At 45.6% G+C, this 144,179-nt stretch overlaps 1 protein-coding gene across 4 annotated transcripts; it reads left to right on the top strand.

The window, feature by feature from the left end:
- The first annotated feature begins 34,594 nt into the window (after positions 1-34,594).
- LOC137532724 (dnaJ homolog subfamily A member 1-like) lies at positions 34,595-86,267 on the top strand. 4 transcript variants are annotated; one of them, XM_068253565.1, is made up of 9 exons: positions 34,596-34,752; positions 38,436-38,653; positions 41,455-41,589; positions 41,687-41,873; positions 51,071-51,175; positions 55,567-55,794; positions 61,025-61,255; positions 70,412-70,512; positions 85,185-86,267. In XM_068253565.1, exons 3-9 carry the CDS (start codon positions 41,458-41,460, stop codon positions 85,404-85,406), a joined length of 1,206 nt encoding a protein of 401 aa, XP_068109666.1. In that variant the 5' UTR covers positions 34,596-34,752; positions 38,436-38,653; positions 41,455-41,457; the 3' UTR covers positions 85,407-86,267. The 4 variants fall into 4 exon arrangements, with proteins under 4 accessions (XP_068109663.1, XP_068109666.1, XP_068109664.1 ...); XM_068253562.1 differs by lacking the exon at positions 38,436-38,653 and having other exon boundaries at positions 34,595-34,712; XM_068253563.1 differs by lacking the exon at positions 38,436-38,653.
- The last annotated feature ends 57,912 nt before the right edge of the window (positions 86,268-144,179 follow it).

Genomic DNA, 144,179 nt, shown 5'->3' with positions numbered 1-144,179 from the left:
CCACTGTATAGCATTTCTGTACTGCCACTGTACTGCTGCCAGTCAGAGTGTACTTTAAGGATAAGTGAAATGAGGAAGAAATCCGGTGAAAGAGGGAGGGGCAAGGGAAGAGGTGTTTCCCCTGACGGTTCACGTACAGGCCACAGGGGAGCACCCAAGAAAACCCACTCAATACTGCCCATGTTGTCCAGGACAACAACCCTCACAGATCCAAAAGAACAGGACCAGATAATTACTTGGATGACCTCTCAAGCGTCCAGCAGTGGGTTAAGCAGCACCAGCACATCACGCACGAGGTTCGAGTCCTCAGCCAGTTAAAGTCTGGGCTTTCTTTGAAGACTGCACTGAGGATGTTACCATGGCGATTTGCAAGGTGTGCAAGACCCGCCTGAGCAGGGGGAAAAGTATTAACAACCTCTCCACCACCAGCATGAGCCGCCACATTCTATCCAAACATCCCACTCTGTGGGCAAACGCGGCAGGACAGGGTACCACCAGCAACACTGCCTCCCTTGGGTTCACCAGACTCACCACCAGACCCGCCTCAGCAGCAGCAGTAGCCCAGCCATTGCGTGGTTCACAACATTCACAAACATCAGACGATGCTGACACTGTCACTTTCCGGACTAGTGCTCTTGAGGTCTCCCAGTGTTCATCAAACACAACAACCAACAGCCCTTCGGTGTGCAGCGCTACGGTTGAGTTGTCTGTCTCTGAGATGTTTGAGCACAAGAGGAAATTGCCAGCAAATGACCCCCGGGCCGTGGCTGTAACAGCCAGCCAGCATAGCCAAGCTTCTGGCCTGCGAAATGCTGCCATATCGAGTGGTGGAGACAAACAGCTTCAAGGGCATGATGTCAGTGGCCATCCCACGTTACGTGGTTCCCAGCCGCTACCACTTTGCGCGCTCTGCAGTGCCTGAGTTGCATGAGCACGTGGTCAGCTAAATAACCCGAAGCTTGAAGAATGCCGTTGCCTGCAAGGTTCACCTCACCACTGACACCTGGACGAGTGCGTTCGGCCAGGGTCGATACATCTCCCTTACCGCGCACTGGGTGAACCTTGTGGAGCCTGGCAGCGATTCCTCACCTGCTACGGCGCGGGTGTTGCCCACGCCGCAAACAGCTGGATAACAACAGCAGCACCTACCTCTCTGACTCCTTCTCCTCCAACGCATCTCAAAGCTGTACCTCATCCGGAAATGCTAACCCAGCACCAGCAGCAGTAGGATCGTGGAAGCAGTGCAGCACAGCTGTTGGCATGCGTCAGCAAGCGTTGCTGAAGCTGATCTGCCTTGGGGATAAGCAGCACACAGGGGAGGAAATTTGGAGGGGAATAAAGGAACAGACGGATTTGTGGCTGGCACCGCTGGACCTGAAACCGGGCATGAAGCTAGACACCTGGCACGAACTGGCAATGTACGCAATAGAGGTGCTGGCTTGCCCGGCAGCCAGCGTTATGTCGGAACGCTGTTTCAGTGCTGCCGGAGGCATCATCACAGATCGGCGTATCCGCCTCTCCACAGAAAATGCAGACCGTCTGACTCAAATTAAAATGAATCAATCCTGGATTGGAAACGACTACGCAACACTCCTGGACCCCAACCAAGTAACATGACCGATGAACATCTGGGATGGTTTAGCGTTTCCGGTCCCTGTTTATTGAACCTCTCATCTGTATTACATTTATGACTGCATGGCGGCAAAAAGCATTGCTGCTATATCCGCACGCTTTTTGTCCTCATGCAAGGCCTGGGTTGTTGTGTCTCACAAAGCGTGGCCTTCTCCTCCTGCGCCTCCTCCTGTTCCATCACGTGTGCTGCTGCTGCTGCTGGGTTACCGTTGCCGGTCCCTGTTTATGGAACCTCTTATCTTTATTACATTTATGACTACATGGCGGTACAAAGCATGCTATCCGCACGCTTTTTGTCCTCATGCAAGGCCTGGGTTGTTGTGTCTCACAAAGCGTGGCCTTCTCCTCCTGCGCCTCCTCCTGTTCCATCACGTGTGCTGCTGCTGGGTTAGCGTTGCCGCGTGGTCCCTGTTTATTGAACCACTTATCTTTATTACATTTATGACTGCATGGTGGTACAAAGCATGCTATCCGCACGCTTCTTGTCCTCATGCAAGGCCTGGGTTGTTGTGTCTCAAAGCGTGGCCTTCTCCTCCTGCGCCACCCTCCTCCTGTTCCATCACGTGTGCTGCTGCTGGGTTAGCATTACCGGTCCCTTTTCCTGGAACCTCTTATATGTATTACATTTATGACTGCATGCCGACAAAAAGCATGTTACCTGTGCAAAGAAAACAGACATTTCCCGCATTTAAAAGACAGTTTTCCCTTTGAAACTTTAAAATCGATTTTCTCAAAAACTATAAGCTCTTTTTGCTAAAAATTTTTTCCTCTTGTACCCACTCCCAAGGTGCACATACCCTGTAAATTTGGGGTATGTAGCATGTAAGGAGGCTTTACAAACCACAAAAGTTCGGGTCCCCATTGACTTCCATTATGTTCGGAGTTCGGGTCGAACACCCGAACATCGCGGCCATGTTCGGCCTGTTCGGCCCGAACCCGAACATCTAGATGTTCGCCCAACACTACTCCCCATCACTAGAGTCTGCTTTATGTTATGTTGAGGAAGTGGTTGATCTTATCAATTTATCCAGGATGCCTGGGAAAGCCTCCTGATGTAACAGTTAGGGCTGGTTCAGATGGACGTTTGGAGGCGTTGCGTTCGTTGGCGTCGCGTTTAGCAGCGTTCGTGTGCGTTTGGATGCGGTCGCGTTTTTTCTTCCCCTAGAGGGACATTAGCCGTCGCGGTTAACCTCCCCTGAAAGCTACATGTAGCTTCCAGGGGCTCCTTGAACGCCAGGGAAAAACGGGACCCAAACGCCGCGTTTGTGTAAACGCGCTTGAAAGCTTGGTACAAACGCTCCCATTCACTTGAATGGGAGCGTTTAACACCAAGCCCTGAACGCTGGCTGTAAACGCTCTGCAAACGTCCGTCTGAACCAGCCCTAAAGGCATCTAATTACATTTATTTATGTTTGCTAAAGAATGTTTCTTCTCTGTACGTCAGCATATATAAGCTGTATTTTTTACGTTTATCAGGAACAAAGTCCGATGAAGGCTTATTATAAGCCAAAAGCTTACTGTTTATTCATCTCTAAGTTAGCCAATAAATGGTATCATCCTGACTAAAAACTCCTTTCTTAGAAGAGAGAGGAACACAGAGTGAATACAGGAAAATCACTATACCATAGTGATCATTGCAGTACTTTACATTTTACAGTGACATCGTGTGGTTGCTTTACTATAACGCAGTTTAGGTAATTCTGTTGATAATGCCAACACCCATTCTGAACAGATTAGCCTTGCAGCTCAACTTTCTTTATCAGTTCCAATTGTCTTTTTGCTGGTAGAGACTTTGTAAGAATGTCAGCTATCATGTCTTCAGTTGAACAATACAGCAATTCAACTTGCCCTTGTTCTTGTAAATTGGTCTAGAAATTATGTTGAACATCTATATGCTAGGTTCTTGGATTGACTCGTTTGTGGAAGCGCAATGCATCCTTGGTTATCCCTTTCTGGGAGATGAATAAGCTTTCTGTAGGATTTATAATCACATAAGTGGAGAGTATCAATCAGTCTCCACTAGGGTAACTCCAGGGATAGCCGGAAGCAGGATGGTCGCACTCTTCAAAAATAAGGAAGAAAGTTCTACCAGTGAAAGGATCTGACTATCAGACTATGCCTTCCTGCCCTTTCTAGGGAGAGTGGAGCTAGCACAACAAAGTTTGAAAAATGAATAAAACGAAGTCAAAAACAATATAAAATTGTAAAGATAGAGGTGGTTTACTTCTTAGACGACACAATCAAATTTGTTATGAAAGGATTAAATAAATATTGATCTTTTTATCACAAATTTGATTGTGTCGCCAGAGAGGTAAGCCACCTCTATCTTTTCGATTTTATCTTGTTTTTAACTTAATTTTATCCATTTTTGGTCGCCTCTTTAAACTTTGTTATGAATTATCTATGAACAAAAAGCTCAAAGTACTCTCTGGCTCTGCACTACTTATGCCAACTAATTTATTCAATATATTAAAGTACACTTATTCTAGAATAAAGAGAGGGCAATGCATTTAATGTGCCACCATCTTGGTTTCCAAGCTAAAATGCCCCAATCTTTTCCAATGTAACCCTTTTGTTGGAGCCCCACAATTAAAGTGTACCTGAGATGGGACTACAGGCAATATTTATATTTAAGCTTCAAGGAGGATAGGTAGGCACTCAGTATGAACTGCAGATGTGAACGGTTCCGCCGAAAGGCAGTGCATAGGACTTCAGCAGCGGCTACGTGCTCACGACACATAAAGTTCAAACATTGTGGGGGGGCGTGGCCAAGATGGCGTACTAAGCAGACGGCTTTCCCTGGAGCTCCGCTGCCTGGCAATTACAATCTGCATCCATCAGCTAGCTGGGACTTTCAAACTTTGTGATTTGCTCGGTTTCTCTCACCTAAGCAACCTGGACGACTGGTGTGTCCCTCCGGAGCTGTCGGCAGAAGGTGGCTTAGTATCCCCGCCGGACTTAGCTGATTCTCCCGGCCCTGATCGCCCTCAAAGAACTGCTCACCGATTTTCACCATACGGCGAGATGGGAGGAAGGAAAAAAGATAAACAGGACGGAAACTCAGCTCTTGAAGCTCCCCCATCAACATCGTCGGCTCAAAAAACTGCAGCAGCTAACTCCCCACCTCAAAGCCCTGGCATGGCAGACGACCACGTGGAGGGGGCTGCTACCTTACCTAATACAGCAGAGCTCATGGACGCCATAAAAACCTGTGAAGTTGCACTCACTATGAAGATTGATCACATGGAAGCTAAGTTCGGGCTGCTCCGACAGGATGTGGCGGTAATTAGGGACAGAACCTCTGATCTGGAACGCCGCACCTCAGATGCAGAAGACACCCTTCGGCGCCATGAGGTTTCTATTCCAGACAACACCAAGAGAATTACACAGCTGGAGATCAGGGCTAATGATGCTGAAAATAGAAACCGGAGAAATAACCTTCGCATGTTAGGTCTCCCTGAAGGGACTGAAGGCGCTGACGTAGAAAACTACATAGAACATCTCCTCAGGGATCTCCTGCCAGATGATACTTTTTCAGCTCACTTTGTGATCGAACGAGCACACAGGCTGCCGACGCGTACAGGCCCTCCAGGCGCCTACCCCAGGCCGGTTATTTTTCGTGTCCTCAACTACAGGGATAGAGATGCAATCCTTGCTGCAGCCAGGAAGAAGGCTGATCTGAAGCTGGGTAATACTCGACTGATGCTATTCCCTGACTACACAACCGAGACCCAGAAGCAGCGGCAAAGTTTTCAACATGTTAAGGCTAAACTGCGGGATAAAAACATCAAATACGCTATGCTTTTCCCAGCTAGACTCAGAGTTCAATACCGGGATACGGTCCACCTCTTTGAAACACCCGGAGAGGCCTCAACTTGGCTTGAAAAGCTCCCTGCTACAGGCGAAGAGGAGTAACACTTGCTAAATCAAGGTTTATGCGTTTCTTTACAATACTTTACTTATCTCATATGACTGAAATTGGCTGGTGAGTTAAACCTTTTATTCTTATTATACCGAGGAGCACATGAGCACCTAACTTGTTTCCTAAGGAACTGATTCACAGGCCGCTTGACTTTAGTTAACTTTTTCCTGGTGCCATATGATCCCTAGTTACCTTCATGGAGCTGGGGATGCCAGAGACTGTATTTCATTATACCCGATATAAGATTGTTGTGTTCAAATGAAAAAATGAGGTACCTGTACTCATTGGAGCACTGGCTGACTGTAGTAATGTAGGGACTCTCCATAAAGGGAACTTTCTCGAAATATTTACATGTAAAACTTCTTCTTTTTCTCTCCATACCACTGAACGAACCAGAGCTCCCTATAGGAAATCTTACTACTGCTTAAGAATCTGTGTAGATGATTTTAAACTTTACACAAGATGATACACGGCTGGTTGTTGCACTGCATTCCAGCTCCTCTCGGACATTGATAGTCACTGCACTGGATATTACTTTTCCCTCAAAAATCCTTAAATCATCAAAAAATGCGGTGAATATGATTGGCGGGAAAGGCCCCGCGCTTTTTCACTTTGAACTGAGATGGTTGAGCTGGGCTGCGGTGCATTGAGAGACTGCATTGGGAAATATCTACTGGCTCAGTTATGTTTGCAATGTGAATCGGCTCTGAACACTTGGGCCCTATTACAACAACACTGAGAACAGATTTGTATTTATATGAATCTTTCACTGAATGAGCAATGCATATTTTCCATGTTATACTTTAATTTCTACCTATTATCAACCCCGTTTCCCTCACTTTTACTATTGCCCCCCCCCCCCCTCCCCCGGGCACTAAATTGTCTCACATTCCCTCTCCAGTATTAACATTATCTCCTCCTGACTGTACCTTTCTTCCTTCCGTCTGCGTCCTCTAACAAGTGAGTTCTATCTCTATAATCCTTCCTAAATAACAAGCAGAGCAATATGAGGTGAATAATTGCTGAATATGTATCCTGACATTTGTACAGCTAACGTTGTTCTTTCTGCTAGTCACTGCTCTGGCAGGCTGCAATATAAAACTGAAGAGTTTATGGGACCTTGGCAGTGCCATTATTATATATGCCACTTAGCATTATTATTATTATATTACAGGATGCCAAGATACTGTTTATTTTAGACCCTTTATAAGCTATGCTACTCCTAAAAGTGCGGAATGCCAGAGTACTGACACTTCCAAATATTCTTGGATGGGATATATCCTTGGTTTAATGTGAGGAATTAGCAGGTGGGAACCCATATGCGAGAAGACATAGCTAAGAATAAGATTGTCCTATCTTATCTAATCGGTACAATTCAATCGTGCATCCACTGGAGTCTGTTATATTATAATCCAATCAATGCTAAGTGAGAATATACTTCATCCCCTAAGCCTGTCTGACGCTACGACAACTCTTGCAAAGTAGGCGTGCTTTTACTGTGAGCCCCCAGCTCATATTAACATTAAGCTTTCACACTTGCTCACGAGAATCTGGGGGATGTGTTGGGGTTGTCTCGGTCTGCCCCCGGGGAGGTAGCTCCCCTCCCCCCCCCCTCTCTCTCATGGAGTATTGATAGGCATCACCAATATTTTCTGCTGTATCGGGCGCTTCCCCTGGGGCAGACTGTGGCATAAATATGCGGGCTTTATGTATACTATGTATATGTGCTTGTAATACGTATTATATACGCTTATTCTACGGGCTCCTTAAATACACTTGTCGTCAGGACTACCTACCCTAACCGACTTTCATATTTAGCCTGGAAAAAGTCCGGTGTCTCAGCTGCATTATTAATTTACGGTGCTTGACTAATTTACTTGCCTGTCCCTTGCACGTCCACTAGGTGGTAGTGCAGGACAACAAACAATTATAATCCAAAATCCTGCAGAACTATTTTCCCCAAGGCACTGCAACACTGTTGTAGAGTGATGTGCTGAGACACAGAACGGACTTATTCACTCAGGGCCCGTTTCCACTATCGCGAATCCGCATGCGTTGCCCGCATGCGGATTCGCACAGTCAGTACAAGTGGATGGGACTGTTTCCACTTGTGCGTTTCCCCGCACGTTTTTCTGTGCAGAAAAAATCTGCAGGGTAGGGGCCTCAGAATTCGCCTGCGTGTGGAATGCAGGCGAATCGCACGCAATGTATTTAATAGGGAAATCGCATGCGTTTTTTGCCGTGATTTCGCATAGGTACCCATGTTAATTCACACAGGCAGTGACATGGTTAAAATCGCATACAGCCTTACCTATGCGAAATCGCGGCAAAAAACGCATACGGAATCGCACCCGCATGCGATTTGCCTGCGGTGATTCGCCGGCGATTTCGTAACGCTATAGTGGAAACGGGCCCTCAGCCTGACTATCTCCGAGTGGGTGGCACATTTGAGTCACTGCAACCATAATTCCTGCACTAAAATATCCTAAATTAGCGCTAAGACAGCCAAAGCTACACTCAGCCACCTAACATATATTATTATTATTATTATTATTTAGTATTTATATAGCGCCGACATATTACGCAGCGCTGTACAGTGTATATATATATATATATTGTCTTGTCGCTAACTGTCCCTCAAAGGAGCTCACAATCTAATCCCTACCATTGTCATATGTCTATATTATGTAGTGTAAGTACTGTAGTCTAGGGCCAATTTTTTAGGGGGTGCCAATTAACTTATCTGTATGTTTTTGGAATGTGGGAGGAAACCGGAGTGCCCGGAGGAAACCCACGCAGACACGGAGAGAACATACAAACTCTTTGCAGATAGTGCCCTGGCTGGGATTCGAACCAGGGACCCAGTGCTGCAAGGCGAGAGAGCTAACCACTACGCCACCGTGCTGCCCATTTGGTAATGAACCCGAACCCTCTTGAGCTAAATACACCTACTTGCTATACGATTTCTTGATCATAGCTTGACCAAGGGCTGCGGTCATGCGGGCGTTTATGCTCTTTTTTCTCCCCAGGATGCTTACAAGCGCTGTGGTGGCTTAATATGTGTGTACTCACCTCTGAGAGTCGGGAGATACCTATTGCAACTTTTACATATTGTCCTGAACAGTGTCCGCAGACGCCACTTCACCATGTCCAACCTCCACATAATATAATGTATTTAGCATTGAACTAGATATCCTACCTGAAGTAACCCGAAATATAGACAACCGAACTTAAGTATACTATGTATATACACCTTAACTATGTGTTATATACATTTATTGTGCGACTCCTTCTAAATGTACCCAATAGAAACAAACACAATCCACATAGGCAATTAAGTACGCTTCATATGCTTATATAGCGAGGAGAACCCCCCCCCCCCCTCTCCCCCCTTCATTGGTTTCTTCTGATCCCGCTCAAATTCATTACTAATGAATCTAAATGTGTGCTCCTTGGTACAGTGTTAATTTAATACTTTACTTGAATGTTCAATAAATAGTACCCCCGGCATTACTGCTGGGCGCCGCTGGGTTGCGGACCTCCAGGGGGCCCTACCACACCCCCAGTAGTAGTAGTAACAACAGTTTTTTCTTTTTTTGAGTTATTGTTCCCAGTCCTCTTTTGGGGCTGTAGGCTGCTTAGTGCACAAGTTCCGGTTCAAGGGATTCAAGACGTCCTGATGTTGAGGTTTGAAATACAGGATGTAGGGTGGGGGTATTTTGGGTATATGAATGTTTGTTGTATTACACTTTGTTTTCTCTCTCTTTGCTGTTCCTCCCTTCGTCCGGTCTCTGCTGTGGTCCCTCCCTGCCCTCCCGGTCGGGGACACCCTCCTTGGGCTCGTAAGTACAGGTCTCTATCGTCATCATACTTAGAGTTGTTTAATTATATAACATAACACAAATGACAGCTCTTAAACTAATTTCCTGGAATGTACGAGGACTGGGCTCTAAGATAAAACGCTCATTGGTCACTAGTTTTCTCAAACAACACTCGCCTAATATTTGCTTCCTCCAAGAAACCCATCTGACAGGAGGGAAAATCTTAGCCCTTAAAAAACCATGGGTAGCCCAGGCCTTCCATTCTACATATTCATACTCAAGGGGGGTGTCAATATTAATAAATAAAAACTTAATCTTTCAATTACATGATATCAAAATTGACCCGGGCGGGCGTTATATAATTATACATGCCACAATAAATAATGAGAAGCTTCTGTTGGTCAATGTTTATCTGCCCCCTCCAGCTGATATAGCAATATTAGATAAAATACTCACTATAGTTGCTCAATTCCCCACGCGAAAACTTATCATATGTGGAGACTTTAATTTGGTACCAAACCCTAAATTAGACAGACTAAAGTGTAATACAAGAGATACACTAGAATTCAGTAAATGGATAGACACTTGCAACAAGCATGATATATGGAGATGGAAACATCCCACCACAAAAGCGTACTCCTGTTACTCTACTTCGCATGGCGCGTTATCTAGAATAGACCTAGGTTTGGCTTCCTCTGAGGTTCTTCCCTTGATTAAGGGCACACAATTTCTCGCTAGAGGCATTTCAGACCACGCTCCCCTGGAACTGGTCATGCAACTTGGTATTAGGCAAGGGGACAGAACCTGGAGACTGTCCAAACACTGGATAACAGACCCTACAATAGATGATATCATAAAAAGGCGAATTAAAGCGTATTGGTATACTAATGCAGGTTCCTCCACCCCTCAAATGATATGGGATGCTAACAAGGCAGTAATACGGGGACATTATATTGAAGCCATTAAAATAGCTAGAGAACAGACCAAAGCCCTGGTGCAGTGGAAGGAAAGGATAGCAACTGAGCTTGAATCCGATTATATAAACTCTAATGATCCAGAAATATATAAAAAATGGCAGCTAGCTTTACAAACTCTAGAACTATATAGACTGGAAACCACCCAAAAAAATCTCTTGGCGCAAAAACAGAGAATCTTCGAACAAGGAGACAGAAATGGTAGTATGTTAGCATGGCTCTCTAAAGATACAAATACCACTATTTCTATTCCTCAGATATACACAACTTCGCAAACACTATCAACCAATCCAGATGACATTAACGCAACCTTTTATGAATTTTACTTAGACCTCTATACCAGTAAATCCACTGTGACAGATACTGAACTCACAAATTATCTAGCTGGAATAAGCCTACCCACACTGACTGAAGATGATCTTAAAGAGAATCTGTATTGTTAAAATCGCACAAAAGTAAACATACCAGTGCATTAGGGGACATCTCCTATTACCCTCTGTCACATTTTCGCCGCTCCTCGCCGCATTAAAAGTGGTTAAAAACAGTTTTAAAAAGTTTGTTTATAAACAAACAAAATGGCCACCAAAACAGGAAGTAGGTTGAAGTACAGTATGTCCACACATAGAAAATACATTCATACACAAGCAGGCTGTATACACCCTTCCTTTTGAATCTCAAGAGATCATTTGTGTGTTTCTTTCCCCCTGCAGCTATCTTCCACTGAAGTGTCAGGCTGTTTCTTACTGCAGAGTGCAGACAGCTCTGCCCATATGTAATTCATCAGTATGTGAAAGCCCAGCCAGCTCAGAGGAGGATTTATCCAGCTTGTAAAAGATAAGAGAGAAGAGAGAAGGTGCCCTAATCTAAATAATACACAGGCAGTGTGCAGAGAGGGGCCTGGAGGGGGGAGATGCATCACAGAACCACAACACTGAAGAACTTGGCAGCCTTCCAGACACAGGCTGACAAGTCTGACAAGAGAAAGATAAGTTGATTTATTACAGAGATGGTGATACTAGAACGTGCTGCAGTAAGCCAGAACACATTAGAATAGCTTTTGGAACTTGTAGGATGATAAAAAACAGGATGCAATTTTTGTTACGGAGTCTCTTTAAGCTACTTGAAGCTCCCTTAACGCTAACAGAAGTATCTGACGCTATTTTTGATATGCAAGCTGGTAAAACTCCAGGGTTAGACGGTTTCCCAGTAGAATACTATAAACAATATTCTAAATTAGTGGCTCCTAAGTTAAGAGACTCCCTTCAGTCCTCCTTCAACGGGGGGTCTCTCCCGCCCTCCATGTCTGACGCCCTAATCATAGTAATCCCCAAACCAGGAAAAGATCCCTTGCAATGCTCATCCTATAGACCAATTTCATTGTTGAACACCGATTTTTGGCAAAGGTATTGGCTACCAGGCTGAACCAAGTTATAACTAAATTAATACATCATGATCAATCCGGCTTTATTCCGGGCAAAGGGACTGATATAAACATACGAAGACTTATGACCAACATCGCTGCCTCCCATTCAAATGCAGGACAAAGGGTGATTGCCTCTCTAGATGCCGAAAAGGCATTTGACTCGGTTGAGTGGAAGTATCTATGGGCAACACTAAGTAAATTTGGCTTCGGTGATAATTTTATTAAATGGATTAAACTACTGTATACAGGTCCTAGGGCAAGAGTTAAATCAAATAACACAATCTCAAAATTCTTCCCCCTTGAGAGAGGTACACGGCAGGGCTGCCCTCTTTCTCCTAGCCTTTTTGCCCTGGCCATGGAACCCATTGCATCTATCATTAGGCATACCAGCACAGTACAGGGTTTGGTCATAGGTAACCTCCATGAAAAGATATCATTGTATGCAGACGATGTTCTCTTCTATTTAAATGATCCTGGCCCCTCACTTACTAATGCCCTTAACCTGTTTGACACCTTTGGCAATATGTCCGGAATCAGAATTAACTGGGCTAAATCACTATTATTCTCACTGGATACTGTACCTCCCATAGCATCACACTTAAACCTCCCTTTGCAGACGGTCACCCAATTTAAATATCTTGGAATACACATTACTAAAGATCTTACCACTTATCAATCTCTAAATATTGACCCAATCATTCGCCAGCTAGAAAACAAGTGCTCGATCTGGAACAGACTGCCGTTGTCCTTAATACGAAGAATTAATCTGATAAAAATGATCTTCTTACCTAAATTTACCTATGCCTTTAGACAAACCCCTATGTGGCTGCCACTAACGCTTTTCCGACGAATAGACAAAATCATTTTGAGCTTTATATGGGCAGGAAAACAGCCACGGTTAGCCATTGACATTCTGCAGCTACCTAAAAACAGAGGGGGCCTTGCCTTACCAAACTTTCAAAAATACTACTGGGCATCTGTCCTTGTAACTATTAGGTGGTGGTTCTCTCAAGATGAAACAAATCCGGCGGTGAATCTGGAGGCAGCGATGTTGGGGTCATATGAACAACTCACCATATAGGGGCCCCACGCTAAACCCCCGTGTAACCCTGGCTATGAAAACAACCTGGAGGGCATGGAGGGCGGCTAGAGCCCCCCTGGTAAAACCCGGCAATATTTCTCCATTTACACCACTCTGGGGCAATCCACAACTACCTCATTTCTCCACAATTCCTGACCCGGTTATATGGGCGAAATACGGAATAAAGAATATAGCACATATACAGTATGATAACACTTGCTGTACATTTAATGACCTTAAGACCCAGTTTAACCTCCCTAACAAGTACCTCTTCCGCTACCTGCAGCTTCGTCATGCCCACAGGGCTCAATTCGGGTCACAACCCCCCGCGCTTAAAACAGATGATCTTGAACAATTACTTCTGACTAAGGACCTTCCCAAACCTATGTCTGCTATTTATAACGAACTTTTAAACTTCAATAACACCAGACTTGACAAGTGCCTACAGAAATGGGTAAATGATATTCCTTCTTTAGACAGAGACGATTGGGATGTTCTACTAGAGGACTTCCCTACATCAGTCATCTCAGCCTCTGATCAGCTAATCCAAACCAAATTCCTACATAGGGTTTATCTAACTCCCGAAAGATTACATAGAATTAGTAGTAGTAACTCAGACAGATGTTGGAGGTGCAGTATAGAATTGGGTAATTTCATCCATATATTTTGGACCTGCCCACAAATTATCCCATTTTGGAAAGGTGTGCACACAACAATAAACACTTTATTGCAGGTCTCCTTACCCTTTGACACGGGCTTGCTATTACTCGGGAGATTTGGGGAGGACACTATCCCCAAGCACAAACAAACACTAATTAAAATTCTTTGCTTTCAGGCAAGGAAAGAAATCTTAAAATATTGGAAGAAAGTGTCAATACCAACTACAGGTAGCTGGGCTAAAGCCATTAACCTGGCCCTCCCACTTTACAAAACTACTTACCTTAACAGGCGCTGCCCTAAAAAATATAATAGAGAGTGTGGGGAGTATGGGAGACCAGAATTCTAGATCCTACAAGTGAGAATTTCATCCCAATTATAGACTAAATTAATGGGTGTGGCCGTTTGGGGGGGGGGGGGTGGGCGGTGATCGGACGAAAACCTTTCCTTTTCTCTCTCTTACAAGTCCTATCCACCTCTGGACTTGTTCTCTTCCTCTAACCTTCTTCTAGTACCATAGTGGGATTAAAGACTCCCTAATGCTACTGAGTCTATACTTATGATTTATATTACACTTTGTCAAGCACAATGTAACTATACTGTAGCCACTGCAACTTGATGTACCATATGTGATTATATTACTATGACTCTAGATTTATTTGGTGAATGGACAACCCACTGTGTGCTATCTACTTCTATCTGTTGTTGTATCACAAAAAATTTTAATAAAAATTACAACTGTTAAAAAAAAAAAAAAAAAAGTTCAAACATTGTGACCATATCATGCAAAGAGGAGAGTAGAAGATGTCTGGCACTGTAGCTTTTAATACAACACAGCAGGTGTACAATTCATGTGGCAATAGACACACACAAGGACAAAGTCCGTGAAATGCTGGTACTTATCGTGCTCTGCTGAAGGTGGGGAGGCAACTGTGGGCGCCAGAGGGTGCACGGCCTTACAGCCGTTTCACAATGGGGTGAGCCTTGCTTCTTCGGAGGCTTATCGTGCACAAAGTGTTGGATAGAAGCGGCCATTAAATCGCCTGCTTCCGTGTGAGGTCCCGCCTACCTGCGGAGATGACAGGGGGCCCAACCATTGGCTGACACAGACGCATCATCATGGGCGGCGCACATGCGTCACCCTGTAGTGAGGGCGCAATGCGTCACTGGGAATAGATGAAGCGTGCAAAAAGGAGCTTCAAAGTGTTGCCATGGCGACCTGGACCGTCCCTGACCACATCAGCAGGCGGCGATCAACACCGCCAGCCAATAGGCGGGCAAGGGGCGGGTGCAAAAGCGCACATCGAGGCCGCCAGGCAACAGACAGTAAACAAAGCTCTGTTCCGTCCACATAGAGAAAAGGATCTATTATCCGTATTCCTGAGCTTGATTAGCTTTTAATAATAGGAGGAACACTGCGGCATGAATAGATGCCACGTGCTAGAGACATAAGTGGGTAGTCCCGTGCCAAAGGTGTGCAAGGGGGGGAGAGAGAAGGGAAAAAGGTGGGGTGCATGCGGGGGGGAGTGAGTGAGAAAGGTGAGGAAAGAGGGGCAGTGAGGCGGGACACAAGACCTAGATTCAAAGGCCCCTAAGAGAGAGAGAGAAGTGGAAGCAGACATGTTCCACAAGAGAGAGAGACCACTCCATTACAGGTGAATACCCAAAAAGGTATACAAACGCCTATTCGCCACATAGACCGACCGAGAAGGTATATATGTATGAATATAATTATATTAGACTATTACAAAAATATTTATTAGAAAAAATTGTTATGACTAACGAATTAAAAAAGTTAGAACGGTCAAAAATGTGGCGAACATGGGATCAAGGAGGGAAGAGGGAAAAAGCATCATACATCGGAGGGCAGAGGCTGGAGCCAACATGCAGAGAGGAAAATTCAAGGGTCAAGGAAGCAGGCTAGGTCCAGGTGATCGTTCAGACCAAGAGGGCTCATAGCATCCGTCCTGAGAATCCACTTAGATTCAAGTTTAAGGAGCAATTTTTTCCTATTGCCACCTCTGCGTGGAAGGCTGCAATAATCCACGCAGGCAAAGGACAAAAGGTTAGGGTCAGAGCCGTGGGCAGCAGTCATGTGCTCCACCACTCTAGGGCAACCTTTTCCTTTAGGCAACAGGCGAACGTGTTCCAGAATTCTATCTTTTACCATTCTGGTGGTCATACCAACGTAGAACCGTTGGCAAGGGCACCATAGGGCATAAACCACATACGTAGTTCTGCAGGTAGCGAAAAAAGGAACTTTGGTCTGTATTGGACCAAGCTTGAAGGAGTTGCCTGTCCTCATATGTGGGCATGCCCCACAACGATGGTTACCTGCAGTGGCCACTTTATCAAGCCATGTATAGTGTGGATTCTAACGGAAGTAACTATGGACCAAAAGGTCACCAATAGTGGGTGCTCTTTTAAAAGCCACTAAGGGTTTAGAAGGTAGACACTCTTTGAGGATCGGGTCTTGGAGCAGAATAGGCCAATTCTTAGCAACTACATTTTTAATCTCCCTCTCCATTGGGGAAAAGTCAAAGGTAAAGACCCCTGAGCCTTTTTTTAAGTGGCTAAAAGTGGATGCTTTTCTCCTAATGAGGTCGGATCTATCTTTTTTCAAAGCCTCATTGAAAGCAAACTCCAATCCGTTAGCATCATAACCTCTTGAGAGCAAGCGTAGCTTCAACTCTGTGGCCTGTTCTACGAAGTCCCCCAAATTGGCATTGTTCCTGCGCTACGCAGGAATTGGCCATATGGGAGGGACCTCGTGACATGGCGGGGATGATAGCTTTCAGAATGCAAGATAGTATTAGAGGCCGTCGATTTCCGATAGCCCTTGGTTAGAACAGTGCCTTCATTAATCATTAATTCAAGATCCAAAAAGTACACTGTCTGGTGAGCATTCCATCGTGAACAACATATTTACATCGTTAGTATTTAGATAGTTAAGAAAACCAGACAAAGATGTGGTATCACCTGACCAAAAAAGCCAAGCCTGCAGTGGGATCGCTCTTTTAGGGTTTGTATGTGGAAGCGTCAGAGAGTTGCAGCAATGCTTCTTTTTTGTAGGCTGCGGTGGTCAAAATGACCACCGCACCCCCTTTATCTGCTTTCCTGATCGTTAGGTCAGGACGGTTTTTGAGCCAATTAAGGGCTCTGGATTCAATGGGGGTAAGATTGGGTTGCGACCTGGGGTACAGCAGGGCCTTCACCTCCCTGTCTACTTGTTGCTCAAAAATATCTATAACTGACCCAGCTTGTGTGGGGAAAGGCATAGTAGACCTACAAGGTTGAAACTTCCTAGAGTCATGTAGCGGCACCTCAGCCGGAACTGACTCGTTGAGCAGTTCGTTCAGAGTTGAGATTCCAAGTCCCTGTCGTCCCAGCTTCTTGATACGCTGAAACCCAGGGCTCCAATTGTTGGCTTTCTTGCCATTTAAACATTACTATCTACATTAGGATCTTCTAATCTCTTTTTCTCAAAGTGATGTCTAATGTTCAACTTCCTAACTCCTCTGTATAGATCCGCTTTAAAGCTGGGGTAGTCAAATTGTGTAGACAGGGAGAAGTTCAAGCCCTTATTCAAGAGATCCTCTACTCCCTCTGGTAGTATTTCAGAGGTCAGGTTGACCAGATTTGTTTTCATATTAGTGGGCATTGTTACTGCCTCGTCTTCCTCTTTTTGCTCCTTCTCTTTTTGTCTTCCCAAGAGACCTGCTTTCCCTCTGCTTTTTCCTCTTCCTCGCCGGATTCGTTTTCTAAAGGGACCTGTTGCTCTTCGGTCGGAGATTTTTTTGGTTTATGTGATTTGGATGGTTTCTGAGGTTTGCGTGACTTTGGTTTTGGCGTCGTATTGGGGAGGTCCTCTCCACTGGACTCAGATTCTGTCGTCCAGTAGCCCTTAGGCCTCCTAGGGGGGCAGGGTTTTCCTCTCGGCCCTGGGTTCACAAGAGTCCCCCAGGTGAAGATTCTGCCGAATTTATAGTCCTCCCTGTCACGCAGGTACTTCTTCAACTTACGTCCTTTAAAGAGGAACTTCAGCCTAAACAAACATACTGTCATCAAGTTACATTAGTTATGTTAATTAGAATAGATAGGTAATATAATCTCTTACCCACCCTGTTTTATAAGAACAGGCAAATGTGTGTGATTCATGGGGGCTGCCATCTTTGTCATGGGGGCAGCCATCTTTTTGGTTGAAAGGAGGTGACAAGGAGCAGGAGACACAGTTCCAACTGTCCTGTGTCCTGATTACCCCTCCCAGCTGCACACGCTAGGCTTCAAATGTCAAATTCAAAATGTAAAAAAAAAAAAAAATTGCACCAAAACAGCAGAACGAGAACATTAACATCAGAAATCCCATCATGCTTTGCACAGCATCAGGGGAAAAAAGCCCGGGCAGTTTTCTTCTGTGCAGCTAAAAATGAGGCTTGTATAGGAGAAACAAAGTTCTGATGCTGTGAAACTGTTAAAGAAACACCAGGCCTTTTCAGTGCTGCTGAGTCGATTTTTAGTCCGGAGGTTCACTTTAATGTTGTCCTGTAAAGGCACTAATTTCTTATCGATTTTGTCAAGCGTGGCTTTGAATGAACTTTCAGATACTAATTTCTTGTACTCAAGCTTGCTCTCAGATATGGCGGATGTGATAAGGCCTAACTCTACTTTACTCCTGTCAAGCACTATATTTTGCAAGCGTGCAGAGTGTTCCAAGAACTCCTGCTTCCAAGTTTCCAGGAATTTAGGATCCTGTCTGTACTCAGACGGCTCTTGGTATCTTCTGAAGCCTCTGGCCACTAGATCCTCTCCCTTATATTTCTCAAGAGTGGTCACCGTCCAAAACACTCCCACCTCTCTCTCACAGAGCCTCTCTAGGTTTTGCTCCAACACCTTGGCGCCCACAGTGTGGTCCAGGTATGTGGATGATGTCTTGGCCTTTTGGTCAGGTGATACCACATCTTTGTCTGGTTTTCTTAATTATCTAAATACTAACGATGTAAATATGTTGTTCACGATGGAATGCTCCCCAGACAGAGTGTACTTTTTGGATCTTGAATTAATGATTAATGAAGGCACTGTTCTAACCAAGGGCTATCGGAAATCGACGGCCTCTAATACTATCTTGCATTCTGAAAGCTATCATCCCCGCCATGTCACGAGGTCCCTCCCATATGGCCAATTCCTGCGGCTACGCAGGAACAATGCCAATTTGGGGGACTTCGTAGAACAGGCCACAGAGTTGAAGCTACGCTTGCTCTCAAGAGGTTATGATGCTAACGGATTGGAGTTTGCTTTCAATGAGGCTTTGAAAAAAGATAGATCCGACCACATTAGGAGAAAAGCATCCACTTTTAGCCACTTAAAAAAAGGCTCAGGGGTCTTTACCTTTGACTTTTCCCCAATGGAGAGGGAGATTAAAAATGTAGTTGCTAAGAATTGGCCTATTCTGCTCCAAGACCCGATCCTCAAAGAGTGTCTACCTTCTAAACCCTTAGTGGCTTTCAAAAGAGCACCCACTATTGGTGACCTTTTGGTCCATAGTGACTTCCGTGAGAATCCACACTATACATGGCTTGATAAAGTGGCCACTGCAGGTAACCATCGTTGTGGGGCATGCAAGGCATGCCGACATATGAGGACAGGCAACTCCTTCAAGCTTGGTCCAATACAGACCAAAGTTCCTTTTTTCGCTACCTGCAGAACTACGTATGTGGTGTATGCCCTATGGTGCCCTTGCCAACGGTTCTACGTTGGTATGACCACCAGAATGGTAAAAGATAGAATTCTGGAACACGTTCGCCTGTTGCCTAAAGGAAAAGGTTGCCCTAGAGTGGTGGAGCACATGACTGCTGCCCACGGCTCTGACCCTAACCTTTTGTCCTTTGCCTGCGTGGATTATTGCAGCCTTCCACGCAGAGGTGGCAATAGGAAAAAATTGCTCCTTAAACTTGAATCTAAGTGGATTCTCAGGACGGATGCTATGGGCCCTCTTGGTCTGAACGATCACCTGGACCTAGCCTGCTTCCTTGACCCTTGAATTTTCCTCTCTGCATGTTGGCTCCAGCCTCTGCCCTCCGATGTATGATGCTTTTTCCCTCTTCCCTCCTTGATCCCATGTTCGCCACATTTTTGACCGTTCTAACTTTTTTAATTCGTTAGTCATAACAATTTTTTCTAATAAATATTTTTGTAATAGTCTAATATAATTATATTCATACATATATACCTTCTTGGTCGGTCTATGTGGCGAATAGGCGTTTGTATACCTTTTTGGGTATTCACCTGTAATGGAGTGGTCTCTCTCTCTTGTGGTCCGTCTGCTCCCACCTCTCTCTCTCTCTTAGGGGCCTTTGAATCTAGGTCTTGTGCCCCGCCTCACTGCCCCTCTTTCCTCACCTTTTCTCACTCACACTCCCCCGCATGCACCCCACCTTTTTCCCTTCTCTCTCCCCCCTTGCACACCTTTGGCACGGGACTACCCACTTATGTCTCTAGCACGTGGCATCTATTCATGCCGCAGTGTTCCTCCTATTATTAAAAGCTAATCAAGCTCAGGAATACGGATAATAGATCCTTTCCTCTATGTGGACGGAACAGAGCTTTGTTTACTGTCTGTTGCCTGGCGGCCTCGATGTGCGCTTTTGCATCCGCCCCTTGCCCGCCTATTGGCTGGCGGTGTTGATCGCCGCCTGCTGATGCAGTCAGGGACGATCCAGGTCGCCATGGCAACACTTTGAAGCTCCTTTTTGCACGCTTCATCTATTCCCAGTGACGCACTTGCGCCCTCACTACGGGGTGACGCATGTGCGCCGCCCATGATGATGCATCTGTGTCAGCCAATGGTTGGGCCCCCTGTCATCTCCGCAGGTAGGCGGGACCTCACACGGAAGCAGGCGATTTAATGGCCGCTTCTATCCAACACTTTGTGCACGATAAGCCTCCGAAGAAGCAAGGCTCACCCCATTGTGAAACGGCTGTAAGGCCGTGCACCCTCTGGTGCCCACAGTTGCCTCCCCACCTTCAGCAGAGCACGATAAGTACCAGCATTTCACGGACTTTGTCCTTGTGTGTGTCTATTGCCACAGGAATTGTACACCTGCTGTGTTGTATTAATATTTATATTTACCTGGGCCTTCCTCCAGCCCAATGAGGTGCATGGGCTCCCTCACCGTTTTCTTCTAATCTTCTCCAGTAATCCGGTCAGTCACATGCTCCTGCATACTCCTGCCGGATTACCAGAGAGGATTAGAAGAGAATGGATCAACCGGAGATGACGGCGAGGGAGCCCACGCACCTCATAGGGCTGGAGGAAGCCCCAGGTAAGTATAAATATAGCTTGTAATCCCATCTCAGGTTTACTTTAAAGAGACTCCGTAACAAAAATTGCATCCTGTTTTTTATCATCCTACAAGTTCCAAAAGCTATTCTAATGTGTTCTGGCCTACTGCAGCACGTTCTACTATCACCATCTCTGTAATGAATCAACTTATCTCTCTCTTGTCAGACTTGTCAGCCTGTGTCTGGAAGGCTGCCAAGTTCTTCAGTGTTGTGGTTCTGTGATGCATCTCCCCCTCCAGGCCCCTCTCTGCACACTGCCTGTGTGTTATTTAGATTAGTGCAGCTTCTCTCTGCTCTATTATCTTTTACAAGCTGGATAAATCCTCCTCTGAGCTGGCTGGGCTTTCACATACTGAGGAATTACATACAGGCAGAGCTGTTTGCACTCTGCAGGAAGAAACAGCCTGACATTTCAGTGGAAGATAGCTGCAGGGAGAAAGAAACACACAAACGATCTCTTGAGATTAAAAAGGAAGGCTGTATACAGCCTGCTTGTGTATGGATGTATTTTCTATGTGTGGACATACTGTACATCAACCTACTTCCTGTTTTGGTGGCCATTTTGTTTGTTTATAAACAAACTTTTTAAAACTGTTTTTAACCACTTTTAATGTGGCGAGGAGCAGCGAAATTGTGACAGAGGGTAATAGGAGATGTCCCCTAACGCACTGGTATGTTTACTTTTGTGCGATTTTAACAATACAGATTCTCTTTAAATGTCAACACTTTTCTAACGTTATTCTATCCCTGCCTACTTATTTTATAATCAATATATTAGAGTACAGTACAACACTATTCTGGAATGCAGAGAGGGCAATGAATTTAATGTGCCACCATCTTGGCCTTCAAACCAAAATGCCCTTTCTTCTCCAAATTAACCAGTCTGTTGGAGCCCCACAATCAAATGTGATTTTTTTTTATTTATTTTTTACACTTTATTTCATCCCTTTAACCCTGAAGCAAAGAGATAATTTAATTCCCCTGTACGCCAACATAAATGTCAGATCCCCATAGACTTTTGGTAGCAACATAATCAACAAATTAGTTATGCAAAAGCAAGTGCTGATAATTGCAGGGTACCACTAATAAACCTTTATTTGAGCTCATTAAAATTTTGAAGATAAATAATGCATCATTTATATACAAAACTGACATCTTTGATGATACTACAAACTATGCCATATCTGGACCAGCCAAAAGCTGGAGTGAAAGGGTTATACTGTACCAACTGTGCTACTCAACTGAGGAGGATTCCCTGTGTTCCCTGGAAGAAGCCATTCTTTAAGATTGTATTTTATGTCTATACATGTTTTAATATGGCAATATTTGATATAACATATTAGTAAGATCGACTTTCTACCCAAAGTGTAGCAAAGCCATAGCCAGGGCCAGTCTCTGCATTCGTTTTTGGGACTGCCACGCCATAGCATCCTTTGGTGAACCACTTTACCACCACAGGTGCGTATATCTACGCTCCTTTTAACACCCTTTGCCCACCAGGAGCGTAGATATAAGCACCTCCCGCTGCTGTCCGCGCTCCCGCTCGCTCGTGCGCACGCTCCCGCGCATGCCGGTGGCCACTCGCTCGGAGATCAATGAACATGGAAAAACGTTCCCGTTTGTTGATCTCAGCCCCCCAGCAATGATCGGCTGTGTAACGATCAGTGTAACACAGAGAGGGTCTGATTACCGGTGAACTGCAGTATCACCGAGAATACAGAATATACCCGATTATTGGTGATCTGCAGTATCACCGATAATCAGATATATCTACTAACCTCTGGACACCTGAGATAACAAGTGAGTGTTAGATGCAACTGTATACTTTGAGTACAGCACAGAAGTATGTTCCCTCCGATGGCCTACACTCTCCCGGGGGAGGAGCTAGGCTGAGAGTAGGAAGGACAGAGCGTGAGTGACACCAGAGAGAGAGGGTGTCACTAACAGATCTGGGAACTGCCTCTAACAGTAAGGCCAGTTCTCGAGGTCGGCAAGCCAGGTCGTTAACACACAGACAGATAAGGTACAGATTCAGGAGACAGATACGGAATCCAATAAACAGGCAGGGTTTGGCAACGGAGTATCAGAATAGCAAGGTACAGAATCAGGAGGCAAATACAGAGTCCAGGAACGAGCAGAGTTTGGCAACCGGATATCAGAAATAGCAAGGTACAGAATCAGAGTTCAGAGGAATAGTCAGGCAGGCAGAAGGTCATAACAAATAATACAGTTCAATATTCCTAACGCTAAGGTGTGAGTTCCTTGATCATCAACACCTTTGGAAACTATGCTAGAACACAGATACAGACAAGGTCTGAGTGCTACCACGTAGTGATCGCAACGGCAGACACCAGAGAAATGACCAGCATCCAGTATATATACTATACCGCTCACCAGCGCCGCCCCTAAGTGCTGGACCAATGGAAGGCGGTGAAAATGTCAGCTGACTCTTCTCTGGCTGTCATATAAGCTCTGCCTCTCAGCGCGCGTCCTTCTGAACCTGTGTGGACTAGCAGTCCCAGCCACACCAGACATGTCTTGCAATGTATCCGCTGATTCAGGCGCAGGGACCGCCGCCCCGCTCTCCAAGCAAGCGGCGGCTTCCCCGCGTCCAACCACAATGTCAGTAGTATTGCTATGTGCGCAATCCGCTGCATCCAACGCGGACTCCACCGTTCTGCCCATGCGGCGGTTTCTTCGCGTTGTGCCGCCATGTTAGACGCGGAAACAGCCGCCTCACTCTGAGCCCTTGCGGCGGCTTTTCTGCGTTTCCTCACAGGCTGCTTCTATGAGAAGCAGCGCAATCATTGTGAAAAAAAAAAAAAAGTTTCCCAGCCTAGTTGAACTTCCTGTAAGCGTACTTCCTACGCATACAGGACGCATTTACAAAAAATTACTGTGGCCATCTTGTGGCCAAATAGTAAAACTACATCCAAAACATTTTTTCATATACAAATACATACTTTTACACTATAATTTAACTCATTACCTCCCACACTCCCTAATTTATTTATTTTCTTGTAATAAAAAGAAAAAAAATTACAATAAAAAAAAAAAAAAAAAACAGTTACCTTAGGGACTGAACTCTTTAAATATTTATGTCAAGAGGGTACAACACTGTTACTTTATAAAGTATGGGCTTGTAATTAGGGATGGACGCAAAACTGAAAAAAATGCACCTTTATTTCCAAATAAAATATTGGCGCCAAACATTGTGATAGGGACATAATTTAAACGGTGTAATAACCGGGACAAATGGTCAAATAAATTTCATGGATTTTAAATACAGTAGCATGCATAATTTAAAAACTATAATGGCCGAAAACTGAAAAATGATTTTTTTCCCACATTTCTTCCTATTTTCCCATTAACCGGTTCAGCACCGCAGTGCCGAAATTCTCATGCATCCGAGCAACGTTCACCTCCCATTCATTCGCCTATAACTTTATTGCTACTTATCACAATGAATTGATCTATATCTTGTTTTTTCCGCCACTAATTAGGCTTTCTTGGGTAGTACATTTTTGCTAAGAATTATTTTTTTTCTAAATCTATTTTAACCTCCTTGGCGGTAACCCAGTGTGTGACATGGGGTAAGCCGCCGGAGGGTGCCACTCAGGCCCTGCTGGGCACTTTGCTAGCTGCGTGTTTGCTTTGATCGCCGCCGCCAATGCGCCGCTACCCGCTGTGGAAACAGGCCCTCCCCCCGCATGCCTCTTGCGCAGCCTGGCCAACTGCCGCCAGGCTGCATTATGGGGTGGATTGGGACTCCCTGTGACGTCACGACGTCCGTGACGTCACTCCATTCGTCGCCATGGCGACGGGGAAGCCCTCAAGGAAATCCCGTTCAGAACGGGATTTCCTTATGGGCAAGCGGCGCCGGCGGCGATCGGAGGGGACGGGCGGACGCCGCGGGGAGGGGGAAGCATGTAGCTAGCGCTGGGCTAGCTGCATGCTAAAAAAAAAAAAATATGGCGAAAAAAACCCTCCCGCGGCTGCGCAGCCGCGGGAATTATACCGCCAGGGGGGTTGACAGGAAGATTAAGAAAGAAATGAAAAACATTCACTATTTCTCAGTTTTTGGCCATTATAGTTTGAAATTAATATACGCTACCGTAATTAAAACTCATGTATTTTATTTGCCCAGCTGTCCCGGTTATTACACCGTTGAAACGATGTCCCTATCACAATTTATGGTGCCAATATTTTATTTAGAAATAAAGGTGCATTTTTTCAATTTGCGTCCCTCACTATTTATAAGCTTATAATTTTAAATATTATAATAACATATTCTCTTGACATGCATATTTAAAAAGTTCAGACCCTTGGGTAACTATTTTTTTTTTTTTTTTTTTTTTTTTAAATTGTATTTTTTTTTATAAAAAAAAAAAGTGTGTGTGTGGGAGAGAAACTGCTAATTTTAAATGTAAAATAATATATTTTTTTTAATTAAAAATGTATGTGGGTGCAGTTTACTATTTGGCCACAGCGAAAATAGCCCTGGATGCGAACGATCTCGCATCCAGGAACTAAAATGATGGGGAGAAGTTTCCTGGGGGCAGAAATACCGCGCTCTCTGGAGAGAAAGCGTCGGTATTTCTGTGGGGAAGTTAGATCGGTGAATGGGAATTATATTCCCATTCACTGATCGGGGGGCTAGCGGCGAGCAGCGGGAACGCGCGCAGGGGCGCGCCCGATCACGCGCACCAGTCGGCGGCAGCAGCAGGAAGCTCGTCCAGATAGGCCAAACTGTTTAAAACACATTAAGGCTACTTGCGCACCAAGACGTTGCGTTAGGTGCTACGTTAAGGTCGCATAACGTGCACCTAACGCAAGGCCTGGTGCTCTTCGATGTGGACGTCAGAGTGAGCTGCGTTGTGCAGCTCACTCTGGCGTCCGTGATGCGTACTTTTGGACGCATGCGGCATCACGTGGTCCCACCGGCCAATCGCCGCACAGAGCGGGCGCACCAGGAAGTAAACACTGCACGTCACAACGTGCAGTGAATATTAATTAGCCATGTGCCTGGCCGCTCTCCGCTCCTCCCCAACATGACTGAGCATGTGGAAACAGTCTAACGTGGCTTAAGCCGCTGTAACGCCGTAGCATGCTTCACTTTCGGCAGAACGTGCAGCGGTACATGTAACGCAACGTGGGCTGTGTAAACAGCCCACTTGTGTTACATTGCTGTGCGTTGGGGGAGCGTTACAGGCTGCACTAACGTGCGCCTGTAACGTCTTAGTGTGTAAGCAGCCTTAGAATAAAATAATTCTTGCATGGGCGTAGGGCCTGAGGTCGCAGCAGTCGCACGTGCGACTGGGCCCGGCTTCTGAAGCCTTGATGGGGGGGCCCGGGTGGTCGGTTCCCCCAATCCTGTGCGTGTGTGCTGAGGTGACAGCTAGCAGTGCAGGCAGCCAATTTTTTTTTACTTACTGTTGGCCACACTGTTGTTTCTCCGTCTGCTCTAGCCCGGCCCCTCTTAATGGTAATGAGAAAGACGTCAGACGTGTCAGGCGTGCACACGCTGACCTGACGTCTCTCTGCAATGCGTGGCTCGGCGGGAAACAGCTGAGAGGGAGAGGAGCTGACAGGAGATCCTGTCCTGACAAGACCAGGAGACTGGAGATGTGTGCAGCAGCCAGCTGCAGGTCCAGCGCTCTTATCTCCCCCTTCATAGGATTGATTGATCTCTGGACACTTCTTCCTCCCTGAGACAAATAACGGAGGCTGCTGGTGATGGATGAGAGCAAGGTCAGGCTGTGACTTCCAGGATTCTGGACAGGACAGGAGACTGAGGGGAGGTGAGATTCAGCCTGTGTGGGTGATGGCTTCTCAGATTCAGGCAAGTGTCTGGATGTAGGGGAAGGGGAGAGCTGGCCTCGCATACGTTTATGTGTAGCCTGGGAGGGGGAGATCATAGATGGACATCTCTGTGTGCAGAGGGATTTAGTTGTGGGGGACAGGTGAGAGATCTAGGATCTGGCTGTGGGGATGAGAGAAACTTTACTTGTAGTGGTAAAGGTGGGTGCTAGTAAGGATGAGAATTGGCTGTAGCTAGATGTAGTTGGAGGGAGATGTCACTGACACTGAATTGTGTAATCCGCTGGCATTTGTTTATGAGTATTGGAAAAATTAGCAGTTTATCTTTTAAGAAGTTTTTTTTTACCTATGGAGAGTTTTATTTATTGTTCTTCAGTGAATTTGGGAGCACTTTCAACGTTTTGAGCATATATTGTCTCTTAAAGAGAACCTGTAATGACTTTAAAAAAAAAAAGTTTCACTAACCTGGGGCTTCTGTCAGCTCTCAGCAGCTGCCCTGTGCCCGCGCTGTCATGGAACGATCCTGCGGTCCCCCGCCACAATTTAACTTTTGCCGACTTGCAAGTTGACATTACCTGCACAGCCCTGGCCAGGTGCATCCTCGTTTGCGCTCCTGTCACGGGAGCATCCTGTGAAAACCTTTAACTGCAGCTGCACAGAACGTTCCCGAGTCCCGGTGACAGGAGCGTGAACATGGACGCGCACGGCCAAGGTCCCACAGTGGCCAGCGACAGGCTCAGTCGAAACTGAGCAGCAGCGGGGAACTGGAGGATCGTATGGTAACGGCGTGGGCACAGGAGGTCTGCAGGGGCTGAAAGAAGTCCCATGGAAGTGAAACTTTTCTTTCTTTTTTTTTTTATTGAAAAGCAATTACCGGTTTCCTTTAAAATGTACCAGAAACAAGCAATTAAAAAATGTATACATACATGGGACTTCCTCCAGCCCCATGGGCACGGATCACTCCCACGCCGCCGTCCTCAGTCTTCTTCAGCTCTGGTTTGGGGTCCTGTTAGTTCAGCCAGACTACGCAATAGGAAGTGCGCTCTTTATGCATCTCTTTAGCACTGCAGGAATCAGCTGAACAGGAGAAGACTGAGGATGGTGTTGTGGGAACGATCTGTGCCCATGGGGCTGGAGGAAGGCCCAATTACTTGTCTCTGGTTTCCTTACAGTTGCATTGGACCTGTACTTTGAGTTTCTTGGGCTGCTAGAGTTATAATGTATTTATATAGCTCTGACCTCTTTTGCAGCTCAAAGAGTACATAGTCATGTCATTGACTGTCCTCAGAGGGGCTCACGATCTAATCTTATCATAGTCTAATGTCAGACCATATTATATGTTTATATAGCACTGACATCTTCTGCAGCACTTTACAGAGTACATAGTCATGTCACCGATGCTCACATTCTAATTCTTACCATAGCCCTAGTCTAATGTCCCAACATTGCTAAGTTCATGTAAATTTGGCTCCACCCACACCCATATTGTGGTCCATGGCCATGCCCACTTTTCGTGTGCCGCAAGTTTCATTTGTCTTTTATTGCCCCCCCCCCCCCCCCTGGAAAAAATTTTGTGGACACCCATGGCAGTCACGTCACTCACTGTCTCCAGACTCCTCCTCCCTAATCTCCTTTGTTGCTTTTTGCAAACGGCAGCAGCTGCTTCAGTGTGATTGTGATTATCAGTCACAATCACACTCCTCTCCAGGTCTCCTCCACAGCTGCCTTAGTGAGTCTCATCATGGTGTCAGTCACACACTCCTGTCCTCCTGCACCGCCCCCCTCTAGGCTCCAGTTGGCCCTTCACTGATCTCTGGCTGGCCTGGCTCCTCCCATCGTCCTCGAGTGAGCTGCGGAAACATCCAGAGTAAGTGTATGGAAGACGTGCTTGCCGCCCACCACGTTGCCTGCAATTACTTAGAGTTCAAAGGCTGGCTGATGGGGTAAAGTATTTGCTTCTTCTTTGCTTCGAGGTGGGGGGAGGGAAGTGGGTGACAGTGTGTGTAACGGTGTACAGTGTGAGTATGTATGTATCAGAGCGCGTGCGTGCGTGTGTGTGTGCCAGTATGTGTATCTGCATGGAAGAGTGTATCCAAAGTGTGTGTGTATGTTTGCCAGAGTGTGTATCCGCAAAGTGTGTGTGTTTGTGTGTATGTTTGCCAGAGTGAATCTGTGTGCCAGAGTGTGTATCCATAGTGTGTGTACTTGTCTGCCAGAGTGTGTGTGTGCATGTGCATCAGTGTGTGTGTTTTTTTTTTTTAAAGGCATGCTTTCTGGGGAAGGGGGGGGATGTTGTTGGGGGAGAGGGTATTGCCCAGCCCAGGGGCTCCTTGGAAGAGGCGCCCTTAGGGAGCAGGGGGGTAGGCCATAAGAGGAACACTTTATGGGGGTAGGGGGTGGCCTGGGGGTGTGGCCTATGCTCAGAGGCAGGGTTTAGAGGTGGGGGGCCCAGTTCTAAAGTCCGCATCAGGGCCCAGAGGTTTGTAGCTACGCCACTGAATTCTTGGCATAATGTCCCACCTAAAGAAAGCCTAATTGGTGGCGAAAAAAACAAGATATAGTTAATTTCATTGTGATAAGTAATAATAAAGTTATAGATGAATGAATGGAAGGAGCGCTGAAAGGTGAAAATTGCTCTGGTGCTCAAGGGGTAAAACCGCTCTGTGGTGAAGTGGTTACACATGTTTTGTATAACAGTTAAAGATCGTGTTCTTCCATATTCAGTCACCTTAAAGAGAACCCGAGGTGGGTTTGAAGAATATTATCTGCATACAGAGGCTGAATCTGCCTATACAGCCCAGCCTCTGTTGCTATCCCAAACCCCCCTAAGGTCCCCCTGCACTCTGCAATCCCTCATAAATCACAGCCACGCTGCTGACAAACAGCTTGTCAGAGCTGGCTGTGTTTATCTCTATAGTGTCAGTCTGCTGCTCTCCCCGCCTCCTGCAGAACTCCTGTCCCCGCCTGCATCCTTTCCCTCCCTGCTGATTGGAGGGAAGGGACGGGGGCAGGGACCAGAGCTATGCAGGAGGCGGGGGAGCAGCTGAGACTGACACTACAGATGTAAACACAGCCTCACAGCACGGCTGTGATTTATGAGGGATTGCAGAGTGCAGGGGGACCTTAGTGGGGTTTGGGATAGCAACAGAGGCTGGGCTGTACAGGCAGATCCAGCCTCTGTACGCAGATAACATTCTTTAAACACACCTCGGGTTCTCTTTAAAAGTTCTAAGAATTTATACAGTGTGAGCAGACCTCGCTTGTTTTGCTCACAGAAGTGGGAAAAAAGGCAAGGTCCGCTCACAAACTGCCTGGGACCACGCTTTACAGGTTATACCTTGAGGGGCGCAGGAGCAGCAGACAGCCCCCCAAAAATGCTCTGACAACCTGGGGGAGAATTCACAAGTGCTCCCACCACCACTAAGTTAAATGCATGAACTGTGCCTTAAATTTGTAGATCGGCGACTGCAGAGTATTTATAAGGCAGGTGCTGCTTTGAAGTCAGTTCTTACCTATTCCAAGTTTTTTTAGTTCTGGGAATTGCTTCAAGATTTAGCCATCTTAGGAGGTTTAGGAATTGGACAATGCTCTGAGGGGGACAGGAGCAGCACAGACAGCTCCACAAAAATGCTTTTACCACCTGGATTGGGGGGGGGGGGGGGGAACGACCATTCACAAGCGCTTCCACCATTAAAGAGATTTCCCACAAAACCTCCTCCTGAAACCATACAAAAAGCACTGAATGGGTGAGAACTGACTTCAAAGCAACGGCCTTATAAATAGCCTGCAGACGCCTGTCAGCAAAGTAAAGGCACATTATGTGCTTTCAAACTGCAGTACCAAATTATGCAAGGGCTGAACTGACCCCACTGTTGCCTCAAAATTATAGGGAGACTTTCAACTAAACATAATAGGTGGAACTCTAGTAATGATGAAAACAACTTGCATGAAATTTATTTGAAGTATTTGCATAAATTTGCACTAATGGAGGATGTTCGCTTCCAAAATGGTTTGCACGCAAAGGCATTCCATACTAGACCCTTTCACCATGATGAGGTCCTTCCAGAGTCACTAATATGTGAGTTGGAAGCCAACTTAACTTTCCAAGATACAAATATAGAGGTATGCAAAACAGGCAGGAGCAGTGCAGACAGACCCTCAAAAATGCTTTTACCACCTAAGGGGACCATCCACATATGCTCCCACCATCACTAAGTTTGAATGCACATACTGTGCCTTTAATTTGCTGACAGGCTTCTGCAAACTATTTATAAGGCAGGTGCCACTTTGAAGTCAGTTCTTACCTATTCCAAGTTTTTTTGAGTTCCACGAATTGCAACCCTAGACATGCTGGACGTCACTGTATGATGCATTTCCAGGACCTCTATAGCATAAATTTAATTAACTACTTGAAGACTACAGTATTAAACCCCCCAAATGACCAGGGCATTTTTTGTAAAATTGGCCACTGCAGCTTTAAGGCCAAGCTGCAGGGCCGCACAACACACAACTGATTCCCCCCCCCCCTTTTCTCCCTACCAACAGAGCTGTCTGTTGCTGGGGTCTGATCCCCCCCCCCCCCCAGTGTTTATTTTTTTTTATATAAATATGTGTGTTTTTTTGTTAATTTTCTTTTCTTTTTTTTTTTTTTTTTAAACAATCTCTCCCTCCCCCCAGCCGGCCAATCATGGCGATCGGCTGTCATAGGCTTCTGACAGCCTCACTGAGGCGCTACTCTTGCTACTGCTGAAATTCTGTTTGTCCCCATGTTTATTGCCTGATGAAGCGAGCATGGCCTGCGAAACACATTGCACTTTTGGCGTACTATATAATAAATGTGATTACTATTATACAGACAGTCTTTCGTGTCTGCTTTATGGAGGTAAGGCCACTGCTTCCTCCAAGCAAATTTTAAAGGTTTTATCCACTTTTACCCTGCTGGCGCCTCTGTTCCCCGTTTGCTGTACCGTGTCCACCCCTGGTGGAGGGGTGATCTACCCCTTTTCTGATCTACAGAGAGCGACTTCTTAATCCTGAGTGAGGACAGGTCTAATCTCCTCACCTGCCTATACAGTGATTGCCTTTGTGGTAACCCACGTTTGTGAGTATACTCTTCTCACTAATTATCTTTACTAATTTTATGCTGAACATACAACACTACATTGGGCTCTCGGTTTCTCTAACCTGATCTGCTGCATGCTTCTTCATGGTCTATGGCTAAAAGTATTAGAGGCAGAATATCAGCAGAATAGCCAGGGAACTGGTATTGCTTATTAGGAAATCAGTATGGCAGCCTCCATATTCCTCTCACTTCAGTTCTCCTTTAAAGCGGACCTGAACTTAGAACTGCACTCTGCTCTAAAAGATACACAACAGCATAATGACCTTCAAACAAAAAAAAAATTGTTTGTTACCGCTGATACAAATCCTAAAATAAATCTGCACAGTTTCTACTTCCCCATTTATGGAAGCAGACATATTGTTTACAGCCTGTGCTTTCAAATCGGCTTATCTGCCACAGGCAGTCATGTGATGCAGTAGAGGGGTCAAATTACAACTTGTGATCAGACACTAATGAGGGGTAATTACACAGGCTAAACTCTTTAAATACATACAGGGTACATTTCTGTTATATTTTCCTTGTGTTCTGTGCTAGAGTTCAGGTCCCCTTTAACTGGTGATACCTATGCTTCCTGTGCAACTAGTGCATGATAATTACATGCAAATCCCTGCATATTTAATAATATTCCAAACATTTGTATAGCGCTTTTCTCCTGTCGGACTCAAAGCGCTCAAGAGCTGCAGCCACTGGGACGCGCTCAAGAGGCCACCCTGCAATGTTAGGGAGTCTTGCCTTACTGAATAGGAGTCTCCTTACTGAATGGGTACTTGACCTAGCCAGGATTTGAACCCTGGTCTCCCATGTCAAAGGCAGAGCCCTTAACCAGTACAGTATCCAGCCACCACTATTTAACTACTTTAGGATCGCACTAGTTGAAATCTACTGTTTTGATGGCTATCTAGCTGCCAGGGCATAGATTTAAACTCACCGCCGCTGCGCGCATCCCCCGTTTTCGACGCTCCCGCCGCTTAATCCCCGCAGCTTACTCGCTTTGCCTGTCTCTATGACGCCAGAGTCCTATGAGCGGGTCAGGAGACGATTTCATTGGCTCCTGGCCCTGTCTTTCAAAGTAAGCAACTCCCATCGGCTCACATTGAAAGACAGGGTCAGGAGACAATAAAAGCGGCTCCTGACCGGCTCACAGGAACTCTGCCGTCATAGAGATGGCAGAGTGGGTGGCCCAGGTTCCTGACATGTGGCGATCGTCAGGATTCTGCCGTTTCTGTACCAGCGGTCTCTGGTCCTTGAGGGGGCAGAGAACGCTGGTACTTAAGTGATTAAGCAAACCTGAGACGAAGGGGGTGGGGGAATTATACATATCTGGGGCTCCCTCCAAGCTTATTGCTCCCACGCTGTCCTCCGCCTCCTGGATCTTCTGCAATTGGCCCCAGAAAGTCCTCCAATCCAGGGCGTACTGCGCATGCGCACTGTGCTCCCATCAATGAGAATGTTCTGCGCCTGCGCAATATCACTGCGCAGGTGCAGAAAGCTCCCGGCTGTGGGAGTGCGATGGACTGCGCCAACTAGAGGACTTTTTGGGGCCAGTTGCAAAAGATCCAGATGACTATTTCTAATATACCGGTAGGAAACTTCTCAGCCCCTTGGAGTTTACTACAAAGGGATTCTGCTATACTACTAGAAAGATGAAGTGTGGGGAATACCTAGGTGATCTAGTGGTCACGTTAACGCCAATCTACCCCGACTTGACGTTATCCTCTCCTCCATTCCTCACACTAAACTCTGCACCACTAACCTGCCTTTAAACATTTTCCTATGGTATAAATATCGACAAGGCAGTGGAAGAATATGAGAAAGACAAAGCGGACCAGAACTCAGAGCTTCCTCTCTGTATTAAAAGATAAGCACCAACATACTAACCTAAAAAAAAAATGTTACAGCTGATACAAATCCTGCAAAATATCTGCAGTGTCTACTTCCTGCTTCCACAGGAGCAGACATATGGTTAACATTCTGTGTTTACCAATTAGCTGTTCTGCCTTGGCTGCCAGCTGAGATCAAATTACAACTTGCGATTTTGTCACAGATGAGGGGGAATTAGAGTCGTTAAACTCTAAATACATACAATTTGCTTTTTCAATGCTTGACTTCTGTCTTGCGCAGGTCCACTTTGACTGTGCATAAAGACGGGGTTTTAGCATGCCTCCACAATACACGGACAACGCACCTGTCCTGTTTTCCCCTAGGAAAGACTAGACTTCCCCTTTATGCATATTCCAGTACGTGGCGACTGGCGATAGAGAGAGAAGTACCGAGCAGTGGCGCTCATCCAGAGCCAATCTATACATTTGCTATACATTAGTAAATCGTCCATTATAACTAGCCTCTAGCAATGCCTTGATTCTAGAACGCATTACCGCGGGAGATTAGAAACTCCTTCAAGTTCCACGAAGAGGGCGTGGCCGGATACCTCCTTGGCCAAGCCTCCTCTTACGGAATACAGGAGCACACAAGGAAGTAGGCACGCCACAGAGGGCGTTGCACATGCTTCCAGAGCTTTCTGACAGTCACCGAGGCGTAACTAACGAGCGGGAGGCGTGACTAGAAGGCGGGGATTTCAATAAAAATGGGCTCTAGTGATTATGGCGGTGGACAGCGATTGTTCACGGGAGCGAATCATAATACGATGCAAAGCTAATCATAAAGTGACGACGCCTGTAAACAAAATGGGGCGTGTTCTGAAAGAAATCAAAATAATATTAAAGGCGTGGTTGGGTTGGTAGAATGACGTAACAAAAGTAAAAGCTGGAACGCAGGTGTGGTTTACGTTGCAGGGGCGTGTAACAAGGGTTAGAAGGTGGTGTTTCGAATGGAGGCAGACAGCATATGTGGGAGTGGTTATATTGGTGGGGCGTGGCTGTGCTTCGAGAGAGTTCGAAGAGACATGAAAGCTATATGAAGGGGGTGAGCTCAGCTGCAGTGTGTATAGTGTTTGGGAATGCAGGTAGGTGCGTACCTTTGGATGTTCCGTGTTATAGAAGGATATGCAGTGTTTGCACTTATATGTATAGATCTATCTACTCGGGAAGTTGTTGCTGCAGCGGATAATGACTGATCACTGTAGTGACCAGCTGCACTCACTGCTTTCTAATATGGCCACAGACGGGGCGATTGTGATTGTTCATGTTCAGAAGTTCTCAAGAAGCGTGGGTGGTGTGCAAGGGGATGTGTCGTCTAATAGTTTTGGGTACATTGCTTTCAAATGATGGGATATGTTTTTAACACATTGGCTATCATTCATAAAGCATTCCCGCATGCGGAAATGCGTAATACCGCTGACTTTACCGACCACCGAGCAAGTTCTGCATTCATAAAGCCTCTTTCCGCATGCGGAGCTGACATTCCCGTGCAGAGTGACAACGTACCGCCTTGTGCGGCTTTGATACGCAGTTATCCAGAAAAAGTAGCAAAAGGTTCATTCATAAACATTTCCGCATAGCGGTATGCGGAAGGGGATTACCGATCCCCTGGATGTAGCGGGAAGCTTGCGGAGTACATGTAAGTGAATGGGACGGACCTCCCACACATCAGCAGAGAGAGCACCGCATGGAGGGTCTCGACCAGCTTTTCTGTTTCCGCATGCCTACCGCCCGCCTGCCGACACCATGCTCCAGAAAACCTCCGCACTGCTACCGCCCCAGGCACAAAGTTTATGAATTACCACCCAGAAGGCACAACTACCGACGGCGGTATTCTCCCGCACGGGTTCCCCTTACCGACAGCCTGTTCATGAATGATAGCCATTGGGCTCTATTCTCAAAGAGCCAAATATTCCGCAAAATTTTACCGCTATATTCCCGCCAGCGGTAAACTCCGCATGTTTTCCACATTCACTAATATTTTCCGCATGTGGGAAAAAAGATGCGGAAACAGCCATTATTCATGCGGGAATGATGCGGTAAAAAGGTCGCATGAAAAAGTGTTTTAAAAAAAAAAAAGTTAAAGTCCAGCAAGCACAGCCCTTAAGCCTCCACACTTCATTAAAGTCAATGGGATGCGGAATATATCACCTACTACTTGTAGGTGATAAAAAATCGGTAAATTAACGACGAAATGATGTGCCTGAACACTTTTGAGAATTGATCTTTTATTGCGGAAAATACCGACTTTTGCGGAAATTTTCCCGCATGAATCCCGCACTGTTATCACACTTTTTCCGCATGCGGAAAAAACATGCGGAACATTTTGAGAATTCCAACTTGACGGTATTTTGGGTGCAAACTTCCCGCATGTACTTTACCGCATGCGGGAAGTCTTTGAGAATAGAGCCCAAAGTTTAGGAATTGTCACTGCATAGATGGTATTTAAAAACGTAGGAGTTGGTGGATGATGGCAAGAACGTGTACATCAAAAAAGTGTGCTGCGATAATTTGGACGCTAGAAATAGCCACTTATATCAGTAAATAACCAATAACTTACTATTGGGCTGTAGCTAATTCCAGTCTGAAAATATTGGCTATTTCTACAGATGATTGGCACCCAATCTGATCCTGTTTCACTTGAAACCCTAACCTACCTCCTGTGCCACAATCTCTGCCAATATAAGTGCCACCTTTGCTGCTAAAAACTCCCTCCGCCAATATTTGTGCTGGATGCTGGCATGGCCGCAATTAACATAGCTGTTAGTGCCACAACCTATTTATTGTGCTTTAGGCTTGTGTTGTGTGAAAAATAGGTTCTCTCTCTATTGAGCCTTTTGCATGGGCATTGTATTGGTGCTCTGGTTACCTTCGGTTTCTGAAGAAAATTTTAGTAGATTGGCTGTAATATGGGTATTAGGGCTAGTAAAGATGCTTAGATCTCCATACAGTCAGTGGCCAACCAATCCCTCTGATCATTAAAGTGTACCTGAGATAAGTAAAACAGAAGACTTTCTACTTACCTGGGGCTTCTTCTAGCCCCATGTACTTGGTGGGCTCCCTCGTCATCCTCCTGTGCGGCTTTGTTTGTCTTCAGTCTTCTTCTTTAGGAAGGCTTCAGTCGCACCAGTTGGGCTGCACTGTGCATGCCCAGCTTCTCGCCTCCCCCGGTGCCGGGAGTGTTCTGCGCCAGTGCAGTACTACCTGCGCAGAACGCTCCCACCAATGGGAGCAAGCAACCGGGCTGTGCATGCCCGGTGCAGCCCAGCTGGCGCGACTGAAGCCTTCCCAATGGAGAAGATTGAAGATGAACTGACCCGCCTGGAGGGCGGCGAGGTAGCCCACCGAGTACATGGAGCTAGAAGCAGCCTCAGGTAAGTATAAATTCTTCTGTTTTACTGATCTATTCTAGATCACCATGGACTTTATGCTAGGTACACACTATGAGGTTTTCTGGCAGATTTACTGTCAAATCGATTATTTCCAACATGTTCAATTTGTTTTCCAATCTACTTTTGACTTTTCTGTTCACCGCTATCGGAAATCAGATCGGACATGTTGAAAATAATCGATCTGACAGAAATCTCATAGTGTGTACCTAGCATTAGTGCTGGTTCAGACTGGTGTCTCGCTAAACATGCTTTTCTGCAAGTGAGGAGAAAAGCATTTGGCAACTTCTGGAGGTGCTTCGCGTCAGAGTTTTGTGCCATGTTTTGACACCCATAGGAGGACACGAAAGCTAGTGGTTAGCCGATAGGGAAACTGCGATTGCTTTGAGAAAAAAAGACAGGAAACGGTGCCATTGAGCACATCGTTTGCACAAACGTCGGGACATAATTGTGTACCTTGAATAGACAGTTATTTAAATGAATGGCGTGGCCGGCATTTATCGCCGTGGAAACGTCCTTGTGAACCGGCCCTACTTCAGTTGTATTTTCCCTGCTTCAGGGGTGCTTTAAAGCAATTGGGAATCTTGCGTTGTGTAGAAGTCAGGTGGATACATAGCTGATAGTCCTACTGAATAGACTGTTAGAATTTGTATTATGGCAAGAAAAAAAAACAGCTAAGTAAAAAAAAAAGAGTGGCCATCATTACTTTAAGAAATAAAGGTCAGTCCGAAAAATTGGGAAAACGTTGAAAGTTTCCCCAATTGCAGTCTCAAAAAACATTAAACGCTACAAAGAAACTGGCTCACATGCGGACTGCCCCAGGAAAGGAAGACCAAGAGTCACCTCTGCTGCAGAGGGTTAGTTCATCCGAGTCACCAGCCTCAGAAATCGCAGGTTAACAGCAGCTTAGATTAGAGACCAGGTCAATGCGACACAGAGTGTTAGCAGCAGACACATCTCTAGAACAACTGTTAAGAGGAGACTGTGTGAATCAGGCCTTCATGTAAAATATCTGCTAGGAAACCACTGCTAAGGACAGGCAACAAGCATACGAGACTTGTTTGGGCTAAAGAACACAAGGAATGGACATTAGACCAGTGGAAATCTGTGCTTTGGTCTGATGAGTCCAAATTTGAGATTTTTGTTTCCAACCACCATGTCTTTGTGCGACGTAGAAAAGGTGAACAGATGGTCTCTACATGCCTGGTTCCCACCGTGAAGCATGGAGGAGGTGTGGGGGTGCTTTGCTGGTGACACTGTTGGGGATTTATTCAAAATTGAAGGCATACTGAACCAGCATGGCTACCACAGCATCTTGCAGCGGTATGCTATTCCATCCAGTTTGCGTTTAGTTGGACTATAATTTTATTTTTCAACAGGACGATGACCCCAAACACACCTCCAGGCTGTGTAAGGGCTATTTGACCAGGAAGGAGAGTGATGGGGTGCTGCGCCAGATGACCTGGCCTCCACAGTCACCAGACCTGAACCCAATGGATATGGTTTGGGGTGAGCTTGACCGCAGAGTGAAGGCAAGAGCCAACAAGTGCTAAGAATCTCTGGGAACTCCTTCAAGATTGTTGGAAGACCATTTCAGGTGACTACCTCTTGAAGCTCATCAAGAGAATGCCAAGAGTGTGCAAAGCAGTGATCAAAGCAAAAGGTGGCTACTTTGAAGAACCTAGAATATGACCTATTTTCAGTTGTTTCACACTTTTTGGTTATGTACTATACTTCCACAGTGTGTGTTCATCGTTTGGATGCCTTCAGTGTGAATCTACCATGTTCATAGTCATGAAAATAAAGAAAACTCTTTCAAATGAGGTGTGTCCAAACTTTTGGTCTGTACTGTAGATGCACAATAAACGCTTTGTCATTTGTGGATAGCATTATTGATTTATACCACGGAGAACGGATTAATATATAGGGAGAACTACAGATTCTGGCAGGTCCCCTGCTTGGACCCAGGAGATGAAAGAAGCACCTCTGTATCAGTTGTGGGTTGGGAGTCTTTTCCTGTTTTGCAGTGGATCGGCTGATTTTCTGAAACGTCATCTTTTGTTGCAGTTACTGGCTACAATTTTTTATCTTGAGTGGTTAGCTGTCAGCTAGAGTTTAGCAGTGAAAAACACCCATTCCCTACCACGCACGCGCATGAGCACCTCCTCAAAGCAAACAAGGAGTTCTAGGAAAAGTTCGTAGAAATGGTTGGGTCAGGCGACTGGGATCCCTGTATGGGGAGAATGGCAATGAACACGAGTTGGTTCACTCTTTTGTGTGAATTTTCTAGAAAGGATTAGAGAAGCTGTGGAACTTGTCCTGACTGACCCAGTGCCCTGCTGTAAACCTAGAGATTAGTTTCCTGCTGCACTAATAATAGAGGAGTGACTCTGATTAAAATGAGTTTGGCAAAGTTCAGTCATCAGTGCCTCAAGTTAAAGTAGTTTTATTCTATTTTATTTTTTATTTTTTTATGCATATGATGGCCAATTGGCATTCATTAACCATGCAGTTTTTTGTGAATTGCATTTTTTCCAGTAAATACAGTATGTTGATTGTAGCTGGCCAAACTCCAGAAGTTTCCTGTGCCTGAGCTGTGTGTCCTAGTCAGAAAGCCTTCCTGGCTTCTCCTTTATCCTATTACTACTTACATAAAGTAGCTGGAGAGGATCTGTGTGGGGACAGCTGATAATCTCTCCCTGTAGGGACTCTACCACCTACTCTTCAAACAACCGACCCCCATCAATTCCCCCCACCTCCCCTTAAAAAACAAATGTACTATTTTGTTCTGTATACCAGTTATATTTGGTGCTTGGGTCCCATCCCTGATCATACCCTCTGACTGCTTTTGCACAAGCGCCTTCCCTCAACTCCTTACTTCAAGGGGAGGGGCGGCAGAGGAGCAGCGCCCTCTAGGTGAGCAATCACAATCAGACCCCTCTTCCCAACTGCACACATGATTGCGATGTTTCATTCTATATATTATTAGTTAGGCAGGGGACACAGTAGGAATCGCTGCAGCACTTTTAAAGTACAACTGAAGTGAGAGGTATATGGAGACTGCCATATGTATTTCCTTTTAAACTGGCTGTCCTGCTGATCCTCTGCCTCTAATACATTTAGCCACAGACCCTGAACAAGCAGATCAGGTGTTTCTGACATTGTCAGGTCTGACAAGATTAGCCACATGCTTGTTTCTGGTGTTATTCAAACACTACTGTAGCCAAATAGATCAGCAGGGCTGCCAGGCAACTGGTATTATTTAAAAGGAAATAAATATGGCAGCCTCCTCTCACTTAAGTTGTCCTTTAAAGTGTACCAGAGATGACATGTGACATGATGAAATAGACATGTGCATATACAGTGGCAAGCATACAGACACTTATGCTGTGCTCCATTTCTTTTTTTTCCCTGCCTGAAAGAGTTTATAATTGGCTATGGAACTGACAGTTTTTCTCCAGCCAGGACTCGGTCGACTCACTGATAACAAATTACAACTATAAAACACTTTCCTAAGCAGATACATGGGCTTTTTTACTGTGAGGAAAAGCTAAAACGATCAATAGTTCATGTATTTTCATTTTGGGACTCTAGAGACACATTGAGCAGAGACTATGAAACATTAAATCTGCTTTGTAAATGAGTATACATAAAATTTCTGTTTATATAAACTTTATCGTCTCAATGTCCAGCTTTCATGCATAGCCCCGCCCCCTAATAAAAGGTCATAAGTGCTTCTCTAGAACAAATGAGATGCGCCTGTGAGCTCTACTGCTAGGAGGTGGGGCTATAGGCAGAAGCCAGACATCAGGACACTCAGTAAGTATATTTGGCTTTATTTAAAAATCAAAATGCTTGGCCCACAGATCCTGTAAAATTACTTTGAAAAGCAATTTTGCAGGGCTTCTATACATTGCATTGTGCCCACACTACTGCATTTTTGGAAACACCTGCCATTTAAAACCACTGCCAAAATCGCTTTAGTGGGTTCCAGCCTTTACAAGTACTCTGTTGCCTTTAAAAGCCACAGCATGCCAAGACTTCTTACACTTAACTCAAAAGTCCAGTGTGTATAACATCTGCCACATGATGCACGCTAAAATGGTAATTTTGTAACTTTTGCATATAAGCTAGCTGAATTTCATCCAAAATATTGCTTTTATTTTGGTTATAAAGTAGTGAAGAATTACAAGAATGTGTCATTTGTATATCAGTCCTATGCACACTTGTTCAGGGTCTGAGACAGCAAGGACATGTGCATTGTTTAAAAGAAAATACGTGTCAGCCTCCATATGTCTCTCAATTTGGGTTCCCTTCAGTGGAAAAATATTCTAGTTAATAAATTTTAATTTTCGGTAAATTTATTTTACTACAAATCTCTGCATTTGATTCCCACAGAAAATGGTGAAGGAAACTGTGTACTATGACATCCTGGGTGTGACACCATGGGCCACCTACAATGAGATTAAACGGGCATTCAGACAATTGGCTTTAAAATACCACCCTGACAAAAACCCTAATGCAGGTGAAAAGGTATGTTAAACCCTGTATGAAATGTAAAAATGCTTGCTTTCTTTATACATTATTTTGTAACCTTACTGCTGTGCCGCAATAAGTTTTAAATTTGTAGTTTAAACAGATCTCCAAAGCTTATGAGGTTCTCTCCTACACTCAGAAGCGTGAGCTGTATGATCAAGGTGGAGAGTCTGCCATTAATGGAGATGACTTGTCCAATAGAGGGCGCCGAGGCACTACAATGGATCTATTTGATTTCTTTGGAAGCAGATCCAGGAGTCGCTCTAGAGGGGAGAGAAGAGGTGAGACCTGGCTCACTCTTTTAACAGCTGCTTCAGTTATTGCAACTTCTCTAATACAATGACTTGTTAGAAAGCTTACTGTGACTTCACCAGTTTGGCTATACAGTAGCTGAACTATTCCCACATTATACCTTCGGGGCTGCCATAGCTGATACCCAAATTACCATTCACACCTCATGCCAATCTTATCTGCTTTGATGCTAGCTAAGGTGGCTGACAATGTCTCAACTTTAAGGCTGGTCCCACATATGGGGCTTGATACATTTAACTGTGATAACTCATATCATGGCCGCGCTAGCGTTTTCGCGCGCAATTTCGTGTTTTTTTCCCCGCACATTTTTGTGTGCAATCGCCAGCAGGGCTGTGGAGTCGGAGCAATTTTTGGGTACCTGGAGTCGGAGTCAGGGAAAAATGCTCTGACTCCTAATGAATTTAAACTAATGAAAATAGAAAATATTTATATCAAAAAAGTTACCTGTGCTGCTTTAATAAAGCAGTCCCCATATTTTTAAAGTCAGATATACATATCTGATTGTGACTGTATATATGATGTGTACACAGGAATCTCTTATATATACTAAATAACATCTGTGCTGTAAGAATAAAGCCTGATGTGTAGCTGTGTCACTAATAGAGATGGTCAATGAGATGGAAATAATTCTGCATTGATGCTGGTTCATGCAAATGTATGCACTCACTTTGCTCATAAAATCAAATAATTTGATATGATGTTAAAATTTGGTTTGGTGGCTACGAATTAAAGGGTACCTGAGAAGGATGAAAAGAAACGTTTTATACATACCTGGGGCTTCCTCCAGCCCCCTTCAGGCTAATCAGTACCTCGCTGTCCTCCTCCGCCATCTGGATCTTTTGCTATGAGTCCTGGTAATTCAGTCAGTCAGCGCAGTCCAGCCAGGTGCCGCTCCTCCAGCCAGGATTGATCCGCACCTGCGCAATAGTGCTGCGCAGGTGTAGTGCGCTCCTGGCAGCGGAGTGTGTGCATGCGCACTACGCCCGACTGGCTCAAGTACCTGGACCCATAGCAGAAGATCCAGGTGGCAGAGGACAGTGAGGGACTGATTAGCCTAAAGGGGGCTGGAGGAAGCCCCAGGTATATATAAAACTTTAATTTCATTTCTCAGGTTTACTTTAAATTGCACAGTAGTACTGTTCTCTGCATATGCACTCCCCACAGAGCTGCAGGGAATCCACTGAGAATGTTGTGCACATTGAACACAGAGGTGTTGTCTCACCCAAAAACCTGGTTTAGGGTTGGTGCACACCAAAACCCGCTAGCAGATCCGCAAAATGCTAGCAGATTTTTAAACGCTTTTTTTTATTTTTATGAGGCGTTTTGCGGATTGCTGCTGCGGTTTTCAGTATAGTAGATTTCATATATTGTTACAGTAAAGCTGTTACTGAACAGCTTCTGTAACAAAAACGCCTGCAAAACCGCTCTGAACAGGCGTTTTTCAGAGCGGTTTGCGTTTTTCCTATACTTAACATTGAGGCAGAAACGCATCCGAAATCCAAAAAATGCCTCACCCAGGCATTTTTCGTTTCTGCAAAACGCTGCCTGCTCCGGTGTGCACCACCCCATTGAGTAACATTGACCAAGCGGATCCGCAGCCGCAAGCGGATCTGAAAACGCCCAAAAAGCCGCTCGGTGTGCACCAGCCCTCTGATTGTACATGAAGAATGTGTAATAGAGGAAGAATCGCCTCATTCTCCTGCAGAGTACCTGCACATCACTCTTACATGTACCCACGGTTACATTGCCTAGGGCCTGATAGATGTTCTTTTTTTCCTCTCTGTACCTTCAACAAGTACTCTTACCAAGGACTAGTTTTAGTCTATGACTAAAGGGAATAAGGTAGATTTTTGTACCGACTCCACAGCCCTGTTCGCCAGCAAAAATTCGAGATTGCGCTAGAAAACGTGTGCAAAACGCAAAATTACGCCCATGGTGTGGTGCAATTGTCCTGGGGCAGGACAATATCACCAAGGTGTGCTGCTAGGTCAGCACATGCACACTAGTGCGCAACTTGACAAAATTGTGGACTTAACTGGCACACACGACAGATCAAGGATGGAACCAGGAGAACAGCGAGGAACCTACAAGACTACGGGGGCTGGAAGAAACACCAGGTAAGTAAAGGGGAACACTTTTTTTTTTTCATTATGACTCTGATCTCTTTAACATTTAAGCTTTCCTACAAAAGACACCTTTCTCAATCCCCTGTCTGGTGCCCCATCTCCTTAGAGGAGGGAGGATGAAATCTGAAAGGAATCTATTGGGTTTCTGTTGGAGAAGACTCTTCCACCTCTAGTGGCAACAAGGCTGCCATATTTAAATCCTCTTGAACAATACCAGTTGCATGGCAGTCCGGCTTATCTATTTGGCTGCAGTAGTGTCTGAATCACACCAGAAACAAGCATGCAGCTAATCTTTTCAGATCTGATAATAATGTCAGAAACATCTGATCTGCTGCATGCTTGTTCGGGGTCTATGGCTAAAAGTATTAGAGGCAGAGGATCAGCAGGACAGCCAGGTAACTGGTATTACTTAAAAGGAAATAAATATGGCAGCCTCCATATCCCTCTCATTACATTTGTCCTTTAAGATAACTTATTCTTACATCCTCTGCAGGAGTAATTGGATGCCTTTCTCTTTCAAGTAGGTGGAATTCAGTAGGAAACTGAGCCACAAAGAAGGAAATGATAGACTGATAAGTGACCTAAAAATGAACTTTCAGATGCTCAAGGTGTGAGACAAGTTTGCCTTCTTGAAAAGTCATTTATAGCTCTGGAAGAGATATATTTCTTACATGTGTTTACATGTATTTTATGTTGTACTTTTTCGTGATAGTGGTCCTTTAAAACCAGGTATTTGCAACTATTCAGGTTGGAGTGAGCATATGAGGTCTCCCACAATGCATCACATTGCTTACCTGTTTGAAGAATGCAAACTCCCTGTTCTGCATAGCATTTTTAGCAAGAAAGATTTTTGGTCCTCTTATGCTGGGTAAACACGATGCAATTTGCTGACAGATTTACTGTCAGTACACACAAACTGATATTTACTAGAAAACACAAGTGGATTCCCGAAGAAGAGAATATAATTATAAAATATAACTTTTATTGAACTGCATTAAAATTATATTTAGATTGCTTTTTACTTTTCTTATATAAAGTTGGTATCATAAAATCAGATTTAGATTTGCTTTTTACTTTTCTTATGAGTTTGGTGTCATCTGATATGTTTTAGATCAATATATGACTCATCAATGTCTATCACCATTGATCACACCTATACCCCAAGAAAGATTGCTTATGTGCTATTAAAAGACCCCCCACCACACATCCAAGATGTTTCAACCCCCTAATTGGGGCCGTCGTCAGGGATAAAGAGCGTGCTAAGTGCATAGAAATTCACAATGCAGTCATAATAAGGAACATAAAAAATGAGAGTTGTGCTCTCAAGCTCAGTCAAGCATCCAGGATTGTGAATTTCTATGCACTTAGCACGCTCTTTATCCCTGACGACGGCCCCAATTAGGGGGTTGAAACATGTTGGATGTGTGGTGGGGGTCTTTTAATAGCACATAAGAAATCTTTCTTGGGGTATAGGTGTGATCAATGGTGATAGACATTGATGAGTCATATATTGATCTAAAACATATCAGATGACACCAAACTCATAAGAAAAGTAATAAGCAAATCTAAATCTGATTTTATGATACCAACTTTATATAAGAAAAGTAAAAAGCAATCTAAATATAATTTTAATGCAGATCAATAAAAGTTATATTTTATAATTATATTCTCTTCTTCGGGAATCCACTTGTGTTTTCTAGATTTACTGTCAGGTTGACTTTCCAACATGTCTGATCTGATTTCCAATCGATTTTTCCATACAAATGAACGCAAAATCAATCAGATTGACATATTGGAAATAATCCAGGGCTGTGGAGTCAGTATAAAAATCAATAGACTTCAATTCTGACTCCTCATTTTACGAAACCACCGACTCCAGGTACCCAAAATGGCTCTGACTCCTTAGTCTAAAGGTGCCCATACACTAACGCGATTTCCTGCCGATAGCAGATTCGATCGCTGTGATCAAATTTGCTGTGAAATCGATAACGCGAACCTATCGATTGATTTACATCAATCTGCCCAGGCGGAAAATTTTGATCGCTGGCGGGTCGGGAGCGTGTCGTTAGCGCCATTCAATGCACAACATTACATCATCTGTCCGGCCAGCACGAGTTCCCGGGTACATGCTGTCTCTCACTTCCGGCATCTTCTCTTCACTTTCTGTCCTGTGAGACAGCGAAGTTCAAACAGTAGAGGGTGCTCTACTGTTTAAACTTTCTGCTTGTGCCAGGAGGGGACAAGAAGGGAAGATGAAGTACGGGGACTCGCGCCGGCAGAGAGGTAATGTATTGCGGCTGACCAGGGGCGCGAGGCAGGTGGCAGCGGCAGTTCTACAGGTTGTGGATCGATTTCATGCTGAAATCGATTCAAAATCTGTTTGCAGTGTATGGGCAACCATTATATCCCTCTCTGATCAGATTCAATCAGAGAGGGGATCTATCTGTTGGTCGATCTGGTGGCAATCATTCAGTGTATGGCCTTAATACTTGCCAGGGCTGTGTATTTGGTTCCAAATTCATCCGACTCCTCAGTTTATGAAACCACCGACTACAGGTACCCAAAATTGCTCCGACTCTACAGCCCTAAAATAATCGATCTGACAGTAAGTCTGTCAGAAAATTGCATCTCGTTTACCTGGCATTACATGTTCCTAGGAGTTCTGAGTCACCATGAGCTTGCTGGGCAATCTGTAAATCTGCGAGATGTGACTCCGGCAGTGTCATAAACTGGATGCTAGAGCAAACTAACTTGCTCATGATTACTAGTTCATAACCGTCTCAGAAGGAAGTTAAAATCGATCACAATTCTGTATCTTTGGTAACAGAAAAGTTATACTAGAACGGACTACCTATTAAGAATCTACTTGTCACCCTGGTGATGCAAAATAAATCTGCTCTAATCCTTAACCCCCATTAGGCTGTTATGAGGTACTAGCAAGTTCAGCATGGCTGAGTTCACATATATTGTAAACTAGAATTGTTGCAAAGACATCTGCAGGTGGGTAATTTTTAGTATGTACCCCTGCCAAATGCATGTACAAAGATTAATAGCTTAGATATGTTCATAGATCCTCATGTGTTCGCACTCTCCACTCCCTTTTTTTACTTTGTACTGGTTAAATGTCCAGATTTGCTCCCTCCTAGTGGCTGGACTTTACAATACAAGATCTTGATTGAATTACAGTGGTTTGCAAATGTTTTCGCCCCCTTGAAGTTTTCCACATTTTGTCATATTACTGCTGCAAACATGAATCAATTTTATTGGAATTCCACATGAAATACCAATACAAAGTGGTGTACACGTGAGAAGTGGAACGAAAATCATACAGGATTCCAAACCTTTAAAAAAAAATAACTGCAAAGTGGGGTGTGTGTTATTATTCAGCCCCCTTTGTAGAACCTCCTTTTGCTGCAATTACAGCTGCCAGTCTTTTAGGGTATGTCTCTACCAGCTTTGTATATCTAGAGACTGAAATCCTTGCCCATTCTTTGCAAAACAGCTCCAGCTCAGTCAGATTAGATGGACAGCATTTGTGAACAGCAGTTTTCAGATCTTGCCACAGATTCTCGATTGGATTTAGATCTGGACTTTGACTGGGCCATTCTAACACATGGATATGTTTGGTTTTAAATCATTCCATTGTTGCCCTGGCTTTGTTTAGGGTCGTTGCCCTGCTGGAAGGTGAACCTCCGCCCCAGTCTCAAGTCTTTTGCAGCCTCCAAGAGGTTTTCTTCCAAGATTGCCCTGTATTTGGCTCCATCCATCTTCCCATCAACTCTGACCAGCTTCCCTGTCCCTGCTGAGGAGAAGCGCCACCAGAACATGATGCTGCCACCACCATATTTGACAGTGGGGATGGTGTGTTCAGAGTGATGTGCAGTGTTAGTTTTCCGCCACACATAGCGTTTTGCATTTTGGCCAAAAAGTTCCATTTTGCTCTCATCTGACCAGAGCACCTTCTTCCACATGATTGCTGTGTCCCCCACATGACTTATGGCAAACTGCAAACAGGACTTCTTATGCTTTTCTGTTAAAGAGGAGCTGTTAGGTATAAGGTCTCAGAGAAAATAAACACATATATCAGTAGCTAAATATAGGCTGTACTTACATTACATATGCATTTCACTGTCCACGTTTGGATTTCACCGAATTTTTATATAGTATATGCAGAGAATGATGCTCCTGACAGCTCATGGCAGGCTCCATGTTTGTCTGTCTCCTATGAAGCCAAATGTGTCGTCATGTCCTCCCTGCTTCCTGATCACAGAAAAGCTCGTACTGAATAACACTAGTTTGCAGTAAATATTAATTAGCCATGTGGCTAGGAACAATAGCGGACTCCTGCAGTGTACTCTGCCGGGAGATTTATCAGTGCTGTGCGCTGGACTGAGTTACATGCTATTGTTACTTGACCCTGTAACTTCTCATTAGCAGCTGAGGGGAGGGCCCCAGAATGCTTTGCAGTATGGTTTGCGGCTTGCGTCCTCTTAAGAGCTTGGGTCTAACAGCTTTGCTGATAAGCACACATCAAATGAAAGAGAGATTTTTTTTATCTTCACTATTGCCTTTTTGGCTTCCGTCTAAACTGTTTAACACAGGAGCATAGAGGTTTAAATTAGCTTCTGCAGCCTGACAGTTACTCTTTAACAATGGCTTTCTTCTTGCCACTCTTCCATAAAGTTCAACTTTGTGCAGGGCACAACTAATAGTTGAATCTCGGCTCTGCCTGTTCAGTAAGCCAGCACCTATTCAGCAGGAGACCTTAGGCAAGTCTCCCTAACACTGCTAATGCCTATAGAGTGCATCCTAGTGGCTGCAGCTCTGGCGCTTTGAGTCCGCCAGGAGAAAATTGCTCTATAATTGTTTGTCTTTTGTCTTTAATAGTTGACCTATGGACAGATTCCCCCACCTGAGCTGTAGATCTCTGCAGCTCGTCCAGAGTCACCATGGGCCTCTTGACTGCATTTCTGATCAGTGCTCTCCTTATTCAGCCTGTGAGTTTAGGTGGACGGCTTTGTCTTGGTAGGTTTACAGTTGTGCCATACTCCTTCCATTTCTGAATGATCGCTTGAACAGTACTCGGTGGGATGTTCAAGGCTTTGGAAATCTTTTTGTAGCCTAAGGCTCAACACACACCATACAATCTTGGTTGTTCAATCTTACCACTTTCATGTAGTATAAGAGCTTCTCCAATCAAGCATTCAAGGTATTTTGAATCTGTTGGCCCTTATACTAAATAGATTTGGTAAATCTGTACAACCAAGATTGTATGGTGTGTGTTGAGCTTTAGCCAGCTTTAAATTTCTCAAGAACTGTATCCCTGACCTGTCTGGTGTGTTCTTTGGACTTCATGGTGCTGTTGCTCCCAATATTCTCTTAGACAACCTCTGAGGCCATCACAGAGCAGCTGTATTTGTACTGACATTAGATTACACACAGGTGCACTCTATTTAGTTATTACCGCTCATCAGGCAATGTCTATGGGCAACTGACTACACTCAGACCAAAGGGGGCTGAATAATTATGCACACCCCACTTTGCAGTTATTTATTTGTAAAAAAAAAAAGTTTGGAATCTTCTGATTTTCGTTCCACTTCTCACGTGTACACCACTTTGTATTGGTCTTTCACGTGGCATTACAATAAAATTGATTCCTGTTTGTGGCAATAATGACAAAGTGTGGAAAACTTCAATAGTTTTGCAAACCACTGTACATTTAGAGAACAAGGGACTACAGCACAAAGTTGGACTTCAAACCCAGGTGGCGTGCATATAGTACGGCCGCCGGTGAGTTGGGCGCAGGGGAGCCAAATTACTGCTCTCCCTGCTGCCACTAAACTCCCGGGGGCGTTAAATGCTATTTCCCTCCGAGTAGTAGCAACTCGTAGGGAGGTGTAATTTGGGGTCTGGTGATCGCAAGATCCCTGAATAACTCTTGCGCCGGGGGCATCATGGCATTGCTGCTATGATGGCGCCCAGCTTCCCAACAGTTACCTGCTTCGCCAGGTGACCTGGACTGTTCAGAATGTGCTGGAACCAAAAATGCGATCTCAATACCTAGTAAAACTTATAATTTGTATGCTGTTTTTTACGCAGTGTGCGGATTAGTTAAGCATTCTTAAAAACATTAAACTAATTCTCTGAATGTTCAGTGGAACAGTATTAAATAGTGTCTCTGAGAATGCTACTGTACCCTGTCATAAGCCTGGACAGTGAGTGACAGACATTGAAAGGGCCAGAATTGAAGTTATCTTTCTAATCTTGCGGATGTTGGAAGATCCCTGTGTGTAAGAGAGAGCATACGTTACAGATTGGTTTGAAAATGAATACGGTATCCCTGTTCGCTTGAACAGTCTCGTAATCTTATTTACTTATTTTTTTTTTTTTTTAAGATGTGCATTTATGAGACCGCAGCCATGACAAGTAAATTGTGCTTCATTCAGTAGCAAAACAAACAGAAGTAATCACCCTGTGAACTTCCCAGCACTAAAATCAAAATTGTTATACCTTTTCATATCCATGGTGTGGTGCTGTATATGGTCATATTCCTTGTTCTATAATACTAAAATCAAATCAACATTGTTTTTGAACCACATAAGAGTTTTGCCTTTTACCGGTACTTATTTTTCAGGACACCTGGCTGTATTTGACTTTCTGTTTGCCTCATTTGTATAGATAACCACTATAGTTTTTGCAAGACAACCAAGGTTGTAATATAGAAATTATTTAATGTAAAACTCTTTGGAAGTTCTTTTTACAAGAATCAGTGGGAGCTCTTAGTTGCATCAGTTAGCCTGGCACCCACCTATTTTTGCATAACTTTCACAGAGGTTTCCATTAAATATTTTTAACAGTTGTCCTCTTTAACGCTGTACTGGGAAATAGAAAGGAACTTCAGGCATTATCATAGTAGAACTAGTACTTTATGTACCTATCTAATGAAGTCAGATATTTTTTTTCAAATCCTGAACATCTGTCTTGAGATTCTGAAGCCGCACTGAGGTAAGATGACCCTATTTTATTGATGTCTTTTTCAGGTAAGACAGTCACCCACTGTCTTTCAGTTTCCCTTGAGGACCTATACAATGGAGCTGTGCGTAAACTGTCCATCCAGAAGAATGTCATCTGTCCTAAGTGCAAAGGTAAGGGCTAATATAAAAGAAAAGCCAAACTTGTAGGATCACTGCAATTACAATTGTGTTTGTCTTGCATATCTTGTTCTTGTAAAAGGATATAGTAAACCTCTGGCTATAGGTACAGACTAACCAGCAAGCTCATGGTGAACCACAACTCATTAGAGTGTGTAAGGGGCTACAATGGTCTTAAAAGCCCCCTTACTAAAATGCTATGGAAAACAAAAGTATGCTTTCTTAAAACAGAAAGAATTTGCGATAATTCAGGTTAGAGTGAGCTCAGAAAGTCTCCCAGTGCAAATTAATCCATGCCATGCACTGATGAGGATCAACCAATCCGAAACAGTCTGTATGCATGTTGGATTATTATGGCTCTGTACAAATTAACAAACTGACACATTGCATTCCAGCGGTTCTGGAGGTGTGTTTAGCTTTTAAGGGCAACAATGGTTAATTTGCATATATTCAGCAGTGATGCACTGGGAGACATCTCAAGCTCACTCCAACCTGAATTATCGCAAATTCTTTCTGTTTTAACAAAGCAAACTTTTTGTTTTCTCTGGCTGTAGTAAACTCAGTCCCCAGTTCCCAATCATGTGCCTGTATGAATATACAATGCATTGTTCTCCCCAGGATCTAGCTGGATGCTTTACCCGGATAAATTTGGTGAGCACCTTGCTGTCATCTGCTCGCCTTCTCATTCTCCTCCTATGCTGAAAGCAGAGTTGTGCTGGCCCTGCATCCCCCCCCCCCCCCCCCTCGCTTGCCACCCGGTTACTTTTTCATGTCGCCCTTCTGGAAACGATTTCTGGGGAGAACACTGCAATGTATGACCAATTATGATACAGTAAACCCCTTAGCCAGGTCCCTTAAAGTTCACTAAATGGGGATTTTACTGTAACAATTTTACAGTTGAATTCCAGACCTCTGCTCCAACAGACTTGCCACACCTTCAGAAAGGCTAATACAGTACTATAATTTGTCCTGATTAACTTCAGCACTCCTTTCCTTGCATCATTTTTGTGTGTGTGTGTGTGTGTGTGTGTGTGTGTGTGTGTGTGTGTGTGTGTGTGTGTGTGTGTGTGTGTGTGTGTGTGTGTGTGTGTGTGTGTGTGTGTGTGTGTGTGTGTGTGTGTGTGTGTGTGTGTGTGTGTGTGTGTGTGTGTGTGTGTGTGTCATTGAGCCGGCATTGCCCGACACACCGGCTCTTGCAGAGATGCAAGTTTGCACCCAAATATCTGTAGCAATGCCATTTGCTGCTATAGGGATTCTAATGCATCAAAACTGCTTCATTCCATACAAGCAATTCAGACTGCATGCTATTGCTGCAATAGGCATCATTTCCCTGTGCAACTCCGATGCGGGGAAACACTGCATTTTCCGCTCTAGTGGAAACGGGGCCTTACTGTTAGCTTAGCTACTATTGGAACTTGTGGCATCTGTTATGCTTTACAAAATGTTACTGGGTAAGAGATTGACGCATTTGTTAACAGTTATATGTTAAACAGTGAAAACAAATAAAAATCCAGTCCATGTTTGTTTAGTCAGGTTTTTTTCCCCCTCCCAATGCTCTCCAGATCAGGAGCACCTTAGTAAATCAACCAATTTGTAGTTTGTTTTTAATCAGGGCAGTGCCTATTTTAAATCCGTACATCATTAAACATAAAATAATTTTCATGCTTGATGTAGCCATTCCTGAAAAGTCATGTGACCTAGAAATCCTTCATTTAAAAAAAAAAAAAAAAAAAAAAAAACTGCCAGTGTAGTCGGTGTTTCCCACTTATGAACTGGTCTCAGTTCCCAGCACAGAGCCATCACCTGACTGCACCCACTTGGTTCCTCTGCCTCTGAGAGTTTAGCGATTAACTGCTCTGCGACTGCCTAACGCCGATGGGCGGTCGCAAAGTGGCTCCACCAGGACTGCCTAACGCCAATTGGCATCAAGAGCAGTGGGTGGGGATTAGAAGGGTACGAGCGTGCGCATGCGTAGCCATTCCCTGCAAGTAAACAGAGCGGGGATCCGTTAGCAGCCTGTCAGCCGCGATCGGAGCTGGCAGGCTGCACTGAAAAAAAAAAAAAACTTGTACAGTGCTGCAATCTAGTGCAGCGCTGCACATGGGACAGTGCTGTCACTTAGCTGTCCCTCTGATTGGTTCACAATCTAATCCCTCTTAAAGGGAGATGCCTATGAGAGGGAAATTCAGTGTACGGAGTGCAGTCTAGGACCAATTTAGTAGCGAGGGAGAGGGGAAAAGGTTTTTATTGATTTTTTAATTGCCTTGAAAACTAATACAAACAAAAAAAAAATCTCAGCAGCAATCAGAGACCAACAAAGAATTCCTACAATAGTGGCAAGAAAAGGAGGTAAAATTTAATTTTGGTGGTAAGTTGTATGGCTGATCAAAAAAAAAAAAAAAAAAAAATCTCCTTGGGGTGTTGAAGGAAGTATAAACCTGTGGTCCTTGAGGTTAAAGGGACTCCGAGCTCAAAATAAAAATTAAATTGGTACTCCCCTTGGGCTTTCTGCAGCCCACCGTAGGTCGGGAGGTCCCACGACGGCGTCCTGGCTCTTCTCCTAGGCCTTCCCTCAGAAATGGCTGCCCGGCGGCTCCCTGTGACACTGGGCCCGAGTGTCAGGCTCCTCATCCGCCACCACTGTCACACGTCAGCCGCATCGCGTCATCACGGCAGATGGTGTGACAGTACGGTGCATGCGCAATTAAAGAGCGCATGCGCAGTACCAGCCGCCGTGATGACGCGAGGGTGTGGTCAGGGATGTATTTGCTCAGCCAGGTCTCCATGAAGCAGAGGACCGGGGTATTCCTGCCGATTGAGGATTTGCTGCCAAGTAGTAGGAGCAGCTCGTCCATTTTGTTTGGGAGAGAGCAAACGTTATCTAGCAGGATGGCCGGAATGGATGAGCGAAGGCCTTTCCTCTTGAGTCTCACAAGTGCACTGGCTCTTCTCCCTCTGTAACGTTTGTTTCGGGCACCTTCAGTTCTGTTTATAAGATGTTTGATGTGTTCAGTGACCGTGTCCCACAGGGGCTCCCCCTTTGGTAGGTTGTTTCTGGCGAGGGGCTCCCATTTCAGGAGCTCCTCTCTGGTCAGAATGGTGATATGCTGTGAAGGTGATTCGGCTCCCATAGCTTTGGGTGCTGTGGCCTGGGGTGGTGGTACAGGACACAGTGGGGATGCAGGGCACGTCAAAGACGGGGGCAGGAAGCCCTGGCAGGGATGGTGCAGGATGCCCTGGCAACAGTGAGAATGGCGCAGCTGGGATCCCAGTGTCTGACAGTTTAGGGAGCAGAGCACAGCTGTGCGACCTTGGCAGGGCTAAGGGCAGATGGATCATAGGTTGTGGCAGATGTGCCAGCAGTGGTTCTCAAGTACAAGGCAGACGTGCACGAACGGTTCTTAGTATATAGCAGTTATCTGGGCAATGGTTTACAGTAGAGGTAGTAGCTTATAGCAGCTGTGCGGGCAATAGTGCAATGATCCTAGAGGTTGTACAGGCAATAATACAAGATTCATAGCAGTTCTACAGACAATAGTACAATAGTTCAAGGTTCATAGCAGTTACACTGGCAATAGTTAGTTGGTTCATTTAGCAGTTATCCAGGCTATGGCTTGTAGTAACAGTTATAGGGACAGTAGATAGAACATAGATAATAAAGTATGTGTGGGCAAGGATTTGTAGCAGTATGTGTGAGCAAGGGTTTGTAGCAGATATGCAGGCAATGGAGCATGGTTCATTAGTGCAAGGTAGGCATCATAGCAGGCAATCATTCACTGTGTGTAACAGCCAGGCAGGGGTCTCACCTTGTGTCTCAGAGAGAAGCTGCGCAGCCCAGATCCACATGGCCAGATCTGAGCAGCAGATTGGTGGTTCGGGAGACCCAAAGTCCTTAGGGGGTGATAATGCCCCTCTGAAGATTGATATCTGCGGGGGTCAGAGCATTTCTGTGGAGGTGGGACCACGGATGGATTGATGCGGGAGGACAGCGGTAGAAGTGACTGGATAAGGGCCACGTGAGAGTCGCGTAGTGAGCATGGGCTGGGAGCCTCCTGCAAGCATAGGCCCCTGCCGAGTGTGGTGGCAGGTGTGGAGAAATCGGCAGACAGAGATCTGATCCAGATGGAGGAGGAGTAGGAGGACTGCAGCAGCAGGGCTGGGGGTAAGCGCCGCTAAGGTAGAGTGGCTGGGCAGTGGTGCAGGCCTTTGTCTTGAGTGGGCGACCATATATTCTGTACAGCGCTGCGGAAGATGTTGGTGCTATATAAATTTGAAATAATAATCGTTTAGTAATTTAAAAAAAAACGTGCTAAAATATAATAATTTCTTGAATTATGTATATGTATACTGTCTAGATTAACTTTAAATATTGTATCTTTTGACAGGGTCTGGGGCCCGTACTGGGTCAGAGGTCAGGTGCCTTAGGTGTAAAGGTGCAGGTGTGGAGGTGCGTATTCTGGGGCGACTGTCTGGGTTTGTTCACTCCATCCAGAGTACGTGCTTGGACTGTGATGGGCAGGGCGAGTGCATCAGGCCACGTGATCGTTGTCGCCACTGTGAGGGCCGAAAGGTAATAAGGGAGAAGAAGATTCTGACGGTCCACATAGACAAAGGTTTGTGCTATTGTATACATACTCCAATCTCCTACTATTTCAGTTTATCCTCTAGGTTTGATTGTACTCAGAATGTCAAAATCAATCTTCATTTCAGGAGCGTCTTTCTGAAACCGTCAGTCTGGCAGCACCCTTCTGACCGTTGTGCACACTGAACTTGTCCAAGCTGCGTGTACTGTGCTATGGAGAGAGGAAAGTAGAAGTATATACTCGCATACAAGCCGAATTTCTGACCCCCAAAAAGGGGGTCAAAAGTTGTGGTGTCGGCTTGTATGCTAGTCTTTTCTGGTGGTCAGTGGTCCGCTCCCCCCGCGGCCGCGGCTGCTATTACCTGCTTTAGGCAGCGGCCGCTTCCTAATCCGGGTTCCCCTCTCATGTTGCGTATAAGTGATCACAGCAGCGCGCCCGGCGCTGCTGCTGTGACGATACAGGGGGCAGGAAAGAGCGGTTCCCCTGGTAACGGCGATACAGGGAGCCAAGCTCTTTCCTGCCCCCTGCATCGTCACAGCAGCAGCGCCGGGCGCACTGCTGTGATCACTTATACGCAACATGAGAGGGGAACCCGGATTAGAGGAAGCCGCTGCCTAAGCAGGTAATAGCAGCGGGACTGCGGGGGGAGAGCTATACTGGCCACTACCTACCTATACTGGGCACTATACTAGCTATACTGGGCACTATACTAGCAATACTGGGGAGCTACCTACCAATACTGGGCACTTTACTAGCTATACTGGGCACTATACTAGCTTATACTGGGGCACTACCTACCAATACTGGGCACTATACTAGCTATACTGAGGCACTACCTGCCCATACTGGGCACTATACTGGGACACACTGGGGGGATCACGCGGCCTGCACCAATCGAGCATTTCCTACCCCCGGCTTATATGGGGGTCAATCATTTTTCCCTGGTTTTCAGGGAAAAGTTGGGGGTCGGCTTATATGCGGGTCGGCTTATATGCGAGTATATACGGTAGGTTTTGTGCTGCAGGTATAGACTGCAGTCAGACTTATGTTAAACAGCAACCCTGTCACGGACGGTTGCGGGGCCACAGACGCGTCCTGGAACCGCCCGTGAAGAAAAAGCGATCGCACTCGATTCTCTGCATCGATTGCGCTTCAGATCACTAGAATCGGGATTGATTGTGTAGAAGCCTCTGCTTAACTGCAGGATGGCTCTTTTGATATGCTAATGAGCAGGAACAAACCCTTGTGCTCAGGAAGCTAATCCCAGCAGGGGGCTATTCAAAAACCTGCTTCTTTCCCAGACTGGCCGGAGCCCCTTAGCCAGCCATAAGAAAAGCATGGGTGGTATGATTTCCTGTCGGTATACGAAAACCGGATGTCGCACAGCTATAAAATTCATATCGTCTTGTTCGGTAAAATCTGGCCATCGTGCTGATATGACATTCATTGTGATAGCCCGTCCGGTTATTGAGATACGAATCTTCTCAGGAGCCTGACCCGCTGGCTTAGCCATGTCTGATGTCATATTAATCTGTATTTTCCAACAAGTATGAATCTGTTACCCCCCTAAATATAACGTGTATGGTTCAGGAGTTAGAGCATTTCATAAGTTTAGCCCTAAAATCTCTCAGAGGGAATGAACTGTCATTTGTTGGTAACTCAGAGGGGGCCGGCATTGCCACACCCCCAAACCAGCTTCCTCAAAAGTATCTGCGAGGGGCCCTCCCCTCAGTCCTCCAAATGCCACCTTCCTGAGAGCACATTGCCAGCCAGAGGACACATGGTTGGCGGCCATCTTGTCTAAGCTGAAACAAAGGACACATGGCTAGCGGCCATCTTGATCGGCCATCTTTGCTGAAACTGAACAAAGGACATCTTCCATATTGCTTGGATTTTAAACTTTGCTGAACTGAACAAAAGGAACTCTACAAGTTTTCCCACTGAAGGACATCTTTCCAGGAACTAAGTATTTTTTCTCCCTTCTTTTATTTTTCATACTGGCTATTACTGTTTTAATAATTGTTGATTTTAATAATTGTCTGTATATATTATTTATATTGCTTTCAATAAACCGACGCTATCGTCAGTTGTTCTAGCTACCCTATTATTCAGCACACACAGAACTGATCCCAGGTCTCTGAAGAGACGCTACTATTGTTTGTTGTTGGCTAGACAGAATACAGCGTGTTTTAACTGTTTTTATTCGCAGGATCAGTCAGGCAGTCGGGTCCACTGGCCCATATCAGTGGTGGTGGCAGTTCTACCCTGGAATCGTGTGTAAGTTGTAATTACCGTACCTCACAGGCTCCCTACTGGTTGGTCTGCGGCCAATTCCCAACGGTTCCTGCGCATTGACTGCGACCAGAGTTCGCACGATCCGTGCGCTGGGACCGTTTGGAAGGCCATTCGCGTTCTGACCACAAGGGCTCCTGTGACAAACCCTAATGAGGTTAATAGTATATTTATTCAGCAAATCCAAATTTACCTCAATTATCCGTATTCAAAAATTATTCCGTATCAAAAATGCTTCATATTTTTATTATGTAGCCCCTTCCTCTCACTTATGTTTAGCTTAGACCAGTGGTTCTCAACCTTTTTAGCACATGTACCCCTTTGTGAGTCATCACTAGGCAAATGTACCCCCTACCGTAGAAAGCCCCGTTGTGGAAAAGTGGGCGTGGCCATTACATGATGTGGGTGGAGCCAAACACTAGCAAAATACAGGTAGTCCCTGGTTAACAAATGAGATAAGGACTGTGCCCATTTTAACCCGAATCCATTGTCTTTTGTCCCCCTCTGTTCTCCCTGTGCCACTTTTGACCCCCTCTGTGTCACCTCTGTTCCCTCGTGCCTATTTTCTCCCACTGTGTCACCTCTTGACCCCCTGTCCTAGCTAGGTATAGGTGCCCCCCATATAGGTATCCAGGTATAAGTTCCCCAGAATAGGTAGCAAGGCATAGGTGCCCCCAGTATAGGTATCCAGCCATAGGTGCCCACTGTATAGGTTAGCAAGGTACAGGTGCCCCCAGTATAGGTAGCAAGCTATATGTGCCCCTGTATAGATAGCCATGTACAGGTGATGCCCCAGTGTAGGTAGCAAGTTATAGGTGCCCCAGAATAGATTAGCCAGGTGCAGGTGGTGCCCCAGAATAGATTAGCCAGGTGCAGGTGGTGCCCCAGAATAGATTAGCCAGGTGCAGGTGGTGCCCCAGAATAGGCAAGAGGAGTCCACGCAGGAACGGGGCTAAGTAAGTTACTGCGCCCGTGCCTCCGAGCCTGCCCTGCCTGACACTAACTCTCCTGGGGGTGAGATCCGCCATTTTGTCTGCGGCCCCCGGGGGACCCCCTGACAGCTGCCAATGTACCCCCAGGGGTCCGTGGACCCCAGGTTGAGAACCACTGGCTTAGACTGTCAAGCAGATATAACATGACACCATGTTCTTTACACACACCTTTCAATCCAAGGAGTTTTATCAGCAACCATTTTGACTGTCCCCAGCCTTTGTCAAGCTGAAAATGAATACAAGTAACAGTGTTTATCCCGTCCACACAGGAAGTGACTCAATCATTGCCCAATTACAGGCTAATCAAAAATGCCACACGGGTAGATGACCACTGCAGCAATAATGTCCTAAAATACATGGTCATGGAACATGTTCTGCAATTGGGGGGGGGGATTGTGATATTTAACCTATTTTGTTTCCTGGACGTAGAAACTACGGCCAGGAACCATGCGCGCTCCCGCGGCCGTTCGCTCGCGTGCACGCGCACTCCCGGCCGCGGATTCGGTAGCCACGGAATCAATGTATCGGGCTATGGTGCCCGATCACTGATTCCTCTCCCCCGCTGAAAAAGCGACAGCTTCTCACGGCAGCTGTGCTTTTTCTGGCCGTTGCCTCCTCCCTGCGTCGCTCTAAGCGTGTGTTACGCTTAGAGTGACGTCATGTAAACAAACTCATGGCCGCCATCTTGTGGCCAAAAAGTAAAACTACAACTAAAAGTAAAAAAAATTTAAAACACACAATTACATTATAAAACTATAGTTTACATCCCACCCTCCCAAAAATACCCAAATAAAATGTTTAATATTAAAAAAAAAAAAAAAAAAATGTAAATATTTACCTAAGGGTCTAAACTTTTTAAATATAAATGTAAAGATGAAATATTTCTATTTTTTTTATTTTAAACTTGTAAATAGTGATAGATGCAAAACGGAAAAAATGCACCTTTATTTCCAAATAAAATATTGTCGCCATACATTGTGATAGGGACATAAATTTTAACGGTGTAATAACCCGGACATATGGGCAAATACAATACGTGAGTTTTAATTATGGAGGCATGTATTATTTTAAAACTATAATGGCTGAAAACTGAGAAATGTTTTTTTTTTTCTTATTCTTCCTGTTAAAATGCATTTACAGTAAAGTGGCTCTTAGCAAAATGTACCCCCCAAAGAAAGCCTAATTGGTGGCGGAAAAAACAAGATATAGATAAGTTCATTGTGATAAGTAGTGATAAAGTTATAGGCTAATGAATGAGAGGTGAACATTTCTCAAGTGAAAACGACGGAATGCGAATGGGTTAAGCAAAGTGAAGTATTCTGGGTACATGCCTTTGAAACTTTTTCCTTCAGGTTCAAACAATAACTATTTACACTTGTTTCTGTAAGTTTTTTTTTTTTTGTTTTTTTTGTTTTTTTTTTTTTCTCTCCCATGTGTGCTAATTACACAGACAAGGATCATCTGGAAAATGAATTATGCAACAGACAAGTGGGATTTTTGTATGCATATAGTTGCATACACTTTGCATTTGTTTTCAGTTTTTTTGATTGGTCTGTAATAGGGCAATGATTGAGTCACTTCCTATGTGGAAGGGATAAACACTGTTACTTGTATTCATTTTCAGCTTGACAAAGGCTGGGGACAGTCAAAATGGTTGCTGATATAATATTATTTATTTAGCTCAGAGCGTTGTGTGCTGCAAACTCCTTGCATTGGTTTCTATACTTACACACAAGGACTTTAGAAATCCTCAGTTTCGCTTGCACACCTCACCCTAGTTAAGGGTCACATGTGAAGCTGCTGGTCATTTGTATAATACTGTATATATGTCACTTGGATGTTATAAGTAATGAAAGTGTTATTGCTGTTTCAATAGCAACACAGCTGAAGTGTCAAAATTGTCGAACGGATGTGTAAAAACCCAGGATTGCGAAGTAGTTAAACAATCTATGAATGCTTTGGTGTTCCTTCCTCAGGTATGAAGAACAGGCAGAAGATAATTCTTCACGGCGAGGGTGATCAAGCTCCAGGTGTACAACCTGGGGACATTATCATTGTTCTGAAGCAAAATGAGCATCCAGTCTTCCAGAGGAAGGACAATGATCTTATCATGAAGATGGAGATTCAGCTCACTGATGCTCTCTGCGGGTGTAAACAGAGGGTCAAAACACTGGATGGCAGAAGCATCCTTATAACCTCACAGCCAGGTAAAGGCCTGCTAAAGTTAAAAAAAAATTTCATGCAGTGTTGCTGACACTAAGTCTACAGGCACAGAGGAAACTGCTCTCTAGTGCCTCTATCTTCATATCCCTCAGACTGCAGACCCTAGACGGCAAGGAGGCTGTGGCTCTACCTGCAGCATTACAAGGTGTTTTTAGTGCAGCTTAGACATTGATGCGCTTGGTCTTCCCCAGAGGAAATCTGTACAAGAGGTTTGAGTTACTTAGTCCTTTCTGTGTGAGGAAGTAAGGTTTATCTTCAAATAGTACATTGGCTTTGAAGAAAACCTAGGTGATAGAAGCCGACTGATCAAAAACTTCCCAGTCGGTGGTTAAAGCAGATGTGGTCAGTAAAGTAGGTGGGGCTCCTGACATAACAGTGGTCACTAAAGCAATTAATTGCATAAAAAAGGAACCAAACCTAAAGCTTTGACCATTATAAATAGAAGCTGCACCTCCACCCTTGTTTTAAAGGTTTTTAAGAGTGGGTTGCTGCATCAAATTTAGTCTACAGTCTACTACCATCTTTCAAAATACAAACAGATGCAATTTTTATGCGACTTTGGTTTGAGATTCTCAAGCCTGTATAGTAGTTGTCCCAGCATGCAACACGATCATTGCCTCTGCAGTATGTCCTGTGGGAGAGACTTCAATCTAATTAGTTTTATGAATGTTTATACTTTTAAAAATTCAGAATTTCATAAGAAAATGTGTGGTATATTGTGCAGCTGTTCCTCACCCTTCACGGCTCGTATAGCAAAACTGCAAGCTAAACCATCTTATCACTGCCTAACGCCGATCGGCGGTCACAAGGTGGCAGCCCCAGGCTAATGCTGAATGGCGTCAAGTCCTGGAGCTGTAGTTTTAGGAGAGAACACACGCATGCGCGATTGTTCCCTGCCAATTCAGAGCTTCGCTCAGTGATCAGCCTGCTAACTGCGATTGCGGCTAGCAGGCTGTTAGTAAATGAAAGGGAAAATAAATCTCCTTTGTTTACATCTGCACAGCGCTGTTATCTAATGCAGCGCTGTACAAGGGGCACTCGGCTGTCCCTCAGTGGCTGGCAATCTAAGCCCTCTCATAGGCTGATGCCTATGAGAGGCGAAGAAGAACACAGATCGCCATCCTAGTCAATTCAGGAAGAGGGGAGGGAGGGAAAGTCAGAATGTATATACTGAATTAAAAAAAAAAAAAAAAAAAAAAAACAGGATTGCAGGAGCGATCAGACCCCTCCAAAAGAATGTCCTGTTAAGGACAATAAAAGGTGGTTATATTAATTTTTGTGCAGAGTTGTATGGCATTTCTTCATCGTTTTTAAAAGATTCTTTACAGTATAAAACCTACTACCAGAAAAACAAAATTGAAGCACAGCACTTGTTCTTCAGTTGAAAAATTGGCTCCAAATGCGAAGTTGAGAAATTGATTACATTATCTTGCTTAGGTTTCCTTATCGGGCCACTATTAGTAAACATTCCTAGCAGCTGAACACAAGCAGAAAATGTGAAACAAGAGATACAGTTTCACTGTTTACATTATTTTACATTATAATTTTTAAATACAGCAGTATGCAGTAAACTACAACGGCAGCTTTTAGAGCAGAAAAACTACTTTGGGAACTTGTAATTTTGTAAACTGAGATAATACTTGAGCACAAAAGCATGGGTAGTAAGAAGTAGGAATATGTCAGTTTAATCCTACCTTAAGCAAGGAACAGTTTGAGGCACTCCATGCTGGTGTTTGCCACTTCACCAGGGTCTATGGTAGTACTGGTGCTAGGTCCAGGAGATGCTACGCTGCTGGTGTATGCCTCACCAAGAAAACTCAGATCAGCGTTAGCACCACTCTGCTGCCCTTGAGTGTGATCCTGCGGTTTAGTGACATGGGGTGTGGTACGCCTGCCTCTAGCCGGGACCTCAACCTCATCATTGCTATCGGTCAGAGAGCCACTGCTATTCACCGGTTCGTATTCTGACTCTGATGATTCTTCGGATGAGGCTTCCCAATCACACTCACCCCACCGGGCCAGAATCTCGGCGGCCTCTTCAGCGGAATACCCCTTTTTTTTGCCACAGTGGACTGCTAAATTTAGGGGGTATTCCTCTGAGACTACCCAGGAAAAAGGGCACCCACCTAGTAAAAGGGAGTACTTGTGAAGTAGAAAGCTGTGGTCACTGAGTTTTGATAAAAAAAAAAATCAAAACTGATCTTTACAGTGCCACAGCTATTGTGCACTGTTCTTGCAGTGATCAGAAAAAAAAAATTCTGTCACTGCGGTGGGGCGGGCTGAACGCAAGTGCAGGCGAACGATCAAGCCTGATCGTTCAAACACTGCGTTTTTATTGTATCCTAGTGACCCTAATATAGATCTGACTGCGATCCGTAATGATCACTTACAAATCCTATATAGTAGCAATGCTGATTAGCGACAGTGATGATGCTAATCAGCAACTAATTAGTGATTGCGGTGTGGTGGGCTGGGTGCTAACTGACGCTAACTACCCAACGAAGGGCCCTAGCTAAATAACTCGCCTAACTGTTAACACTAGTGATACTAAAAAGTGACTGTTTTCACTGATCACTGTGCGCAAGGGGCAGATTAGGGTCTGATCTGATGGGTAACAGTGACAGGGGGTGATTGATGGGTGATTAGAGGGGAGAACAGATGTAAATAATGCATTTGGGAGGTGATCTGAGGGCGAGTCTGCGGGTGATCTGAGGGTGTGGGCGGGTGATCAGGTGCCCGCAAGGGGCAGGTTAGGGTCTGATCTGATGGGTGGTAGTGACAAGTGGTGACGGGGTGATTGACAGGTGATCAGTGGGTGATTACAGGGGAGAATAGATGTATACAGTACAGGGGGGGTCTGGGGAGGATCTGAGGGTGTGTGTGGGGGAGGGGGGTGATCAGGAGCCCCCAGGGGGCAGTTTAGGACCTAATCTAAAATATAGTGTTGACAGATAGTGACTGGGTGATTAGGGGGTTGATTGGGTGCAAACAGTGGTCTAAGGGGTGCTGTGGGCGATCAGGGAGCAGGGGGTCAGGATCAGTGTGCTTACTACAAGGGCTGCCTCCTCCCCTGGTGGTCGCTCGATCACTGGGACCAAGAGGGGAGGAGGAAGCCACTATAATACACTTTGCATACATAAGAAAGTGTATTATACACTTTTGAATGTGCTGATCGCAGGGTTAACAACCCGCAGGCGCTGCTAATTAGCCAGCGGGTTGATGTCGCGGGTGGGCAGAGCCTAATGCTGGTGGATGCACGTGCATCCCTGCGCGCGATCCCCAGCTGATCAGTCCCCCAGGTGCCGCCGCCGATCGGCATTACGCGGTCCTGGGGGTGCCACTTTGCCGCCGCCAATTGGTAGTGGGCGGTCGGCAAGTGGTTAAAAATAAATTGAGAAAGCACATGTACATAGGTATTCACAGCCATTGCCATGAAGCTCAAAATAGAGCTCAGGTGCATTCCGTTTCCCCTGATCATCCATGAAATGTTTCTGCAGCTTAATTGGAGTCCACCTGCGGTAAATTCAGTTGATTAGACAGGATTTGGAAAGGCACACACCTGTCTATATAAGGTACTAGCTGGATGCCCGGCGTTGCCCGGGTATGTATTTGGCTGGTGTTGGCCCCACCCCCTTTTTCCTAACCCTAACACACAATTACTTAATGACCAAGTTTGTGAGCTTTGCGGTCTTTGGCATCAATAATTTGCATTGAAATAAAATAAATCTGATTCGCTGTGGCTCCACCCCTTTTCTGAATTTGAACCTAAATCACCCAATGGCCAAGTGTACCAGGTACAGGTGATTAACAGTGCAAGAGGCTTGTGCCATTAACAGTGCAAGAATGACAGCAATTAAATATTCCCCTTAAAAATCAATAGGTGGATTTTGATTGGCTTTTGTACGCTCTACCCACCTTTCTGAATATTAATCCCAGTCACCCAGTGACCAACTGTGCAAAGTTTGAGAACCCTACCATTAACGGTGTAAGAATGGCTGCAGTTTACATTTTCCCAATGAAATTTTTATTTTTCTCCACCCACTGATTTCCTGGCATTGTTCGGGTATGTATTAGGCTGGTGTTGGCTCCGCCTACTTTTTCTAACCCTAACACACAATTACTCAATGACCAAGTTTGTGCGCTTTGCGGTCTTTGGCATCAATCATTTGCATTGAGATTAAACAAATCTAATTGGCTGTGGCTCCACCCCTTTGTCTAAATTTGAACCCCAGTCACCCAATGACCAACTGTACCAGGTTTAAGGCTTGTGCCATTAAAGAGACTCTGTAACAAATTTTTCAGCCTTAGTTCTTCTATCCTATAAGTTCCTATGCCTGTTCTAATCTGCTCTGGCTTACTGCAGTCTTTCCTAACTGCACTGTATCTGTAATAAATCAATGTATCTTTCCTCTGTCCTGTTTGTCGGGCTAAGGCTTGATTGTGTGGAATGTGCAGGGCTGCTTGTGATTGGTAGAAGCGATACACACCCTCTGCAGGCCCCCTGCACACTCTGAATGACTCACACACTATGCTTAGCTGAGCCTATTAGAAGCTGGTTAGTTTGTTTGTAAACACTGCCTAAAACTGTTAATTACAAGCCAGGATTGCAGCAGAGAGTGGCAGAAACAGCACAGAGGGGCACAGGAGAAAATAATGAATAGAATGGTATGCTTCTTATTGTAAGAATATTAGAGTACAGATTCTCTTTAACAGTGCAAGAATGGCAGCAACTACATATTCCCCTTGAAAATCAATAGGTGAATTTTGATTTTCTTTTGTAGGCTCCACCCACTTTTCTGAATATTAATCCCAGTCACCCAGTGACCAACTGTGCAAAGTTTGAGAACCCTACCATTAACAGTTTAAGAATGGCTGCAGTTTACATTTTCTCAGTGAAATGTGTATTTGTCTCCGCCCACTGATGACCCGGTATTGGCCGATTATGTATTTGGCTGGTGTTGGCTGTGCCCACTTTTCCTAACCTTAACACACAATTACTCAATTACTCAATGACCAAGTTTGTGAGCTTTGCTGTTTTTGGCATCCATAACCTGCATTAAAATGAAACAAATAAGATTGTCTGTTTGTGGCTCCATCCCCTTTTATCAATTTAAACCCCAGTTACCCAATGATCAACTGTACCAGGTTTAAGGCTTGTGTCATTAACAGTGCAAGAATGGCAGCAATGAAATATTTCCCTGAAAAATCAATAGGTTATTTTTGATTGGCTTGTAGGCTCCACCCACTTTTCTGAATATTAATCCCAGTCACCCAGTAATTAACTGTGCAAAGTTTGAGAACCCTACCATTAATAGTGTAAAAATGGCTGCAGTTTACATTTTCCCAGCAAAATTTGTATTTGTCTCCACCCACTTATGAACCCGTGTTGCCCGCTTATGTATTTGGCTGGTGTTGGCTGTGCCTACTTTTCTAACCCTCGCACACATCAATTACTCAATTACCAAGTTTGTGAGCTTTGCGGTGTTTGGCATCAATAATTTGCATTGGAATGAAACAAATCTAAAAAAGGGGGGGGTGGAGCCACAAACAGCCAATTAGATTTGTTTCATTCCAATGCAAATTATTGATGCCAAACACCGCAAAGCTCACAAACTTGGTAATTGAGTGATGTGTGTGAGGGTTAGAAAAGTAGGCACAGCCAACACCAGCCAAATACATAAGCGGGCAACACGGGGTCATAAGTGGATGGAGACAAATACAAATTTTACTGGGAAAATGTAAACTGCAGCCATTTTTACACTATTAATGGTAGGGTTCTCAAACTTTGCAGTTAACTACTGGGTGACTGGGATTAATATTCAGAAAAGTGGGTGGAGCCTACAAGCCAATCAAAAATAACCTATTGATTTTTCAGGGGAGTATTTCATTTCTGCCATTCTTGCACTGTTAATGACACAAGCCTTAAACCTGGTACAGTTGATCATTGGGTGATTGGGGTTTAAATTGATAAAAGGGGGTGGAGCCACAAACAGACAATCTTATTTGTTTCATTTTAATGCAGGTTATGGATGCCAAAAACAGCAAAGCTCACAAACTTGGTCATTGAGTAATTGTGTGTTAAGGTTAGGAAATGTGGGCGCAGCCAACACCAGCCAAATACATAATCGGCCAATACCGGGTCATCAGTGGGCGGAGACAAATACACATTTCACTGAGAAAATGTAAACTGCAGCCATTCTTAAACTGTTACTGGTAGGGTTCTCAAACTTTGCACAGTTGGTCACTGGGTGACTGGGGATAAATATTTAGAAAAGTGGGTGGAGCCTACAAAAGAAAATCAAAATTCACCTATTGATTTTGAAGGGGAATATGTAGTTGCTGCCATTCTTGCACTGTTAATGGCACAAGCCTTAAACCTGGTACAGTTGGTCATTGGGTGACTGGGGTTCAAATTTAGACAAAGGGGTGGAGCCACAAACAGCCAATCAGATTTGTTTAATCTCAATGCAAATGATTGATGCCAAAGACCGCAAAGCGCACAAACTTGGTCATTGAGTAATTGTGTGTTAGGGTTAGAAAAAGTAGGCGGAGCCAACACCAGCCTAATACATACCCGAACAATGCCAGGAAATCAGTGGGTGGAGAAAAATAAAAATTTCATTGGGAAAATGTAAACTGCAGCCATTCTTACACCGTTAATGGTAGGGTTCTCAAACTTTGCACAGTTGGTCACTGGGTGACTGGGATTAATATTCAGAAAGGTGGGTAGAGCGTACAAAAGCCAATCAAAATCCACCTATTGATTTTTAAGGGGAATATTTAATTGCTGCCATTCTTGCACTGTTAATGGCACAAGCCTCTTGCACTGTTAATCACCTGTACCTGGTACACTTGGCCATTGGGTGATTTAGGTTCAAATTCAGAAAAGGGGTGGAGCCACAGCGAATCAGATTTATTTTATTTCAATGTAAATTATTGATGCCAAAGACCGCAAAGCTCACAAACTTGGTCATTAAGTAATTAAGTAATTGTGTGTTAGGGTTAGGAAAAGGGGGTGGGGCCAACACTAGACAAATCCATACCCGGGCAACGCCGGGCGTCCAGCTAGTCATCCATAAGCGAAAAGTTCAAAACCCCCAGGACTCTTCCTAGAGCTGGCTGGCCATCTAAACTGAGCGATCGGGGGAGAACGGCTTTAGTCAGGGTGGTGACCAAGAACCACACGAACAAAAGACGAAGGAGGCACTCAATTGGCGTAAATAAACGTTTGTTTATCTAAATCGTTGCAGAACACAACAGGTTTTGGGGGTTTCCCCCTTCCTCAGGTGTACAAACATCAATGACACACAGCCACACAACGACACAGGTCCTGATGATAATTAATCTACGGTGGGTGGTAAAAAGGGTGCAAAACGGCCCCCTGGGACTGTGTTTTGGCAAATCTTGGATTAAGCTGATTGTGTACAGTGATATTACTGGATGTATGCTGGCACTTATGTTTTGAAGTGTTTATGTGGGTAGACCTCTTAGTTATGTAGCGCCCAGAAAGATTTATTGGACTTACCCTGAGGGGTTGATGATGGATTGAGGCTCACCTAGGTCAGCTGACCAAAGGGGGAGGGTCCTCCTAGTATGGGTGTAGTGCACTGTATTATATAAGGCTGCTGTGTGTCATTGTTGTTTGTACACCTGAGGAAGGGGGAAAACCCAAAACATGTCGTGTTCTGCACCGATTTTAGATAAACTAACGTTTATTTACGCCAATTGAGTGCCCCCTTCGTCTTTTGTACGTGTGAATCTTTAAGTGGAGTGGTGACCCACTGAGGGAAAGAGCACCGGCGGACCAGGTGTGTGAAGCCTGGGTAGAGTGACCACTCCAGGATACATTGTGGTGACCAAGAACCCAATGGTTACTCTGTCAGAGCTCCAGAGGTCCTCCGTAGAGAGGGGAGAACCTTCCAGAAGGTCAATCACCTCTGCAGCAATCCACGAATCAGGCCTGTATGGTAGAGTGGCCAGACGAAAGCCACTCCTTAGTAAAAGGCATGTGGCAGCCTGTCTGGAGTTTGCCAAAAGGCACCTGAAGTTAGACCGTTAGGGCCCATTTCCAATATCGCGAATTCTCATGCGTTTTTCTCATGCAAAGTCGCATAGCAATACAAGTGAATGGGACTGTTTCCACTTGTCAGGATTCCTTTGCGTTTTTCTGTGCAGAAAAAATTCGCATAGCAGAGCCATCAGAATTTGCATACCGCTATGCGAATCGCATACAATGCGGTTTGGGTATGCAAATTCGCATAGAAACAATGGAAAATCACAACGGCACTGCCATGGCTAATTTCGCATACATCGTCCTCCATGCGAATTCGCATGGAAATTCGCATAGACCCGCATGCGAAATTCAATTCCGCATGCGAATTTTTACCGCGGCGATTCGCACCGAACAAGTGGAAATGCAGCCTTAGAAACTAAATTTTCTGGTCTGATAAGACAAAGATTGAATGCCAGGTGTCATATTTGGTGCAGACTAGGCCAATACCATCCCTACAGTGTAGCATTGTACTCCGGGGATATTTTTCAGAAGCAGGAACTAGTAGACTAGTCAAGATAAAGGAAAAGATTTCTGCAGCAATGTACAGAGTATGAACTCAGACTCGACATGACAACAAACTGACTTCAGGACAACTCTGGGAATGTCCTTGAGTGGCCCAGCCGGAGCCTAGACTTGATTCTGATTGAATGTCTCTAAAGCAATCGTAAAATGGCTGGGCACCAATGCTTCCCATCCAACCTGATGGAGCTTGAGAGGTGCTGCACAGAGGAATTGGTTAAACTGGCCAAGGGTAGGTGTGCCAAGCTTGTTGCACCATATTCAAAAGGACTTGAGGCTGTAATTGCTGCCAAAGGTGCATAAACAAAGTATTGAGCAAAGGCTGTGAATACTTATGTACATGTCATTTCTACTTTTTATTTATTTATTTTTTTTTAATAATTTAGTTTGACACTGTACATACATGTCACCTCAGGTACCCTTTTAAGATTTTTTTTTTTTTTTTTTGTCTAGAGCAAATTACTGAAAGGTGATATTCTGTTATATTTATTAATTTATTTAGTTTATTTTTCTTCTTTAATTTGTTTTAAGATTAAATCCATCCTATTTGCATGTGTTTTTACTTTAGGCACAGTGATCAGACCCGGTGCTAAAAAGTGTATTCCAAAAGAGGGGATGCCCATTTATCGTGACCCTTTTGAAAAGGGGAATCTCATCATCCAATTCCAGGTATTCAGAATTGAAGTCCTACAAATACAGTTGCAAGAAAAAGTATGTGAACCCTTTGGAATAATATGGATTTTTGCTCAAATTGGTCATAAAATGTGATCTGATCTTCTTCATCCAAGTTACATCAATAGACAATTAGTCTGCTTAAACTAAGACCACACAAATAATTAAATGTTTCCATGTTTTTATTGAACACACCATGTAAACCTTCACAGTACAGGTGGGAAAAGGTATGTGAACCCTTGGATTTAATAACCGGTTGAACCTCATTTGGCAGCAGTAACTTTAACCAAACTTTTTCTATTGTTGCAGATCATCTATTGACCATTCCTCTTTACAGAACTGTTTCAGTTCAGCAATTTTCTTGGGATGTCTGTTGTAAATTGCTTTCTTGACGTCATGCCACAGCATCTCAGTCGGGTCTAGGTCAGGGTGCTGACTGAGCCACTCCAGAAGGTGTATTTTCTTCTGCTTAAGCCATTCTGTTGTTGATTTACTTCTATGCTGTGGGTTGTTGTCCTGTTGCAACATCCATCTTCTGCTGAGCTTCAGCTGGTGGACAGATGGCGTTAAGTTCTCCTGCAAAATGTCTTGATAAACTTGGGAATTCATTTTTCCTTCAATGCTAGCAATTTGTCCAGGGCCTGATGCAGCAAAGCAGCCCCAAACTATGATGCCCTCACCACAATACTTCACTGTTGGATGAGGTTTTGATGTTGCCTTTTTTCTCCACACATAAAGTTGTGTTTTTTTTCCAAACAACTCAATTTTGGTTTTATCTGTCCACAAAATGTTTTGCCAGTACTGCTGTGGAACATCCAGGTGCTCTTTTGCAAACTTTAAACGTGCAGTAATTTTATTTATTTTTCCCAGAACGTCCTCCTGACAGCACCCCTCCTATGAGACTTGTCTCCCTCCCAAACTTTGGATAGGAAGCTAGAAGATACACATTTGCATAACAGGCAGGCAGGAGCAGTATATAAAGGTGTTCCTCACGAGGTATTCAGTTGTTTTTCCTGTCCCGGACGGGACGCTTTTGAGAGGTCTCCAAGTGCTACTATGTCGGGCGGCAAGTGCAGAGTGCAGCGCGGGCATAATGGAGGCTGAGCAGGGGACTCGGCTTGTCTAGCGCACACCGTGGAGGAGGCTTCTCCTGAAGATGCGGAAGCTTTATTGGCGGCAGGAGCGCGAACCGGAAGTTCCTGGCGGAAGTGACGTCATGCGTATGCGTCCCGCATGACGCGCCAGCTGATGAGAAAGCGGCAGAGGCCGCAGAGGGAGAGATTGACTTCAGCTGCAGGTAATTTTCTCAGGGGTATATATAGTTGAATAGTAGCCATGATCACCATTGCTGTCGGTGATCATGGAGGACGCTGTAGGCCCTTTTCCTCTGGAGTCTGGCGCTATCCCCTCTCTGGTAAGCAGTAACTGGTCCTGCTTTTGAGGGATATGTATTGTATTATAGTATGTCCAAATTGGAGGGCTGACAGTCCGTCTTAATTTTTTCTTTGTAGCCCAAAGCCCCAAAGAGTGATAAAGACAAAGACAAATCTGCATCTCAGCCAGGGCTAGGTGGACAATCTTCTGGCAGAACTGAGAAACGCTGTGTTATGTGCAATTCTCGTTTCTATTCTTCCTCTATGAAAAAAACTTTGCCAGTCTTGTAGAGAAAAGGTGGTAAAAGAGGAATCGCCTGTTGTGTTTAAAGAGACTCTGTAACATTCAAAACATCCCCTGGGGGGTACTCACCTCGGGTGGGGGAAGCCTCCGGATCCTAATGAGGCTTCCCACGCCGTCCTCTGTCCCACGGGGGTCTCTCCGCAGCCCTCCGAACAGCCGGCGACTGTGCCGACTGTCATTTCAATATTTACCTTTGCTGGCTCCAGCGGGGGCGCTGTGGCGGCTTTCCATTCCGAACTACACGGAAATACCCGATCTCATTCGGGTCCGCTCTACTGCGCAGGCGCAGGAAACTTGCGCCTGCGCAGTAGAGCGGACCCGACGGCGATCGGGTATTTCCGTGTAGTTCGGAGCCGACAGCCGTCAGAGCGCCTGCGCAGGAGCCAGGAAGGTAAATAATGACGTCACCGCTGCCCGGACTCCACGGAGGGCTGCAGCGAGACCCCTGACGGATGGAGGACGGCGTGGGAAGCCTCATTAGGATCCGGAGGCTTCCCCCACCCGAGGTGAGTACCCCCCAGGGGATATTTTTATGTTACAGTTCCTCTTTAAAGACTTAATGGGATGGATGCGGTCTGAAATGGCTTCAGCCATTAAGGAGATAAAAGATTCAGCAATTGCAGAATCTGCAGTTCCTTCTACTTCTACGGATACTGTCCCTGCTCCTTTACCAGTACCGGTGAATGATGGGCTTAGTCAGCCAGAGGAAGCCCTTCAGGCTCCTATCTCACCTCATCAGGGGAGGAGATTTCTGGGGAGGAGGAGAACCCAGAGGTGCCTCAGAAGTTTGCTTTTTCACCAAGCTTAATGAGACTTGTTGTCTGCTATGCAGAATACTATGAGTATAAAAGGTGAACGGAAATCTTTGACCCCTTTGGCTCTGCAAGAAGGGGAATATGGGTGAAAACATGGCAAGGGGACAATTCGTCTCGATCCAAGTTGTGTGGGTTACCCTGTGAAGATGAGCTGTTATTTGGTTCAAAGCTAGATCAGACGCTAGAGAGAACCTCAGATTATAAGAAAAATGTTCCTACCAGAAAGAGATCATTTCAGTACAAGAGTTCAGCTCGCAGTGGCATCAGAGAGCCTGAGACTAAGATCCCACCAAAAAAGAAGCGGATTCCAAATAGAAGCCAGAAGAGGAAGACTTTTTCCCCGGTCCATCCAACCCAATAAGCAATGACGCCAGTATTCCAGTAGGGGGGAAGGCTTTCCCACTACTACGAAACATGGTGCCAGCAGTTCACAAATCAATGGCTCTTGAGAATAGTGTTGGAAGGGTACAAAATAGAATTCGAGTATCCCCCACCCCAGAAGTATATGGTAACTCCTCAGCCAGTGTCAGCAGACAAAAGAAATGCACTACAAGAAGATATTTCTTCCCTTCTGGAGAAAAGAGTGATCCGAGAAGTACCAGCCTGCCAGAAGGGCCAAGGGTTCTACTCCCCAGTTTTTCTGATAAAAGAACCACAGGGAGCCTTCAGGTTTATTCTAAATTTAAAGGGGTTGAACAAGGCTGTAAAATACAGAGAGTTTCGAATGGACAATGTGAGTTCTGTAATAACCCTGTTGCAAAAAGACTGTTTTCTAGCTTCACTAGACCTCAAAGATGCCTACCTGCATGTACCGGTTCATCTAGAGTCCCAGCAGTTCCTAAGATTTGCAATTCACCTTCAAGAAGAGGTAAGACATTTCCAATTTAATGCATTACCTTTTGGGCTAGCTTCATCGCCTTGGCTGTTTACGAAAGTGATGGCGGAAGTATTAGCAGTTTTGAGGTGTAGGTCCATTAATATCATTGCTTATCTGGATGATTTATTAATTTGGGGTGATTTGTTGCAGTCAGTAAAGGATCAGGTTGAAATATGCATTGATAGCCTACAGTCATTGGGCTGGTTAATTAACTAGTCAAAGTCTACGTTAGTGCCCAGCCAGTCTATGGAATATCTAGGGTTTATTTGGAGAGTAGACGCTTCCTCGATAAAGTGGCAGTTGGATCTGATGTATGCTTTCCCATAATAGCTCTGATACCAAGGGTGCTGAACAAGATTATTCAGAACAGAGCGCATCTAATTCTGATAACACCGTTCTGGCCAAAGACACCGTGGTTTGCTCTGTTACAGAAATTAGCGATGTGTCAGCCAATAATGTTACCAGACAGAACAGATTTGTTGTCACAGGGACCAGTTCTTCACCCGGACTTCAGATGACTTCACCTTTCAGCATGGAAATTGAGTGGGGGATCCTGAAGTCAAAAGGTTTTTCGGATCGACTCTCTAAAACATTAATACAATCTCGCAAAAAAGTCACAAGGCAGATTTATCAGAAGGCATGGAAAATCTACTGTGACTGGTGTATAAAGAAGGATAAGGATTCTATGCTTTCCGCCTCAGCTCTGGAATTCCTGCAGGATGGTTTTCAGATGGGGTTAGGTACCAGCACTCTTAAAGTTCAGACGGCAGCTTTGAGCGTATATTTAGAAAGAAGATTAGCTCAGGAGGAGTTTCTTCTTCTTTTTTTTTTTCAGGGAATTAAGCGACTTAGGCCGGTGATAGTATCTAGGGTTCCTCCTTGGGACTTGAATGTGGTATTACAAAGTCTTTGTGAACATCCCTTTGAACCTTTGGATCAGATTCCTGATAAATTTCTGACATTAAAGACGGCCTTTCTTCTGGCAATCACCTCGGCCAGAAGAGTCAGCGAACTTCAGGCTTTATCCATTAAGCAACCTTATTGTACCATCTCTGAGGATAGGATCACCCTACGTCCTGACTCTGCTTTCCTTCCTAAGGTGACTTCAAAGTTTCACCGGTCTCAGGAAATCTTTCTTCCATCATTCTGTGATAAGCCAACTAATGAGAAAGAGAAAAAGCGTCATTGCCTGGATGTTAGGTGTATCCTTCATTATCTGGAAAGGACTAGGTCCTGGAGAAGATCAGATACCTTGTTGGTGCCTGTTTGCGGGAAAATTTGAGGGGAGGCAAGCATCTAAAACGTCAATTGCAAGATGGATCAGACAGACTATTACCACGGCTTATCAGGCTCAGGGGAAACCATTACCGACCTCAATTAAAGCTCACTCCACAAGAAGTGTATCAACATCTTGGGCAGAGAGGGCAGGCGCCTCGATAGAGCAGATTTGCAGAGCGGCCACCAGGTCCAGTCAAAATACGTTTATTAAACATTATAGACTAAATTTTTTAGCCAATACTGATCTGTCATTTGGAAGAAAAGTGTTACAGGCAGTAGTCTATCCCTAGTTTATTGTATTTGTTTATCGTCTCATAGGAGGGGTGCTGTCAGGAGGACGTTCTGGGAAAGCCCAGCTTACCTTGGGTAATGTCTTTTCCAGTAGTCCGAGTGACAGCACCCCTCCGGCCCACCCCAATAGAGGGGATAATTAAAGTAATCATTTCAGCAGCATATGGTGTCCGTGTCTTTTTTTTATTACTGAATACCTCTTGTGAGTAACGCCTTTCGATACTGCTCCTGCCTGCCTGTTATGCAAATTTGTATCTTCTAGCTTCCTGTCCAAAGTTTGGGAGGGAGACAAGTCTCATAGGAGGGGTGCTGTGACTCGGACTACTGGAAAAGACATTACCCAAGGTAAGCTGGGCTTTTTGGGACAGCAGTGGCTTCCTCTGTGGTATCCTCCCATGAAATCCATTCTTGTTTAGTGTTTTACGTATCGTAGATTCGCTAACAGGGATGTTGGCATATGCCAGAAACTTTTGTAAGTAGCTGACACTCTACAGTGTTCTCCCCAGGCTCTTTTAGCCGGGTACTCCACCCAGCTAATTTTAGTGAGTACAGGGCTATCAGCTCACCTCCTTATCCTTCTCTTATGCTGTAAGCAGAGTTGCACCGGCCCTGTATTCCCCTCCTTGCACCCCACCCGGCTATTTTTTTCATGCCAAGCGGGGAGAGCACTGCTCTAGGATTCTTGCAGTGAATTGTATCAAGTGCACAAGTGATTAATCAATTGTGTAATACTCTTTATCAACCATAATGGGAGCCACTCAGTGGTACTTATCAGTATCAAACAAAACAATTTGCCATTGAGTCATCACTGCACATGAGGTGTTTGTGAACTGTGTTAACAGCCAACTCATTAATGTCTTGATGGAGATGCTTGTGAGAGGCTTTTGTGCACCATATTGCTGCGAGATAAGATTACACAGGATCTTATGAGAGTGACTTCAAGCAGCCATCGTAGTGTTTCACTCCGGATGAACTGCATACACTAAATTGATCATTACACATGGATATATGCCAGTCTAAGCAATGCAATGCAGGGTTGACTCCCGGGAGTTGAAGGACCCATTAGGTTGTATGCAGTGTGAATGACACAGCTGACTGTGATTAGTTTAGTTTAGGCTGGTCACCACATTGATTACCTATTTCAATGGGGTTTTGGGGAGTTAAACTTAGCAGAGCATAATAGTTTTTTTTATATGTGATTTTAAAGGGAAGGCCCAAGCAAAATAAAAAAAATGAGTTTCACTTACCTGGGGCTTCTACCAGCCCCATGCAGCTATCCTGTGCCCTTGTAGTCACTCACTGCTGCTCCAGTCCCCCGCTGGCAGCATGCCGACCTCGGAGGTCGGTGGGTCGCATTGCGTACATTTTTACGCATTCCCGCTAGTGCAGGAACATTAACACATACTTTTTTACGCGTTAGAGAATCAATGCGTAAATTTTTACGCATTGAACCACTAACGCGTAAAAATGTATGTTTTAATGTTCCTGCACTGGCGGGAATGCGTAAAAATGTACGCAATGCGACCCGCCGACCTCCGAGGTCAGCAAGCTGCCAGCGGGGGACTGGAGCAGCAGTGAGTGACTACAAGGGCACAGGATGGCTGCATGGAGCTGGTAGAAGCCCCAGGTAAGTGAAACTCATTTTTTTATTTTGCTTGGACCTTCCCTTTAAGCAGACACCTGTGGTAAATTGTTTTGTTGACTCTAGGATTCTTCTTCACCCATTGAGCATTCTGCACTGTGCTCTTGCAGTCTTCTTTACACGACCGCCACTCCTAGGGAGATTAGCAGCAGTGTTGAACTTTCTTAATTTATAGACCATTTTGTCTTACCGTGTACTGATGAACAGTAAGGCTTTTGGAGATACTTTTATAACACTTTCCAGCTTTATGCAAGTCAACAATTCTTAATCGTAGGTCTTCTGAGAGCTCTTTTGTGTAAGGCATCATTCATCAGGCAATGCTTCTTGGGAAAAGCAAACCCAAAACTGGTGTTTTTTTTTTATAGAGCAGGGGAGCTGTAACCAACACCTCTCATCTCATTGATTGGAATACAGTTGGCTGACGCCTCATGCCAATTAGCTCTTGCAGATGTCATTTGTCTAAGGTAGAGGCCTGCATCGGGTCGGTACCCGCAGGTTACCTGAAATTCGAGTCTGGTGTGGGTACCCGAATTGATTCGAGGATCAGGTAGCGAGCTTCAGGTCTGGGGTAGTCAAAGCAAGCACAAGACAATTCTGTATCTTTTGCCTTCCCACAATCTGTGATGAATGCTGGGATACTTTCTTGCTGACTTGTTTGCTGCTTATCTTTAATGCCAGCAGACTGCTTCCTGCTCTCAAGCTGAGACCTCCACTTTCCCTATTCTAGTGCATATAACTGGGAACATGCCAGTGTGAGATTGAAGATGTGTTTTTCATAGATGGCAAGAAATCACTGGGGTGTGCTGTTAGAAGAAAAGGTGTGATAGGAGAGCTCTGTCTGTTAGTGACTGGGGATATTTGATAGGACAAGAGCTAGAGAATGTTCTGGCATTTTCTCTAAAACTGGAGGGAGGAGGCAGAGAAGCACATGCCACATGGGACAAGATCTATAGACAGTGTAGCTGCATCCACAGCCATCTAGCACACAGAGGTATGTGTTTGCTGCATATGACGAGAATATTTAAATACTGGCCTTTATTATCAGACCGGTACAAGACAATGGGGCAGATTTATCAACACAAGTGCATGCAAAATGCAAGGAAATCTATTGCAAAAGTGAAACTATTAATGCTTTGCGTTGTTGTTGTTGTTTTGTTTTGTTTTTTGTGATAAATCTGCTCCAATTAACTTTGATTTAGATTGGTAAGTCTTGAGAAGGTGTGAATATATGGTATATTTGTTCTCCCTGCTTAAAAGCAATTCTGATTTTCTTAATGAATTACTGTTTATTTTGCTGTTGAGCTACTGTAATGAAGGAAAGCTAGCTTAGGGTATATATACAAATCCGATTTGGATTCGCCAATTATCTCCCAATTTTACATCTCCCATGTAGTATGACACATTACCTACTCAATTTGCTCATAGTCATTACCGCCGCACAATGCCAAAGCCTCGTCCACCTCCTGGCACACACTTGTATCCACGTTGTTACAAGACAGTTAATTTTGGTACATAATGTTTCTTCTCAAGCCTACACGCGTTTGCACAGGAAGATCTACCAAGCACCTTCATTAAGCCAGTAGCTCATCATTAACAAATAAGGGTTCTAACAAAAGTAATTGCTCTTTGAGATATATATATACACACACACACACACACACACACACACACACACACACACACACACACACACACACACACACACACACACACACACACACACACACACACACACACACACACACACACACACACACATATACACATTTTGATTGGCCCCATACTACATGGAGGATCAAGATTGTGTGTGTGTGTGTGTATGTATGTGCACCATTAAATCTGAAAATTATTTATATGAGCCTGGACGCAGTGTCTATTCCTTGCAACTCAAGCTGCAGCAGTTGAAGAGTCACCCCGGCCACCGCAATGCATGCTGGGAGATGTAGTAGATTGAGTCTACATCTCCTGTAATAACATTAATGTACTGCGTCTCCCAGGATGCAGTGCAGGGGGGGGGGGGGCATTACCACTAGATGTAGTGTAGTTGGGGAGCAGCCTAAAGCTGACAGGGAAGTGGGTGCTCTGCTATTTGTTGTTTGAGTAGGACTGTTAAAGTGGTCTAACACCCAGCATTTCAACTTTGCTTTAAAAGATTGCTTACAGCTTATAAACTATTATGCCAGATTTTTTTTTTAGCAGAAATTCACTGAATGGATTAAACATGACATTTTAGTGCTGCATTTAGCTAGAAATCCTCCTCCGTGCTTCTTTGTTTAGTTACAAATGTATCTATCTACAATGTAACAAACACACACTGCTCTGAGAGAACAAAGAGGGCTTCCCTGGCAGGCTTTTCAAAGGTCTATTTGTATAACAAATAAAGATACATTTGTAACTAAAAGATAAGAACGGATGCGGATTCCTAGTTGAATCCAACACTAAAATGTCATGTTTAACCCATTCAGTGAATTTCTGCTTAAAAAAAAATCTGGCATAAAAGGTTGTAAGCTGTAAGCAATCTTTTAAAGCAAAGTTGTAATGCTGGGTGTTAAACCGCTTTAAGGTAGCCATACACCTGACGATTATGGGCAGAATCGACAGACAAATTTATCTCTAATCGCATCTGATTAGAGATAAATTTGTCTCTTGTCAATTCTGCCCATATACTACAAGCAGTTTCCCATCCGATTTCAGCATGAAATCTTCAGGGAATTGCCTGAGCCGCCACGTCCGCACCGCTGCTTCCTGCAAATGTATAAATGTGCTGCCGCGTCCACAGTGTGTGCATTTATACGTTACCTGTCCTGTTGCAGCCTCCGTGAGGTGTCCCGTAACCTCCGGGCGGTTTTCTGTACGCGCTACTGGTGCATAGTGTCTGACGTCAGCGCATAACGCGGGGGGCATATTTATACATTGCGGCATGGGTTTCATCGTCCGTTCCGGAAGTCGCCACCGTACCGCGTGCACCTGACCAAACAACTTCGGTTCGACAACTTGCAGCATGCGCGATAGACAAAGCTACCAGTTTCTGTCCCAAAATTGGTCGCTTTGTCGTTCGGGCATGCACTTGGCGACAATGATTTTCATCCAATTCAATTACAATAATCGGATGGTCAGTCGGCCAGGCTGGTCAGGACATTTGGGACAATAAAAACTGGTGTCAGTCCTTCTAGCACTGCTGCAGACACGACGTTTTCTTCGGATGCGTTGACGTGGGGCACTCGGAAGCTGATAGGCGTAATGCCTTCCATGCAGTCGGCTAGTTGCATCTGGGGGGGGGGGGGGGGGGGGGGGTCATGGCACCTCCTGGATACAGGCGGTCCAGAATGATCTGTTCCTGAAATTGAAGGAAAGATCCAGCTCTCCTAGCCTTACTGTAGAGAACAAAGCTGTTGTAAACTGCCAATTGAATCAGATAAAAAGACACTTTATTATACCAGCGTCTTGTTTTCCGGGAAATTAAATAGGGCGCTAATCTCTGGTCATTGAAGTCCACCTCTCCCATGTTGACATTATATTCGTGGACGACAAGGAGCTATTCAATGACCTCAGTTGCCCGTTGAATTTGGACTGTCGTGTCTGTGTGAATGGTGGACAGAAAGTAAACGTCCCTCTTGTCCCTCCATTTCACCGCGAGCAGGTCGTCAGTACGCAAGGCGGCCCTCTGCCCCCGTTCAAGTCTGGTGGTAACGAGCCGTTGGGGGAAGCCCTGGCGACTAGGCCGCGCAGTGCCACAGCATCGGATTCCTTCTAACTTTAAGTGCTGATAGAGGGCCACACTTGTGTAATAGTTGTCCACATAAAGATGGTACCCCTTCTGGAACAAGGGTGACACCAAGTCCCACACAACCTTTCCACTGCTCCCCAGGTAATCAGGGCATCCGACCGGCTCCAATTTTGAGTCTTTTCCCTCATAGACCCTAAAATAAGATGTATAGCCTGTGGCCCTTTCACAAAGCTTATACAGTTTCACCCCATACCGGGCGCACTTGCTTGGGATGTACTGTTTGATGGCAAGGCGCCCGGTAAAGCGTAAGAGGGACTCGTCTATGCAGATGTTCTGTTCAGGGGTATAAGCATCTGCAAATGTTGCTGACAGGTGGTCTATGAGGGGCCGAATTTTGTGGAGCCGGTCATAAGCAGGGTGGCCCTTTTCATTACAGGTTTTGTCGTTGTTGAAGTGCAGGAAGCACAGCATGGACTCAAATCGTGTCCTGGACATGGCAGCAGGGTACAAGGGAACATGATGTACTGGGTTCGTAGACCAATACGACCGCAATACATTCTGTTTCATTAGTCCCAAGTGAAGGATAAGGGCCAAAAAGATTTTAATGTCGGAAACTTGGACTGGTTTCCACCGGAAAGGCTGGGCATAGCTGCTCTCCGGGTGCTCGGTGATGAATTGTGTGGCTTTACAGTTGGTCTCAACCACAATTAAGTCCAAGAGAACTTGGGTGATGAGCAGCTGCAAAAAGTCTAGGGTTGTTCCTAGATGAGCTGTCGCCACCTGGACTCCAGACTGGGCGGTGAAAGGGGGCACTACGGGTGCGGCGAAATCAGGGGATTGCCAATCTGGATGTGCCAGCACCTCTGGGAGTCTATGGGTACTACGGGCCCGTCTTCTTCTTGGTGGCTGCGACAGGGGTACTACTGCACGTGCCACCGTACCAGTTTCAACTTCCATGCCTGGCGCTCACCACTTCACCAGGGTCTACAGAAGTACTGGTACTAAGTCCAGGAGATGCTGCTGGTGCCTGCCTCACCAAGAAAACGCTAATCAGCGCTAGCACCACCCTGCTGCCCTTGAGGCGGATCCTGCGCCACCTGCGGTCTAACAACATGGGGTCTGATACGCCTGGCTCTAGCCGGGACCAAAACCTCGTCATCACTTTCGGTCAGAGAACCACTGCTTTCCACAGGTTCAAATTCGGACCCGGATTATTCGTCGGATGAGTCTTCCCAAACGCTCTCATCCGACTGGTCCATGTACCTGTATACCTCCTCATCGGAAATCCCCCTTCTTGCCATTGTGGACTGCTAAGTTTATGGGGTTTTCCTCCGAGACTACCCAGAAAAAAAGAGCACCTACCTAGCAAAAGGGAGTATTTTAGAGGTATTGGGGATGGTGGCGAGTGGAGTCTCAGAGGCAATCAAACAATCACGGGAAAATCAAAGCCGATCACGGGACAATCAAATACAATTACAGCACATTCAAATCTAATCACCGCACAATCAAATCTGATGCACTCGGAAGGTGATGGGGGGTGGTGGTGGGGTGGGGGTTGGTGGGAAGTGGGGTCTCAGAGACAATCAAACAATCACGGGACAATCAAATACAATTGCAGCACAATCGAATACAATTGCAGCACAATCAAATACAATCACAGCACAGTCAAATACAATGCACTCGGACGGTGATTAGGGGGGAGGGGGGGGTCTGAGGGCGATTTGAGGGGGTGGGGGGTTGATCAGGAGCCTGCACGGGGCAGACTGAGTCCTGGTCTGATGAGGCAGACACGGGGTTACTGATCGAAGATCAGTTAGTGATTGCTGGGGAGGACAGATGTAAACAATGCGCAGGGGATGTAATCAGGAGGGGGGTCTGAGGGCAATCGAGGGTCTGGGCAGGTGACCGGTTGCCCCCGCGGAGCAGTTGGGGTCTGCTCTGATGGGTGGGGGTGCTGAGGGGTGATGGACAGGTGATCAGAGGGGGATCAGGGGGTAATGTAGCTGTATACAGGGGGGTAGTCTGGGATGGGGTCTGGGGGTGATCTAAAGGGGGGGGGGGATCAGGGTTGATTAGGAGGCAGTTAGGGACCTAATCTGAGGGATAGTGTCGATAGTTAGTGGCGGGTGGGTGGGGGGGGGGGTTAGAAGGGTGCTGGCAGGGGTCTGCTGGGGTGATCAGGGGGGGGGGGTCTGAAGGCTGGGGTGGGAGATCAGGGGTCTAGGGAAAAAAAAATGTGTCGTGTAAACTTACAATGGCTTCCTCCTCGCTGGTGGTCTCTGGAACAATGAGACCACGAGGCGAGGAGGAAGCATGTATAAGGCACTTTGTTTACCTAACAAAGTGCCTTATACGCGTTGATAGGCGGAATTTTATATTCCTCCGCTCGCCGGCGCTGCTAATTGGCCGGCGAGTTGGAGGCTAAATGTCCGGCTATCGATCCCCGGCGGAGGATCGCGTCACGGATGACGCGATCGTTCCGCCCATGCCCATACAAGGACCGCCGCCATTTGTACATGCGGCGGTCCTTGTGGGATCCACTTTCAGGCCGCCCCTGTGCAGTGGGCGGTCGGTAAGTGGTTAAAGGAGTTGCCAGGCTAAAATAGTCAAAATGAGCTTTACTCACTTGGGGCTTTCTCCAGCCCCTTGCAGCCGACTGTCCCACGCCGACCGCACCGCTCCCCGCCGCTGTCTCGCTCTCCGTATTCAGGCCGACTGTGGGGTCACTGTCAATCATGGCCACCTGCACAGTTCGCCGCGGCCCACGTGGCCATGATTGACAGCGCCGCTTTGTGAAACCGCAGTAAAGCTGACCCCGCGGTCGGCCTGAATACGGAGACGGACAGCGGCGGGGAGCGGAGTGGTCAGCGTGGGATCGCTCAAGTCCAGTCTTATCAGCTGAACGACGGACTGTACACACCCGATTTGACGTCCAAACGACCAGTCATTTGCGAACATCCGCCGTGTGTATGTACCTTTTGCTGGTGTGTGCATAGTGGACATGAATATATTTTTCGTTGGCTCCCTTGTGAATTTAGTTAGATGCACTATCTGTCCCAGGAGAGGATGTTAGGATATGTGCTCCTAATCTCTTTAGATAGGTTTGATGCAATGAATGTTTGCATGCACTATGCATGTTATAGAGCCTGAGTTAGGACATCTACAACTACCTGGGTACTTCTGTGCAGTGTAGGTGACTACGTAAGGGAATGCTTTCTTTTGTAATCAAGACACCGGCTTTTAACTTAGCTTTAGGGATAGCAGTGGGGCCTGGATGGTTGATTCCTGTGAATACATTTGTTTGTACATTTGCATGTGAACGTGCAAAGGGTTAACATTTTTTTTTTTCTGCAACACAACTGATGCAATATGAAAGGACCCCAACCTTCCAATACCTGCCTGTAAATGAACTATGCCCTAGCCCTAAAACTAGAAGTATGTCCTGAATTAAAAGTTGAGCTGAATTCTGTGACAGCTACACACCCCCCTTTTCCCCTCAGAAAATAGACTCTGAAATCTCTTGACAAATTTCCTCAAACCACTGGAAAAGTATGGAGAAGTAGATTAGGAGGTGCACTTGTATTTTACTTTATTTTGCAAAAACATCTTAATTTAAAATAATCTTCTATTGCAGCATATAAAATGTTATCTACCATTACAGCATATAGAAATCCTGTGTCTAAACTAAAGCTTTAAAGCCCAACTAAACCTAAACTTGAACCATTCCAATTGTAATTTCAAGCATCACGATTTTTGGCGCACAGAATACTAGTTCCGTGTATCCTTTTTATGGGCCAAACTCCATTTTCTCTCTTTTTTATTTATTTATTTATTTATTTTTTGTGCTTTCTGGATGCGTCCGGTGGGTGTTGTAGGACCCTTATTTTATGACCAGAAAGTACCCAGCACCTCGTGCCCTAAATCTAAACTCATAATTCTTTTGAGTATTGGTAAACTGTGTGGGCAATTTATTGCCCTCCAAACTGTATTCTATGAACATTAATGGAAACTCCCTGGCCTGTGCACACATAAGCAGATTACATTATTGAGGGCAGTTGTAAACCTGTAACATCCAGAGGATGTTGACTGTCTGCAGTAGGTGTGTGCGTGGAGTAAGGCAGTATAGTGTGGTGTGCAGATGTAGCATTGTCAAAGCCTGGTTGCACATCAAACCCTATACCTGTAAATGTCTATATGTGGTTTAGCAATTATCAGTTAAAGTAAGCATAGGTCTACGCAATGGATTACTGAAATTGAAACAGTTCCATTAGTGTTCATTAGTAATACTAATCATTTACATTAATGAACATGATTGCTGTGAGAATCAGTATGTGAATTCCTAACAACTGGGTCACGTTTCAGGTTAACCTTCCCCAACCTGGCTGGATTCCTGCTGAGCGTCTTAAAGAATTTCAAGAAATCTTTCCATCAAAATCAAAGCCGGACATACCTGAGAACAGTGAAGAAGTCTGCTTGACTGACTATGATCCACAAGAGGACCAGGGACAAAAGGACAGAAGAGAGGCCTATGAAGAAAAGGATGAACATGACTCATATCATCCCATGCAATGTCACACTTCCTAGGCAAAAGCATTGACAAATGACAGATTACGGATTTATTTTAGAAATCACAACCAGAGCTTGTTATCTTCTAAGCTCATTGCAGTCCAACATATTGTCTGTAGACTATTTTAGTTGGGGACACTTGCTGCCTCCAGGTTCCAGCTAGGTGTAGTTTGAGTCTTAGTCACTTCTCAACAGGAGACAAATAGCGACTGCAGCAATGAAGCTTTGTCCTTGACATGTCTTCTGGTCGTCTTCCTTGAATTTTTTTTCAGCTGGTGCTACCTCTTCATATCTCAGCCTGGAAATCATTCTGGAGTTTTGGAATGGTCAAGTGATGCAATTTGTACATGGAGTGTAAATAGAGTGGTTGAAATTGTTGGCATTGTGGACTTAACAAGTTACGCACCCTATATAGGGTGCCAAATGCACTGTTTTCTACTAGCTACACGTCACCCATTGCCTCTAATTAGATAATACAACCTCATCATTATTTGTAGTTTTCTACAGATTAAAGCATTCCACTTTTTTCTTGCATTCGTTCATTCGAAACTATTTAACCCTGCATTTCACACTCAAAAAAAAAAAAAAGTATTAAAAGAAAGTTTTTATGTCTCGGCAGATTTTTGTCTGCAAGAGTAAAGCCAGGAAATTGACATTTTGACTACATGCTGCCGTTGGAATACAGGGTGCTTCGGTTTACCATTGCCTGCTGTATATTGGGCATCTTTCTGTGAAGTGCAATAGTGCTGATTCTGCACCAATCAAATACTTTTCTGGTATGGAAACTTCAAAGTACTGAATTAATTCCACCCCGCTGTATTGAGCATACAGTCTCTTAATGTGAATACTTATTATTAAATGGTATTTTGGCTTACTAAAGGAATCTCTTATCTATAGTTCTATGTATGGTTTAAACACTTTATTAAATATTTGGAAAGACTGAAAATGACATTCCTAACTCGCTCTCCTTCCCACAGGTCGTATACAGTTAGTATCCCAGTGCTTACAAATCTACATCCACCCAGGTGTTCAACAATCCAGTGTTGTGTCCCACACCTTAAAGGGACTCCGAGCAGTGCAGAAACTATGGAAAGATGCATATCATTTTAAAGCTCTCTTTCTCCTCTTTCCAATGATATATAAACTTCCACCCTACGCCTTTTAGTTTTCACTATTTTCTCGATTGAAATTGCCGTGGCCGCGATTTCGATCCCGAAAATAGAGAAAACTAAAAGGCGTAGGACAACGATTTAGGGGTCGTCAGAAAGAGGAGAAAGAGAGTTTTATAATGATATCCATCTTTCCATAGTTACATTGTATTACACAGGGAGACTTTTTCTGCTGAATGGAGCGGCGGTTTATATATCATTGGAAAGAGGAGAAAGAGAGCTTTAAAATGATATGCATCTTTCCATAGTATCTGCACTGCTCGGAGTCCCTTTAAGCAATAAGATGCTCACCAGCCACTAACAACCAACATTATTAGGTTATTGGAATGCAGTGACAACCATGATGATGCTTGTGCGAAACTGTGTCTGGTTGGAGGCCAGCGGCATGCTATCTTACCTGATAGAGCGTGCTCTACTGGTTGGGGTATCGGGGGATATGGGACCCGTTATGTAAGTGTATTTTTTTTTTTCATCCTTAGTGTTGCTTGTGAAGCCTTTTATGAAATCTACAGAGTGTATTATTGGTTGGAAAGAGGAGACTGGGAACATTTGCTGTGACTTGGTTGTTTGTGGAAGTGGTTCCCTAGTACTGATGGATAGATGAGATCCCGATTCTGAATGATCACTGTTTTTCAACAACCTTATAAAAAGGGTTGTTGATGGCTGGTAAGCCCTTTTTAAAGAGACTCTGAAGCGAGAATAAATCTCGCTTCAGAGCTCATAAATAGCTGGGGCACGTGTGCCCCTGCTGAACCGCCGCTATAGCGCGGCTTAACGGGGTCCCTTCACCCCCAAAACGACCACTGCGACACTTGGTCGCAGATTTGGTCGTGATTTATTGCTTCCTGGAGGCAGAGCTAACGGCTGCAGCCCTGCCTCCAGTCGCGTCTGTCAGCGGTGCATCGCCGCCTCTCCCCCGCCCCTCTCAGTGAAGGAAGACTGAGAGGGGCGGGGGAGAGGCGGAGATACGCGCTGACAGATGCGCGTGGGGCAAGGCTGCGGCGGCTAGCCCTGCCCCAACCAGGAAGCGCTCCCCGGGTGTATCGAGGGGGATTTGGGGGTGAAGGGACCCCCGTTAAGCCGCGCTATAGCGGCGTTTTAGCAGGGGCACACGTGCCTCTGCTATTTATGAGGTCTGAAGCGAGATTTATTCTCGCTTCAGACTCTCTTTAATGCTTATGATGTGGGACACAACTCTGGATAGTTGAACACATGGGTGCATATAGAACTGCCAAAGCTGGGGTAATAACTGTCTAAAACCTTATCATGCTTTCAGGCTGATATTGGCTTAGGCCCAGTTCACATTAGCGTTCGCTGTCCGGATTCGCTGGGCCGGATCCGGACCGTATACTGTACAAACGGAACGGACTTTCGGCATAGCAATGCAAAGTCTATGCGGCCGTACACACGCATCCGTTCCGTACGGACTGGATCCGGAATCCGAACACTTTTCCAACATGCTCTATTTTTTTTTAGGTCCGGATCATCCGGCCGACGCACCCGGACCGGAGCCTGACTGCACCATCCGGCAATAGAAACCAATGGGAAACGGAAAGCACAGAACACACTGGCTATAAAAACAGGATGTTCTACCTCAGTTCCTATGCGTTTCTGTGGTAATAGTGGCCATTTTGGATGGGGACACATGGGTCCAACATTTCTGGAGTGGAGCAGCAGTGACCGGAGGGGGGGGTTAGGTACCACCATGGGAGGGTTCTGTGTGAGAGTAGGAAGAGATTAGGTTATAGTAAAATATCGGTAAGGTTTAAGGAAATTTTAGTATATGAATGAAGTATTACAATATCAGTATATTAAATTCACTTTTACTGGTCCTAATTTTATTAAGCCTAAAAATAGAGGTTATAGTGGGTAATAGTAGAGTATCAGTATTAAAAACAATATTTTATGCACCCATGGTTCAAACTGCAGTCTCTGTACCCAAGGATGGTCTGCACATGTCAAGCTCTCTCCAACAATGACCCCTGCGCTTCTGCTGACCTTCCAGACCCCTGGAATTTATAGTGTGTTATCTCTTTAAAAAAACGGATCTGGATCGCAGCCGTATTCATACCTGATGAAAAACGTATGCAAACGGACCGGATCCGGATAGGAACCGTACGGGTCCGGACATCCGGTCTGTTTTTTCCAACAATGCAAGTGTGAACGGGGCCTTAGGTGGAGCCAGTAAGCATGAGGCCCGGACTCTTGACCAACCTTGGCCAAAATATTTGTTTTACTTTACAAGGAGTCATGAAAAATCCACTTACACCATGCAAAGAAGCCTTCACCATGCTGTTACTTCCTTGCCTCGACACTGATCAGAAGCCCTGGCTACAGCATGTTTGAATTTCCGCTTTGGGCTCTCTAGTGATCCTGATGGGAAGCGCTGGTGGGAGACTTCTGTTCTGTGTGTGGTGAGGAAGAAAGACAGTGGGGAGCTCTATAATCAAATCTTTGTGAAGAACCCAAAGGATTAAAACAAATTGTACCATTGTATTGACCTGTTTGTGGCATGGGCATGAATTTCTGTATTTTTTCCCTTTTAATTAAAGGATGCCCAAATATCTTAGTTGCGTGAGAGTACCTTCGTGCTTATGTGTTCCCTCAAATATTTAAACAGGAATTGTGGTGGAATCTGGAAATAGTGAAGCAGAAATTCGAGGAATAAAAAGGTAGCTAGAAACATTTTTTATTATCTTGACATGTAACTACAAAAATAGATTTCACTGAATGAAACGTGGTTGTCACGTTTAAAAAAGAAAAAAAATACTATGCACCTAGACATTGGAGCCACTTAATATCACACATATCATATTAGAAGTGTTTTGGGTCAGTGATCTGATAGCAAAGAGGGGATTAGTACACCAGCCAGGGAAGAGGCATATTTTAATAGGGAACTTCTAATAACAGCTCACATATTTCTTACAAAACATGTTTTAAACATAAGGTACTAGATTTGTGATTACAGTATAATCTTGTTATAATACATTTGGGTATAGTAAACTACCTCTGCAGGTCCCAGCTAATCTCCATTATAAGTCTGTGGGAGCAAAGCCTGGTATAGTGCACCAGGATTTAATAAAACGTCTCTTATAGTAAACATGTTTTATTTTTTGGCCCCTATGTGAAACTGACTCTGGATATTGTAAAAAAGTGGGTGGTGCATGTCATATGTCAGTATGAAACCCATGCAGCAGAATGCTTTTCTATGGAGCCCCAAAATTGCATGCATTTTTGTAAAAAGAAATTTGATACCTGTATTTTTTTCAATGGTATAACAAACACAATTGCATGAAAAATGCAAACGCACTGGTACATGAAAACCATTCCAAAAACGCAAAATGCAAATTTTTAAGAGAATCTGTAACTGAAAAAACAAAACCCTCTGGGGGGATACTTACCTCAGGATGGGCAAGCCTCTGGATCCTAACGAGGCTTCCCCCGGTCCTCCTCCATCCCTCCGTTCAAGCGTCAGGACGCCCTTAAGTGTGGCGAGGTAAATGTTTACCTACCGGGATCCTGAGCAGAGTTCAGTGAGGGGAGGCGCCCTTAGAATGTATGTAAGACCAATAATTCTATGTACACTATATAAGTTGAGTAATCAGGTAAGGAAGAGATGCTCTTACCTGCTATGAAAGGTAGAAGACAACTTGTATAAAAATATATAATAATTTATTGGATTAGCACCTCGACAACGCGTTTCGCGACAAAAGTCGCTTCCTCAGGTCATGTAAAGTGCTATAAGAGAACAGAAGATGGCTTTCAGACTAACACATATATATCTCTAAACTTGACCAAATACATGTTGCTTATATAGACAGTAACAACAATAAAAGACATAATATTGCAAAAAATGCCCAAATGATAATTATAAACATATACACATAAAAAACAGTATAAAAATATATATATAAATCATATGTATAAGAATTTAAAATATACTAATAAATGTAGGTAGAAGAAAGAGATAACTATGGCTATGTTAAAACTATTGCCATACTGAGACTGGCCAGTAGATGGTAGTATAGGTATACAAAACGCAATAGGCAACACAAATTACAAGTTAACGGAGCTATACGTACAGATATATAGAATTATCTAATATAAATATTGTGTGTAATTGAACAATTAATGATTCATGGACACCTAGAGAAATATACTATATGTAATTGTGTGTACCATAATACATTCTAATAGGTGAATGAAAATACGGAGGGTATATGCCACCAAAAAAGAAGGGGGGTGGGGGAAGGGTGGTGGTAAGTGTAAGGGCTAAACAAGACACACGGGTCGTGGAGAGCATATGGAGTAAAAATGTAAAAGACCAGAGTAGCAAGGGCCATAAGAGGACTGCCAATTGTGAAAGAGCTGTGGAGTCCAGCACTAAGTATAAAAAGAGAAGACCGGACAAGAAAAGGGAGGATGTTTATGGGGCTGATTGAAAAAGAGGAGATCTTGCCTCTATAACTGCTGTAGAAAGTCCGGGCGCCATGTGTGAGAGGACGCCGGACAACATCTAAATGAAACCTAGAGAGCGGTGGGAGTGTACCCAAGCGGACGTACGTGGCGTCGTATGACGTCATATCCGGAGGTGTGTTGGAATAGTCCGAAAGGGCTGCCCTGTATGGGCTATAGTACGGGAGCTAGGGATGTTATTTGGGCAGGAGGATGCTGTCTACACGTAATAGCCAGCTAGGATGCCCCAGAGATAGCCACCCCTACCAGAACGGGGGGTGGGAACTCTGAGAGGTAGGGAACAGCCGTGTAGCTGTATTGTGAGTGGCAAACGGAGGAGGCAGACGAGAGTGGCCATGGTGGAAGTGGAAATCGACTGTATAAGCTATATAGTGTATATTAAAGGGGAATAGTGGTGCACTTATAAAAAATAATAATTAATAATATGGCATAATATGTATATGGAATGAAATCTAGTCTCTATAGGGCACCTGTTAGAACACACATGTATGAGTAATGTATAATAAACCATGAGATCTAAAACCTAATGGTAAGACACTACGTAGTAACCTAAACTGGATATTTAGTAAAAGTAGTAATGGAAGGTATGATTGGGGGCTACCCTAAATATATAAAAGGGGAAGGAGTGTGCCCAGTAGGGGGGCTACATGGTAAGCTGGAAAAACATGTAGATACTAGATGTATGTAAAAAACAATATGATGTAGAGATATAGCTGTGTATCACGTGATATTACCACAGGCATGTGGCAAACATATTACCACAGGCAGGGATCCTGAGCAGGCACCCTAGCGGCTCTTCATTCAGGTAAGGTGGAAATAACAAGTCCTTTGCCCCTGCGCAATAGAGCGGATCAGGCTCTATTTTCGCCTAGCTTGTCTGGGGAAGCCATTGATGGATTCCTCCAAGCTTCAGAGGTCAGGGAAGCCTCATTGGGAGGCTTTCCCCTCCCGAGGTACGTATCCCCAGAGGGGTTTTTCTTGGTTACCGGTTCCCTTTAAAGAGTAACTTTTGGGCATTCTATCAATTCTTTATTTTGTTTCTGGTAAATAAGTCATAAGCATGCTAATCAAATTGCAAAAATCAAGCACCTCATCCCCCCAGAAGATCTGCCAACCTTAGTCCATGCCTTCATCACATCCCGACTGGATTACTGTAATGCTCTCTACTCTGGCCTTCCAAAAAAGGTCTTGTAGCACCTACAGCTGATACAGAATACTGCTGCCAGACTGCTAACCAACCAACCGCGTCATTGCCACATAACGCCAGTCCTGCACTCCCTTCACTGGCTACCTATAGAATGGAGGGTCCTATTCAAAATCGGCCTACTGACATTTAAATCCCTGAATAATCTGGGCCCTGGATACATGAAGGATATGCTGCAACTGCGTAGCAATCCCTGCATTCTCAGATCCACAGGTCCTAATAATCTAGTCCTATCCAGAGTCCACTTGGAAAATTTTGGTCCCAGAACCTTCTGTCATGCTGCCCCTACGTTTTAAAACTCCTTACCTCAACAGATCAGGACCGCTCCATCCCTGGACGTGTTTAAATCCAGACTGAAAATCCACCTGTTCAGTTTGGCATTTGCAGAAATATAACTTTTGTTGTGTGAATACTTCATCCTACTACCAATTACTGAATCTGAGAGAGCCTCAAAGTGCTTTGAGTCCTATGGGAGAAAAGCGCTATAGAAATGTTATTGTATTGTATAATCAGGCAATCCAAAAGTTAAAATCCCTATTACTTTTCATGTTGATAAATTATCATTCCCCAGTTTACATGACTCTTATTTCTTACACAGAAAATTTGGTACACAAAAGAGAAGTTGCAGGGCATGCTGAGTTGTGTTTTTTTTTTCCTCTACTTCCTTCAAATCAGAAGGAACCCCATTGGTCTGCTAAGGACCAATGGGGCTCCTTGGAGGCCAAATACAAAGATGCTTAGAGAGCTCTGAGCTATATAGCTCAGAGCTCTGTCGGGTCCATGTGGCGGCTGAGCGGCGAGTGACGTCGGGTGCGGCGTAGTTACAATGTAACAAAGTTGTTACATTGTAATAACTTTGTTACATTGTAACTGATAGAACATTTCCAAAGATATTGCGAGGGATCATTTATTTAAAGGGACAGGTAAGTATTAATGGTTAATTAAGAATATTAAAGGACTTTTTTCGTGGTTATGTTTTTTTGTTCAATTAAAATACTTTTTCTAAGTGTTTGTGTGTTTATTTACTTTTAACTCTTAAAGGAAATGGGTAAGGGGTACAAGTACCTCTATACTCATTTCTCCTGGGAGGGGGGGTGGGCATCTGGGGGACCCCTTTTTAAAGGGGACTCCCAGATTCCACCATGAACCCCCCCCCCCCAGGAAATCGCGGCTTCCACCGCCCATCGGAGGTGGAGAAGAGCCCCTTGTCCTTGGATTGGACAAGGGCTTGGAGGGGGAGGGGAAAGCTTGGCTGCCCCTTCCGAGACCCCCCAATCCATGGACCATGCGGGCTGGTATAGTCAGGGTGCGGAGCCCCACGCAGCCGGTGCTCCGCATTCTGGCTATCCCAGCCTGCATGGGGACAAGGGGTTAAAGAGGTCTGGGAGGGGGGACCCCACGTCGTTTTTTTTTTAATATTTCCCACACTCAGAACGAAGTAAGTAAAACTCTTCCCACTTGGGGGAATCTATGAAAATAATACACTATTGTTACCTGTGCAAAAAAAACTGACATTTTCCGCATTTAAAAGACATTTTTGCCCTTGAAACTTAAAAATCGATTTTCTCAAAAACTATAAGGTCTTTCTGAAAAAAAAAAAATTCCTCTTATTCCCACTGATCCCCTCAATATACCCTAGGAATCTGGTGTTCCTAAACTTTAAGCAGGCTTTGCTATTAACCGTTAAAGTCGGCGGGTTTTTAAATGTATACATTTTTACTTTGAAACTTTAACATCGATTTTCTCAAAAACTATAAGGTCTTTTTGAAAAAAAAAAATTTCCTCTTATTCCTCCTGATCTCCTTAATATATTCTCCAAATTTGAGGCTCTTAGCATTTAAGGGGGCTTTGCTATTAACCCTTAAAGTCGGCGGCTTTTTTTTATTATTCGGAGCGTTACGGTTTAACGCAAAATTACGGTAGCGTTTAATGCGAAATTACAGCATGAACGAAACGTGAAATTACGCGTTGAAAATTACGCTTACGGTATTTTCAGTTACGATTTTAATGGCAATTACGCTACCGTAATTTCGCATCATAATCGCAAATTTCGCATGCGTAATTATAGTAATGCGAAATTACGAAAATTTCGGCTTAACTCTAAATGTATGTGGGTTTCAAATGAACAGAAAAGTCTGTCAAATGCACTTGACTCATAAGTGTAACTGGATTTATCTGACCACCTGCCAATGCGTAGTATGCTCACTAGAGTGATGCACATAAGAGAGGTAGCTACCTGTGCTAGACACACCGAAGAAGAGTCTTAATAAAGTGAAACGTATTGGTGGGTTATGATGCTTTGTCTGACACCATTACATGCACTAAACTCGTGAGCTGGATGTGCTGCTTTTGTGATCCTCGCTGTACTTTTGAGCACGCGTTTCAGGGACAGATTTTACAATAGCTGCATCTATGCATGCTGTTAAGAGGTATTCTCTTATCTTACCATGTCCCCCTGAGGTGACAGCTGTTATATTTAGACTCTACTGAAGCTAAACCTGACAGTTGCATTTGAAGCCGAGTTCCAGTTTACCCTTATGTAGTGTATGGACAGTCTGTAGCCACATCTATCCAAAATATTAAAACATCATGATTCATTTCAATAGAATAAGTGAGGTCTTGCAAATTGTCCCTTTATTCCTCAGCAGCAGTAAAAGATTAATTGTAGGTATTTCAATGTATGGTATCACCACTAGAGGTCAGCAGAACATAATAGTGAAATAGGCAGCACCCTGAGTTCGGGTGATTTCTTATGCCACGATAAAGCTAGCTTTCACTGCTGCAACATTTTTGACTAGCTTTACTATTTCTGGCTGCTAGAAGGGTATGTTTAGTATTCTTAACCATAGTTAAACCTACACCACACTCCTGGCTGCCTAAACCTGATGCGGCTAGTAGGCCTGAAAGATAAATCGAATTTAAATCGAAATCGCGATCACCAAGATCACAATTTCAGAATCGTCAAAGCGGCGAATATCACGATTATGTCATTTCCACATGTGGAAGTTTGAAGGAGCGCCTTCAAACTTTCCCAAAGTCCCAGTGCGTGCGGCCCGCAGCGTTGGACATACCTTCCATCCTCTATCGTGCTCTGCCGCCTGTTGTGCTTAGCAAAACTTTGGGTTCCTGTATGTCACATGATATACAGGAAGTATGCCGTGCATTAGAGCCTGCAGGAGGCAAAGTGGATAGACGGGTATCGCTGGACTCGTGCTTGAAGCTATGTCCAGAACTGATGCAACTTGGGGTACAGAGGAGGCACAGAGAGAGACAGAGGGGTCACAAAGAGGGACACAGAGAGGGCATGAAGAGGCAAAGGGGGCACAAGAAAAGACGGGGACAGAGGGGGAACAAACAGGCACAAAGGGGGGGAACAAAGCTTGATTTGAAGGAAATTGTGAATCGAATCAAAATCGTAATTTTGGGCAGAAATCGCTCAATTCAATTTTTTACTAAAATCGTTCAGGCCTGGCGGCTAGTGTTAACATCACCCAAACCAGTGCATGGAACTCAATAGCGCATCCCTGCCAACAAGGAACTCTGCTTTCTAAAAGACAGCTGAACTCTGTAACTCGGTCAGGAGCCGTTTTCATTGGCTCCTGATCCCCTGATTATTGTGAGCTAATCACGGTGATCAGGAAGTGCAAAAAGAAAAATGGGGACATCTGACAGGTATGTTACAGGAAACATGTTTTTATTTATTAAAGCAGTATTAAACAACACATCAGATATTTTACAGTATCAAAGTTTAAGGTTAGTTCTGCTTTAAAGGGACCAAAGCCTTTGGTCTGAAATTAAACCAAATCTAAAGCAAAAATAAACGTATGAGAAAAATGATTTGTATGTATAGTACGGATGATAAATAGAAAATTGGCAGCAAAGAGAAAAGTCTCATTTTTATTTTCAGTTATATAACTTTATTTATAACATCGCATCAGACTTTCCCAAATGTAGTTTAGAATTCACACTGCATTTTAAGCTGTAAAATAGAGTAGAACTAATGACCCTTTTGATCTTTCCTGCAGTAAAACATTACCCTAAGCTGTCTCTCACTGTTTCTTGGCTGTTTAAACATTTCAGAAAACAGGACTAAAAGTAAGGGTGGGTACACACATTCAATTTTGATTGGCCAATGACTGATCAATTTTGCCACATCCATGTAGTGTGAGGACCAACACATTTTAAATATAATGAACAGGTTGTGTAGGTAACTGTTCATACTACGCGGAGGTGGTAAAATTGGCCAATCATTAACCAATCAAAATTGGATGGGTATGCATTCTTAGGGCTGGTGCACACTACAAGAGCTTTTTAAACGCTAGTGATTTTAAAAGCTCTTGCTAATGCAATGCTATGGGAGTCTTTTACAAAATTACATCGCTCCAGTGTGAACACACGGGATAACATTAGCAAGAGCTTTTAAAATCAGAGCGCTCAGAAAAGCTCTTGTAGTGTGCACCAGCCCTTAGACCCCCATTCACACTTTTTAAAGCGCTAGTGCCACAGGCGTTTCAATCACCAGGCAGGTATAATTGGTTGCCTAGAGCGCCGGGGGAGCACAATGCGGGGGGGGGGGCTGCTCGCAGCGGCCGCTACAGTCTGTAGCATTAGTTTAACTTGTTTTCACATTATGGGATCCACCGCCGTCGCTGCGCCTCTTTGCACACCCCTTGCCCCCAGCCAGCCAATAGACGCAAGTAGTGTGTGTTCTACACACTGTTCTTCCTTTGCTCCCAGGCTGCCCCTCCCACCTGTATTAACAGCGAGCAGCTGCACGGGTACTTTGTTTACCTCGTGCAGTGCTGCCTATAAACCCCCCCCTGCCAGTCAAGCTTGCGTTGTGACACGCAAAGCATTCCGGCTACTAATTCGGCACTGGCTACAAGACAGGAGACTGTGCTGTGTGCCCCCCTGGCTGGCCCTGCGTACCGTGCCTTCGCCCAGCCCAAAACAAGTGGCTGCGTGTCTCCCCTAGCCCCAGACACAAGCTCAGAGACAGACTACTAGTCCAGGCAGGTGGCAGTCTACAGGAACTGAGGTGAGCCTAGAGGCGTATGTACAGGGATGCAGGCACCCCAGAGTAGGAGCAGCTTTGCTAACAAGCCAGATGGCTGGCAGCGGGCACTCAGGTGTAGAGGCTTTTGTTTCTGAAGCTGCAAAACTCTCACTCTCTACTAGTGATGGGTCGTTCGCGAACGAGCCGGCTCTAAGAGCCGGCTCTTTGCTGCGAACGACAAGAGCCAGTTCTCAGTTTTGAAAGAGCCGATGCCTCAGTCGCCCCACACAGCTCTGATTTGCTGTGTAATAAAGGGCGATGAGGCATTCTGGGAGATGTAGTCCTCCTCTTGCAGCTTGAAGGAGTGTATGGGGCGGAGCAGAGCAGCAGCAGGAGGGATTGCCCCAGTCAGAGAAGCAGTCTGGAGTTGTCATGGAGACGGGGGCGGGGCTTTTACTCCGATTCTGAGTGGTGTCTAGTGATATTTAATTAAGAGCCGTAAGAGCCGGCTCTTTATTGGGAGCCGATTCAGAAGAGCCGATTCTCTGAAAAGAGCCGGAATTCCCATCACTACTCTCTACTATAGTAACTCCGCCCCCTTGCCGACTTCCTGTTGGTCAGTGTCAAGCAGCATGACTTCTCCCTCTACTTCTCGCTCCTTTGCTTTGATGGCTGTCAGGATCCTTCGCTTCATACAGCCCTACAGCTACTTCATACATCTCCCTCTCCCAGTAGGTAGGCTGTGTGCTGGCGTTCTCCTTTCCCCTTCTTGTCTCCACTCTGCACTGTGTGCTATCTCTAGACTGATCCGCACACGTGGGAAGGAGGCCCTGTTGCCATCCTTCATCACGGATGGCTGCTGGGTGATAGCTGGTCTGTGCCCCTGTAAAGTGTCTAGCTGTGTTCCTCTGCTCTGGCATATTGTCTCTCAGGGTTCCTCTGCAGAAGTTGTCACTTTTCTGTCTCTGCTTATGGTTCACATCCAGTCCAGGTATTGCTACTAGTGAATTTTGCTAATGCAGCTGTGAGTCATTAGTGCATTATATGCATTTATTGCATGTCACCGCACATTCTGAGTGAGTACTAGTGAGTCATAGCTGTACTAGCAAAATGCACTAGCAATAGCTGGACTGGATGTTGGCTTTCATTTACTACCCCCCACACTGCTTCTTTATTAATATACTGATGTACAGGGGCGTAGCAATAGGCCCTGCAGCGCCTGCGCCCGCGGGGGGGCCCGGCCCCCCCCTGGGGCCCGCTCGGGGCCGTTTTTTGGGGGGCTGGAGGGGTGGCAGCATGAGGGGAAAGCCTTGCCCACAGTCGGCGGGGAGAGGGGAAGTTCCCCCCTCTCCCTCACCTCGGGGCTCTCCCCTCTGCGCTCCCCTCCAGCTAGTGAATGTGTGTGGGCAGCGGCGGCGGGATACATACCTTCTTCCTTGCGTTCCATCGCCGCCTTCTCGCTCTAGCGGCTGACGTCACTTCCGCTTCCGGAAGTGACGTCATCCGCTAGAGCGAGAAGGCGGCGATGGAACGCAAGGAAGAAGGTATGTATCCCGCTGCTGCCCGCTGCCCACACACATTGAAATTCTGCAGGGGGATTTTCAGGTGTCTGCTGCCCACATTATGATTTTCAGGTGTCTGCTGCCCACATTACGATTTTCAGGTGTCTGCTGCCCACATTACGATTTCCAGGTGTCTGCTGCCCACATTACGATTTTCTGGTGTCTGCTGTCCACATTATGATTTTCTGGTGACTGCTGCCCACATTACGATTTTCAGGTGTCTGCTGCCCACATTACGATTTTCAGGTGTCTGCTGCCCACATTACGATTTTCAGGTGTCTGCTGCCCACATTACGATTTTCAGGTGTCTGCTGCCCACATTACGATTTTCAGGTGTCTGCTGCCCACATTACGATTTTCTGGTGACTGCTGCCCACATTGCGATTTTCTGGTGTCTGCTGCCCACATTACGATTTTCAGGTGTCTGCTGCCCACATTACGATTTTCTGGTCACTGCTGCCCACATTGCGATTTTCTGGTCACTGCTGCCCACATTACGATTTTCAGGTGTCTGCTGCCCACATTGCGATTTTCAGGTGCCTGCTGCCCACATTACGATTTTCAGGTGTCTGCTGCCCACATTACGATTTTCTGGTGACTGCTGCCCACATTACGATTTTCAGGTGCCTGCTGCCCACATTACGATTTTCAAGTGTCTGCTGCCCACATTACGATTTTCTGGTCACTGCTGCCCACATTGCGATTTTCTGGTCACTGCTGCCCACATTGCGATTTTCAGGTGTCTGCTGCCCACATTACGATTTTCAGGTGTCTGCTGCCCACATTACGATTTTCAGGTGTCTGCTGCCCACATTGCGATTTTCAGGTGCCTGCTGCCCACATTACGATTTTCAGGTGCCTGCTGCCCACATTACGATTTTCAGGTGTCTGCTGCCCACATTACGATTTTCAGGTGTCTGCTGCCCACATTACGATTTTCGGGTGTCTGCTGCCCACATTACGATTTTCTGGTGACTGCTGCCCACATTACGATTTTCAGGTGTCTGCTGCCCACATTACGATTTTCTGGTGTCTGCTGCCCACATTACGATTTTCTGGTGTCTGCTGCCCACATTGCGATTTTCTGGTGTCTGCTGCCCACATTAGGATTTTCTGGTGACTGCTGCCCACATTGCGATTTTCTGGTGACTGTTGCCCACATTGCGATTTTCTGGTGACTGCTGCCCACATTGCGATTTTCTGGTGACTGCTGCCCACATAAGGATTTTCTGGTGACTGCTGCCCACATTAGGATTTTCTGGTGTGTGCTGCCCACATTATGATATTCTGGTGACTGACTGCTGCCCACATTAGGATTTTCTGGTGACTGCTGCCCACATTACGATATTCTGGTGACTGCTGCCCACATTAGGATTTTCTGGTGACTGATGCCCACATTGCGATTTTCTGGTGACTGCTGCCCACATGGCGATTTTCTGGTGACTGCTGCCCACATTGCGATTTTCTGGTGAACTCTGCCTACATTACGATTTTCTGTCCCACATTACGATATTCTGATGAACGCTGCCCACATTACGATTGTCTGGTGAATGCTGTCCACGTTACAATTTTCTGGTGACTGCTGCTCACGTTACGATTTTCTGGTGAACTCTGCCCACATTATGATTTTCTGGTGAACTCTGCCCACATTATGATTTTCTGGTGAACGCTGCCCACATTACGATTGTCTGGTGAATGCTGTCCACGTTACAATTTTCTGGTGACTGGTGCCCACATTACGATTTTCTGGTGAACTCTGCCCACATTATGATTTTCTAAAGGCCCACATTACGATTTTCTGGTGAACTCTGCCCACATTACGATTTTCTGGCCCACATTACGATTGTCTGGTAAAATGCTGCCCACTTTACAATTAATTTACAGTGAAACGCTGCCCCATTACGATTATTTGGCACCTATGGGGGGGGGGGGCCCATCCAAATATTCGCAGGGGGGCCCAGTGATTTCTAGTTACGCCCCTGCTGATGTATACAGTATATAACTTCCTCCATCCTCCTCCTCGGCTGCAGTGATCCACCGTGGGACCCTCCAAGCATATTCAACTAAACCTTGTCATATATGTTCTTGTTGCTGCACACCCATCTGTGTATGAGCACGGACACCCTGCGCAGGTACAGCCCACACCTGCACACTAGCATGCAGCCGATCGTGCACAGAAACAAAAGCTGTGCATGAATTGCGTGGGCTGCACTTGCACAGACAGGAGTGCAGCCACAAGAACTTATTTGACAAGCTCTCACTGAATATGTTTGGAAGTTTCCAGACAGATACACCTCCGCCAAACCTAACATTGCCACCTCTGCTATGAGATTGGCTACACATCAGTGGAATGCCGCTGTTGGCTTTGCCTATGTTTTCTGTGAAAATAGTCTATATATGTTGGGGGAGGGGGGAAGGCGAAGTATCTCACGGGGAGGCGGGGGGCACCACAGGTTTTCTTGCCTGAAATGACAAAAAGGCTAGAAACGCCCCTGGCTAGTGCAATAATAACCTATGGGCCTGTTCTCACTTGGGCGATTTGTGTTAATTGCCGGCGATTAACGCAAATCGCCGGCTATTAATGCAACTCGGCAAACGCAAATTTGTATCCTGCACCATTTTCAGGCGATTTCCAGGCGATCGCGTTTAGTGCTATAGAAGCGCTAATCGTGATCGTGGAAAATCGCCCCAAGTGTGAATGGTGATTTTGCGCGTTAATTGCAAAAAATCACCGGAGCAAAACGCTAGCAAAAGCGTATTTATACAGTCTGAGCTTAACCACCCTGGCATTCTATTTCCCCAGGATTTCCGTACAAAAAGTGGTTCAATTAATTTCCAACCAATTTTTTTTTTTTTTTTTTTTTTTTTGCAATCAATTTTTTTTATATTGAATTCAATGAAAAAAAAAAAGTGTTTGCTACGAGATGTTGATGCTGTGTGACCCTGGTGCCATCAACGCCGATCGACGGGGGACATGTGATCGCCGAGGGAGAAGTAAAATCCGCCAAGGGACATGGAAGAAGGCACTGGGGAAGCTATCAGAGGTACGCGACGAGGGATCAGCACACCAATAGTGAGTATTAGACCCAGATGTGCAGCCAGGTATAGTTAGCCAGATGTGCAGCCAGGTATAGTTAGTCAGAAGTATTAACCAGGAATAGGGAGCCAGATGTTTTGCTAGGTATATAGGGAGCCAGATGTGCAGCCAGGTCTAGGGAGTCAGATGTATAGGGAGCCAGGTGTGCGGGTGCCTCTGCCTCCCCCCCCCATTGCCCCGATCCCCCCCCCCCCTAACTGTGGCCGGGTGTCCCTTCTGTGGGGGGTGTCCCCTTCTGTGCTGGCTGGTAGTGGCCGGCGGGGATCCCCTCTGTGGGGGGGGGGAGGTGGTGGGTGTCCCCTTCTACGCAGGCTGTGAGTGGCCTGGTGTCCCTTCTGTGTGTGTTAGGGGGGGGAGCGGGTATCCCCTTCTATGGGGGCTGGTCGTGACTGGACGGAGACACCCCCTTCTGTGCGGGGGGGGGGAGGTGTCCCCTTCTATGCAGGCTGTGGGTGGCCTCTTCCATCCCTCCCTCCCGTGCGCCCACGATCCCGTGTCCCCCCCCAGTCAGAAGCCCCGATCTACTCACCTGAGGGCTTTCTCCTGCGGCGGAAGCGGCGCACTTCCTCCTCCATCGCGAAGCCTCGTGTTCTCTGTAATTACAGTTACGAGGCTTGGTGACATCACCAAGCCGCATACTGTAATTACACAGACCGGGACTTCGGCGATGGAGGAGGAAGGTGTCCATCGCGGCCGGCGCAGGAGAAAGCCCTGAGGTGAGTAGAGCAGGGCTTCTGACTTCACCTCCCTCCCCCCCCCCCTGCACAGAAGGGGGTGTCCCTGTCCGGCCACGACCAGCCCCCATAGAAGGGGATACCCACCCCCCACCGCACACACGGAAGGGACACCAGGCCACCCACAGCCTGCGTAGAAGGGGACACCCACCTCCCCCCCACACACACACACACACAGAGGGGATCCCCGCCGGACACTACCAGCCAGCACAGAAGGGGACACCCACCCCGCACAGAGGGGATCCCCGCACCAGCCACCCGCCGGCACAGAAGGGGGAATCCCTGCACAGCCCCGCACATTCTCTGCCCCACCGGCTGCACAGGGATTCCCAGGGTGGCTGGATGCTAGTTCAGTATGCTGTGGGTAGCACAGATCGCTACCCACAGTGTGCTGACAGGCATCCAGCCATCCTGGGGAATCCCTCTGATGAGGGAAAAGTGCAGCCGGCGGGGAAAAGAATTGTTTGTGATACACACCAGCATTGGACATGAAAATTTACATACAGAGAGTAAAAGACATAGAATACATACAGTATATACAGATATTGAGGTTTAGGTAACAGTAATGCAGGGGTACCAGGGTAATGTGCTAGGAGGTTATGCTGTGTAAGGGGCTCGGGTTAGAGTGCAGAAGGGGCACTGCTTGGAGGAAAAAGGTGTCTCTCTGCCTGGAGGTTTTGGTGAGGATGGTTTTTTAGCGGTGGTTTCAACAGTAGGAAGTTTAAGAAATGACTGCCGGGGTGGTGTGGGGTCGTGTTTGATCCTGTTACGCCTGGTTCTCAATGGTGGACTCGATAGTGACAGTGTAGAAGCTGGTCAGCAGCTCCTGCAGCATACTGAAGTTCCTCAATTGTCTCAGGAAAAACAACCTTCAATGACCTTTCTTTTGGCACTTGGTGTGTTCTCACCCCATCTCAAGTTGTTGGTGATGGTTGTATCAAGGAACCAGAACGTTTGGTGATTTCAGTACCTTTGATAAAGACCAGTTTGAGGGAGGGCGCTTTCTGAAGTCCACAATTAACTCAACAGTCTTTGCAGTGTCCAGGACGAGCTTTTTTTTTCCATACACCAATTGCAGATTTGCTTAAAGGGAACCCAAGGTGAGAATAATACGGAGGCTGCCATATTTATTTCCTTTTACGTAATACCAGTTGCCTGGCTGCCCTGCTGGTCCTCTGCCTCTTATACTATCAACCATAGACCCTGAACAAGCCTGCAGCATTTTGGGGGTTTCTGACAATATTGTGAGAACTGACAAGATTGGCTGCATGCTTGTTTCTGGTGTAATTCAGTTTATTACTGCAGCCAAATAGATCAGCAGGACTGCCATACTGCCAAATAAATATGGCAGCCTCCATATCACTCTCACCTTGGGTTCACTTTAATCTCACTGCCATAGGCGCATTTGTCATCGCCACTAATGAAGCCAAGGATGGTGGTATTGTCCATGAATTTAATAACTTTATTGGAGTCGGCAGACAAGGTACAGCTGAAAACAGGATTGGGGACCGTACACACCCTTGGGGGGTGCCAGTATTAGTGGTTTTCACTTGGGAGAAGCAGCTGCCGAGCTTGACTCGTATCCTGTTGGTGAGAAAGCTCAGAGAGAGTGATCAACTCCAAGTTGCACTAGGTTGTCGTGCAAAATGTTCAGGCAGATTGCATTGAAAGCAGAGCTACAGTCTAGGAGGAGGATCCAGGCATAGGTGTCATGTCTGTCAAGTGGATCTAGGAGGGCATCGGTAGAGCCCTTCAGAAGGGCGAGGACCAGTTTTTCAAGGATCTTCATGACAGTTGGAGTTAGGGTAACGGACCTGTAGTTTATGAGGTCCAAGGCACCTAGCTTTTTGGGTATTGGTGTAATGGTGGACCTTTTAAGGCATGAGGGAATTGTGGAGGTGAGGAAAGTGACCAGCTGGCTTCCACAAGTTCTCAAGCAGGTAAAAGTCCAGGCCAGATGCTTTCACAGTTTTCAGCTTCCGGAGGACCCTTAGTACATCAACCTCTTGGACTGCTACTGGCGCTGAGAAGATGCGGTCCATTATAGGAGAGGTGGAGGGGGGTGACACTGTAGGTGTGGCCACCTGGTCTCTGGGATGGTTGGGTTGGTACTCAAACCTTCAATAGAATTCATTACATTTTTCAGCTAGTTCTAGGCTTGGGGTGCATGTCAAGGGTGGGTGTTGAGGTTAGTGGCTGCTCTAAGACCTTTCCAGACTTGAGGGTGTGAGTTGTTGTACCGAAGGTTGAGACCCAGCTTGTTGGAGTAGTCCATCTTTGGTGCACTAAATTCTCACTTAAGGGTGTTCTTGGCTTCTTTGATCTCCTCTGCTGTACCAGACTTATTTGCTGCTACTTTCATTTTTCGGAGCCAGCGTAGCTTGCTGTTAACCTGCGGCTTGTTAATAGGGTAGACATTAAAGGTCTTTGTGGGGATGCACGACTCCTCACAGAGGCTGATCAATTCAAAGAGTGAAGGGTTGCCGGCACTACAAAGTCTGTAGCCGTATCACTGGGTATGAGGATGGAGAGATGTTCTAAAGGCCACCTTTTTATTGCAATAAATACTGCGTGCTCATAACTGATAAATGGAGTATACACATAGGATCAGCATCAGAAAAGAAAACAGTTGAGTCAGGCACTGCAGTGATTACTGTTTCAATGGTGTTCCGAATTGAAGTGAATCACCATAGTTGTATCAAAAATTGTGACATTCAATAGGTAGGTACAAAACATCATCATCAATGAAAAAATCGTCATGTGCAAACATCTTGTGCATTCAAACAGTTGCAAGAGGAGGATGTCCTACCATATCAAAGGTGGCGGTGGTGGGTGCAGGGCAAAAACGGTAGCCTAACAGCCGTTTCGCACGGCGGTGCTTCTTCCGAGGCTGATCCACGTTTATACACATGAAAACACAGGCTTTTATTTCCTGTGTCATGAACTGGGGGCGGGTACGCTATGACGTACGCATTTCCGTCCGCATGCGTAAAAACGTAAGTGTTAACCAGGCGTTCACGCGTACAAAAGAAAAACGCGTTAAGGTAAGCGTAACAAAATACGTGTCAAATGCGAACCACGCGTATCAGCATGGAACGCATGCGGACGCGTAATTCCATACGCATGCAATCTAGAAAGGAGGCGTATTCACCTTCTTAAAGGAGCAAATTTCTCCGGATTGCAAAATTAATCGCAGGAAAAAAGGAGGGACCGTTTGAGGCTATCTGTGAAGTACAGTGACTCAAACGTGCATGTGGAACGTGAGATTGCTTAAAACACCGAAAATGCGAGGGGGAAAAAAAAGGAGGAAAAGACTACTGGACAGTGGAAACAATTGTTTACAAAAATCATCCATCCTTGTTGCAAACCTGTTTGCAAAAAGTTGCAATATCTAAAATTACATATTAACAAGTACATATTTGCTTAAAAAATAATCCCAATGCATAAATAGCTGCAGCTATGGATCTAGAAAACATGCCAGGTCATTGTGGTCGTTGAAACCCAATGGGCCTAGGGCTTCACTTTTAATGATCAATAACGACTCCTTTCTTAATAGGAGTCGAGAACGGTCTCCTCCCCATTTGGGAATCATAACCTGTGCCAGACCACAGAATTTTAGCACGTTTGGGTTGCTTTCATGTATTTCTCTGACATGTTCTATCATTCTCGTGGCACCTTTACCGTTTTCAACGGAACGCCAATGTTCTTGTATTCTCTCTTTTAGGGGGCGAGTGGTTTTACCAATATAGAATCGGCCACAAGGGCACCACAGAGCATAAACCACAAATTTAGTATTACAGGTAATTAAGTCACGCACTGTCCACTGCAAGGCACCTGCACGATAAAACGTGCCGGTACACATAAATTGGCAGTGGGAGCAGAATTGACATCTGTGGTTGCCCTTAGGCCGACGTTTCTGTAACCAGTTCTCGGTGGAAGTAGGCGTGCATTCACTTTTAGTGACATAGGCCTCGATTCATCAACACTTAGCAAATTTGTTAACAACAGTTTGGTAAAATACCGAATTTGTTAACTTCATTTCAGGATTCATCAAAGTTATCTACAGCTGTTAGCGAACATTCGGTAACGATTCGGTAACGATACGCTAAAACGGAATAAAGTGCAATTCATGAAAAAGAAAGTGGGCGTGGTTTAGCGTTACATTTAGGATTATTTATCTCCTTCACTGCTCTGTCGTTATTCCTGCCAGATCATTGCTGACAGAGAAGATGGAGCCATTTGAAGTGGTTATGTATTAGCTGAGAGTGATTCAAAGGTGCAGAAGGGCAAGAATAAGGTCTGCAACCATATAAATTTGTAAGAGAATAGATTTATTTGCTATAACACGACATCTGCATTTCTCTTGAATCATCTTGTAAGAGAACACAGGCAGTGTCAGGGTTAACTAATTTGCTAGCTGCACTATAATTTTTTAGAAAAGGCTCCTATCAAATTGTGGGATTGTCCCAACCACTTCCAGAATCGTGGTCCAGCTGTAAAGCCCTATTCAGAATGTTGCTACGTAGTGCTCAAAGGACTGCCTTTTACCCACAATTCCATGGGAATCTTATGGCCTTGTGTTAAATTACCGCTGTAAAATGGAAATATCGACACGTTACCGAATGGTTACCGAATTGTTATCGAATTCACACCGAATGAGGAAAAACCTTGATGAATACAGCTAGAAATCGCTAAACTTCGAATTCGGTAATTTAACAAACTGGAAAAAGTTATCTCAAAGAGAATGATGAATCGAGGCCATAATCCCCAATTGTGGGCGCACGCCTGAACGCTACTAAGGGGGAAGGAGGCAACAGAGATTTCAGAATGGGGTCTTTAACTAAGACAGACCAATTCTTTTTGATAACGTTTCTGACTGTGTTAGCCATTTGTGTATAGTTGAACGTGAAGGCGATTTTGTCATCGCGTTTAGAGCCGCGATCTTTGAACAGGAGGTCATCTCGATTTTTGTGTAGAGCTTCACGAAAGGCAGTATCTAGATCATTCTCAGAATACCCTCTACTGCAAAGTCGCTTCTTCAAAGCATTTCCCTGGACTATAAAGTCTTCCAATTCTGAATTATTTCTCCTCAAACGGAGGAATTGGCCGTAAGGCAATGATTTAGTGACATGATCAGGGTGGAAGCTATCCCTTCGCAGGAGCGAATTGGTTGCTGTGGGTTTGTGGTGGCCTCTCGCCACTAGGCGAGAACCGCAAACCCGCAGTTCCAAGTCAAGAAAGGCAATTTTGTCAGGGCCTATTTCAAACGTGAAGGCCATATTGACCTCATTCAGATTGAGATAATCTACAAATTGGGTAAATTCTGAGGGGGACCCAGACCAGAACACTAGGACGTCGTCCACGTACCTGGACCATCTCCTCATACAGCCTCTATAGGGATTACGTCTACTGTAGACGTAATCCTCCTCCCAGGCCGCTAGAAATAAATTAGCGTATGCGCATGCGACCGGTGTTCCCATTGCGGTACCTGACACTTGCATGTACCACACGCCATCAAATTTAAACGCGTTGTGAGTAAGAACAAAACGCAAGCAGTCGCATACAAACGTAACATGGTCATGATCGGACCAGACCCGGTTTAAAAACCGTTCGACTGCCTCTATGCCAGCATTATGGGGTATGCGGCTATAGAGGCTTTCAACGTCGATGGACATTAATAAGTCACCCGGTGACCATTCGTAATTTTCGATTCCTTGAAGGACCTCTAAAGTGTCTGACATATGTGAAGGCACTAACTGTAAAAGAGGCCTCAGGAGATGGTCCAGGTAACGAGAAAGTCTCTCGGTGACGGAACCGACACCTGAGACGATCGGACGTCCTGGTGGTCTGGTCCGTGATTTGTGGATTTTGGGGAGACAGTACCATACTGGTTTTCGTGGAAATTCAGGGAGCAGATTGGTTGTTAAACTTGGGGTCAGAAAACCCCTTTCAACCCCTTGCCTCAGGAGTGACCTTAACGCCCCTTGATATTTGAAAGTGGGATCAAAGCTGATTGATGTATAGACACGGGGGTCCCGCAGCTGCCGCATCGCCTCCTCCCTATATTGGGTGGCCGACATGACAACTACGGAACCACCCTTGTCCGACTTTTTTATTATTAAATCGGGACGATTTTTTAGCCATTTAAGGGCTCTAATTTCGGGCTCAGTAACATTTGGGGGCAATTTAGGATAGCAAAGTGCTTTCATTTCATTCTCCACTATGGTCTGGAAATGATCCAGACTTGATCCAGTTTGTACCGTAAAGGGCTTGGTGGATTTACAAGCCCTGTACGGTTGTTTTAGTTTAGGTAGGAGGGTAGGCTGATTGAAAGGGGAAAAGGGTTCGGGAAGGGAGGTTAAGGAACCAGGGATGGATGGGGAGGGGGAAGGGGTAGAGGATGGGTGGGATGGTGGGAAGGAAAGGGAAGAAGGAATGGGGTCGGTGGAAAGACAATCAGACATCATATTATCAAATTCCTCCTCTATTCTTGTGTCGAGTTCCATTTCCTGTAAGATTGTTAGAATGTCCTGATCTTCTTTTGACCATGTAAACTGGGTACTGAACCCCAAAGGGCTAATTTCATCAGCTTGGCTCTGAGTTTTCTTGCTGATAGGTGTCTGAGTCCCCTGCTTCTGAAAAATCTGCTTGATATTCACTTGTCGTATGTTTTTGTATAGGTCCACTTTAAATTGCGCAAAGTCGAATTCTTGGACGAGTGAAAAGTTAAGTCCCCTCTGAAGTAAAGGTATACATCCGTCTTTCAGCTCCACATCTGAGAGGTTAATAACTTCCAAGTTGGGTGATATTTCTGTGATTACCGTCTCGGATAACGGCGCCTGTTTTGATCTCTCCATGTTACTCTTTTCCTTTTTGGCTTTCTTTTTACCTCTTCCCCTCCTGACGCGCCTCCTAAAGGGGCCTCCGGTGTATCTTTTGGTGGTCCCTTAGGGGTGGTAGGAACTTTCTGAACTGCAACTTCTTCGCCACTCGAGTCTGAGTCGGTAGTCCAATACCCAGATGGTGGCTTGCGGGGTGGAGTTTGCCCTCTAGGAAATGGTTTCCTTCTAAAGGTAGTTTGCCAGGCGAAGTATTTACCCAGAGCAAAGTCTTCCTTGTCCCTGAGAAATTTTCGTAATTTTCTTTCTTTGATGTTGTTTTGCAGCGAAGTTAATTTTTTATCGATTTTCCCAACGGTTCCGGAAAACTTTTCAGGGTTCACCAGTGTTTTATATTGCTGTTTGATCGTATCGATTTGTTTAGTGACAAGGGCATGTTCCTGTTGCGTTCTTTCTAGAACAATTCCTTGAAGTACTGCAGCATGAGTTAGATAAGCTTTCCGCCATTTTTCCACGAAGGCGGGGTCATCTTGATACTCGGATGGTTCCTCATATTTGCGGAAACCTCTTGCAGAGATTTGATCATGTTTGTACTGCTTCAAAGTCTCCACTGTCCAGAACAGCTTAACCTCCCTCTCGCATAGTCGGTCTAGTCTGGTTTCCAATACCCGTGCACCCACCGCTTTGTTGGTTTTAGATGCTACTGACAGATTCTTAAAGAAGTTCGTCAGATCCGTCCTTCCTGAAGCGACTGTGTTGTCATCTAGACTAGATTGCATGCTAGTCTAGTCTAGTCTAGATTGCATGCGTATGGAATTACGCGTCCGCATGCGCTCCATGCTGATACGCGTGGTTCGCATTTGACGCGTATTTAGTTACGCTTACGGTAATGCGTTTTTCTTTTGTACGCGTGAACGCCTGGTTAACGCTTACGTTTTTACGCATGCGGCCGGAAATGCGTACGTCATAGCGTACCCGCCCCCAGTTAATGACACAGGAAATAAAAGCCTGTGTTTTCATGTGTATAAACGTGGATCAGCCTCGGAAGAAGCACCGCCGTGCGAAACGGCTGTTAGGCTACAGTTTTTGCCCTGCACCCACCACCGCCACCTTTGATATGGTAGGACATCCTCCTCTTGCAACTGTTTGAATGCACAAGATGTTTGCACATGACGATTTTTTCATTGATGATGATGTTTTGTACCTACCTATTGAATGTCACAATTTTTGATACAACTATGGTGATTCACTTCAATTCGGAACACCATTAAAACAGTAATCACTGCAGTGCCTGACTCAACTGTTTTCTTTTCTGATGCTGCTCCTCACAGAGGCTGATGTTGGAGGTGACATTCTTCCATTCTTCAAGGCAGGGTGTCTCGAGGGCTGACCAGTCGGTGCAGATGACGCAGGCCTGTAGCTGCAACTTTGCTTTTTCTGTCCACTTTTTCACAGTCCTATAGACTGGCTTGGATGTCTCAAGATGCCTTCTTTAGGTGGGTATTAGGTGGATTAGGCAGTGCTCAGAATTGACTAGGGCAGCCTACTGAGTAGGTTTGTATTAGAGGCCTGCGCGGGTCCACATTTTCATACCCGCACCCGACCTGCTTTCTGGTGAATTTGATATCCGCAACCCGACCCGCACCCGCAGAACTGCTACCCGACCCACAGGCCCGCGACCCGCTTTTATTTTCTTCTAAAGTGCACATTTAAAGTAACATTGGGAAGCTGTAAAGTTAATAAAACCTATTTTTATACACAAACCAAAGCTAAAGAATGTTTACATGCTTGCTTTCACTACCCGCTACCCGCAACCCTACCCGCAACTCGCTACCCGCACCCGCAGCTTAAATCAATTTGGGTACCCAAACCCGACCCGCATTTCGGGTTACCCGCGGGTACCCGACCCGCTGCAGGCCTCTAGTTTGTATGCATCCTTGAGGCCTGTGTAGTGGTGGTCCTGGGTATTTTGGTTCCTGGTGGGGCAAGTGACGTGGTGTTTAGCAGTGTTCCCCAACCCTGTCCTCAAGGCCCACCAACAGTGCGTTTTGCAGGAAATCACAAACATTCACAGGTGGGGTAATTGGTGTTGCAGCAGAGGTTTCTCTTAGCCTGCCAGTTCCCTCTGGGAGCTCTCCAGTCACCTGCAGCTTCCCTGGGTTGCCCTCAGCTTGACAGTTCCCTCCTGGGTTCCTAGCCTTTCAGTTCCCTTCCCTGGAACTACATCTGACTGTCAGTATCTCTGGGATTTACCCTGTCAGTCAGTACCCCTCCTAGGATTTTAGCTGTCAGCTTCTTACCCAGGTTTCCCCCTGTCTGTCCGTTGCCTCCCAGGAACCAATCAGTCAGCTCCCTTCCTGGGTTTTTCCCAGCCTGCCAGTTCCTTCCTGGGATCCCTATTGGTTAGGCCTGCTTGTCCTGCCAGTCTGGTCATGCTAGCCTGTCCTTGCCCAGTGGTTCACAATTTGTCCCACAGGAATGCACGTGTTGCTGCACTGCAGGCCTCCCATTACACCGCCCTGGTGTAGGTGGTGATGCAATTAGTTGGCAGGAAGATCAGCCAAAATCAGCAATGTGACTGGGTGGAGGGTGGGCTCGTATAAGGCAATAAAAACAGGAGCAAGCAGAACAGTCAGGCTATAAAGTAGGGCAGCAGATGCAGTAGGCAATGCAGGCAGTCAGTTCAACATGTTTAAAATTTTGGTCCTGTGACCTGAAGTATGCCAATACTGGTCAACAGGCTTTTTAGCTCAGCATCAAATTATGAATAAAGCTCTGCTACTAAGTACCATACTTATAAGAGTGGAACTTTTATGTGGACTTGAGCTTGGGACTTTGTTTATGCATTAATATTGTAATAGAGGTTCAATGATGGATCCACCGATTGACTGTACAAAAAAGAAAGAAAATGTCTTTACTGGCTGTGGAAAATAAGTGTGGCCAGATTACTGAAGAAAAGGAATGTCACATGTTCACTGGTCTCTCATCTCCGCTCCATATCACCTGACACTGAGGAATCTCTGCTATTTCCTCCTTCACACTCCAATGAGTTCTGGGTCACCATGAGCTTGCTGGTTAGTCTGTACCTCTCGGTTTACAAGCCCTACTCCATAGAGCCAAATTAATCCATGCCATGCACTGATGAGGATCAAACAATCCGAAACAGTCTGTATGCATGTTGGATTATTATGGCTCTGTACAATTTAACAAGCTGACACATCATTGCATTCCAGCGGTTCTGGAGGTGTGTTTAGCTTCTAAGGGTACAATGGTTAATTTGCATATATTCAGCAGTGGTGCTCTGGGAGACATCTTGAGCTCACTCCAACCTGAATTATCGCAAATTCTTTCTGTTTTAGGAAAGCAAATTTTTGTTTTTCTTAACATCTTAGTAAGGGGGCTTTTAGGACCATTGTAGTCCCTTACACACTCCAATGAGTTCTGGGTCACCATGAGCTTGCTGGTTAGTCTGTACCTCTCGGTTTACAAGCCCTACTCCATAGAGCCAAATTAATCCATGCCATGCACTGATGAGGATCAAACAATCCGAAACAGTCTGTATGCATGTTGGATTATTATGGCTCTGTACAATTTAACAAGCTGACACATCATTGCATTCCAGCGGTTCTGGAGGTGTGTTTAGCTTCTAAGGGTACAATGGTTAATTTGCATATATTCAGCAGTGGTGCTCTGGGAGACATCTTGAGCTCACTCCAACCTGAATTATCGCAAATTCTTTCTGTTTTAGGAAAGCAAATTTTTGTTTTTCTTAACATCTTAGTAAGGGGGCTTTTAGGACCATTGTAGTCCCTTACACACTCCAATGAGTTCTGGGTCACCATGAGCTTGCTGGTTAGTCTGTACCTCTCGGTTTACAAGCCCTACTCCATAGAGCCAAATTAATCCATGCCATGCACTGATGAGGATCAAACAATCCGAAACAGTCTGTATGCATGTTGGATTATTATGGCTCTGTACAATTTAACAAGCTGACACATCATTGCATTCCAGCGGTTCTGGAGGTGTGTTTAGCTTCTAAGGGTACAATGGTTAATTTGCATATATTCAGCAGTGGTGCTCTGGGAGACATCTTGAGCTCACTCCAACCTGAATTATCGCAAATTCTTTCTGTTTTAGGAAAGCAAATTTTTGTATTTCCTCCTTCATGAGACCTACTCTAACTGAAGTCATCCTGCTAAGGAAGGCTGAATCGGGTGTTCTCATGCATGGTACACAATCCACAATCAATGCGAGAGGCTCCTTCTCTGGACAGCTTTAACCACCCTAGCATTCAATTTTTGTATATTGTGCTAGCTACATATGTGCCCCAAGTCCCTCGGCACCGCTCTGTTCCCCCCGATCGCCACCGGCTATATTTACCTGCGAGAACGGCAACTTCCCCAAACAGCTTCTGTCGTCGCCGTGGCGACTATCGGACATGATGTCATCGACATCATGCGCAGTCCTGATCCTCCCCATAGCGACGCCTGGAGCCTATTGGAGAGGATGCGCCGTCACGGGTTCCGGGGGGAGGTATGTATAAGGGCGGCGATCGGGGGGATCAGAGGGTATCGTGGGCAACATGTAGCTAGCCAAGCTACATGATCTGAGACCATTTTTATAATTAAAAAAAAAAAGAAACACCCGGGGCCATGCGATCCCCTGAGCTGAGCTTGTCCATGCCGCTCAGGTGGTTAAGAAAGCACTAAAAACCCACCTTTTTCCAAGGCTTTAAGACTGCAGAATGCAGGATCACAGTACTTTGATACCCCAGGGAGAAAAGCGCTATAAAAATATTATTACTATTACTACTATACCATAATATTAATATTATTACACAGCAGACGTGTTGCCTGACACTATCACAGTTACATGCTACCAGGTGTCCTCTGATGTCTGCATCTTCCTCTTCAGCAGTCCTCAATTTAGAAATAGTAACATGCAAATGGTCCCCCCAAAAATAAAACAAAAAATAAGCCGCAGTGAGCAACTCCCAGTAAAGGGGCAAAGGCCACCGTGTACACCTTGAGCACATACTTGACAAACAGTCATTCATTGCTGTTTTGGCAAATAATCTACCATGTGTACAGCCAAAGGTGCAGCTAAGGTTTTTGTGGCCCCAAGCGGACTGTAGCAAGAGGCCCTATCCTGCGGCGCGCGAAGCGCGCCGCGGCGAAAAATGGGTGTGGCTATCCCGCATAAGTGGGCGTGGCCATGACATGTGGGTGGAGCAGGAGGGCGGATTGGGGCGGGGCTGTTTGCGGGGAAAAAATGGATGTTGGGGTGATTGATTGGCGCGGCCATGACATTGTATGGGCGAAGCTTAACCGTAGCACAGCAAATATAGCCAACTATGACCATTAAATAATAAATGCAGCAACAGTTACCCCAGACACCAGAAAATAAAAACGCAATTTGGGCCACATTTCAGCAGAAATCAAACGCAATTAGGGCACATTTTCAGCAGAAATCAAACGCAATTAGGGCACATTTTCAGCCGAAATCAAACGCAATTAGGGCACATTTTCAGCAGAAATCAAACGCAATTAGGGCCACATTTTCAGCAGATATCAAACGCATTTAGGGCACAGTTCAGCAGAAATCAATCGCAATTAGGGCCACATTTTCAGCAGATATCAAACGCAATTAGGGCACAGTTCAGCAGAAATCAATCGCAATTAGGGCCACATTTTCAGCAGATATCAAACGCATTTAGGGCACAGTTCAGAAGAAATCAATCGCAATTAGGGCCACATTTTCAGCAGATATCAAACGCATTTAGGGCACAGTTCAGCAGAAATCAATCGCAATTAGGGCCACATTTTCAGCAGATATCAAACGCATTTAGGGCACAGTTCAGCAGAAATCAATCGCAATTAGGGCCACATTTTCAGCAGATATCAAACGCATTTAGGGCACAGTTCAGCAGAAATCAATCGCAATTAGGGCCACATTTTCAGCAGATATCAAACGCATTTAGGGCACAGTTCAGCAGAAATCAATCGCAATTAGGGCCACATTTTCAGCAGATATCAAACGCATTTAGGGCACAGTTCAGCAGAAATCAATCGCAATTAGGGCCACATTTTCAGCAGATATGAAACGCATTTAGGGCACAGTTCAGCAGAAATCAATCGCAATTAGGGCCACATTTTCAGCAGATATCAAACGCATTTAGGGCACAGTTCAGCAGAAATCAATCGCAATTAGGGCCACATTTTCAGCAGATATCAAACGCATTTAGGGCACAGTTCAGCAGAAATCAATCGCAATTAGGGCCACATTTTCAGCAGATATCAAACGCAATTAGGGCACAGTTCAGCAGAAATCAATCGCAATTAGGGCCACATTTTCAGCAGATATCAAATGCATTTAGGGCACAGTTCAGCAGAAATCAATCGCAAATTCGCAATTAGGGCTGCGGCTGCAAAAAGAAAAGAATTTACTCACCTGGCAGGCTGGCACTGGCAGAAGTCTTCTCTCCCTGGTCTCCTCTCCCGGCCGGCTTCTCAGGCGCGCAGTTCCCACGGAGCTCCCTTCCTGGCTTCCTCCTCCAATCTCCCGCGCTGATTCATGCAGGGCTACGGGTCGGGAAGATGGCCACCCGAAGCCCTGTACTGGAGACATAGTCTCCAGAGCAGGGCTTCGGCGGCGGCCATCTTCCTGTAGCCCTGCTCTGCTCTGCCAGCCCGGCGGGGCTGCGGGGAAAAAGTGACGTCACGCCGACGTCACGGAGCCGCCGAGGCCCCTAAGATTGTGAGGCCCCAAGCGACCGCTTGGTTCGCTTTATGCCTCGCGGCGCCCCTGTGTACAGCTGCCTCCCAATGCTAAATTGTTATACGACAAAGGAGGACCAAGTTAGCGCATTGTGACTTCACATGTAGCCTATTGTTTCTGCACTTAAAATTGCATGAGAAAAATGGGCGGGATTTGCGGTTAGTTCAAATGTGCCCTTACTCATGACTGACTAGTACAAATACATTTGTCCACAGCCGCTTGTGACACCCCCCCCCCCCCCTGCGCTGGAACAGTGGACTGTAGGAGGATTCAGGAAGCCTCTAAACTATTCACTTTTACACGTACTGAAGTATCTAACTTTTTTTTTCGCGTCAGGTGTCCTTTACCCCTTTAGCAGCCAAATAAAGTTAAACTTTATTTGTCTGTAGGGATTAATTTTTCCTGCCATTTGGAAAGTGTGCCTTCCCCAGCCTGGCAGGCTCGGCAGAGTATGTGACGGCAGGGTAGAGTGGCAGCCGGGAGCTTTCATACATACCTATCCGGACAGCTGGATCGGCTTCTTCTTCCTTCACCGCGGCAGCGATGTACTTCTGACATGTCTTCTTGGTTTTGATCACATGACGTTATCGAGATCCAGGAGACCATTTCAGCGTTAAAGTGGCACCCGGTGGTGGAGGAGGGGTTCACCCCTCTTCCACCACTGGGTGACTCTGTAATGTTGACACGGTCTCCTGGATCCCATATCATATCATGTGATCGGGACCCAGAAGACCTGCCGGAAGTTCAGAGCCGCTGGTGGGGGAAAAGAAGAAGCCATCCGGAACAGGTAAATATAATTGCTTACTGCTATGCACTTGTTTGGCTGCACTAGGCAGCAAAATGATATATGCTGACAGAGACTGCGGTTGAAGAAAAATCACTACAGGGTTGCCTATTCTGTCAGTCGGGCAGAGCATGTCGCTCCATGACAGCCTGCCTGATTTATTTCCTCCTTCAATGTCAGCGTGGCTGTGGGAGTTAACACAGGCAGAGCCGGGACAAGGTCCTCCAGCACCCAAGGCTGAGACCCCAAAGTGCGCCCCTCCATCCCGCCCACCCCAGATGTCACACACTGATTGCCCTGGGTCCCCAACACCTTAATCTCTAGTTATCTGGCTTGCAGTCACTGCCATGTATCATATTTTCTTATTTCTCTCTCTGCTTCAAACACAATAGGGGAATGATAGCTGAGTGAGTTGTGCACCCCCTCCTACACTGCGCTCTGAGGCTGGAGCCTCTCTCACCTCTGCCTCGGCCCGGCCCTGAACACAGGCTTCGCACACAAAACTTCCTGCTTAGTACACGGTTTGTGGTGATCAGGAGCATTTCCCACATCCAATTGGCCTGCCAGGTCCAACCAGTGGACCGCAATGCCCACCACAAGGGAACCAAAATCTAGGAAGCCAGGCATCATGGGAAACCCAGTTCTGGGCTCATTGCCTCCAGTGCAGTGAGTGTGTCTGCGTCTGAAGCAGAATGCTGAGGTGGCTGGGCTTGATAAGGGATTAGGCTTTGTGCCAGTTTATACTGTTGCAAACTTTGAGTGACTAGAATTTTTTTTTTTTAGATTTATGCAGTCGACAGGGCAGTTTCTAGGCTACATTGCCCCCTCTCTGCCCCACCCCCGTGGACTCACAAACCCTTACTCTTTAGGGACAGCCACAGGTCACAAGTAGATCTGCCTACTTACTAGTGAACAGCCACTCAACCAGTAGAAAGCAGGGACCAGGAAAAACACAGGCGAAGAGAGCCTGGAAAGCCGACTCCTCCATGGGTGCCGCGCACTGACAGCCTGCAGTACCGCTACAGGACATCAGGTGTCATCACACAGTGGTGACGTGATGACTTGACATCTGATGCAGTCTCTTGAAACACGTCCTACCCCATATGTAGGACGTGTAACATTAAAAAGCTGACACGTCTTTGCATTCCAGCGGATCTGGAGGTGTGGCTGGCTTGCAGGGACAACAATGGATAATTTGCATATTTCAGCAGGGAAGCACTGGGAGACATCTTGGAGCTCACTCCAAACCTGAATTATCGCAAATACTTTGTTTTAAGAAAGCAAACTTTTGTTGGATCAGGACTGAGTCAGCCACTTACATACCTGATATTTAACTCTTTCAGACAGAGAAAGAAAAAAAGAAACACAGCATAGTTATTTGTGTGCTAGGCATTGTACATACACATTTCTATCTCATCATGTCATATGTCACTTCGGGTATCCTTTAAAAGGAAACATCCATATCCCTCTAAGTTAAGGTTCCCTTTAACTGATGACAAGAGGTGTTATAGGCCATACACCCACCAGAGGGCAGTGTTTAATTTGTTTAGCTACTGTAATCGGTAATCGACTATAAACCCTTTTGGGTGCACATTAGCAAATAGGTAGGCTAAAGAGAAAGAAAGATCTTACTGATATTAGACATTGTAAAAGGAACAATTTTCAAATTTGCAGAATTGCTCATGTTACTGCATTTTTGTGGCTTTTCTTGGTAATTAACCTGAAAATAATATGTATGAGGAGAGTTTTGTATTTTTCTAGAATTTCCCCCTAGATTGTAAGCTTGCAAGGGTAGTGTTTCCTGTTTCTCTTGTACTTAAAGGTGCCTTAACAGTACAATCTCCCAAGAAATCGACCGTATGAACGATCAGATCAGGTACCGTTGATGGAGCCGATCGGCAACAATCAATTGTTTTATCTGTATTTCCGAACAATTCTTTTAAGCCCCGTCTACACGAAGCGATCCGGCGGCTCGATTAGCCGCCGGATCGCCTCTGCCGCGACCCCGCACGTAGCCGCCGCATCCCCGCTCGACCGTGCGTGTGTCGTATTCGATCCCCCCTCCTCCCCGCGCGGCGTCGCTTATCTTCCGCTCAAAAGACCAAGATGGCGCCCCAGCAGGTCGCCTCGGTCACATGGCTCCCGTAACTAGGTAGCTCTTTCCATAGTTTCCTTAGTTCCCGGCAATATAAATTAGCTTAGAAGTCTGTTTTTTGTTTTGTGTATTAGTTTGAGGTATTTAGTTTTAAGCTATATTAGTTTTTAGTTTAGTTTTAGGTCTGTCACGAGCGCAGCAGTCTCTGGCTGTACTGTACTCACCCGATGCCTCCTGCACGTGGTCCCACGCCGGCCTTCTGCTCCACCAACAGCCGCCACTGCTCCTGTCTGCCTGCCGCTGCCTCGTCGGACTACGTAGACTGCTGACCTCCAGCCGAAACATCCAGGCTCCTGGTCCCTGCTGAAACCCTCTGGCTGCACTCACCGATGCCTGCACGTCGTCCCACGCCGGCCTTCTGCTCCATCGACAGCCGCCACTGCTCCGGTACTGCCTGCCGCTGCCTCGTCGCTGACTGCGGACCCCCGCCGAAAATCCAGGCTCCTTGGGTCACTGCTGAAACTCCTGCCCGCTGATCCGGCTTCGCACCCGACCCCAACTCTCAACACAGGGTCCCACGCCGGTCCTCTGCTTTGGGTCCCCGGACCACCGCCGCTGCAACTCCAGCCTTCTCGCTACCACGAGGTCCCTTGTAGGCCCGCTGCCTCGGATCGCAACCGCATGTCCCACGAAGGTCCTCCACCTCGGATCACCACTGCACCGCTACTCCCATCTGGCCCGCCCGGCCCTCTCTCCTCCTCCACCCCACGTGGCTGCATACCTTCAGCATCTCGTCAGCATCGGAGAGAGCCTTCACTTCACCCCACAAGGCCACCCTGCTCACCGCGGGTCGGTGTAAGCAGAGACCAGCCTCCAGGACGACCAGCCTCCCCCTCCGGGGACACTTCTTCTGCGGCTGCAGATCCTCCTGCCGGTGCCATCTTTCCCAGGGTGAGTCTCACTGCTTGCACCCACACTACTGCTGGATCACCCACTATCTTGTGCTTGCTCAGCCGCTGCTGCCTGCTCCATACCCTCTACCTATCACACCACCCACATACCATCTATCTCCATACTGGGTGGGCTGCCTGCTCCTAAATACCAACTCACCCATGCAGTGCTGCCTGCCATCCCATCCTTCTGTGCTGTGCCGCCTGCCTGCCACACCATCCCTCTGTGCTTTGCTGCCTGCCCCTCAAAATCCACTCGGGCTTCATACAGAGCTGTGCTGCCTGCTCCACTCCATCTACCCTGGCCATAGGCTACCTGCTCCATGCCATCTACTCGGGCCACATGCTGCGCGGGACTGACCGCTCCACATCACCTGCCAGGTCCATACCCTGCGCCGGGCCAGCCCGACGCCAAACGGGCCGCAGTCTGAGTCGAACTCTGCACCGTTCCTTGGGACCCACTCCCCCCCCAGCCCCTCACCAGCTTCTAGACCATGCTGGGCTCCGCTGTCCTGCTTCACACGATCAGCCCGCGCCTCCCTCCGCCCTGTAACCAAGCACCACCCCACATCTGTGCCATGGGATCTGATCGGTCACAAAATACGCTATCCAGAGAAGCCCTCCTCAAATGGGAACCCCCAGACAGCCCCAAGCCTCCATGGGGCTCTCTCCTTTGGGGTGCGGTCACCGCCCACATCAAACACCTCACCTCCAAGCGAGCACCGAACAAACGCCGCCACAGAGGCAGGAGGGCTGGGGCCCTGGTGCGTCTCAAAAGGAAAGGACTACGCTCTCCCGTCCCTGCCATCCTACTTACAAATGTCTGCTCACTCCCCAACAAACTGGACGAGTTGCTTCTCCTACTTGGTAGCAAACCCCAGATCAGTAAGAACACCCCTGTTCTCTGCTTCACTGAGACTTGGCTGAGCGACAGCACCCCCGACAACTCTCTACACGTACCAGGCTACAACTTCCTAAGAGCAGACCGGGACGCAGCCCTTTCTGGGAAAACGAGAGGTGGAGGCATCTGTTTTTATATCAACACCACCTGGTGCTCCAACATCACCACTCTCAACAAGACCTGTACCCCAGATGTTGAGTTTCTGGCCATAAATTGCAGGCCTCAATACTCCCCCAGGGAGTTCTCTTCCCTTGTCCTCGTTGGGGTCTATATCCCTCCTGATGCATGCCCCAAGACTGCACTGCAAGCCCTTAGTGATTATATCTCGCGGTGGGAGACATCCCTCCCTGAGGCTCTGATCATCATCCTGGGCGACTTTAACAAGGCGAACCTGAGACATGAGATGCCCCGCTACAGGCAGCACATAACCTGCCCGACCAGACACGGTAACACCCTGGACCACTGCTACACGGTCCATAAGAACGCATACAAGGCCACCCGAGGTGCCCCTCTGGGAAACTCCGACCACACCACAATCCACCTGATCCCCACATACAGGCGGCTCCTGGAGACCTCAAAGCCCACTGTCAAAACCATCAAAAAATGGACAGCAGAAGCAAAACTGGAACTCCAAGCCTGTTTTGACTCCACCGACTGGACGACCCTGGAGGCACCCTCCCTTGATGAATGGGCCGAGAATGTCTCCTCCTACATCAGCTTCTGCGAAGAAGCGTGTATACCATCCAAGACCTTTAGGATTTTCCCCAACAACAAGCCTTGGTTCAACGATAAGCTCCGCCGACTCCGGAAACGCAAAGAGGAAGCGCACAGGTCTGGCTCCCCTGAGAAATACAGAGAGGCCAGGTACGCCCTGAAAAGAGAACTGCGATTAGCAAAGAGGGCCTACTCCGATAAGCTGGAGCTCTGCCTCCAATCAAACAATACACAGGAGGTATGGAAGGGCCTGAGAGCTGCCACGAACCTTAAACCCGCACCTCAGTCTGTGACACTGAGCCTTCGGCTAGCGGAAGAGCTCAATGGGTTCTACTGTAGGTTCGAGCAACATCCAAACCTGCACGTGGACCAATCAGCCACGGCTAAGGTGACCTCCCCCTCGGACGAACTCGGTGCCCTGGCTCCTGTCCATGAATCAGAGGTTCTCCGGCACCTCCGTAAACTGAATCCCAGGAAGTCTTCTGGTCCAGATGGAGTGTCGTCGATCTGCCTGAGAACCTGTGCCGACCAGTTAGCCCCTGTGCTCTCCTCCATATTCGAGCGGTCATTATCGGACGGTGCAGTACCCTCCTGTTTCAAGCGGTCCGCAATCGTACCAGTCCCCAAAAAATCCGGCAGCACTGAGCACAACAACTTCCGACCAGTGGCCCTAACTTCCAACATTATGAAGCTCCTTGAGCGGCTGGTCCTTGTCCACCTGAAGAAGTACACGGACGCTCACCTCGACCAGCTCCAATTTGCTTATAGAGCTAACAGATCCGTGGAGGACGCCATCAATGCCAGCCTGGCATACATCACAGAACACCTAGACAACCCTGCCTCCTATGCTAGGATCCTGTTTCTGGACTTTAGCTCGGCGTTCAATACGATCTGCCCGGACATCCTGCTCACCAATCTGACGCAGTTCGGAGTAGATCCCACCCTTCGAATATGGATCAAGGACTTCCTGACTAACAGGACGCAACAGGTGAAGCTTGGAAACTGCTACTCCAGTGTCAGAACCACCAACACAGGGGCTCCACAAGGCTGTGTACTGTCACTGCTATTGTTCTCCCTCTATACCAACAACTGTATATCATCCGCCGACTCTGTGAAAGTCATCAAATTTGCAGATGACACCACTATCATCGGCCTAATTGGCAGCAACGGAAAGCATGAGTACCGCGGCGAAGTTGAGAGAATCTGCAACTGGTGCAAAGACAATAACCTAGTTCTCAATGCCGCAAAGACTGTTGAACTAGTCGTAGACTTCAGGAGGAACCCTCCCCCCCTCCCACCTGTCCTCATTGGGGGTACCGAAGTCACTAGGGTTACATCCGTGCGGTTCCTCGGCACAACCCTCACTAACAATCTGAAATGGGGGCTGAACACTTCCAATATACAGAAGAAATCTCAGCAGAGACTGTTCTTCCTGCGACAACTGAAGAGATTCGGCATGCCCAGGGAACTGCTGACCAGTTTCTATACTGCCACTATAGAATCCATCCTCTGCTCCTCAATCATCGTCTGGCATGCGAGCGCAACGGCCAGCGACAAACACAAACTGCAGAGAGTCATAGCTGACGCAGAGAGAATCATCGGATCTCCTCTTCCACCTCTTGATCTCCTCCACTCCGTGAGGATGCTGAAGAGGGCCACTGTGATTTCCCGTGACCCCTCCCACCCAGGCAGCCGCTTCTTCAAGCTCCTCCCCCTGGGCCGCCGCTACAGGACTACACCATGCAAAACCACCAGACGGAAAAACACCTTCTTTCCCAAAGCGGTTCTGCTGCTTAACTCCAACCTTCCCCCGGCGGGGCCGCCTACTGGCAGGCCCTAGCGGGGTCTCTCGGACAGTTCTCGCTGCTGCCCGCCCCCGCTCTCACTGCACGGGGTCTGTACTGGGGCCACCATCACCACCATTATTATGACTATTAGTACTAGTAGTCTGCTCCTGCACGGCAAGAACTACTAACTGACGACCCAGTTTCTGTATGTATACCATTACCCAGTTTCTGTATGTATACCATTACCCAGTTTCTGTATGTATACCATTACCCAGTTTCTGTATTCTTACCATTACCTAGTTTCTGTCATGTACAGCATTACTGCAGTTTTCTAAATTGTCTGTGTCGAGTGTCATGTGTCTTGTACTATACTATGTTATGCCATGTGTACCACAATTAATTCCGAATACAGCGCTTGCTGTATTTGGCGAAATAAATCTGATTCTGATTCTGATTCTGAATTCCCTGCCATTGTCCCCTCGAATCGGCGGTGGCGAGATCCGACCTGTCGGATCTTATCAATCTAGCCGCATCAGTGGCTTGATTGATAAGTCACATCTCTCCGTGTAGACGGAGCATTAAGGTCCGTACACACGCCGGACTTTAGGCAACGACGGGTCCGTCGTTGCCTCCCGCTGGGTGGGCGTGCCAGCGACAGTCCGGCGTGTGTACGCTCTGTCGTCAGACTGATACGGCTGTTTCTGAGCGATCCGCCCGGCGGATCGCTCAGAAACAGCCGTATCAGTCTGACGACAGAGCGTACACACGCCGGACTGTCGCTGGCACGCCCACCCAGCGGGAGGCAACGACGGACCCGTCGTTGCCTAAAGTCCGGCGTGTGTACGGACCTTAAGTCTAACCGTTGCTTATCATTTTTTTCCTTCATTGGTGGGTCTGAATGATTGTATCCGATCGATCTCAACAATTAGATCAGATGGTCAATCATTTAGGAAATTGGATTGTTAATAGGCACCTTTATCAAATGGACATGTACACGTATTGGTGGTATTTTCATCAATCAACCACAGTGATCAAATCTATATGTAGTCAAAAGACTCCCTCAAGCCAGACTAATAAAATGTCAATCAATGTAATTAGTTTTCACTTTCATGGAGTAGGTGGGAGATCAAGTAAGCAGCGGTTTAGTGCACTCTTGATACTATTCCTGATGAAATAGGATTGACAATGAGGTGCACCAGATAGCAAAGGTGTCAATACATTGACAGAGGAGGCAGCAGATTAAATCACCAGATAGAGCTCTCTGCGATCGAGCCTGATCAGAGAGGAGATCTATTGCCGCCACACATCTGCACAAAGAGTTCCAGTAGATTTCAGCATAAAATCTGTGCAGCAGCCTCCGCCTGCCGGCCCCCCAGGTCTCCCCCTTGTAAAGTGCTGTACAAAATGTAATTATGTATGTAATTACGTGTTGCAGTAATATTTACTTTGATCTTTACAAATGCTTTACAAACAGTTTGGCAAACTTAAAAAAAAAAGCTTTGTCATTTCACAAAGGTTTTTACCACATCCAGTATTTTATTTAATATTTTAACCCTCTGGGCGATACAATTATATCGCCCAGGAGGTGGCGCAGCACTATTTTTTAAAATTTTTTATTTTTTAAATCATGTAGCGAGCCCAGGGCTTGCTACATGATAGCCGCAGCGCAGCTGCATCCCCCCACCCACTCCGATCGCCTTCGGCGATCAGAGTAAGCAGGAAATCCTGTTCAGAACGGGATTTCCTGCTGGGCTTCCCCGGTCGCCATGGCGACGGGGCGGGATGACGTCACCGACGTCATGGACGTTGTGACGTCAGAGGGAGTTCCGATCCACCCCTCAGTGCTGCCTGGCACTGATTGGCCAGGCTGCGCAAGGGGTCGGGGAGGGGGGGGGCTCCGCGGCACGGCACGGCGGGTAGCGGTGGCAATCGAAAGTTACTTGCAGCTAGCAAAGTGCTTGCTGCGTGTAACAAAAAAAAATTATGCAAATCGGCCCACCAGGGCCTGAGAAATCCTCCTGCGCGATATACCCCGGTATTTCGTTCAGTATTTCAAGGATTATTGCAGTGACACATGTGATACAGATAGGATTTTTTATTATACTGTACTTACAAGTAACATGCAAGTCCAAGCTGCATAGAATGCATTATTAAGTAATAGTCGCAATGTATGTTATACAACACGTGAGAATAAGGAAACCTGTTTTGATTACCTTTCTTATTATTCTGAATGTTGTAATTACTTTTCACCTTTTCTCTGCTCTCTCTTTCCTCCCTTCTGTAACCTCGCACATGGCTGTTTGTTATGTTATTGATTTTTTTAGGCAGGAGGTAAAATAATGAAAATCTCATTAGTCCTACTACATGCTTCATTCTTTGTGAATTAAAATGTATATGTTCCATGTGAATTGCCATTGTTAGTAGTTCAGTAGTTTTTTGCTTTACTGGCCAGAGATTTCCCAGCATATCCAATCGATACAAAATGCAAACCCGACAGATGTATGGCCACTTTGACAGTACTGAGGCCAGTGGCAGGCCAGAACTGACAATTGACAGTAGAATCAGGAAATTTGTGCAACTTGGGCTGATGGACTATTTGGGTGCTCCATAGGCGCTAATGCAAAATATTGGCTACTGAGCACCAAAGAAGAAATTTGGGTGCCCAATAAATAGCGGGTACGGGTCCGTCCAACTAAAATTTTACATTTTGAGAATTAGTGTTTACATAAATATAATTTTGACATTTGTTTTGAGAATTATAATATTGTAAATTATCGTTTTAAACTTCATTATCTTGGAAATACTGTATTTATTTAGAGGTAGTAGTGAACAATTAACCTGTAATGCTTTATTATTATGCTTTCTTTACTTAAAGGGGCACTATGGGGAAAAATTGTAAAATTTTAAATATGTGCAAACAAACAAATAAGTACATTTTTTTTCCAGAGTAAAATGAGCTATAAATTACTTTTCAACTATGTTGCTGCCACTTATAGAAGGTAGAAGAAATCTGACAGCGCAAGGTTTTGGACTAGTCCATTTCTTCATAGGGGATTCTCAAGGATTTATTTATTTTCAAAAGCACTGAGTGAATGGCAGTTGCTCTGTCCAATTGCCAAAAAACTGTGTAGCGAGCAGAGAAGCTGGCCAGCATCATTGTTTAAATCCTTTTTAGGGAATATCTTTATACAGAATAAAAGCAATACTGAGAATCTCCTATGAAGGGATGGACTAGTCCAAAACTTGCCGATTCTGTCAGATTTCTACTACCTATTGTAAGTGACCGCAACATAGGAGAAAAGTAATTTATGGCTCATTTTACTCTGGAAAAAACGTGCTTCTTATTTGTTTATGTTTGCACATATTTTGTATTTTACAATTTTTCGCCATATTGCCCCTTTAAATAAAAGAGCTACATTACTGAAAAAGTTGGTGCTGGATCACATTTTCTGTTGCTCTCTTTCATTTAGGGATTGCGTTTGATTGTAGGGTGAATGACTGAGAAAGTCACAGAGGATCAACACAGATGATCAGTGCAAAATTATGGAAGCAGCGTATTTTGGACCAAGGTTAGCAATGGCAGCTTTTATACTCTGTCAATATAGATCCACTTTTTAACATATGCATGATGCTGCAGAACAGCAACTACTACAGCAGATTTAAAAAGCTGCTAGTAAAAGTGAGGTCATAGTTATCGGTGACTTCAACTATCCAGACATTGAGTGGGATATTGAAGCTACTCATTGTGGTAAAAGTAACAGATTTCTGGCAGCACTACAAGACAGCTACTTGATTCAATGTTAACTGAACCAACTAAAGGTACGTACACATGCACTACAAAAGGCAACGACTGGTCCGCTGGACCCTCCCGTTGGGCGGTCTTTTAGCCGACAGTAGCGCGTGTGTAAGCGCTGTCGGCGGACTGATAAGGCTGTTTCTGATTGACCCGCTCAGCAGATCGTTCAGAAACAGCCTTATCAGTCCGCCGACAGCGCGTACACACGTGCTACTGTCGGCTAATAAAACACCTAGCGGGAGGGTCCGGCGGACCCGTCGTTGCCTTTTGTAGTGAGTGTACGCACCTTAGGGGTGATGCACTACTGGATTTGGTCATTTCAAATAAACCAGACAATGGCCTCAATTCACTAAGATCATGCTGGAGATAATAAGGCGAGAGAAAACTTGTCACCACACAGCACACCACACAGTGAGAGAGTTATCTTATCTCTTCATTACTTAAGTTACCTCATTACTTAAGTTTCATACGGAAACAGCCTTTATGACTACTGGCTGCATTATTCAATTATAAGGATTGCAATAAAAGTTGTAAAAAAAAAGAGATCAGGCAGGCAGAGTGCAGCTGAAAATCAAATCGCTAGGAATATCAAATCTAATCCCAAGAAGTTTTACAAATATATCAACTCTAAAAAAAGGAAACCTGGACTGTATAGAACTCCTAAGGGCTCTTTCACATTAGGGCAGACTTTCTGCGTTAACGCAAACGGAAGCCGTTTGCGTTAACCAAGGTAAGATGAAAGTCCATAGACTTTCATTTTACCTTTCACACTCGACACTGCGTTTCGATGCGTTGCGGTTCCGACGCACCCCGGCGCAGTTTTTCCTCCAACGCACCCGCGAGCCGGCGGTTTCCGTCGGGTTTAATTACCAGCTACCGCCGCTGATTGCGTCGCACCGCAGATACCCGACGGCACGCCGCAGGCAGACAACGCGTGCAGGAGAACGGCTCCTGTTCGCATTGTCAGATGTGAAAGAGCCCTAAAGCAGTGTTCCCAAACCCTGTTCCCAAGGCCCACCAACAGTGCATGTTTTGTGGAAATACACAGAAGTAGTTAATAAGCTCTGCTGAGACACTAATTACCCCACCTTGGTAATGTTTGTGGTTTTCTGCAAACCATGTACTGTTGGTGGGCCTTGGGGACATATATTTGAGCACTCTGAGATACAGAGACTGTAAATCTGCTTTTTTAAGTTTTTAAACATAACATAAAACTGATGGAAATATAAAAGTAATTTTTTATGGAGTAGGAGGATAGATACAATTGTTTATCTATTCCCTTTGTTTTTACTTAAGTATCGGTTGTGTGCAAACTATTTGAGGGGTTCCTATGAGATGTTATATAAAGCCCCATCTACACAATACGATTCTTTGTGCGATTCGATTACAATTCTATTTACAATCTGATTAAATCCGACATGTCCGATTGGGATTCGATTCAATTCGATTTGTCATTGTTTTGCAATGGCAAATTGAATTGCATTGAATTGAATCCTGATCGGATATGTCGGATTTAATCGGATCGTAAATAGAATCGGAATCGAATCGCACAAAGAATCTTATCGTGTAGATTGGGCTTAAGACTTCATAGCAGAGAACAATCTTATTTCTCAGCATCAGCATAGGTTTACTGAGTGCAGGTCTTGTTTGACTAACATGCTCTGCTTTTATGAGGTGGTGAATGCTAGTGTGGATATTGGGAATGGAATGCTGTAGATGTGATATACTGTACTTGGACTTTGCAAAAAACATTTAATACTGTTCCTCACAACAGTCTGGTGCATACATTTGAGGATGCAAGGACTGGGGAGGAACCTGTGTGCATGGATAGAAAACTTGGTAACGGACAGAAAGCAAAGAGTTGTGGCCAATGGATCATATTCAAAATTAGTGACTTAGCAGTGAGGTCCTTCAAGGATCAGTACTGGGCACACTTTTCTTCATGACCTAGTAGATGAAGTAGAAAGTAATGTTGCTTTTTTGCAGACATACAAATTTGTGCAGAATGATCAACTCTCAAGAAGATAGTGATATATTGCAGAAGGCTCTGGGTAGAATGGCTATATGGGGGCATAAATGGCTGATGAAATTCATTGTTGAAAAATGTAAAGTCATGCATTATGCATTTTAGTTGTACGAATGATCTAGAAGCATACAAAATGGGAAACAGATGGGCATTCGTCGACAACAAGGTAAATAATCATACTGTACTCCATGCCAAGATACTGCAGCTGAAGCACATAACATTTTAGGATGGATTAAAAGGTAAATCAAAAACTCCGGATGCTAGCATAAATCTGGTATATATACAGTGGCTTGCAAAAGTATTCGGCCCCCTTGATGTTTTCCACATTACTGCCACAAACATGAATCAATTTTATTGGAATTCCATGTGAAAGACCAATACAAAGTGCTGTACACATGAGAAGTGGAACAAAAGTCAAACATGATTCGAAACATTTTTTACAAATAAATAACTGCAAAGTGGGGTGTGCATAATTATTCAGCCCCCTGAGTCAATACTTTGTAGAACCACCTTTTGTTGCAATTACAGCTGCCAGTCTTTTAGGGTATGTCTCTACCAGCTTTGTATATCTAGAGACTGAAATCCTTGCCCATTCTTCTTTGCAAAACAGCTCCAGCTCAGTCAGATTAGATGGACAGCGTTTGTGAACAGCAGTTTTCAGATCTTGCCACAGATTCTCGATTGGATTTAGATCTGGACTTTGACTGAGCCATTCTAACACATATATATGTTTTGTTTTAAACCATTCCATTGGTGCCCTGGCTTTATGTTTAGGGTCGTTGTCCTGCTGGAAGGTGAACCTCCGCCCCAGTCTCAAGTCTTTTGCAGACTCCAAGAGGTTTTCTTCCAAGATTGCCCTGTATTTGGCTCCATACATCTTCCCATCAACTCTGACCAGCTTCCTTGTCCCTGCTGAAGAGAAGCACCCCCAGAGCATAATGCTCACACCACCATATTTGACAGTGGGGATGGTGTGTTCTGAGTCATGTGCAGTGTTAGTTTACCGTCACACATAGCGTTTTGCATTTTTGCCAAAAAGTTCCATTTTGGTCTCATCTGACCAGAGCACCTTCTTCCACATGTTTACTGTGTCCCCCACATGGCTTGTGGCAAACTGCAAACGGGATTTCCTATGCTTTTCTGTTCACAATGAGCTGTAGATCTCTGCAACTCGTCCAGAGTAACCATGGGCCTCTGGACTGCATTTCTGATCAGCGCTCTCCTTGTTCGGCCTGTGAGTTTAGGTGGATGGCCTTGTCTTGGTAGGTTTACAGTTGTGCCATACTCCTTCCATTTCAGAATAATCGCTTTAACAGTGCTCCGTGGGATGTTCAAGGCTTTGGAAATCTTTTTGTAGCCTAAGCCTGCTTTAAATTTCTCAATAACTTTATCCCTGACCTGTCTTGTGTGTTCTTTGGACTTCATGGTGTTGTTGCTCCCAATATTCTCTTATGGCCCATACTCACGGGCAGCAAAAGTTGCCTGTCGCCAGCACACGTGAACGTGTGGGCGACAGGCCGGCGACAGCTCCTCGCCAGGTCCCTCCGCGTACACACGCGGAAGAGGGACCAGCGGCGTGACGGAAGCTGTCGCCGACGTTCCTCCTCCCCCCGCTGGAAGCTCCGCATTCTCAATGGAGGTTGCTGTCGCTAGTCCGCGTACTCACGCGGACTAGCGACAGTTGCGGCGGAGGTGCGGCGGCGACTGTCGCCAGGTGATTTAAACTTTCAATCGCCTGGCGACATCAGCGACGGGCGACAGTTCGGGGTGCGCGCCCGTGCGACGGCCCATACTCACGGGCGACCTGTCGCCGCAACACGCGCGCGCCGCGTGTTTGGCGACAATTATAGTCCGTGAGTATGGCCATTAGACAACCTCTGAGGCCGTCACAGAGCAGCTGTATTTGTACTGACATTAGATTACACACATGTGCACTCTATTTAGTCATTAGCACTCATCAGGCAATGTCTATGGGCAACTGACTGCACTCAGACCAAAGGGGGCTGAATAATTACGCACACCCCACTTTGCAGTTATTGATTTGTAAAAAATGTTTGGAATCACGTATGATTTTCGTTCCACTTCTCACGTGTACACCACTTGGTATTGGTCTTTCACGCAGGGATGCTCAAATTCAGCTTCGGGAGATATCCGGATTTTTGCTATCCGGATATCTCCCAGTAATGCTGTGCGGGCTGGGCGGGGGGGTCAAGCTTACCTCTCTGACGTCTTCTTCGCTCGTCCCTCAGCGCCTCCCACGATGCGCTCCAAGCGGCGGTCACCTGATTACAAACACTTCCTCCTTCCGGGTTGAAGGAGGAAGTGTTTGTAATCACGTGACGCGCATGGAGCGCATCGTGGGAGGCGCCGAGGGACGAGCGAAGAAGACGTCAGAGAGGTAAGCTTGACCCCCCCGCCCAGCCCGCACAGCATTACTGGGAGATATCCGGATAGCAAAAATCCGGATATCTCCCGAAGCCGAATTTGAGCATCCCTGCTTTCACGTAGAATTCCAATAAAATTGATTCATGTTTGTGGCAGTAATGTGACAAAATGTGGAAAACTTCAAGGGGGCTGAATACTTTTGCAAGCCACTGTATATACACACACATATATATATATATATATATATATATATATATATATATATATATATATATATATATATATATTCTCCGAAATTGTTGGCACCCCAGAAATGTGTCCAGGAAAACAAGTATTTCTCACAGAAAAGCATTGCAGTAACACATGTTTTGCTATACACATGTTTATTCCCTTTGTGTGTATTGGAAATTAGAAAAAAAGCAAATTGGACATAATGTCACACAAAACTCCAAAAGTGGGCTGGACAAAATTATTGGCACCTTTAACTTGACATTTGGTTGCAAAAAATAGCTGAAATGAATTGCTTCCTTTAACCATCAATAAGCTTCTTACACCTCTCACCTGGAATTTTGGACCACTCTTCCTTTGCAAACTGCTCCAGGTCTCTTTTATTGGAAGAGCGCCTTTTCCCATCAGCAATTTTAAGATCTCTCCATAGGTGTTCAAAGGAATTTAGATCTGAAACCTTACTTACAGAATAGCAGGCTTAGGTATATTGAAGGCAGGAGCATTGTATAAGTACAGCCTTATAGAAATAGTTTTACGTACACTTATAGTTATTGTAGAAATAAAGTTAACAAGGAGGAAAACATAGTATATAAACTAGATGGCTAAGTAGCATTTATGCAGGGTGATCTAGGCCTAGTTGGAGTTTTGCACCTCTCGAAAGTTGGCTGGATGTCCAAGGGTCCCACACCTTCTGGAAATGTGGTAGACGATCATTGATTATAGCGTTTATACTTTCAGAGGTCATTGGGGAATGTATCCTATCAATCACTTGAAGGTAAGATAAGTTTGGCGCGTTCCAGTTAGCAGCAATGTGAACTTTCCCTGCAGATATTATAAATTGTATTAGCTTATGCTGTGCATGAAGTATGGAAGTTGGTTTATATCCTAATAAGAAGATTTTAGGGTCAAGGGCAATATGAGTAGGTATTAATTTGTTTATCAGAAGTCTGATTCTGCCCCAAAAGCGGGCCACCCTTGGACATGAGAACCAGGTATGGTACATAGTACCAGGGACGTTGCAACCTCTAAAACAGAGTGGGTTTCTCTTATGGTCTATAGTATGAAGTTTATGAGGGACAAGGTAGTTGCGATGGAGAAGACATATGGAGACTTCCATATTTGTCGTTTGCAGGCTACCTTTAGATAGGGTTTCAAAACATTGTGCCCAGTCCTCGCTAGTGAGTTGGGAACGCAAGTCAAGTTCCCATTGTTTTTGGTAGGTGTGTGTGAAGTTGGGTGGGAGAGAGTTAAAGGTGGAGTAGAGAAATGAGAGGATTCCCTTTCGCATGGGGTCATTGAGGCAGATGCTTTCGAATTGAATAGGGCGAAGGGAGGTGCCCGGCTTGGCCAAGGACAGCAAAAAATTGAATAGTTGTCTTATTTTAAGCCAGTCAGATAGGCGCGGTTTTGTTATTTCTATTAGATGTGGCCAAGTAGGGATTGTTCCCCTGTGGAGATAAGTTTTAATTGTAGTATTATTTTCCTCTGACCACCATGTGAAGAATGGAGCCTGGATGCCTTCTTGGAAATCAGGGTTTGACTTGATTTCCGTCAAAATAGGGAGCTGGGATTGGAGTGCGGCTGAGAATCTGATTGTTCTCCAGCTCTTCAGAGTATGATAGGTTATTATTGAATTGTTTCGTATAGAACATAAATCTTTAGATTGTGACCAGAGGAGACCTTTCCATGAGAGAGGTGCTAAAATTAGATTTTCGAGGGACACCCATCTAGGGGCGTGGTGGTCGCCATAGATGGTTGGGAGAATCGCAAGTTGGGCGGCTTTATAGTATAGATTGAGGTTGGGGACAGACATACCTCCATTATGTTTATGCCAAAATAAAATTTTGCTAGAAATTCTGGGTCTTTTACCAGCCCAGATAAATTTGATGATTTCTTTTTGAAGGGTCATTAAATCACCTCTATTAACAGATATTGGGAGGACCCGGAAATAGTATAAGATTTTTGGCAATAGCGTCATTTTTATACTTGTGATTCTCTCGCCCATGATATCTTATAGGAATTCCATGACCTGAGCAGGGCATTCAACTCTCCATATAGGGGAACATAGTTTCTCCTATAAAGTTGTGAGTATTCGTTAGTGAGTTTTATACCTAGATATTGCGTGAAATGGTCACGATGCTGAAATTTATGTTGCTTTGAGATGGATTGTGCTTGGGTTTTAGAGTAATTACAGTACATGGCCTCTGATTTCTCATAGTTAAGCCTTAGTCCAGAGATACCTTCAAAAAATTAGAGGGCTTTCATTAGGTTGGGGATGGATATGTGTGGATTAGTGATGGTAAGAAGTATGTCATCAGCAAAAAGGCTAAGTTTAAATTCTTCGTTGGATATAGTGTAATCCTGAATTGAGGCATATTGTCTGAGATAAGATGCTAGGGGCTCGATGATGATGGCAAAAATTGCTGGTGAGAAAGGGCATCCTTGTCTGGTACCCCTTTGTATGGATATTGGAGTATTGTAGGACCCTGGAAGTTTAAGAGTTGCATGGGGCATCGGGTAAATTTGTTTAAGCCAATGGGTATAGGAGGTCGGGATTCCTAAATGGGATAGCACATCGAACATGTATGGCCAGGCAATCATATTGAAGGCTTTTTCTATGTCTAATGTTAGAGTTATTAATGGCCTTTTGGTTCTATTTGCGTGGGAGATTAAGACTAGGTTTTTCCTAATGCTGTCCGTAGCTTGCCTGAAGGGAACAAAGCCCACCTGATCCTTATGAACTATAGCGGGGAGGAGTTTATTGAGTCTTTGGGCTAGGATAGCTGTAAATATTTTATAATCGATGTTAAGGAGGGAAATTGGTCTGTAATTTTTGGGCTGTAAGGAGTCTCTATTGGGTTTAGGGATCAGTGTGATAAAGGCATCGAGAAATTCTGAGTGTGATGGATCTTTTTTACGCAGGTCGTTAAAAAACGTTTGGAGGTGCGAGCATAGTATTCCCTGGAATTTCTTATATGGCAATTTTTTTTTTAGCATACGAACAGTGGGGTGCTGAGTAATGAGTGTATCCTCTTTTATCTCCGTGAAGCTCCCTCCATGCGTCTACCAGGAATTCGTTTTCCATAAGAGTTTGGAGGCGATTACAGTGGTGTTTTGATAGCTTATCAGGGTATGTTTTGGATTTGTCTAGTTTTTCATTTAGGGTGAACCCCAGGTAAGTTTTAAAGGAGCATCACATGCTTGAAATAATCTTGTTTATCCACAATTTTGAAAGGGTGCCAATAATTTTGTCCAGACCATTTTTGGAGTTTTGTGTGACGTGTCCAATTTGCTTTCTCACCTTTTTTTTTTTTTTTTTTTTTCCTCCTTCGATTTTGTTTTGTTCCAACATACAAATGGAATAAACGTGTATAGCAAAATATGTGTTATTGCAATACTTTTCTGTGAGAAATACGTGTGTGTGTGTGTGTGTGTGTGTGTGTGTGTGTTTGTGTGCGTGCGTGCGTGCGTGCGTGTTTGGACAGTGGAGTAGTGAAGTTCTTCTTTAACTGGAGGTGTGAGTCCACTCACTGTATCCAACACATAATGGCAGCCAAAACTTGCTTGTCTCTGTCCTGACATTTGTTCCATGAACCTTAAGCACAAACAACAGCCCTCTGATAAGGAGATAGCAGTGTTGTCCCTGGCATTATCAACAAAGAAGGACCTTATTATTTGATGCAGAAACCCTATATCTCCCTCAGAGCTTTGCCACATACAGGAGCTCTGAATAGACTTTTGAGGCTGCAGACATCCCCTTGGTACCTGCTGCGCCACTCCTATCACTGGAATCAGGAGAGTTCTTGTTTTAATTCTTCCCTCAGAACCAATACTGTAAATGGAAATTTAAAGGCCTTGTAACACGTGTAGCCAACTTCAGCAATCATTTTTTAGCTAGACCAGAGCTGTCAACTTTCCTGAGCTATTCTATGTGGCAGTAAACATATGTTTGCCTATTCATTGTTTAATTACCAACCGGAAATACTATTAGACATACAGCTATATCCTTACTGTATCTGTCCTTAGAAAAGATTTTGAATAGGATGGGTCCTACAAAAAAGCTCAGTGAATGTGAACGTGTCACTATTGTAAGATGCCAACTTTTCAGCAAATTATTGGTTGTAATTTCTTCCCTGCTAGGTCTGCCCCTGGTTCTGTTACTGTAAAGGCCCGTTTCCACTAGTGCGGTGCGGAATCGCCGCATATCACCGCTGACAAAATCGCATGCGGATGCGATTCCGCATGCGTTTTTTGCCGCGATTTCGCATGTGATTTCGCATAGGCAGGGTATATGCGATTTTAACCATGTCACTGCCTGTGTCAATTTACATTACTTTCAATGCGAAATCGCGGCAAAAAACGCATGCAAAAAACGCATGCGATTTCCCTATTAAATACATTGCCTGCGATTCGCCTGCATTCCACACGCAGGCGAATTCTGCAGGGTCTACCGTGCAGAAAAATCCTGCACATAAAAACGCAAATGAAAACTGACAAGTGTAAACAGTCCCATCCACTTGTATTGCCTATGCGAATCCGCATGCGTTGTCTGCATGCGAATTCGCGCTAGTGGAAACGGGCCCTAAAGCAGAAATGGCTAAAACCAACCACAGTTATACCACACAGTGGTTGTTACACAAGCACACATAAACCAAACTACCAAGATCTGAAGTGTTATTAATAAAAAATAATCTATCCTTTGTTGCAATACTCACTACCTACTACTAAACTGCTGCTGTGAGCACTGTTCACCCTCAGCTTGATGAACTGGGTTCCTTTCCTTGTGCAGTTGCACACAAGCCTTGGATCAGCGTAGGCAATGCCAAGTGGTGCTATAGGAACAGGAGTTTCAAAGGTTGCAGCGGCAACCAGGCCCTTCTGCCTAGGACCTTGCATCAGCCACTGAATTCACTTTTCATTGCTGTTATGATGGTAAAGATTGCCTCTGTGTTCTTTGTATTGTGGGACCCCCCTCGGCCAAACAAACAGCATGTGTCTGCCTGCTGTGTCCTGTCCGTCCCCGCTGCCTATCATGTAACAGGCAGCGTCAGACCTCTGGTCAGCCGGCAACCAGTGAGAAATGGGCGCTAGTACCTCGCGAATACCGTACTGATATGCGGAAGTGATGTCATATTTCACTTTCGCATATGCAGCGTGGTGTCCACAGGGGTTACTATGCCTGGCGACAAGACGCTAGGTATACTTCGGGCGAGAGCCGTTCCCATTGGCTGAACTAAGAGAGTTTTTAGTAACTTCCGGGTTAGGGAGGGAAGTGGTGGGCAGGGATGTTTTATCTGCAAAAGGTATAAGTTTTAGCAGCACCACGGCCGCGCATGCTTCTGAGGAGTCGCTTAAAGCGATGAAACTAGTCAAGCTAGCAGGGTTTTTCCAGGCAGACGTGGGAGCGCGAGGACGAACGGGGGAAGGCAAGGAGGACAACATAGCTGACCCGGCGGTCTACGTGTGTGGGTAGAGCCCATAAAGACTCTGTGCTTCTAACCACGTCAATGCTTGTGAGTGTAAATTATTTTTATTATTAAACTGGTTTCACAATTTTACACTATGGGAGCTTTTGATTATATTACCTTGAGGTGATTTGGTTCTACAGTAGTAAAATAAGAGTGACAGAGCAACTTCCTTGTATGGCAGGGGGCGGCCAGGTAACCCCATAAGCGCTGAAGACCCATGCAATAGAGGGTCAAATATCAACAGTGAGTGCCCACTGCTTGGGGTGTGGTGGTGGTTAACTCGCTTTGGTCAGCTGAGCCTCGATAGTCAAAGGAAGATATCTGGAAACTTATCTGAATAGATGGTGCATGGACTGTAGAAGTATAGTGTGCAGCCATTGGGCTCGATTCACCAAGCGGTGCAAAGTGTTAGCACCGTGGTGAAAAGGCCCTTATCACGCCTAAAGTCACTTTAGGCATGATAAGAAGAAACTCGCGCGAAGTTGCCGCGCGTACGCGCGTACGCGCGTAAGTGCGCGCGCAACACCCGACGCTTCGCGCGAAGCTCCCATTAAGCCCTATGGTAACTTCGCGCGAAGAGCAGGAAAAATCGGTGATAACTCAGTGGTGAAAAGGTCATCACGCCTAAAGTCTTTTAGGCGTGATAACTGGGTTATCACCGCTTTGTGAATCGAGGCCATTGTGTGCAATAAGGGGTTACTATGTGCCCGCTTTTCACTGGTCACCGGCTTACATGATTTAGGCAGCGGGGACGGTGGAGGTCCCTGTCACCACCTAAAATAGGGGGATCCCAGTCACTAAACATGTGGGTCCCTGTCTTTACCTAAACTGGAGGGGAGTTTCTGTCACTAAACTGGAGGGAGTCCCTGTCTTTACCTAACTGGGGTGAGTCCCTGTCACTAAACATAGGGAGTCCCTGTCTTTACCTAAACTGAGGGGGTCCCTGTCACCTCCTAAACTGGGGGGGGGACCTGTCACCACCACCCGTGTTGGAGGCGCTGACAATCTAATCCCTGCCATAGTCCTAATTTAATGTCCTACTATTTCTAAGTTCATGTAAATTTGGCTCCACCTGTGACCAAACCCACATTCTGGTCCATGGTCACGCCCATTTTTTGGCACGATGCACTACCCACCCATGATCACTGGTGTTCTTGGAAACCTGGACCTGTACGAAAAGCAAAAGAAAGCCTGGAGAGCAGTGTAAAATTCCACTGGGTTGTGAAGCAATTTGTATGGAAAAGACGGTTTCTCAGGTCTATGATTACCTGAACACTGGCCGGTGCCTAGCCTCAGCTGGACTGCTCGTACAGCTCATGTAGCATCAAAACAAAAAAGAGACGGCACACCACTGGCTCTGCAAAACTTGCTGTGTATTGAGCGAATCAAACACTACATGTTACGGATCATTGATCCTTCTACACCTGTTATACACCTGATGAAGGATCAATGATCCGTAACATGTAGTGTTTGATTCGCTCAATACACAGCAAGTTTTGCAGAGCCAGTGGTGTGCCGTCTCTTTTTTGTTTTAAAATTCCACTGGGACCTTATTGTAAAATTTTGCAATTGGGGGCATGACTTTTTAGCTATGCCACCCTTGCCAAGCATCAGCTGTAATGGTGCAGTTTATTCTGCTTTTGGAATGTTGAGTAGAAGAAACACATTCTTTGTAATAATAAATCTTGTTTTAGTATCCGGCAATCTAATTCACAAATCTAAGTTCAACAGATGCCAAAAAAATGCTACCTGCCTCTATGCGTTATGCCAACTGTAAAGTTTGTTGGTGGAGAAATAACTGTTTGGTGCTGTTTTTCATGGTTTGAGCAAGGGCTTTTAAACACATCGATATTCCATAAAACTGTATTCTGTTCTGCTACATAATACGTCAAAATGTAAGCATGGCAATGGAAACACGGGGTGGACACCACGTGGCAGCACTATATTGGACAGATTGGCCATGCTTTATAATATATACTGATGCTAGCATGCTTTGAAAATAATATCTACTTCTGATATCTACTTATTGATCAGTTTACGTGCTCGATCGGGTGCGCGGCGGTAACGGTGAGCGATATTGGGACGAGCGAGGAATGTGACAAAACCCTCTGCGCTGTCCCCCCTAATGTTTAATGCCCCCCGGTGCTCAGTACAAGCTATACATTACCTGTCCGCGGCCTCTGCTGGCTACGGGCTCCCTCCGTTCTCCATATACACGCACCTCACATGGTTGCCTAGTAAGGGTGCGTGTGTGACGTCAAATGTCACACAGGTACCCTTACTAGAGTTGGGCCGAACCTCCGATTTTAGGTTCGCGAACCGGGTTCGCGAACTTTCGCGGAACGTTCGGTTCGCGTTAAAGTTCGCGAACCGCAATAGACTTCAATGGGGATGCGAACTTTGAAAAAAAAAATTATGCTGGCCACAAAAGTGATGGAAAAGATGTTTCAAGGGGTCTAACACCTGGAGGGGGGCATGGCGGAGTGGGATACACACCAAAAGTCCCCGGGAAAAATCTGGATTTGACGCAAAGCAGCGTTTTAAGGGCAGAAATCACATTGAATGCTAAATGACAGGCCTAAAGTGCTTTAAAACATCTTGCATGTGTATTCATCAATCAGGTAGTGTAATTAAGGTACTGCTTCACACTGACACACCAAACTCACCGTGTAACGCACCGCAAACAGCTGTTTGTGTAGTGACGGCCGTGCTGGACTGGTGCGCACCATGGCGAGAGTGCAGGTTTTGGTGGCTTTACAGCCCATATGGTCGCCTGGCTGATGTAGCTGAATGACAGAACAGTGACTGTCCAGCTGATCAAATTTGGTCTGACCACAATGAAGCAACGACCTTATTATCTTTTGTGTGCCCCCCGAGACACTCATCTAGGCGCCGGTCATTGCTTCATTGTAATACGCAAGCCCCTTCACCACGGCAAGGTAATGATCACGAAGGGGAATGGGCGCATGTACATGCCTTTTCTTTTGTTGTTGCAGCTGCCCGCAGTGCAGCCAGAAAAATTAGGCAGTCATGTACACGCACCAGAAAAATTATTACTGCTAGCAGCGGCCTAAAAAATTCAGCAATCCGCCTGGAGTCCCGGACCCTGTTGGTGGTGGCGGAGAAGGTAGTCAAGCGGCGGCGTGCAGGCAGAGATGCTGTGTGTGCGGGGACTGACTTAGTCTTGGGGCGAGCAGCAGCCCTCCGGGATCCATGCCTCATTCATTTTGATAAACGGGTTCACAGAACAGGTATGCAGTGGCAGGTTCACTGAACAGAACAGGTATGCAGTGGCAGGTTCACTGAACAGAACAAGTATGCAGTGGCGGGTTCACTGAACACAACAGGTATGCAGTGGCGGGTTCACTGAACAGTACAGGTATACAGTGGCGGGTTCACTGAACACAACAGGTATGCAGTGGCGGGTTCACTGAACAGAACAGGTATACAGTAGCGGGTCCACTGAACAGAACAGGTATACAGTGGCGGGTTCACTGAACACAACAGGTATGCAGTGGCGGGTTCACTGAACAGTACAGGTATACAGTGGCGGGTTCACTGAACACAACAGGTATGCAGTGGCGGGTTCACTGAACAGAACAGGTATACAGTAGCAGGTCCACTGAACAGAACAGGTATACAGTGGCGGGTTCACTGAACAGAACAGGTATACAGTGGCGGGTCCACTGAACAGAACAGGTATGCAGTGGCGGGTTCACAGAACAGGTATGCAGTGGCAGGTTCACTGAACACAACAGGTACGCAGTGGCGGGTTCACTGAACAGGTATACAGTGGCGGGTCCACTGAACAGAACAGGTATGCAGTGGCAGGTTCACTGAACACAACAGGTATGCAGTGGCGGGTTCACTGAACAGGTATGCAGTGGTGGGTTCACAGAACAGGTATGCAGTGGTGGGTTCACAGAACAGGTATGCAGTGGCAGGTTCACTGAACAGGTATGCAGTGGTGGGTTCACTGAACAGGTATGCAGTGGTGGGTTCACTGAACAGGTATGCAGTGGTGGGTTCACAGTACAGGTATGCAGTGGTGGGTTCACAGAACAGGTATGCAGTGGTGGGTTCACTGAACAGGTATGCAGTGGTGGGTTCACAGTACAGGTATGCAGTGGTGGGTTCACAGAACAGGTATGCAGCCAGGAACAAGCTAAGCCTAACTAATCTTTCCCTATGAGAGACAGTCTGCAGCAGCTCGCCCTACTCTCACTAATGCAGGCACACGAGTGACCGTAATGGCCGCCGCTGCCTGCCTTATATAAGGGGGGTGGGGCTCCAGGGGCTAGTGTAGCCTAATTGGCTACACTGGGCCTGCTGACTGTGATGTAGAGGGTCAAAGTTGACCCTCCATGTGCATTATGGGGCGAACCGAACTTCCGCAAAGGTTCGCCTGCGGGACGCGAACGCGAACCACGGAAGTTCGCATGGAACCGTTCGCAGGCGAACCGTTCGGCCCAACTCTAACCCTTACTAGGCAACCACATGGGGCGCACGTGTGTGGAGCACGGAGGGAGCCCGGAGCCAGCAGAGGCCGCGTACGGGTAATGTATAGCTTGCACTTGTCACCATGGGGGATATTAAACATTAGGGCGGACAGCTTTGGGTTGGCGAGGTGTTCGGATGCAGCGTCACGAGGCCGATTCCTGATTCCAAGCAAATTTATAGCTATCTCTTTAGTCACAGGTTCATTAGGATTGTCACCAGAAGCCTTGATAATCCTATCAGGCCTAGGGTACATGACCTGATTTAAGCCAAATATTTCTGTTATCTACCACCTACTCACTTTCCATAGTCTTGACAAAACCTTATTTACTGTGTAATAGAAGATACACCTGCTAATGAGATCATGCACTTAAAGTTTTTTAGGCTGCTGGCTGTGTGCCCTGCAGTCCTGGTCGCTTAGCTGTGATTCCACACCTACTGAGGTAATGTTTGGGCTGTCAATGACTACTGAGGATTAGAAAAATTTAAACTGGGACTGAATATCCTAAACCAGCAAGGGCCCAAACCCCTGCTGACTGAGGAACTTAATGAGGCTTATTCAAATACCATGCAAATGAGTTTAATTTGTGAGACACTGCTTTCCTAATTGAGGAAACCCTGGAAGCAAATTATCTCATTAACTGATAAAGATCATGGAGAAGCATGAGAGGCAGGAAAACCTGATTTGTTCTGAGAAAACCAACAAATGTTTTGTGTATTTTGGGTTTCTAAGCTGGTCTGAAGGTCTTCAACAGGCTTCATTTCTGGTACTTGTTTATTTCGATGTTCACCTGGTGATGGGAAAATCTAAAATGTGAGATAAAAAATCAACTTTATCCAAATAAATAATCCAGGAATTGGAGTAGAGAAGAATGCTTCAATTAATCTATTAGGATTACTAGTTAAGAATAGTGGCCCCATCATAGCAAAAATATCTGCAGTAAATTCCAAAAATTTCAGTTCTGGAAATTGTGGAAAAAGTTCTAGAATTTCATTGGGGTATTTACCGCTGTCTGTGTTACTGACAGCAAAATTTTATCTTGAAACCTTAAGTTATCTTCCTTTTTTTAACAAAGGTTTATTGAAGTAAAACAGCATACTACAGGATTCCCATAAAATTGAACAATTGTCAATATTATAATACAGGTATACAATGATTGTACAGAAGAAGAAAATCCTTCTCCTCTCCCTCCCTCCCGATCCCCTCTTCATCAAACCCCTCCGATCTGAAGCCCTTTGAGGTGTACTCACCCGAGGGCTCCCTCCAGCGGCAGCAGCAGCACTTCCTCCTCCATCGCCGAAGTCTCGTTCTCTGTGTAGTTACAGTACGAGGCTTGGTGACGTCACCAAGCCTCGTACTGTAACTACACAGACCGGGACTTCGGCGATGGAGGAGGAAGTACTGCTGCCGCTGCTGGAGAGGGCCCTCGGGTGAGTACACCTCAAAGGGCTTCAGATCGGGGGGAGGGAGGGAGGGGGGTTTGAAGAAGAGGGGATCGGAAGGGAGAGGAGATGGTACGAGGGAGGGAGAGAGGCCACCCACAGCCCGTCCGCATAGAAGGGGACTCCCCCCATAGAGGGGGGAGTCCCCGCCCGGCCACCAACCCGTACAGAACGGACCCCCCGCCTACTGCATAGAGGAGGAGCCCCCACCCGGCCACCAGCCCGCACAGAAGGGGGACAACTCCCATACAGAAAGGGACCCCCGCCCACCGCATAGAAGGGGGAGCCCCCGCCAGCCCTGCAGAACTCTGCCCCGCTGATCCGCTGCCCAGGGATTCCCCAGGGTGGCTGGATGCTAGTTCTGCATGCTGGGGGTAGCACAGATCGCTACCCGCAGCGTGCAGTCAGGCATCCAGCCATCCTGAGGAATCCCTCTGATGAGGGAAAAGTGAAGCCGGTGGGGCAGACAAACAGGAAATCTCCCTTGCAGTATTGACGAGCTCAGCTCCTCAATACCGCTTTCAGCATGTTTCTGCTGGACGAGCCAGGCTCGTCAATACCACCAGGAAGGCTACAAAGGGAAGGAACCGCAGGGCACACATGCAGCAGGAAAAGAAAATTAGGGTTTTACTTCCTGTACTTGGGACATCCATGGCTTTAAAATGCCCCTAACAAAACTTTTCTAATGACCTGCTTATGTCTTGTTCACTCATATCCTCTTCTTGGGGAGAACTCCAAGGCTTCTCTAGAGTTGCACCCATTCTATGAAAATCCTGTTCTCTTTTTATAGACATGCCTATGGTCATATTTATTTTCTTTTAGACAATACCAGCTGACTGACCCTACTGCCTCAAATACTTTTA

The sequence above is a fragment of the Hyperolius riggenbachi genome, chromosome 9 (assembly GCF_040937935.1).
Source record: "Hyperolius riggenbachi isolate aHypRig1 chromosome 9, aHypRig1.pri, whole genome shotgun sequence".
In the NCBI taxonomy this organism is placed as follows: Eukaryota; Metazoa; Chordata; class Amphibia; order Anura; family Hyperoliidae; genus Hyperolius; species Hyperolius riggenbachi.
The sequence above is the reverse complement of the archived record's forward strand: the minus strand, read 5'-3'. Positions and strand labels throughout refer to the sequence as shown.

Bases quoted from the DNA above. Each gene is read 5' to 3' on its own strand.
- LOC137532724 (XM_068253562.1), top strand. From the start codon at position 34,635: ATGTGGGAGTGGTTATATTGGTGGGGCGTGGCTGTGCTTCGAGAGAGT. The intron at 34,713-41,454 runs GTGAGCTCAGCT...TGATTCCCACAG, and splicing joins ATGAAAGCTATATGAAGGGG to AAAATGGTGAAGGAAACTGT. The intron at 55,795-61,024 runs GTTTGTGCTATT...TTCCTTCCTCAG, and splicing joins GACGGTCCACATAGACAAAG to GTATGAAGAACAGGCAGAAG.